Source organism: Epinephelus fuscoguttatus, linkage group LG11, assembly GCF_011397635.1.
Source record: "Epinephelus fuscoguttatus linkage group LG11, E.fuscoguttatus.final_Chr_v1".
NCBI lineage: Eukaryota > Metazoa > Chordata > Actinopteri > Perciformes > Serranidae > Epinephelus > Epinephelus fuscoguttatus.
In genome coordinates this window covers 9853349-9975244 of record NC_064762.1, presented here as the reverse complement: position 1 = coordinate 9975244, position 121896 = coordinate 9853349, and the positions used below count along the sequence as shown (strand labels likewise).

The following is a 121896-nucleotide window of genomic DNA, read 5'->3' as shown; positions in this document are numbered from 1 at the left end:
CTAGGAAAACATTACTTTATGGAGCTGGTTTTATGTCACGTTAAAACAGGAAAGGGACAAACACAATATTTCACTTTATTCCAACAGAGGAGTCTACACCAGAGATACTGAACCTGCTTTCTCCAGGGGCCACTTTTGCAAAATGACAGGAGGTCAGGGGCCAGTCAGCAGCGCTGCACATGTACTCAGGGGTGCTTCTAGGATTTGAGGACATTTGGAGCTTCGCCTGGACGTCTGTCAGGGGGTCCAGGGGATCCTTTCCTGGCATTTTATTTTGATGATGATGCATCCCAGCTAATCTTGATGCTTTGTTACACACTCTGGCACCGTTAGATGCTTTCAAACCAGCAGCTTGCTGCCTGCTGTCATTTCAATGGAAGGAAGGCGGCAGAGGGGAAGCTGTTTCAAACATGGCGGTAAGGGTGAGGCAGTTGCCGCCCACTTGAACAGCACAGATTTCGTTCCTCCAACAACAAAGACACGGAGTTACGTTTTGCCAACACACACATTCTGTTGGATTTAGGCAACAAAAAAACAAAGTTTGGCTTTACAATCTTACAGGAAGTGAACACCGGCCTCCTGGATAAAGTCGATTGTTGTTGGACCCATCTGCCACCTCTCCTGCTCGCCCTACTTGGACTTCCGCCGCCTTAACATTCGTTGTTGTCGTGCCGTGTTTCCCCTGACAGCGACCGGTCACGTATCACGCTGACGTGAACATTTTTGTTGGTGTCTGATGCTGCAAGTCACTGACCAAGCGCTGGTTTTCGATGACTTCATAGTGAGACCAAGGTCTCTAGTTTCGCAGACCAGGCAAGGCGGGGGCGCAGCGCACCTGCGCTTCGCCAACTGGGTGTGGCCAGGCGGATTTTGCAAGTTTGGCACACTATGCGCACTGGCGCAGCTACTCCTCTTTCCCACCTCCGTCCCTCCTACCTGCGCAAGTCAGAAAGAGGGAGGAGAGAAGGCGTGGAGTGGGTTTTACACACATCACACCAATCAAATGAGCCCCTCTCCTCGCCCTTGAATGCGCCGCGCGAAGGCGTAATGAGAGTTTACTCAATTTACCATGGCAGAAGAGAGCAGCAGCGTCAGACGGCCAAAATTCTCCCAGGAGGAAACTGATGTTTTGGTCCGGGAGGTCCAAGCTCGCAGTGTCCGAATATACGGAATTGCGAGCAGACCTCCACGGGTTTCCATTACGCGTGCCAAACGGTGCCAATCAGATGTGACGGGACAGTCGATATGGAGATACATTTATGTGCTGATTGCAGATAGTTACATTGAATAGTGGTTCTTTGGGTATTTATTGCATTGTTAATGTGCCTGATATTCTGGAAACCTGCCTGTGAGGTTTTGGTGACGTGTGCGCACTGTCCGCCGGTCAGCCTAACTTCAGCTTACACCGGCTGTGCTCCGCCTGTGCTGACAGTAGACCTGGTTTCAGTTGGCGAGCTTTTAGCGCACCTTCGGCGAAGCCTTTTGGCACTAAACTGTCACTGCGCCAAGCTGCATCTGTCAACACCTCCCCCTGCTGTGCCGCCACACCCATCTCAGCGCACCTCGGTCTGCCAAACTACCAAACTGAGCGTGCCTCTGTGCGGGGTTTGCCACCCTGCGCCACCCTGCGCTGCGCCGGGAAACTAGAGGCCCAAGTTGACGTATAAGGACAGCAATAACATTTCCACCAAACTTCAGATGCTTTTTTGTCCAAATTTGTAGAAATCTTTGGTAAGTTCAGTGATTTCTGTTGTTTTGCCGCAGTATGCAGTTATTCACACAGCACCATCTAGCTCACACTTCCAGTGTTCACCAAATCACCCGCCCATCATCACAGTCCTGGACCGCAGTGACAGCAGCTGCTTTAATAATGCTGGAATAAAAGCAGCTAAATGTTTATTAGTAAGTAAAACTGATTTAAATAACGCTTTTTGCAGACATAGGTCACAAAGTGCTTCACAAGCGTGTTACGCAACAAGACAGAAATCATAAAGACAAAGTGACAATCTGAGCCACATAGTGAAAAGTGCACGCACACAACGAAGAATTTGCACAACAGCAATACAAAAATACTGAAGAAGTACAGCTCTGATGCAAACAAGTTTCCCAACATATGTCCAACATATGTGTGTCTTTAGCTGGCTTTTAAAAGAATCCACAGAGCAGCAGACAGTGAAGGAGCAGGCAGTGTTCCAAAATGTGCTACGGCCACAAAAGCTCCATCACCACGTGTCTGAAGGCGAGTGTGAGGGACAGACAACAAATGTGGAGTATTTAATGGAAGAGAGTGCGCTGAAGAATACGGGTGGAGTAGTTCAGCTACATCAGAGGGAGCCTGACAGCGTAACGCTCTGTGAGTAAGAATGAGAATACTGAACTGGATCCTAAAATCAACGGGAAGCCAGTGAATGTATCATTGATCTAAACCAAATCATGGAGTGTCCACATACTTTTGGCCGCACAATGCATCACCCTCTTTCTCTCTGATTTATTTTCCATCTTTGCTTTCTTTCCTCATCCTGTTGCTCTCTTTGTCTGACATTTTGTTCTCTCCATCACTCTAAATATCCCTCTCCTCTATCTATCTATCTATCTATCTATCTATCTATCTATCTATCTATCTATCTACAGCATTCTTTCTCGGTCCTCCCTCACTCCTGCTCTCTTCCTCTCTCTTCACACACACACACACACACACACACACGCACACACACACCCGCAGAGAGAGGGAGAGTCTCTGTGTTTCTGGTGTCAAAGGAGACCCTCCTTCCCTTTACGAGCGTCAGTCGCCTCTCACCCCTTCACTCAGTCACTCCTTCACTCAGTCAGAGAGAGGAGCAGATCTCAGTCAGACATTCAGCTGGTTGCAAAACTTTTTCTCTGTCTCATCAGGTGGTGTCGGAGTAAATAAACCCGCTGTCACTGCGTCTTTACGCGCGGAGCTTCCTGTTGCGCGCCCGGTCCCGTTCCCTCCTCGCCGGAACGCTCCTCTCTGGATTTTCCCGCCCCGGCGATGGAGGACGACTTCCTCTCCCACTTACCCCCATCCCTGCCGGGAGACTCCGAGTCTCTGAGCCCAAACTCTACGGAGGAGCCCGGCTGGTGGGCGTCCTCTGACGGCGGGGAGACGGTCCACTTCGCCGTGCGCTGCGTCATGACCTCGGTCTACATCCTGATCATCACCGTGGGGCTGCTGGGCAACATCACCCTGGTGAAGATCTTCATCACCAACAGCGCCATGCGGAGCGTGCCCAACATCTTCATCTCCAGCCTGGCGGCGGGAGACCTGCTGCTGCTGGTCACCTGCGTGCCGGTGGACGCCTTCCGCTACTTCTCCGAGGAGTGGGTGTTCGGCGAGGCGGCGTGCAAACTCATCCCCGTCATCCAGCTCACATCGGTCGGCGTGTCCGTGTTCACGCTCACGGCGCTCAGCGCGGACAGGTAGGACGAGCGGATAAGATTCTTATTTTCTATCCTGAATTCATAAATGACTTTAATACATGTTTCATAATTTCCAATAATAGTCCAGAGGTGGTTCCCCGGTAAAACCAATGACATCCTGATGATATTCCCACGAGGAGATTGGGGTCTTTTGTTTGGCCATTCAGTGATGATCAGTCCTTAAAACATTCTGTTATTCTAATTATTATATTTAATGTCTAAAGTGCTCAAAATTGACCACTACATGGATCTTGAATGTCTGTGATATATTGATTATCAGCAGTATTTTTACACTGATGTGTCACTACTTCTAAAAAAATTGAAAACGTCCACTGATCCCAGATTATTCCTCCTGTGACGTTTAAAGACACTTCATTTCTCTTATTTTATTTATACAGAAAAGGAATTAAAAGTAACGTTAGGTGTTGGGTGAAGTCATGAAGATGAGAGATGAGATTTGAATCAGTGTCTGCAGGTGTGTCCTTCCATCGGATAATGTTCATGTGCATGTTTGGAATGTGTAACAGAGGTCGTCGCTCTGATGCAGTTCGGGATCTCCTTCCAGATTTAAGCATCAGCGTGAAAAAATGTTCACTGAAGCCGCAGAGAAAGTCACTAGGTAGCTTTGGATAAAGAGGGCGAGCCGGTGGGTTGCTACTGCTGGGATGCAGTGCGGGACTTGATCAGTCCTCGATGGGGGTCTGATGTTGGAAGACATTAATCCCGCCATGATCCCAGGAACATCCCTGATGATGCACCGCAGCGCATCCTAGAGATGTATCTTGAAACCTTTTTGTGAGCTGTGCAGGGATAAGTACCTGTGAGCTGATGTGGTGATGCGTTCCTGTCTTGTGTTGTGACTTGGAAGTAGAGCAATGAGTTTAGGAGTTTGGGATCTGAAAGTGAAGTGTCCAGTCAATCTGTGTTTGACTCGGGGGAAATTCCAACAGTAATCATTCAGGGTTTTATGCGATCCTTTGGGACGTCCAGATAAGATATTAAAAGTCTACCATACGTGGACCAAGGTAAATTTAGGGGCTGAAATTTGGAGTCATTGGGTCACATCGTCACTGCTGTTGAATGAGGAGGTCTGTGTCACCGCCAAAAGGACAGTTCTTTGCTTCAGTGTTGTGTCACTGCTGTTTGAACCTTGAACACATCTGCGTCTGTCTGAGCACTGTGAATGTCAGACCCTGCTCATCTCAGCTCGTCCCCCAACGGAAACTCCATTTGACAGAAACTCCTGGTCGATGTAAATGAAACCTTTCAGCCAGTCTTTGTGTTCCTCTGTGTGGGCACCATCCGTCATAGACAGCTGGCAGCTTCACCAATCACACATGTTCATCACTGATTGCCCATAATGATGAATTTCAGTTTCTGCTATTGCACTTAATGTTTTTCCCAACTCCCAGGGTAGTCGGTGGAGGGAGGTCCCTCCATCTAAAACTACATCAAGTCTCTTTCTGGTACATCACCAGGAGGCAGAAACACCTAAAATGACATACCCAAATTAAAATGACAGTAGCTTCTGAACCGCTCTGACTACATGCATGCATGAGGTCTTGCCAGAAAGAAAACTCTCTGAAGTTTCTTGTGAAAGTGTCAGAAACACTCTAGGTGATACAGAGACAGAGTAATGGGCCTCTGAAGTCAGTAAAAAATTGAAGATTTTGCCTAAAATGAAATAAAAAATGATTTTCAGGATGAATAACTGTCTGTGGCTTCATCTGAGCAGGTAAATGACACTGTGGGGCTGTAGGCACACTATCAATGAACATTTGATTCAAATTTGAAGAAGACTGCTCAAAGTATGACCATTCTACAGAGTTTTATCCATGAAAAGACCCAGGCAGAGCTCCAAATGACAAGTCGGTCACTCGGCTTCAAAACAGTACTATCAGTGATCAAACAACACTCAGCCAGCTTCAAACATTGTACCTTATTGAAATCAGGTGTGATTATGATAGCTGATGTTGTTTATGACACAGAAACACCATAAATTATCACCAAACGTGAAAGTTATGATCCCACTTTGTAGACGGTGTATCTCAGCTAAAAATAGTGGTAGGAGTGAGACTCTTACCTTTTATAAAACAGCTAAGTCCCCACTAGCGGCTCCACAAAAGATCGCGAGTAATCCTTTAACTTTTCCCGTCTAAAAACGGCATGACATGACTTGTCACCACTCATCGCGATTTTGGACTTTGTGTGTTTAGGCTGCTCTGGTGCGAAATACATTAGAGATACAAGAAAAACGATGTTATTTTTTAAAAGTCGAGAGCTTCCTGAATCCGGCAATACCAAACATGACATGGTTTACTACTGCAGTTTCTCCTGGGTTGGGCTCTCTTTGAGTTAGAGTAAGTGGACTAAAATGTTTTTTGGATATTTTAAGCTCTGCTGTAAAGTCCTGCTGCTGGTTCTGTGGTTCTCTTTGTGGTGAGGGAGCAAACTGGGAGACAGGAGGATGATGTTGAGAGAGTGATTGTGTCTCAAACAGAGGAGGTGAGATATGTCTTTGTTAATGTGGTGTCGATGCATGAGATGAGAGTTGACTAATACTCAAAATATTTGCTGGTTTCTGTGGTGGTTCGTTAAATGTGCAGCAACCTGAATCTTTTCTTCCTCTCCAACAATGTGCCCTCTCCTCTCCGTGCTGCAGGGGAACTGTTCTGCAGTATTGTACTTTAGCACAATCTCAAGGAACTTGTGCTTCACTTGAGTATTTGTATTTGATGCCACTTCATACTCCTGCTCCTCTGTGTTTACTGTATGAAGGAAATATTTTATGTTTTCACTCCTTTTAATATTTCACACTGAAACCATATGATGATCTTATACAGTATAATGGTTTGCTATAGAATAACCCTGATCAGCTACATCTTTCTACTCACATGAAAACAAGATTTAAAGATGTAATAAGTGGCTTCATTCATATTTTAAAATGTATTTTTTGTAGATTAATTGTTGGCTATTAATAATGTGTGTGGTTTGTCTAGTTGTTTCAATTCAAAGGGCTCTAAAGGGGCAGAGAAATACATTAAATATAATAAATTAAGACAATATTAAAATTGTATTAAAAAGACAATAAATAAATAAATTGAGAAAAAGAAGAAGAGAAAAAACATAAAAAGAAAATAAAAAAACAGCAAAAATATAAAAGTGATGTTATCAGAAAGACAAAATGAACAACATAGTTTTAAGCCCTGATTTAAATGAGTTGTAGCAGACCTCAGGTGTTCAGGGAGCTCGTTGCACAGGTGGGGAGCAGAGGAACTATCGTATTGTACAATCAGAAATATGTGTAGGCATGAAGCCATTTGGTGCTTTATACAAGTCAGTGGATTTTAAAATCCATTGAAGTTCGAGAAGGGTGGACAGGGATCCCGGTCTCACTCAGAAGTCGAAATCTGGGCGTGAAACAAGGTGTCCTTTAACGTTGGCATGACACGCAGCCAGTTGTGGTTATAGTTTAACAGCACTTGGCAGCCTCAAGGGACAAGGACAAAAGTTAAGGCGGCCAAAGTCCGACTGAGGCGGGCTGGAATGGTGGTGGATGAGTCCAAAAAGGCCGACTTGCACCCAAGAGAGCGGCGTTTGTGTCCCGTAAGATTCTAAAGCCAAGCTCTGTTCTTTTTTCCTGAACTCAACCATGTGTTCTTGTTGCTGAAGGAAAAAAACATTAGTTGGCAGTGTTGTACAGACGTAGTGCTTTTATTTTGAAAGAAACTGTATGCAAACTGTACATTTCCTGTGAAAACAGAAGTGTATTTTGAAAACAGACAATGCATGTAACAGGCTGAAGTTGACACGGCGTCCCAGAACCAACACACCCAGGCAGATGTTGCGGTAGACTTTTTCGTCGCCAGTCATTTTGACCGACAGGGTCATAAAAATTCGGTCATAATCTATTTTTACCGGTCATTTTAATTTTCAATTTTAAACGATAATAAAGATATTCAAAGACATTTAGTTTTCCTTCATTCGTTTTTAATAAATCCAACAGGCAAGTTATAAAGTGTGCATTAATAAGGACATGAACGAAAAGATGAACAGACATCCACACACCCGTGCCATTAGGCTTCGCCCTGGACACACCGGACGGCACTAACGCGTCACTAACGCGTCCGGTGTGTCCAGGGCGTTATGTAGTTATGCCTGTAGGCTCGGTGACACAAAATTAAAATTGCAATGAAGTGATTATGGTATTGAAAAATGTGTTCGGTTATGCACTGTTGTGTTATTTTCAATTATAAACACGGTATTTTCTCCTCACGTTCCTCAGTGCGAGCTGTTATTTTATTTTGAAAATTGACCGGATTGTCTCGTCTTTTCTGTGTCCGACTTCCTGTTTGGTATGATCCGCTAGATCCAGCTTGACAGAAGCGCTTGCGGCTCCCGTGAAAAATAGACCAGACGACGAACTGAAGCGCTGCCTCCGCAGGTGCTCCGCTCTGCTCAGCGGCCTGTGTGGACAGTCAGATAGGTTAACATGGGCGCTGACTGAAAACTGCCTCCGCTGCTGGGCGCCGTGCCTCGGTTCTGCGTCCGGTGTGTCCAGGGCGTCATGTCAACAACGCTACATGAAGCAAATGAATGACTTTTTCTCTGCAGCCCCTTAAACCACTGACTGTGCAGTCTGCCGCCAAGTGGGCAGGGGTGGTAATTGCAACCAGTCAAAATGACCAACGGCCTTCAGATTTTCCGGTCATCGCTGTAAAAAAAACGGTCACTGACCAAGAATATTCGGTTAACGCGACCCCTGCACCCAGGGTACCTTGGACGTCATATGTGGACGTGGAAAGTCCATGAGCAAACGTGGACATGTGACGAGGTCGCAGTGAGGATGTGCTGGGATGGGAGGGGTGTTGGATGGGCCCAAAAAGACCAGAAGAACCACCAGAAGTTTTGCGGTGAAGAGATTTACTCTGCTCACCTGTCGAGTCTCTTCTGAACATTCAGCTGATTTTACTCACATATGTTTGAAGGTAAGGCTTTCTGTGGTCCTTGTGCTTCAGTGACAGATCTGAAAACTCCTTGCACCCTTTTTTTCTAAGAGTTGCTGGATTTAAAAAGTGGCTCTGTCACTTTATTGTGTGTATTTGTGTGTGTGTGTGTGTGTGAAGTGACCGTATCTCTCTGTGAGGTATTTTTCACGTCCTGATATCAGCTGTGAGATGATATATCCTCCTTCCTTCTCTGCAGCGGCCACAGTGGGACTCTCTGCTTTGACTGTGATCATGATGATGAATCGATCTGCGGCTGTTTGGGCTCATTTACACTGAGGAGCCGCTGAATGGCTCCAGAGAAATATCGGATGTATTAATAGAAAATGCATATGTTCTCACTGTGAGGAAACACTCACTCCCAGCAGGTGTGCAGGCTGCAGGTTGAGACAGAGTCAACATGAAGCTGGAGTCAGGACTAAAATGACTGTTTAATGAATTTGTGATTTACTTGGAGCTGGGGAGTCTCTGGAGTCGGGTGCGTACGATGCAGAATAATTACGGCTGCTTAAGCTGATTTGTGGCACAGCATTGATTAGTGTTAGATAACGAGGAGGAGGAGATGACGAGAAGAGCTGAAGAGACGCTGGTCAGGATTTCTGCAAACAGGAGACAAAGGTGCAGAATGTGACACAGTAAAATAAGTATGAGACATGATTTCATATTTTCATCCCCTCACACTCTGATAGAGGAGACAGATCGTGTGTTTGTGTGTGTACTCCTGTCTTTATGAGGACCAGTGCTGCAAAGCAAGGACGGATTTGGAAAGAGAGCATGTTTTTGAACATGAAGACACGAGGGCGTCATTATAAGAGAGGACATTTCTGCAAAGTGAGGCCATTTTGGAAAGTAAAGACACTTTCTCTAAGTATTGGTACTTTTTTTTAAAGTCAGGGTATGTTTGTAAAGTGAGGACATTTGGAAGAGCAGGGATGGTTTTGAATTGACAACCTTTTTGGAAAGTTGGAGCATTTTTGGAAAAATAGAAGAGAGGATATCTTTTGGAAGACAGGGTCAGTTTTAGAACATTTTTAGATGATGTTATGATAACCTACAGATTGAACTGTCTCCATGAGCGTACAGCCGGTCCCTGAGCAGCTCATACATGTCCCTGAACATGAATTATTCATAATCTCTGTCATGTTTAAAGACCTCTGTCCAGCTTCGAGCCCAGTCAGTCATTCAGGGCTTTAACTCTTCATACAGTGTGTGTGTGTGTGTGTGTGCGTGTATAGAGACAGACAGCAGAAAGGACGAGGCAGTGATGAAATGATTATGATGAAATATCTGATGACAGAATGATGAAAGTGAAAATTCAAATGTGGAAATTGAATCTGATCGAGACAGGCAGAGAGCGAGACAGAGCATGCGAGAAGAAAAACGTTATCAAACACACACCTCAGAAACGACACGCTGTATATTAATTATAAGAATTTGAATTTTCTGAGGTTTATCAGTCATGATGTCATTCCTGATTCACTGGAGGATCAGTTTTACCCTATGTCTTTAAACTGCAGCAGAATTTAAAGTTAAAGTAGTTTGTTCTCGTACCTTTGAGAGTTTTCAGTTGGTGGATTTTGCATCCAGTGTTGTATTAAAAATGTCAGACCTGAAGCGAGCAGGAGAGGTGAGTTCAGCTCCCATTAAAAACCTCCTGAACAATGACACCTGAAGGAATTCTAACCAGGAGAAGTTTCAGCTGGTTGCAATCTGCTTTCCTCACCACTAGATGTCACTAAAGCCCCCTGAATCTGACACACTGGACTTTAAAATGGGATTTGCAGGGATCTGTTTTACTTTCTGTCCATAAAAAGAACCAGAATTTAAAGTTAAAATATTTTATATTTTTGATAGTTTTCACTTGGTGTATTTTGCATCCAGTGTTGTATTAAATATACATTGTCAGTATACTTGTAATACAAAGAACGGGGACAGAGTGTTTGCAGTCTGAGGAAATCAGGTCGGCTGAGTCAGTCATCTCTGTCAGTCCCTTCTTCAAACATACTTTTACCTGAGAGCCTTTCCTGATTTTACTTAAGCTTTAATTTCTTTTATTTCCGTGGATTTTATACACCAACTTGTGTTTTCTTAATCTGTTTTCTTTAAAACCTGTTGATTTTATGAGTCATAGGTTTAAATGTGCAGCCTTATGAAGCCTTTTGTTAAGCTGTTTTTAAAAAGCGGTCTATAAATAAAGATTTTTATTTTTATTATTATTGAAAAAAACATCAGACCTGAAGCGAGCAGGAGGAGTGAGTTTAGAAAGTTTAGAAAGAGTTGGTGGTTGCTGGTTTAAACCTCTGGTACTCCACGCCCATGTTGTAGCAAAAATGCCTAAAATGACATACCCAAATTAAAATGACTGTAGCTTCTGAACTGCTCTGACTACATGCATGCATGAGGTCTTGCCAGAAAGAAAACTCTCTGAAGTTTCTTGTGAAAGTGTCAGAAACACTCTAGGTGATACAGAGACAGAGTAATGGGCCTCTGAAGTCAGTAAAAAATTGAAGATTTTGCCTAAAATAAAATAAAAAATGTGTTTCAGGATGAATAACTGTCTGTGGCTTCATCTGAGCAGGTAAATGACACTGTGGGGCTGTAGGCACACTATCAATGAACATTTGTTTCAAATTTGAAGAAGACTGCTCAAAGTATGACCATTCTACAGTGTTTTATCCATGAAAAGATCCAGGCGGAGCTCCAAATGACAAGTCGGTCACTCGGCTTCAAAACCGTACTATCAGTGATCAAACAACACTCAGCCAGCTTCAAACATTGTACCTTATTGAAATCAGGTGTGATTGTGATAGCTGATGTTGTTTATGACACAGAAACACCATAAAATATCACCAAATAAAGCCATATGAAACGTGAAAGTTATGATCCCACTTTGTAGACGGTGTATCTCAGCCAAAAATAGTGGTAGGAGTGAGACTCTTACCCTTTATAAAACAGCTAAGTCCCCGCTAACAGCTCCACAAAAGATCGCGAGTAATCCTTTAACTGTTTCGGCGTCCTGGCGGAGTTAGAGAGGTTAAAACATCTTGTCAGGGCCCAGTTAATCCATCAGTAACACAACAACCACCTGACCATCATCAGTCTGATCGCAGACGGCCCGTTCTCCTTCCTAACTTCTGTGTTGAAACGCTGCTGGACAGCAGCTTAATTTAAAGAGCTGGAAGATCCATATAGGGCGGGCAGGGGTGGAGCTGGATGGGTCCAACAAACTCCTGACTTTCACCCAGGAGGCTGCTGTTTGCTTCCTGTGTGAATGTTGAGCCAAACCATGAGGTTTTTTCTCAACCTAACCATATCCTTTTGTTGCACAAGCAAATAAATGTAAATACGAGGTGTGTTGATAAGACAAGATGCATGTAACAAGAGGATATTGACACGCCGTCCTGGACTGTTAACAGCGGACACACGGAGGATATCTAGCGTGTCACATTTAGACGTGAAAGTCCACAAACAAAGCAGTGATGTGTGACGAGTTGGGATGAAAACATGTTGTTGTAGATGTCTTGATGCTGATGGCTGCAGGAAGGAGGTTATCACGTGGGTGTGTGTGCAGCAGGATTACAGAGGGGAGTGTGTGGATATATGAACGGACAGAAATGAAGAGGCTGTGATGAAGAGGACGTCATGAATGAATGAATGAATGAATGAGAAAATAAGAGAGCTCAGCATTGTGATGACTGATGAGACGACTGCACAACACCGTAGTGAACACAGATGGATCACAGGCTGAGGTGTTATTAACTCTCCACAAACACCTCAGTTTGGAGCGGTATGTTCAACTCATCTGTAAATTATGACAACTCTAAGATCAGGACAGACACCTGGCTGTAAATTGCCTCATGTCCACCCTCTGTCAGGTGAAGCCAAACTGCAGCTGGTGTCCCAGCGCTTCAGAGCTCAACAACTTTTTAATTTATGCTGTGAGCGGCGTGTGAGGCTGACTCAGGCTCCGCAGATGGCAACAACTCAGCGGCTGACACTTGACAAACACTTAAGATGCACGGGGGTTTATAATTTCCCTCCGAGCGGGGAGCAGAGTGTGTGTGTGTTCCTCTCTTGGGTGTCGGTGCGTGATATCTGCTTCCATTGCTGGCACCGTGAAGGATGTTGTTTCCTGTCTGCTCGACGTGTCATTACTTTTGACCACTGACGGTCTGACGAGAAACGGACCAAACCTTCCTAAGCAGTGAAACACTCTGATGACGCATGACACGCTCCCTTAATTACCAATTAACAGCCTAATTTTCGATGAGATGTGTCGCCCAAGATGTGCTCTGCTTCTTAAAATACAGCAGGGAGTTAAACCCAAGGTCAGCCCTGTCTGCATGAAGGAAGCACAACACAAGCCGAGGAGAGGAAACAAGAAAATGCCAGAATGTGGTTGTGCTGTGGGACGTAAAGCGGAGCTGACAGCCAGATCTCCCTCAGGCCGGCACATGGACTAATGGGCTTCTGAGGTGAAATTTGATTTGCTCGCACCGTTTGCAAACAACATAAACCGCTGTAACATCCAATAAAGCAAACATGCAACACGGAGGGTGTGTTTGAAATGTGGATTTTTAAGTAAAGCTCATAGTAAGATTAAAAAGTCAAATTAGTTTAATACAACAAGCAAGATATTGGTTGTTTTCCAGAGGGGGAGAGTTCAGACATGTGAATCAAGAATGATGGAAATTTCTGCATATGATATAATAATCTGGTGATTTATCTTTCTGGACTGCAACTGACAATTATTTTAATAAGGAGCCGTCCAATGACACTTTATGGACTAACTGATTAGTGGTTTGGTCTATTACAGTTTCAGTGTGTCAGATTAAAGGGTAACTATTTACAGAAATGGTATATATTATTTATAAATGTGTTCTTATTAATGTATAATCACATGAAAATAAGAATTGACCTATGGCTAAGCCACGCCCCCCTCCACTCACTCAAACAAACTATCAACATTCAGTGACCGGCGCTATGGCAGGTGTCACAGTACACGGCATTTCACAGGAGGCAATTGATGATTTTTGGGGACATAACGATCAGATGTCATTGAGAAGTAACCAAAAGGGCCTAAACTACGCATTGGAGGGATATATTCATCATTTTATTGTTGAGAAGCTCGATGAAAAGCTTAAATTACAAGCCAAAATTTACAGGTCACAGTGTACGCTTGTGAACCGCATCTGGTTGCCGTCACCATCAAAGACAACAAGTTAAAGTGCCACTGAAGTTAAGGTTTTTGGCTCCGAATATGAGAAAAGGATAACGGCCTTTTTACCATCTTTACCAAGAGTGTCTCTCCGTTAGTTTGGTGCTACAGTATTTACACTGAATCATTCAGCATAACGTTTGCCAACCTTTGTTATCTCTGCCATTACAGATAAGTTAATGAAGCTAAGCTCAGAAGTTAACGTTAGCTTAACTAGAGCCCTTTGGACAACAGCTAACAATGATATGCGATCACCAAAGTACAAAACTAGAACAAAATAGGCTAATGAACTCCCGGCCAAACAAGGTGACATGATGAACAAGCGCGTAGGAAGCTAACGTTAGGCTAACTTTAGCTAACGTTAGCTAGAGATGTTAAAGATAACTTTATATTTCTTTCCAGCAAAGTGACAATATGTTGCCTCAAACACAATGTTGACTTACCTTAGAACAGATGTAGACATCATTGTTAATCTTATTCACGGTGAGTTGATGTTGTGGTCTAACGTTACCACACAACTTTATCCAAAGGAGACACTTTTCTCGGTTGAGATGTGGTTTAAAGTGTAAAAATACACCTGGTCGCCCAGCCTCTCAGGATACCTTGTGTCAGAGTTGCATGTACCCCATGCACACCGTTTGACCATTTTTAAACTTCAAATCTCAGAAAAAGCTCATAAAACTGAACAAACTGACTTTCTGTAATGCATTTCAATGGACGTCCAGGCAGAGAATGTCCGAGTGTATGGGAATGGCTATACACACCGTGATTGGCTCATCGCGTTTGAGGGCGGGACTTAGCCACAGGTCAATTGTCATGTTTTCGTTACCTTGGGTCCTTTTCCTCGGAGTCCACCATGTTTCTACAGTATCCCACAACGGACAATCAAACACTGGCTCCAGATAGGGCCATGCCTATTATTGCGTCATCCATCACAGTTTGCCCACACACTTGGCACACAGGAGAAGTTTCAGTTGGTTGCAGTCTGCATCCTCACCACTAGATGCCACTAATGGTGCATTCCAGGCAACCTGTAACTTGTGTTTTTACAACCTTCTACCTATGAAAGTGCACTGGAACGACAGTCAAACCCGTAACTTACCACCCATGAACTCATACCAGATAAATGTACTCCCAGTTACGCTTTCTGACATCACACAGCCCTCTAACCAATTACCTTACTCCTCTAAACAACAATGGCAGCCCCGTGGATGCGTGGTGTTGATGCAGGTGATACACGATGAAAAATAGACATAAAATAACCCTAATGTTAACGCATTATTGGCAGCCACTCTAACAGCTGGTTTCCAGTGCAAGAATAAATCAATACAAAATACGTTTCCAAACACACAGATAACGTAAAATAAAAAGTATAATAGCATCTGTGACCTTGTACGCCATTTCTTCTCCTCCGTTTCGCTCAAATGGGGAAGGAACCAGCACCTTTGGTGACAGAAGTGATCATAAACAAACATAAACCCCGCACGGTCCACCAGGTTGGCTTGAGAGTTTGGCGTGACTTGCCTGGAACGCTATTAAGTCGTGCGTCGTGACTTGAAGTGGTGACTTACGGGCTCAGAAACTTGCCTGGAACGCAGCATGAATCCCACACACTAGACCTTTAAATGCCAGAAAATAGAGTACTGCAGGGCTGAAGTTTATTTGTAGTCCAGCCCTGAAGTTAATATCGCCCTAGTTCCCTCGACAAAAAGCCAAGTGGTTGAAATTAACACGGCCACTTACCAGGTGTCTCAAGGTACTTGACGAGTTGGGAATGTGATCAGGCTGGGATAGTGCCATGAAAAGCATCTGTTTTGTCCCAAGACATTGACGTCTTCTCCATCCAGCACTTTGCCACCAAAACCAGTTGTTTCAAACTCAAACATGATCTTTTACTTTGTGGAGAGCCACCAAGTCCACAGAGGGAGGAGGTCGGGGTGGATGTGTGGGTTAACAAAACATCTGAATTTAACACTGCTGGGTTCCTGACTCCCCGCTCGTTTAACCAGTTTGTTTTGTGCCAAATCAAACCTTTCACGGCACTGACGCCTACCTCTGTTGTCCTGCTAATGAGCAGACAATGCTTATGTGTGTCAGTCTGAATGGCGACATACTTTGTCATTTAATTCAGGGGTCTTGTTGGGACTTGGCTCGGCCCAGGAGGCCATCATCACGTTGAAACAAGAAAGGGACAAACACAAACTCTTGCACGAACCGAATATGTAAAATGTGATGGTGTGTTGTAACATTAAGATTTCCCTTCAAGGGGACAGACCTGGACCTGATGACGTGTGACAAGCTGAATTATCAATGAAGTTGTAAATGATGTTGAGTAACAGTTGAGTCACGCTGAATTAAGGCTCTGACGCATCCATTAGGTCTAATCGATGCGTCACGCCTCCTGGAAACATGAACAGTATGTTTTTTTAAAATGTTGAGCAGCTCAGGACTTGGCAGTGTGTGTGTGTGCGTGTGTGTGTGTGTGTGGGGGGGGGTTGGTTTGTTTGAAAGTAGAAATCTATTCATAAACTCAAACTGCACCTGAGCTGAATGAAAAGATTCACTATGAAACATTCAAAGTGCTGTGAAGAGCGGCGTGTGAAGATGAGTCAGGGTCACACAGACGAGGTGAGCGGCACTCTGACTGTTAATGTCTCAATAGGAAGTCAGCTGACACTAAACACCAGGATGAAGTGGTGTGTATGTATGCGGTGAACTCTTACAGCTGCAGCTCTGACTCCACAAGCAGAGTTTGAAGGTGTCAGAGAAGTTGCTGCTTTTTTCACTCCAGCTGACTGCAGATCAGAGACGAAGTGACTGCGGTGGAGCTTCAGGGTGAGAGGCGATTAAAGTAAGGGTGAGACAGAGAGAGGAGCTGGAAATGAAGAGGAGGAGGAAGCCAACACGAGATCAGTCAGGAGAGAAAAGAATATTCATTTACATGTGTGCATAAGTAAGTGATTAGACCCCATTGTGATGTCATAAAATCCAGGAGGGTGGTAAAAACACGGTAGATTAGGGAACGTCCTGGTGGAGTCTTGACCCTGGTGGTGGCGATGAGAACAGGTTTTATGTGAATTTTTTTGCATCCTTCAGAAGACACATCTACAGCAAGACAGACAGACAGGTCACACAGTAACCTTTCATAACTTATACAGCCTATTTTCCAAAGGTCAGGTAGTAATGTTCAGGTGGATGATGATGACGAGGAGGAGGATGTGGACCACACACACACAGACAGACACAGAGGGAGGACAGCTCAGAGCCGTCATGTAACTGTGGTGCCAAATGCCAGACACGGTGAGAGAGTGGTGAGAGCCAGAGAGGAGCATGCATCTTTTCATTTTGTTTCGTACTGCGAACTCCATCAAAAAATCATTCAAGTTTTATTTGGTAAATTTTCCCGCTTCAAGTGAATGAATGGATGGAATGTTTGAATCTGATGGAGCAGTATCAACTCTGATCATACATTCATGTAGACACATTAAAAAGTTCCACATCTTGTGTTCATTCTGGGAATGATTCATCTTTCATTCATTCACCATTCAGATGGGTCTGGTCTGAGTCGAGCTCAGACCGGCCAGTTCACACCGCTGCAACTTTTCTCTGCAACGCTCTGAATCAGTTTTGTCTCGTCACCAATCTTTGGTCTGAACTGTGCTTAAATTAAGTAGCCCCTCCTCCCTCTACTCCTTCATGTGTCCCCAATTAACTACCATGGCAACCACTAATTCCTGTTGCTACTTTAAACACTGCCAGATTTTCGGCGAATGTTTTGCCGGCAAGCTGCGAGCGTTTAGACAGACAGAGTCGGATTGGCGAGTTGATCCGAGGTGCCCAATTTTCCGCCTCGTAGGGTAGACATATTGGTGGAACCTTTTTGGTTTAAACAGACCGAGGTGCCCTTCCGCAACGGGAGGGTCTGTTGATGACTTGTGGGAGGAGCTGTTGATGACGCCGCACGTGCGAGCCACTGGCAGTGGATAAACAGGAAACAGCTGATAGCAGGAATGAGCAGCTAGTAGCAAGAGGGAAACGCAAACCTGACAGACACTGTAAAGATGAGCAACTGGGGAGACAAGGAATTGCGCGCCCTCCTTGTCCACGCAAACAAAGAGGCCATTAACCGTCAAATGACGGGGACGGTGAAGAACAGGCCGATTTACGAGAGAATCGCAGAAGGACTGACCAGCCGCGGCTTCCCTCCCACGTCACTGTTTACATCACACGCTGAGCTACACGTTTTGTTACTTGCTCACGCTCCCCATTGCCCCGAAAAAGGCACATTCTGTATAAACAAAAGTAGGTAGGCAACATTTTGCTGCACTCCCCGATTTTGTTTTTATACTGCCAATGCTGAAAGAAGACTGATTGGGCTAAAAAGGGTTACATATTGTAACGTCTTGTAATATTTTACACACATCGTGCTCAGTACTTGAACCACATGTAGTACGCAGCATGAATTCATACAAATTAAAACCCTCATCATCACTTCACCTTCTGACGCATTTAAAGTCAGCGTTGCAGTGTAGCATCAGCTCTTCAGCATGCAGCATTAACACCTGCAGCTTCTTAAGGAACTGCATTCTCTGGTTTCATATTGTTTTGTGTGGTGTCATGCAGCATTTCTTTCTAATATCCACAGATAGAGGAGGGCAGTGTGGATCTGCTGCTGCAGAGCGGTCTGGACTGGATTTGAACAGACTCAAACTTTAGTAAAACACTGCAGAGGTGTGTTCGCTGAAATAGAAGCAGCTCTATTTGCATCGCTCACTGCTGCTCGCTGCATATCATTAAACTGGCAGTGATGTACAGTTCCAGCATCTGACACCAATACTTATCATGACGTATTATTATATCTCTATGATGTGACTCATGTTGAGGATGCACCTGTACACACACATACACAGTCTACTTGTTGTAATCCTGCTTTTGATTTTCAGGATAATGCTTGCATGGAGCAGAGTGAGCTGGTTATTCATGTCTCTGGAGATGTGATTTGTTCTCAGAGCGAATGAGCTGCAGGCTCAGGATCTGCACCAACCTGCAGTTTTTGTCTCCTTATAGACACGTCTCAGCATCAGGTGCTTCATGTTCAACACCTGGATCACCTATGCATGATGATGGGGAGGAGGGAGTGAGAGGAGAGGCAGCTCTAGTTTATATGCCGACACTGATAGCCATTGAGTGTCATCTGAATTCGTCTGTGTGTGTGTGTGTGTGTGTGTAGCTCTGTATGTGTATAGCTCTGTGTGTGTCTTAGTTTCAATATTAAAGTATTTTGTTTTTTTGTCTGAATAAATTCAGGTTTTGCTTGAGATGAAATTTCATGCCCTCAGTCTGTCTTTTCTTATATCAGTGCTGGAATTTCACGAGGGCCACGAGGGCCATGGCTCTCGTGCCCTCCTCATTTGGCCCTGTGTCTTTGAAAAAAATATCTGCCCTAAGGCCACAGTGGCCTTGAAGCCCCGCCCACACTGCCCCAGGTGATTTTACGGTTTTCTCCTCTGCCTCTTTCCTGTCAACACGGCTTTGACACCTGCGCCTTTTGAGAAAAATAATGCGATGACATTCTGGACGCTTACTGAGCAACATCAAATGAGATGATGCGTACATCACCAGTGGGGGGTTTGATTCGAGCCTGGCATGAACTGCTCGGACGGGCTGTAACGACAGTTTGACACCAGTCTATCTCCGGCCAACCAGGAGACTTCATCAAACGTCTGGGCAGGGATCGGGACAGAGACCCGGTATTAAACAACCCAAGGCAAGTTTAATCAACACCGTAATAACAGTGAGCTCCGCCATTATCGGCGTCACTTTTTAAAGTTTCGGTTTCATGTATCATCACTGTGGGCCGCGGTGCAGATGAAGGGACTATAACTTCAAGATTAGGCTACTCTAGTTAACGACAACTACGCTTGTTGACACCTGAGTGGAACGTATTGCTTTTTCAGTTGCTGCAGTGATGGAAGTTCTTGTTAGTTATTTATTGTGTAATCATGATGTTTGTGTATGTGGACATGACAGGGTGCAGCGGAGAAATCAACCAAAGAAAAATAGACACACACAGAAACACTTCTGCTCTGATTCAAGGCCAGACAGCTCAAACCTCAACAGCCAGACTGTGCATGTACAAGTGGAACTCAGGGAACAGTGTGTGTGTGTGTGTGTGTGTGTGTGTGTGTGTTTCCTGCAGTCAAGGTAAAGGTCAGTATATTATGTGTCATGCATGGGAGCAGCAGAAACCCTCGGTGTTAATGCATCTGGATTCCAATTTAAATCCAGGGCTTGACTTTTAAAGACGCTCACAGGTAACACAACCAGTTTTATATTTAAACAGCAGCTTTGTGTCTTTGTTTTGTTTTTTCAAGCTGTTGTCGTACATAAATAAATCCCACATTTTTTAATGGAAACTAATGCACCCAAATTCGTACATATCCCAAGTGTAGTGTTGCAGCGATATTCTGGTCTCAAGGTATACTCTGATTTAAAAGTCGACGGTTATCATACTGTGTCCATTTGCTTATCTACGATATTGATTCTTCCCTTTATTCTAGTTATTTTCAAAGGGGAGACTTTTCGCACAAACTTCCATTAACAAAATGGTTTCAACTTCTAATTATAGTAATAAAACTTTTGTTCAACCAACCTTCTGTTTTTATTTCTTTAAGGCTCATTCCGACTGATAATAAGATATATTCTGTGATACTGGAAACCACAATATTTTTAGAAATAGTTATCATACTGTAAAATCTCATACCATTGCAACCCCACCCATGCTCAGATCAAATTTAATTCTAAACATTCGATGACGGGGTGGGGTGGGTTGGGGGGTGCGTGCAAAGCTCAGATTTTACGACCGCGCGGACTCCGCTCCGCACACCAGTGTCACTCAAAAGACTGCTTGGCATGTATTTTTCACATTGCCATGACAGAAACGTGCAAGAATGTAGTGTTTCACAGACATTTTTACAGGAAACTACAATGCGGAAGTGCGCTTGACTATGGAAGCCCGGATGACTGTGGACATTCCTCGCGAAGTCCACTCCGAATATAGTGCACCCGAGTCTGTGAGCACCTTAAATTAAAACCCTTGGCGCACACTGCAGCACAATCAAACAGATGTGCAACTCAGAGCATCAGGAGTGAGAGACTCAGAGCGGCTCTGAGTGCGGTTGTTGTCAGTGGTGGACTGGTGTTGCGTTTAAGGCCTCCCCCCAGAAAAACGGAAAAAAAAAGCACCGAAGCTTCGAATATTTTTTTTCACAATCGAATCCCATGCCATCGAACGAAACTTCGAAGCTTTGAAGCTTCGAATTTTTTGGGTCAGCCCTACTATGCTCTCGTCTGACCACATTCATTAGTCAAAGAATCGCCGTGTTACTTTCATAAGTGCTACATCAACAGCATTCCAGGATGAATCCATCATTTCCTGCGGCGGGGGGACAGGCTAAGTTACTTGTTGTTGACAGAAAGTTGAACTCCCCCACCCTGATGCTCAGCGTTGCCATGACGCAGACCTCCTGTCTGTTTCTGTAAGCTGACACCATTTCCCTCAGTGGAAACGAAGCTTGTATTTACTTATTTCACAGATAAGAAACAATAAATTGTGAAGACAGTAAAGCCTCCACTTAAATAGCATTTTAAGTTGTGTGTGTGATTTATCCTTCAGGGATTTATACTTTGGGATTTATCCAGGTTTCATATGAGTAAAGGAAATCTCCACTCGTTGCTAGGCTAATGTATACCATGTAAAATACCATAGGCTTGTGCTAATAACGTTAGCATGTTGTATTTGCTTGGAACCCCTGAAATGGAGACTTTTGAAAACATCTGGCCCAAAACCGGGTCACTTTGGTTAGTGACTTTTGGCGTCAGACACCGATGAAAAAAGTCGTCCTTTCACGTCAGTATGATACGCGGCTGGTGGCATCAGGCGGAAATACGCTGGGACTAAACAAAAGTTCAGGCAGAGCAAGTCTGACTTTCACCCCAAAGGCCAGTGTTCACTTCCTGTAAGATTGTAAAGCCAAAGCCAGTTCTTTTTAGCTACACGTAACCCTGTGTGTTTGTTGTTGGGAAAAAAAAGTCAATTCACGGTGTTGTACCGACGTAGTGCTTTTATTTTGAAAGAGACTGTATGCAAACTGTACATTTCCTGTGAAAACAGAAGTGTATTTTGAAAACAGACAATGCATGTAACAGGTTGAAGTTGACACGGCGTCCCAGAATGTCAACAACCAACACACCCAGGGTACCTTGGACGCCATCTGTGGATGTGGAAAGTCCATGACCAAACGTGGACATGTGACTCATACTTCCACGTGTCCGTTATCATAGCATAAAAACAGTCAATAGATGGCCACCTTGAATTGTGGAAAAACTGTGACTGCAACAGCAAAGGTGTCTGTGTGAACACTGCATGCGTGTGAGCCACAGCAGCTCAGTGAGGTAGCCGTCACACGCTGCTCACACAGGCAGTGTGGCCCGGGCGTAAGTGTCTTCAGATCTGCTGCACCTTACCTGCTCCTTATCTGCCTGACGTGACACAGCTCTCTTTAAATTCGGTAGGTTTAGAGTTGGGAAAAGATTGAGTTCCAGTTACAGGAAACCAACATCGACTGCCAGTAGAAAACAGGAAGCTCACAGTCATCCCTCATGTTAAAGACCTCCTCCCTCTGTGGATGCTGAGGTTTTACAGTAACGTCACAGCATTTCCTCTTTGTCACTTGAACATTAATAAATGTCATGATTAAGCTGCAATAAGAGATGCTGTCACTTCTCCTGGGAGGACAGTCTCCTGGTGTGAGAGGGCTAAATGAATGAGTCGTGTGTATCTCATAGCTCTGCTGTGTGACGTGAGTGGAAGCTGCAGAGCTCAGAGGCACCGCTGCGTCTCCTGTTCCTGCATCGTGAGCCGGTTTGTTTACCGACAGGCAGCGATGAGGTCCGTATAAAATGCTGTTATATCATCCCGTTAACAGGAAACTCATATCCTGATCACAGTGCTGCGGGCAGCGATCTGGCTGTGTGTCTGACCCTGATGGCCTCTAATGAGCCCCTAACGAAACTAAAGGCCACTAACGAGCCCTTAACGGATCCTAACTTGCCTGAAGGTCCTTGACGAGCACAATGAGCTTAATGGATAATTAGCATAATGATTGGAGTGGTTACTGGAGCCCCAATCACTTCCTATCAAGAGGATGCGCACACAAACAAGCATTTTGGCTGAACATAAACACACGAGCCGACTGCTGCTGGGTGGCCAAACCGGTAATGAGGTGATAAAACAGTGACAGTGTGGAAGAAAACTTGCCGAGGATATGAGGAAAACATGATAAAAATCCTCACTGTTTATTTCCAAACTGGAGTCACAGCATCCTCAGGGTCTGTCACCAGTCTGGCAGTTCTGCCCATTTCCCAAAAAGAAAACTGGTTAATACACCGCTCAAAAACATATGGGAACATGTAATGGTCCCAGGTCTAACAGGAAGTAAGTTAAACTTCAGGGACGTCAATCTGCCCTTTCATTGAGCTCAAGTGATTGTGAATCAGTTTCAGCTGCTTTGGTGCAAATCAGAGTGACAACAGGTGCAATGGAGAGGCAAAAGCAAGACAACCCCGAAAAGGGAATGGTTTTACATGTGGTGTCCACAGACAGCTGCTCCCTCCTTATCCTTCCTGACTGATTCTTCTCTAGTTTGGTCTTCTGCTAGTGTCCTTGTCACTACTGGTAGCATGAGGCGGTACCCGCAGCCCAATCAGGTTGATACCAGATACCAGGAGACCGGCTGTTACACGAGGAGAGCTGGACAGCAGCAGGACCGGTATCTGCTCCTTTGTGTGAGGAGGAACAGGAGGAGCACTGCCAGAGCCCTACAAAATGACCTCCAGCAAGCTACTGGTGTGCATGTTTCTGACCACACTGTCAGAAACAGACTCCATGAGGGTGGCGTGAGGGCCCCACGTCCTCTAGTGGGACCTGTGCTCGCAGCCCAGCACCGTGCAGCTCCATCATTCACCAGAGAACACCAGGACTGGCAGGTCCACCATTGACGCCACGTTCTCTTCACAGGTGAGAGCAGGTTCACGCTGAGCACATGTGACAGGCATGAAAGAGTCACTTAGAGTCAAGACTCATCATCCAGCACGACCAGCTTGGTGGCGGGTCAGTGATGGTCTGGGGAGGCATATGTTTGGAGGGCCGCACAGACCTCCATGTCATAGCCAACGGTACCCTGACTGCTGTTAGGTACCAGAGTGTGGAGGCAGTTCCTGGATTGCCATTGACTGGCCCTCTCGTTCTCCTGAACTAAATCCAACTGAGCACCTATAGGATGTTATGCATCGGTGCATCCGATACCCCAAAGTACTGCCACAGACTGTCCAGGAGCTCACTGATGCCCTGATCCAAGTCTGGGAGGAGATCGCTAGCCCTCAGTTGGTTGATGATTTTGGTTTCCACTGACCGTTGTTTCGTCATTTTGTTTCTCAAAGCGTAAAATGAGTTTTAATCCAGGAACAGGAAATAAGTAGAAACAGGGAGGTACAGGCTCAGGCTCAGGTCCAGGTGGCTGGAAAGCAAAGGCATAAACATTAGACAGTATAGCAGAGTGTGGGTGAAAATGGTCTGGGACATATACTGCCAGGCTGATGGGGGAAATGAGAAGCAGGTGAGCAGGTGAGTGTGGTATGTGGAGAGGGTCAGGTGATGAAAGAGGAGGGAAAGGGATTGCATCTGAAGTGTACTGTATGAAACTATCAGCTGTCAAGCTCAAGTTTTACATTTGTCTTTTGTCTTGGATTCACATTTTAAGGACGTACTGTTAGAGTCCTTTATTACAGACCATACAATCACCTCACCAAAGCACCAAGCTGAACAGAAAACTAATAATTCTCTATGATCTGGGACACCAACAATATCTGACCAGATGGCAGAGCCAATCTGTCCTCCAAATCCATTCAAGTTTTTTATGGTGTCTTGTTGAGATTGTCTCTTAGATCACCAACATTATGAGCAACCAGAGCAGAAATCAAGGATCAGAGGTCACATCATTCTGACAACAGTGAGAACAATATATTACTGCAGCCCGGCAGAACGGGTTTGTGTGATAGAAAAGTGCCAGAAAAACAAATCAAAGAGGAACAAAGGACTTATTTCGAGCTTTGTTCATGGAATTGATTTTTCTTTTAGCTTTCTGTCACTAAAGTATTGACAGCTGGAGTCACGCAGAGGAAATAAAATGTGCTGCTCTGCTCTTTGGAGTGACAGTTAAGTATAGAAATAACTGGACGAGGAGTTCTACTCGCACAAGATTAGGTGGTCAGAGAAGAGGATGTCAAAAATGAGAGGAGAGAAACTGGAGATAATAAAGATGTAGAGGAAGTGCAGTGAGTAAGAGAGGTGATTAAAGTAGAGGAGATAGGGAAGTTGAGATGTGGAAAGAAAAGTGATCAGACTGGACTGTATTGGAGCTAAAGAGCATCAGTGGTAGGCAAAAAGCAACGAAATGAAGTTCTTCCTGTCAGTCTCCATTATGCCCGCTCCAATTAGTTTTTCACAGCCAATCAGCGACTTGGCTCATCAGTCCACCCGTAAATAAAACCTGTCTGACCCTTGATGCTCCTCTGTTGCTGCACTGTGTTCTGCCTTTCCTTTTAGATGTTCTTTTGTGCTGCATTGGGTCGACATGTGTCGTGTCGGCTCTTGTTGATATCGCCCTGAATATTCGCTGGTTCAAAGCTCATCCAATACGTTTCTCAAAAGGAGTGTTGCTTCAAACAGCCCAAAGCAGAGACCGCCACTGCTGCTTTGCCTGGGTTTAGATTTTATAAGTATCAGCTATAACTCAACTTTATGGATTCATAACATTGCTAGGTCTTGTTTTATGTGACTTTTACATGCTCTTTTGATTGTTTTATTTGGTATTTCATTGGATTGGACCTCCTGTGCCCTGCATCCTCATATGAGGACTGTGCATTTGGGGATTTCTGGACCTTATACTTCATTTCCCTGTTGTCTTCGTTCGTGGACATTTTTTTGTGCCAGCTAGCAAAAGCAGTAGTTTGGCTGGGAGGGGTGGTGGATGGGTCAAACAACCACCAGCTTTCATCTGGTAATCCAGTGTTCGCTTTACGTATAATTGCAAAGACAAACCGGTTCTTTTTTCCCCAAACCCAACCACATGCATGTGTTGGCTAAATGTAAGCGGGGACAGCCCTATGTTCCCACTGCCCAATGGTCCCACAGCCATATGTTCCCACATTTCTAAGAATTTTTTTTTCAGTGAAAATTAGGCCCTATGTTCCCACAGCCCTATGTTCCCACATTTCTAAGATTTTTCTTAAAATTAGGCCCTATGTTCCCACTGCCCTATGTTCCCACATTTCTAAGATTTTTCTCAAAATTAGGCCCTATGTTCCCACATTTCTAAGATTTTTCTCAAAATTAAACCCTATGTTCCCACATTTCTAGGACATTTTCAAAATTAGGTCTTGTGTTTCTACATTTCCCTTCAATTTAAGCCCTATCCTCCCACAAGGGTTAGGGTTAGGGGGGATAATAGGTTGGGTGTAATTGGCTACCAAATTGGGAGAAAGGGGGATAAAATCTGATACAAATTTATGAAAAAGGAAACGTGGGAACATAGAGCTGTGGGAACATATGGCTGTGGGAACACAGGGCTGTGGGAACATAGGCACACTCCCATGTAAGCACGTGCGTTTGTTGTTGAAGGAAAAAAAATGCAGCTGGTGAAACTCCTTCTGAACAGGTGAGCAAAACTCAAAGTATAGAAAGAAGAACCAAAACTAAACTGAGAAAAAAACAGGATAGCACGAAGAATTCAGGGAGGAACTTTGGGAAACAGTCAGAGAGAACACGAGAGATTGACACAGGCAGAGAAAATAAATCAGGGGAAAGACACCATGAATACAGATGAACTAACAGAGGATAAAGGGACAGACAGGTTATATAGATAGAGAACTAATCACAAGTCACAGCTGGAGTAGGCAGGCAAAGGCAAAAGGAGGGAAACACAGGAATTGGCTGACAATGAGGGTGTGGTAGGAAACATGAGGGTGGAGCAAATACGACTAATACAAGACAGGTGTGCAAGGACGACAAAGACTGATAGAAGGCAGGTGGGAACAAACAAAGGTAGACACTAACACGAGACATGACATGATGTTTTCAGGCATTAAAAGAAACAGGTTAATACTTTATTACACACTTAAAAATAAAGCCATCGTCCCCATATGAGGACATCGTTTTTTCAAAAACTACTTCCTGTACAAAGACAGTGTTTAGTTTTTTATACTTTTACACATCAGGCCCCAAGCCAGGGAGTGTTGTTGACGATTGAGGGTAGAATGGAGCGTCTGATGGATCAGGTGTCATGGTGAAGAGGGAGCTGAGCCAGAGGGCAAAGCTTTCAATTTACTGGTCCAACTACACCGCAACCCTCAACTAAGGTCATGAGCTTTGGGAAGTGACCAAAAGAATGAGGTCGCGGATACAAGCGGCTGAGATGAGTTTCCTCTGTAGGGTGCATTCACACTGGCTATATTTGGTCCACTTTATAAGAACCCTGGTCCGCCTCCACGGATAGTTCGGTTTTTCTCGGTTTTGAGAATCTGTGTGACTTTGTTCTTATTATAGCAGCAGCTATGTTAGTGCCGGAGTTGAAGTAGCAAGTGGCTCTTTGTCTTTCATTTTGCATGCTCTTACCTTAAGTGGGTCTTTGTGGTTTTAGTTTGGTTTTATTTATTAGTGTGATGTTAATTTATGCCACTTGCCTGAGGTCTCTTTCCAGTCTGTAGTTGGCTGTGGTCCATCATTGAAGTGGATCGTAATCGTTAAAGATGGTTTATATTTAGTTTATACTTATTTATTGTTCTCACCCTTTGAGTTATTGTCAGTTTTCATTTCTGTTGAACAAAAACCAGAAAAAAAAAATCTAGATTAAGCCCGGGAAGCTGAGTATTCATGGTTAAGCAGCTCCACTGGGACGCGGCACAATCTCTCAGTCTCTGCGTCCACAGGTTGATTCATGACTCACCGGCTTCAGGGTTGTATCAGAGGGGCTGCAGAGTCAAGAGAACTACATTCTCCACATGCTGACAGCTGAGAGCTGCACTTAGGGCTGCAATCTGTGACAAAGCCTTTCTTTAAGAAAAAAAAAAGAGCTGACGTTTTGGGTTGGCTCCAGATCAGTAGCTATGGTAACAGATGTTGATGTCTGTGGAACAAAATTTGCTGGATAATAAAACCTTTAAATGGGACATGTAGACATGCTAAAAGCCTCCAAGGAGCTGCAGGCGGTCAGTCAGTGACGACACTGTAGTTTGCAGGGGTGGGTTATTTGTGTTGAGGGTTCAGTCTCTTGCTCAAGAGCACTTTAACGAGAGGAAGAAAAAGTGCATTTGATTTTTTTTAGAGCTGCGTTGAAAAAAATCGATTTAATCGATTCGAATCGATTTTCCTTTAAATGGCACAATATCGATTCATTAATTAAAAAAATCGATCTTTTACTATAACTATTTTCCTCTGTGGACGTGTTGGTCATGGCGAGAGATCTCGCGAGACGGCCTGACACTGAATGAAGACAGCAAGCAGTGATGGGAGCGCGTCCACTGAAGGCATGGGTCTAACGTTACGGTGCAAGTATTTTCACTCGCATTTTCCCCTAAAAATATAACGCTAATAATGTACGCATGTTTATTAAATGCACATTAGTTTCACAGAAAAAAGATTAAGAAATACCACTAAGCATCAGCACACTGCTAACTGTCACCTCACTTTGTGCCTCATACAGATCTGCAGGTAAAGTTAACTTAGCGTTAGCAAGTGTGATAAAAGACGGCAGAGAGGCGACGTTGTGCAAATAAACCAAAGATTTATTAATTCTCTGTAGCAGTAAACACATGGGCCGATAACAAATGTGTTAACTAACTATGCTACAGCTTTACAAGCTATTCAGGGCTGCCGACGATAACGTTAACATGACAAACAGCAAGGCTAATGTTATGGCTAACAAGCTAACGTACTGACGCTCCTCAGACACTCAGACACACACACACACACACACACCGGACAGCCTCTCAGTCCTTCCTTAGCCGCTAACGTTAGCTCATGTACCACACAGAAACTTTTACAAAGGGTCATAATGTGCTTCTAGTGACTGTCAAATCGCCAGCGAAGTTGTTTACACTGCGGACATGGAGCTGTTAGCGCCTGCTCTCATGGGACAAAGATCCTCTGAGAAGAAAGACGGTTCACTCTGCTCTGCCGCCAGGAACAAACTGGGGAGCAAAGATCCTCTCTGAGGAAGAGGGTCCACTTTGCTGCAGGGTTCACCTACGTATATTGTATATACAGCTCTTCTGATACAGTGTGTGCATCACAACCACTGTAGTGTATTGCACAAAAGCTTTATAAGATGGTTACAGGCAGCAAACTTGTGGATGTCTTTGTTTACATTTTTTGTAGCCACTTCATTTAAATTGTCTGCCTTGTGATTAGATTTAATTTAAAATAGGTATTTTGTGTCAGGTAATGGTAAATAAAAGTACATGATGACTAATGTACTGCTTTCGTGAATCGGATCGAACTGAGTCCTTGAAAATCGAATCGAATCGATCTGGAAAATCTGAATCAATACCCAGCCCTAATGTTTTTTCGCGTGGCCTCCATGCACACCAGGTTCAGTGTGAATTATTAGCATTGTTGAGGTCCAACATCAGTTAATTAGTTTATGTATTTGTGGCCAGTGTTAGCTCATTAGACATTCTCTGTCTGGATAGGTTTTTTTTGTGCCGGTGTCCACTCATCAAATATTGGGGTTTTGTCAGTCGACTTTCACATGCTCTAAGTATCTTCCTGCATCTGTTGTTGACGTTCTGGGACAGCATATCAATTTGTCTTTTCAAAATATGCTTTCAGTTTAACAGGAAATGTACAGTTTTTGCTCATTAGATGCACAGTCTTTGTCAGAACACACTTATGTCAGTAAAATGCGTCATTTTAACATGTATTTCCTTGTGCAACAAAAGCATGTGGTTAGGTTTAGAAATATATACCGTGGTTTGTCTCAGCATTTGCACAGTAAGCAAACAGCCGACTCTGAGGTTTGTTGGAGCTCTGTATAGCACATTGTTGCCGACAGTATTACAACCTAACGCCATCTGGCTGCATAACAAACTGAGGCCATCTAGCAGCGTATCATACCGCCACAAAAGGTGCGTCAGTGTCTGACGCTGAAATCACTGACAAAGAGGCACTATTTGACAAGTTGGGATCGAGAACATGCTGATCCAGAATGTTTAATGGGCTAACGTTATCCCACTCTGTGACTATAACACTGAGTCCTGCATGGGTCCATTTATGAAAACCTGCACCCACTCATACCTGTAAAGCTCAGTACCAGAGCAGACCTGTCACCCGTCATTAGCTGCGGTTACATGATGGCTTCTCATTCAGAATGAAATAAATCTGAATGAAATCATTCGGAATTAAACTTTTTCCAGGTAGTTTACATGGGAAATATTCATTCCAAATGAGGGTTTACACGGGAGATCAGTTTAATCGCCTTTTAATCGCCTTTATTCGGGTCCGCGCAAGGTTTGGGGCAGGGAAGGTTTCTGATTGGATAGGGGGCGGGGCAGATGTTACGTGTTTACGTTTACCGGAAGAAAACACTGTAGTCCGAGTCCGACTGCTCTATCTCAGCCCGTTGCTATGCACGCTATATACGTCATCGCGCCAGAAGGGCAAGGAAACGAGCATGCGCAGAAAGACCGGAATGAACTTAAAGAGGAATGAATTAGAATTAGAAACAGAATATTCCAGCCCCTTACATCGGATTGAATTTTCGATCGCATTGGCCATTTTCATTCTGAATTAGGTGTTTACAAGATCACTTTTAATAGGAATGAACTTTCACTCTGAATGAAAAGGGAATTAAACTGTCCATGTAAACGCACTCATTATGTCTAAGTCAAAACCGCACCTGTGATTAAACACCAACAGACTACAGTCACTCACATTAAGCAAAGGTTCCACTTATGTCATGCTTTTCAAAGTAAAACGATAGTAGTGATTTAGAAGTCAAAATATTACACATATACTGCACATTTTTTTACTTTGTTTTATTCTGAAAAATAGAAAATAGATTTGTTTTCTCACCCCACCCACCTGTATTTTATTTTTACTCGTGCCCGTACCTGTGAATTTATATATATCCTATAGTGTACCTGCGGGTACCTTACCTGGTGCAGGACCTTACCTGGAGCAGGATTTCCATCCTCACTGTGTCCTCACTGCCTGGTGCTCTCAGGCCATTTATTGTCATTTATTTGGTTGTTCATATAGTTGTTGTGATATTTTTCGTACAATATTGGGCTTTGAAAATTCCAAGTTGAAAACAACAAGTTAGCCCTGTCCTGGAGGTGTGACATCAGTTAAAACAAAAGGATTTTATTGTCCAGATCCGCTGAAATTGGTGTCTGTCTGAATCTTTTTCCCTGTATGAATGTTTGTAAGTGCTATATCGTAGGCAGCTGGACTTGCTTGCCTTTCTTGAAGACGTTTCGCCTCTCATCCAAGAAGCTTCTTCAGTTCTAAATGACTGGTACAAAGTCGCAGGCTTTAAACTCTGTGTGGGTGGGAACCTTTGCAGAGTCGTAGGGGTCACGTGAGCTCTTAGTTTCAGAGTTGTTAAGGCCACCATGTGAGTTGTTAGGGTCAGGTGGGACCAGGGGTGAACGGGTGTGAAGTCCTCTGGGGAGGGATCCCAAGACTGCATTGTAGGTGGGGGATAAGATAAATTCAGCGTAACTCAACGTAACATGTGGTGAGTAGTTGAGAAACACTATATTCTGCCACACTTGGGGTACTCTGTGATGGTAACTCTTCACAGCTCTTGATGATAGGCTAAACTCTTTCTCTCATTTCACACAATGGCACTTTGACAACTGCAGCTGCAGGACAGAACTGGTCATTAACACATCAAACACACCCCACACTGGACTGAACCCCCCCACCCCATCCACAGCAAGACAGTGGAACAGGTGAGGAGATCATGGACAATTAACTCCGTCATGATCAACAAATTACTGACATGCATAATTGATCCCAGCAAAAACCACATGTCGTCTCTAAACTCAGAGTGCTGTCTGTTCCCTCGCCTCCTATTGTTGCGTTACAAAAGCACAATCCAGCCCATCCTGCTGCTTCATCACCCTGTTAACCATCTCCAACAGAAACCTGTAGGTACTGCCTCCAAAGTCATCTGCCTTTCCACACTGGGTCTATCAGATATGAACCTCCGCCATGCCTCATTCACAATAGCAAATGACACTGATCGTCCACTCAGTCAACACTTAACATTACTCCATCTGGTTGGAGATACAGGACTCTTAAATGGAAAAGAGCTCGTTTAAGCAGAGTTTTGTTTCTTCAGCATCAGCAGCCCTCAACAATCTGCCTCACTGGCTCTGTAACGAGCTGAGATGATCATGCATTCGAGGAGATTTGAAGTGAGATTCTTTCCCAGTCTTGCTTGATATCTGACTTCAGTGTCTGAACAGTCTGGGGTTGACGCTTCATAATGTTCCACACATGTTCAGTGTGAGACAGGTGTGGACAGGACGGAGCTGAGTGTCAGGTGGCTTGAGTCGAGCTCAGACCGGCCAGTTCACACTGCTGACACTTTTCTCTGCAACGTTCTAAAACGGTTTTGTCTTGTCGCCGATCTTTGGTCTGAAAGCGATTTCTTTAGATTGTCTGAAGCTTTTGATGATATTATGGATTGTAGATGTGCGTTGAGAAACATTGTTCTTAAACTGTTGGACAGTTTGTCTATGCAGTTTTTGACAAAGTGACTGTCTTGCTTGTAAACTACTAAGCCATTGGAGGATGCCCCATTACGCTACTCTCAGCCCTAGAGTCGTCTCCTTTGGTCTCATGTTGTTCCAAAGTTGCATAATTGCCTAGAGTTGGTTTGTGTTCTCACGGCAGCATTTACAAGCAGACCAGATCAAATGTCTTGTGTGAGAAAGCTGCTCTTGATTGGTCAGAATTTCCATGTGGGAAAAATCCAGGAAGTAAAGCAAACGTTGAAGAAGAGTACACTTGCAAGATAAATGTGACACTTTCTAATGTCACAATGGAGGGACAACTACGCAGGTTGATTTTAGCGCTGCTCATCGTGGACTATATTGCTGTCATTGTTCATTTTAGTCAAAGCATACAGTTTGAAAACGAGGCGCGGCTCCAACTAGAAAACAATGTTTTGATGCATTGGATGTGCTGAATGTGCATATTAAGGCAGTACAGGAGGAGGTGCACATTAATAATCCTCCAGGACTGTAACATGCTCATGTTTAACCCAAACAATGTGTCATGTGACTGCAGGTGGTTCACATCCAGGTGGGAACACCTTCTCACCACAAACCAACCGCACCAGAGTTCATTTGTAACCGGACTGAGACCACCTCTTCAAGAAGGTCTCAGTCCGGTTGTTGTGGTGCGCACCTGAGTGTGATTGCTGTGTTCACACCTGCCGCATGAACCGCACTGAGGGGGCAAATGAACCTGAGTTCGATTGAACCAAACCAAACAGGGCAGGTGTGAAAGCAGCCTAAATCTGTTACCAATGAACCTGTTTGTTAAGGATTTCACATCTTTCCCAGTCTTTTGTTTTGTTTTGTTTTCTTCTAATTTTTTGAAGCATGTTGCAGACATCAAATTCACAGTGTTTATTTTACAAAAAAACAATAAAAGTTGATCAGTTTGAACATTAAATACCTTGTTGTTGTTGTACTGTATTCAGTTTAATATAAGGTTTACAAATCATCGCATTCTGTTCTCATTTGTTTTAAACAGTGTCCCAACTTTTTTAGCATCAGGGTGTGTGTTGTACATTTGTGTGTACTGGAGACAAATATCCCTGTGGGACAATAAATCTCAATAAAACATTGACAGAGGTTTGAATCTAACAGGTGTGCTGAATAGAAGCTTTCAGGAGGTGACGCTTTTCATTCACCTCCTAACCATGTTTTTTTTTGTACGTAAACGCTCAAGGTTCCATCTTTGTGTTTCTGTGTTGTATTCACTGTCCTCATGAATCATACTGGATAATGATGAGGTTATGAGTGTATGAGTATGCACACACACACACACACACACACAAACTGAAGGCCGTGTCACCTGCACACACACATTATTCACGACTTTGTTTCTGTGTCGTCTGAATGAAAAATGGAGATGAGCTGCTCACTCATTAGTCCATTTCCCACTTTAACAGGTGCTAATGGGATCAGAGGCCAAATCTGTGATCCAGAAACAAACAAAAAGCATAGCAGAACTTAAATTATAAAAACTTTTAAACACCTCATTCATACCAGCCATTTATCACATTATTATCAGACCTGTACGATCTATACAGTCCTGGGCAAATTCACAGAGAATGGACTAAAGCTGCTGATAAATGCAGCTGGAGTTGAGTGGGCGACTGCTTATGCTGCTGGAACAAAAGAAATCAGGGTTTCAAAATAGAAAAGAATAAAAGAAAGGAAAGGGAGAGAAAGCAAACTGACCTTTAAAAAAAAATTGAAAGGTGCGTGAGGGAGACATGGATCAAGAGAGGAAAGGTGGGGTGCCCACAGACACGGGCACTGGTTAAACACTCCCAGGAAATCATTGAAACCAACAATGACTTGGTCCATCTCCCAATACATCTGACTTCCTGTCTGTGTCTCTCAGCCCCAAGCTCGTTGGCTCCTACTGAAGACGTAAATCTTTGACAACACAAGTGTGTAGTTTCATCAGTAGTTTCCTAAAACAGCTGAAGGAGCGCATTTATTGGGGACTATTTTCAGTTGCAGACTGGTGCAGAGTCGCAGGCTTTAAACTCCATGTGGATGTGAACCCTTAAGCCTGATTTATGGTCCTGCGGCGTACCTACGATGTACCTACGTTGTTGCCGTGATGCCGTCGTGAACCCTTTGAACTTCTCCGTCACTCCATTTCGTCGCGGTGCAATTCACCGCCAGAGCGGTAGGGGGCTGCGTTCCTTTCCTGAATGGTTATCGTCGTCTCCAGTTGATTCTTTGTTTAGCTTCCTGCTTTTCTGGTCACAGTGAACAATGGCGACCGAGAGAGAGAGAATCTTGCTGGAGTTGTTGGATGTCGAAGAAAGTATGTTAATACTGCAATATCTACATCGCAACAGAAGATGTTTAAAGATGGCGGGGATGGCGCAATCTGGAAATACGTAACCGGAAATGCGTTGCTACCAAGCAAACCAATCACAGCCCTCTCAGTCTGCGCTGGGTCTGTGTCGCCTCGACATGTAGTTACTTATTTTTTGGGAGGTGCACATCAGGCTACGCCGGGGGCTACGGCGAGCCTCCTGCGTAGCCACGTACCCTATGACGTAGATACATCGTTGATTAAACGCAGGACCATAAATCAGGCTTTACAGAGTCATTATTAGTCACTAAGTTTCAGAGTCGTTAAGGTCAGGTGTGAGTCGTTGGCCCACCTGGCCATCTTGTGTGTCGTTAGGGTTAGATGGGTCCAGGTGTGAATGGGTGTTAGGTAGTCGATGGTCGTTCCAGTTTGATGTAGAGAGCCTCTTTCAAACCATCTTCCTTCTCTGGCCAAGATGTGCACATTGCTGTCCTCTAAGAATGCCTCTTGGATGAGAGGCGAAACGTCTTCAAGAAACTCAAGCAAGTCCAGTTGCCTACAATATAGCACTTATGATTATTGTGCATCCCTAGCTTAACATGGTTGGTACCAATGGATGCCTTAGGTCCTCTGGTTTAATATAATACCTGTCGCTTCAATTTAGCTTTAAAACTGAGCCTGAAACGGCAGGTTTTATGTAGTAGTAGTACCCTGATTTTTCCCTCAGGAGCATTGCAGTGATTTAAGTCAGGAAGTAAATGCTGTTCTTGATCCCATTTAAGGGTCGACCATTGACCTTTTCATGGCCCCCCTTTGGTCTTGGGCCGGGATCATCCGTACCCTTTGACCCCCTCTGACGGCGGGCCTGCATGAACAGTCATGTTGCTATGGATACAGCTCAGGTCCAGGTTTACTGGCAGCTGACTGATAAGATTGGACATTGTTTTTATAAAGTTAATGGTTGTGTTTGAATCTTCCAAAGCCTCAAACAGAGAGGAAATCAAAGGAAATGAAATCACACAGTGTTTGTTTTTGTCTTCTCAAGCTAAAATAATTCATCATAAACCAACCTTGTTTAAAAGAAATGACAATTACGTCTTTGTTCTGAGGGAAACAGAATCACTGCTGGGATCAGCGGCAGTGTATTTTACGGATTTGTTTCCTCATTTTGTCGATAAACTCACTCACTCACTCAGAAAATAATTACTTTTGCAATTTAGTAATATAGAAATTTCTATGAGGAAGTTCAACGACACGATCTGTTGATGAGGATGGCGTGAGCTGCAAACTCATAATTTGGGGAAATTGCCATTTTTCTTTATGTCTTAAAGACATTTTAACTTTAATGAGCACAGATTGAAACATCATTCATTATTAATAATCCAGTAATAAGTGAGACAGTGTCAACTTTTGTTCTCATTATCTGGTTTTCTATGGGTGCTTCCAGGACAATACATCCTTACACTGACCTCGTCATATATCGATGTTTGGTCATGGACCTTCCACGTCAAGATAAGACATGCAAGGTACCTTGGGTGTGTTGGTTGATGACGTTCTTTTTCACAGGAAGTATACAGTTTGCATACAGTCTCTTTTAAAACCTTCAACAACACACACAATGCTTACGCCTAGGAAAAAAGAATAGTGTTTGGCTTTACAATCGTATGGGAAGTGAACACCGGCCTCCCAGGTGAAAGTTGGTGATTGTTGCCAACGTGAAAGGATGGCTTTTTTCGTCAGTGTCTAGCACCAGAGCTCATGACCAACCGCAAGTATTCGACAACTTCCGAGTGAGACGGGGTTGTCCAGAGAGTGGAAGCTGCTATTCTCGCAGTCTAGAAAACAGCTAACATAAAGTTTCTATTAGTAATTTTTGTAAGTACAGGACTGAGATGACCTGTTCCAACAAGTATGATCAATGATGAGATATCTAGCTGCTGTTTTACATTCAGTCCTGGTTCAGTCTTGGGAGGGCTGCAAATAGAAGAAGTGAAGCAGCAGTTTTATTCCAAGAGGCCTGCACCATTATTCTGAACCTTTGGACAGATGCAGACAGATGATGCTGGCCCTGGAACAGAGGTACACTGTGCAGCTTTTCAGCTCATAAATCTCTGCTCAGTCTTTAATGGTGTGTTTTGTTATTTAGGAGCATTTCGTCTTAATGTGTGAAATGGAAGTTGCTTCAAAAGGTCTGTGCTTGTCCAGTTTGGTCTCTGAGGTCCAGTGGAGGCAATGCTCTGTGGCACGCAACAATATTTTAGATTACAGCATTCTTCTAAATTTGTGTCAACAGTTTGTGTTGACACAAATTATTATCCATTATCCGTTATCCGATATCCGATTTAATTTGGGAATTTAAAAATACCCTGTGGGAAACTCCTTTCTCTATTTTTTGTTTGTTTCTTCTCTGTGACCAGTACGTTGCATTCATGTGGTGTCGGAATAATCGGAAAACTGACTTTCCGACTGGGAAAATACACATTACACATTACATGACCGCAAAAAATGATATGCAATGCATGAGTTAATAAAAAGTTTTATTACCATGGACCAAATGTTCCTTTTCGTCCGCCAGTTTTCTGTGAAAGTGACGTCAATTTCAGTCAAGTTGGCAACTCCTGTTCCAAAATTATCTCCGAATTGTTTTTCCAACATGAGCGGATGTTCATGTGTATTTTCCCAGTCCAAAAGTCATTTTTCCGATTATTCCGACACCACTTGAATGCAACTTACTGAAGAGGAAAAAAACAAAAAATAGAGAAAGGAGTTTCCCCACAGGGTTTTTTTAAATTCCCAAATTAAATCGGATAACGGATAATGGATAATGGATAATGATTTGTTTTCCATTTTTCTTTTCTTTATTATCAAATAAAAAACGGGAGACAGATCATTTTTTTCCTTTTTCCTTTGGTCATTTCAAAACAAGAAAAGGGATAATGGTTGGTTTTCTGTGTTTCAGTTTGTTATTTCGAAACGAAAAACGAATGGCCGCGAAGTACACGGACCCCCAACCCCATCCAACACCTTTAGAAAGAACCGGGTGAGTGTGAGTCAGACCTGATCACCAACATCAGTGCTGTTATTGTGGTGACTGAATGGGAGTAAATCCGTGCAGTTGGGGAGACAGAACCCAGGAGAGTGGAGTTAGAGCACATATTAACCTCCTGAGACCCCGCGTCCTCATTGAGGACATTACATTCTGGGCTTGCTGCACCTTATAACTCATTTAGCTTAACTTAGACCTGTTGTCCTCATTCATGGACTTTTTTTTGTGCCATCTAGTTCCAAAAGCACAACACATTAATCAATGTAAAAAACCATGGCCATGTCATGGATCCAGACTCAAAAGTGGATAAGGTCCAAAACCTGATCAGGTTTTATGGTTGAAACTTGTTTATCCACGCTTAACCCTTTCAAAACGGACCTCCTGTGGAAGGCTGAGGAAGATCATTGTTTGTTTTAATGTTTTAATGTTTGTTTCTTTTAATGAATCTACAATAAGAACCATAACAGTTAGAGCATTCACTCTTTTTGCAGCAGAAAGCTGAGGCCTCTGTCTTCCGTGTCATTATATTGTAATGCTCATGATGTAATTGTACTATGTTGCTTGTGACAATGTGTGGTGGAGCCAGAGGAACAAATGAGCACCGTTGCACTCTGCTCATAAAAATGAATGAATAATTCAAATAACCTATGGAGCATTAGGAAATCTTTTCTTTATGTCTCTACATTTAAAAACTTTGAAATCATAGTTTTCTATGTTTTTATTTGTAAAAGCTAAGAAAAAACATCCAATTTTGTATTTTTTTATGACACATTTTCAATACTTTGATTGATGATTGATAGTTTATTGACTAACATAACCTTTCAGCTGAGGTTGTACAGATTTTACGGATATAAAGCATTTGAAGATACTCCAATAAATGACATCATAATAAGCAAACATTGCAAACTAGGCAGTGGTGGACCATTTCTGTTGCAGAGTTTAAAGTGTTGATAAAGATTGTGGTTTGATATGGTAAACTGATTTGACTAATTTTAGCGACAGTAACAAGCTAAGATACTGATAATTAGGAAGTTCTCATTTGACGCCATTGGGACTTTGTTATTGTAGTATTGCAGTATTACTTTCTTTGACAAACAGCACCATCAGTAATATTAACTAGTGCAGGTGACTCGCTGGAGTGCAGCAGGCCGCAGTGAATAAGTTGTTTCTGAAAACACCATCAAATATGGATTGAAGCAGAATATTTCATTAGATTAAAACATGTTAAGAAGCTGTGCCGGTGACACGACGCTGTACTAGCTTAAAGACACGTTAAGTTTGCAGATAGTAGCTAAATCTGTGTCAGGGATGCTTACGATCTTTGGCACAAGCGCCTCAGTTCCGACCACATCACTGTTGTGGCACAAATAACGTTAAAGCAGACCCTCTCGTGTAATATTGCTTCATTACAAACTTGTGACTATTACGAATAAACCCATCGTCCCCATATGAGGACGAACTACTCACTGTTCAAAGACAGTTTTTACACTTATCAGGTTGTACTGATTCCAATTAACTGTGAGAAATTAAAAATGTACATCAAACAAAAGCTCAGGACATGGCATCACAATCACGAGTTCAACTGTCCACATACTTTTGGCCATATACTGTACTTCGACCGAGGCTGTAAGTTTCCAGGCCCCTCCGCTTACGTTGCCACCATTATTGCTCATTCTTGTTGTAAATCTCTGGCAACATTTGCTGCAGACTTTTGTCACAGTTTCAGTCTCACCAGCTGAAAAACACCTTCATCACTGAGTCAGCCTGGACTGTGTGTGCCAAATGTTACCGCCTGGGGACTAAATGTAAAACTCTCAGCTCCTGCATGTCATAAATAATCAATAACGACACTGCAATGATGTAAGATTCATGTGTGAGGAGTGGATGACGGAGAGTGAGGTGCAGTCCACTCTCAGGCTGAGTGAAAACCTGGACTGATCCGAACTGGCCGTGACCTTGTTTGTGTCTCTGAATAAAATACAGCAGGAAGAGAAAGACTTGTTTTTCAGGATGAGTAATCAAACTGTAATCTGACAGAAGACGAGATATCCTGGTGGAAATACAAGATCCAGTCATGTAAGTGTCTCTGTAAAACAGTCAGAGTTACGTAAACTCAGTTTAACATCCTGACAGTTTGATCCAAACATCAGCAGGATGAAAGAGGCTCCGTATCACATTTATACACACATTACGCTGCGGAGTGCGACAACATCTCTGCAACATGAGCATTACCGTCATAAAGTTTGTAATCAGCTGTAAATTGATGTTTTTCTTCTTTCCTTCAATAACAACCATTGCTACAGAGATAAAAACCGACTAAACCAGACGCCAAATGTTTTATTTACATTTCAAAAGAAGAATGAAATGATTCAGACTTCCATTTAGTCGACGCCTTCACAGTCTTTATTGAACCATAATGGTGCGCCTGGCCTCTGAATATTGAGTCAGTGTATTTTTCTTTGGGCAGTGGACTCAGTGGTTAGATTGAAGAGGTTTAAACTGGGATTTGTTTGGCTGATATTCCAACAGTGCTAATCGGAGACTAACCTTCTGTTTCTGTGGTGGAGCTTGAAGAGGAGCTTTGCTAAACTTAATTCCAGCTTGTTAGAGGAATTATTGGGACATGTTCTGTATAAATAAAACATATTTGAGCCTAATAATGAAGATAACACAGTCCATTTAGTCTAAATTAGCCTGTCAACATTATTAATAGGTCTTAATGATGTTCATTAATATGTTTTATCACAAGGTGGCTTCTCTGCATTCAGCTAATTATTATTAGCAGTGTTGAATGCAAACACATTTGTCCAAGCACTATTAAAACCTCTCTAACTCCGCCAGGACACCGACGTCCTCACTCCCCCCCTCCTCTGTTAAATGGTATCTCCCAGGCGCACTACGTCATCAAACCATGTGATGTTTGGTATTGCCGGATTCAGGAAGCTCTTGACTTTTCAAAAATAACATCATTTTTCTTTTATTTATTATGTATTTCACACCAGAGCAGCCTAAACACACAAAGTCCGCAATCGCGATGAGTGGTGACAAGTCATGTCATGCCGTTTTTCGATGGGAAAAGTTAAAGGATTACTTGCGATCTTATGTGGAGCTGTTAGCGGGGACTTAGCTCTTTTATAAACGGTAAGAGTCTCACTCCTACCACTATTTTTGGCTGAGATATACTGTCTAGAAAGTGGGATCATAACTTTCACGTTTCATATGGCTTTATTTGGTGATATTTTATGGTGTTTCTGTGTCATAAACAACATCAGCTATCATAATCACACCTGATTTCAATAAGGTACAATGTTTGAAGCTGGCTGAGTGTTGTTTGATCACTGATAGTACTGTTTTGAAGCCGAGTGACCGACTTGTCATTCGGAGCTCCGCCTGGATCTTTTCAAGTAAAAAACTCTGTAGAATGGTCATACTTTGAGCAGTCTTCTTCAAATTTGAAACAAATGTTCATTGATAGTGTGCCTACATCCCCACAGTGTCATTTACCTGCTCAGATGAAGCCACAGATGAATTCTTTTACTGACTTCAGAGGCCCATTACTCTGTCTCTGTATCACCTAGAGTGTTTCTGACACTTTCACAAGAAACTTCAGAGAGTTTTCTTTCTGGCAAGACCTCATGCATGCATGTAGCCAGAGCGGTTCAGAAGCTACAGTCATTTTAATTTGGGTATGTCATTTTTGGCGTTTAGAATCTATAGCTGGCCAAGCTGGGGGAACTCAAGACTAGCCACCGCCATTGAAGTCCTGCAAAAATTATAGGGAAAGGCACCAGGCTGTAGATGTATGAGTCAATACACATTATTGATGACGAAATGTTAAAGCATTTTTTTTTTAAATTCAGTGCAAAGACTTCACTTTTTTTTTTTTTTTTTTTTTTTTTAACAGCTGGAGAATGTAAAAATGTCTCTAAGCCTACAACAGTGATACGTGAAAATTAAAATTTTAAAAAAGACTTGGTATTCATTTTTATAATTCTTTGTTAAAGCCACAGGGAGCCACTGGAGAGCGGCTACAGACCCACATGTGACTCCAGAGCCACAGGTTTCCTACCTGTTTCCTTCCTGGTTGCACAGTTGTCAGCACAGTAACCTTGGCCGTCTCATTCTTGTAAACACGATATCTCAAAACACTTTTCTGGCCATAACTCAGCATCATATCTCAGGAACAGAAAGTGGAGACATTTGGTCAGATACTGAATTGGTGACTCTAATCTTGAGACTGTGCTGACTGTATAGATCTTCTGTGCTGCTGGTTTGAAGATATGTGTGAAGTTAGAATTTGTAGTGTCTCTGCAGCATATTTGAGGCATTGTCAGCTGTCATGGCTACTTATGACTCTAGACAGACACAGATGTTAACTGTAAATGCCACTTGACTGGTCTGCGGAGGCATACCACTGATCTTTTCCTGATCATAAAGTATTTTTTGTGCCTAAACATAGTTTGACTTATCTGCTATGTAAAATGTACAAAGGTAAGGTATCTGTGGTTTGCAGAAATGTATAATGTCAATATTTATTCTTTTATCCAGCATTCCGTCCATATACAAGACAAATCCTTCATGGTAAATAACTATTTGTAAAGAGAACTCTGTACGAGCCAAAAGCATCAAAGACCATTCCAACATGGCCTCACTCTGAAGTCGTTGAATACCGGTGCTTGGTCGGTGACAAAAGAAACCCTGTCCTTTCATGTCGGCATGGAAGGATGGCTTATTATTATTGTTAAATGGTGCCCAGTGTCGTGTCAGGGGGAAACACGGCGGGACGACAGTTAAGAGGGCGGAAAGGGTGGTTGAAGGGTCCAGCGACCACCAGCTCATCCGGGAGGTTGGTGTTCACCTCGTGTAAGATTGTAAAACCAAACTCTGTTTTCTTTACGTCACTGAGGTTAAAGATCTATTTTATCTTTCTTTTCTCTGAGCCAAGACAACAGGAGTTACCAAAAAAAAGAAGTTTAACCACAAACTTCCATTAAAACAGATAATACATGAGGAGAATACTCAAGTGTCACACAGATGTGATCAAAATTTGAGTCTTCTGGCTGACTCAAGAATAACCTCCTGTGGGTTTTCCTTTTTATACTGCATGTATCCATCGATTAGCTGAGCAGACGGCTGTCCCTCTGTGGTATGAATGAACCCAGCGCCCCTGCCCAGCTCAATCACTGATGTCTGTCTAATGAGGAATTTAAAATGCAGCTAAACATAAAGAATAATTATGGTGAGAGTGACAGAGTTCCATTGTTTTCTGTCTTTGTCCTCCAGTCTGCAGCTGTCCGACACCCTGCTGGAGTTTCTCATTAACTAACAAAGAGCCAGGAGCCACTAATGCTGTCAAGAGAAAATTGATATCATTATTAGATGATTTATGTTTGTGTTCAGTCCAGAAAATCTCAAAGGGCTCATTTCATAATGGTTTTTACTCTTTTATTCATGCGGCAGCCTTTTGAGGTCCAATTTAATCTGTTTATTCATAGATCCATGTCCAAATGTAGCCAAACACCTCAGTGTGTGTGTGTGTGTGTGTGTGTGTGTGTGTGTGCTGGAGAATTTGGAGAAGACGTGTGTTTCTCCTGGTAGCTTTGGGAGGTGGAAGGTTGCAGGTAGGAGATGATGAGGGTTCAGAATTGCTGCTGCACACCACAGCAGTTAGGCTGCTCTCAAATGTTTCATATGTTTGCCTATGAAAAGCATTGAACCCTAATTCATACATATTTAAAGGGTGCGATCATGTGACCAACGCACTGACGGCTAAAACAAGGTAGCAGGTGTGAGGAGGCAGGCTGGGGCGGTGGATGGGTCACAATAAACTAGATTTGTGTGCAGGACTCTCTCTGGAGTTGCATGATCAGATCCAAACTTTGAGTGAACTTTGAGTCATTTTAAGGTTTGACCTCACCATGTTTCTTTTCATGAATGTAACCTCCGTAACTTTACACTGAGTATGTAACTGTACGTTAAGGATGTAACATAATTTTTGGGGCACATATTCGTACAATACAAACTGTTGTGTGTTGTGTCATTTTTTTTCTTTGGACATCATATGACTATTCTATGAGAATATGTTGCAGCAATGCCCCATGGGAGGTGACGTGTCCTGTAGGAGCGTCTGTGCTCTCCAGAACTGCTGCAAGGTGTTACAGCTCAGAGTGTGTGCTTGTGGTTTTGAGGATGTTTGTACGCATGACATTAAGATGTGGAATCATACAGCAGTATTGTTCTGATATATGCTGATGATCAGATTTTATTCCTCAACAAACTGTAACAAGTCAGAAACTTGTCAACCAGCTCAGTCGCCAGGAAAAAGTGTTGGCAATGTTCATTTCTGCAAACCACAAATAAGTGACGTGTTCCTTTCATACATGTGATATCAACGTTTGTAAAGTGACGCAGTGAATGAGCTGACTCGGTCATCAGGAGGTGGAGGGTATGGTGGATGGTGTGACACCTTGACGAGACGTTTGCAAAGCTGCAGACCGCTGTTTAAGACCAACAAACAGGGGTGCTGCCGGGGATTATTGGCCCCATTAAAAGATATCACATTTGGCCCTTAAAGGGATAGTGCACCCAAAAATGAAAATTCAGCCATTATCTACTCACCCATATGCCAAGGGAGGCTCTAACTGCTTCTCTGTGGACCGCGCTCACGTGTGTGCACTTGTGCGAGACCGTGAGACATGGGCACCGCCTTCATGTGTGTTCATGTGCTTTCGCTGGTCTCACGTGCAAGCGCGCACACGTGAGCTCAGTGTACACAGAGAGGCAGTCAGAGCTACAGGCTACAATGAGGCTAAAAACAGAATTCAAATGATGTTTTTCCAAACAACTTTTTTATGTCGGGGCTTCAGGACACTTGGATCTCTACGGACGAGCAGTATGGAGATATTTTGTGCTTTCAATTATGTGTTCTTGGACGTTTTAATCTGGGGCACCGTCAGCCTCCATTAGGTGGACTTGTGCTGCTACCCCCTCTCCCCTTGGATCTCCGCAAGTGTTGTGAGGACTCTAAAACTTCACCTGAGCCTCCCTCGGCATGAGGGTGAGTAGCTAATGGCTGAATTTTCATTTTTGGGTGCACTATCCTTTTAAGGCCCTTCATAATCAAGCCTCTTCGTACCTGTCTAAACTCCTACATATCTACACACCCTCCCGTACTCTTAGAGCAGGGGTCAGCTACCTTTAGTATCAAAAGAGCCATTTTTGGCTGAAAAAAGAATTTTAAAAAATATGTCAGGAGCTGCAAAATATATTTGAGCCTTAAGGCAACACAGCCTCTTAAATCGAATTAAGCCTATCAATCTTACTAATAGAGATACATAAGCATTCATTAATATATTTTAGCACAAGGTACCAAGCTTTGGGCTGTTTTTGATTATTTGGTACTTTGCTTTTCATCAGCAACGCTGCAAAGTTAAACAATTCCCCATTCCCTTTTTGGATTTGGAATCCATAGCTAGCCCATCTAGGAAGACGCAAGATCACTTCAGCCATTGCTTGTAATGTTTTACAAAGAAATGGCGCCAGACCAGACCAGACGCACATTTTAGTTGATGAAATGTTAAATTTTTTTCTCGTTGTATAGGCTATGCATTTTTACATTCGAAGAATGTAAGAATCACTTTTAGCCTACAACAATCAGTGACAATTAAAATGTATAATTTTCTGTCAAAGCTACAGACGAGGGGCTAAAGAGCTGCAGGTTGCTGACTGACCCCTATCTTACATTCTCTTCTGCAATCCAACTCACATTACCATCTACACACTTCTAGATCCTTCAGACATTCTGACCCTCACGTCTGGAACTCTCTCCAATAAGACATTCACAACATTGACCTTTTACTCTTCAAATCCTTCAAACCGTGTCTTGTATGGCGCCCTTGAATGCTTGAAAAGGTGTTTATAAATAAAGTGCATTATTATCATTTTTATTATTATCTGGTTATTACTCACCTGCTGCAGCAGTTTTCCAACTGACCCTGCACGTAGTCACTACAGTACATCACAGAGCTTCAAGAACCAAGTGTATGGAGCGTACATGTCACATCCTGTGTCTGAAATATTAATTCAGGTCCATTAAAGTTAAATGACTCTCTGTTTTTCATGTTCCCTTCCTCCTGTCTGTTTTTGGGTTAAATAATGAGCCTTTGACCGTGCAGAGACTTGTTGCTCTGTGGACGTCTGATGGATGTTTTTCTCTCTGTCTCCGTCAGATATAAGGCAATCGTGAACCCGATGGACATCCAGACGTCCAGCGCTGTCTTCTGGACGTGTCTGAAGGCTGTTTCTATCTGGCTGCTGTCCGTGCTGCTGGCTGTTCCTGAGGCCATTTTCTCTCAGGTTGTCCCCATGCAGGTAAATTACAGACACTGAGAACACAACAGATACCATCTACAACAAACACTACTGTACTACAACCTATCCACCTGTCAGAAATCTGTAAAAGAAGCAGGTCATCCTGTTTCTCCAGTGTCATTTCAGTACACCGTCATAACCCCATAATTCTCTTCAAAACAACTAAATCTGTAATCAAATCTTCTCTTAACCAACGAAATCAAGCCACCCCAGTGATCTGTGAACAATTTTTATTCTTCTTCACAACCAATATAAATGAAATAAGACTCTTGATTGGTCATGCCACCAGTGATCCTCAAACTCCACACTACAACCCTTTTGCCATACATCAATATCAAACTGAACCCTTCATTGTGTTCTTCAGATTTTATGCCTCCTAGATTCCTTAAAGACGTTTTTAACAGTGTTGATCCCATCATTTTATCAATTATAAATAGCTCTCTTTTCACCGACAATGTTCCCTCCTGACTTAAGCATGCAGTAGTTCACCTACTTCTCAAGGAACCAAGCCTTGACCCTACCAATTTTAAACATCTTAGACCCATTTCTAAGGCTGCTGTCAGCCCTAGAGTCGTCTCCTTTGGTCTGAATCAGGGACTCATGTTGTTCCAAAGTTGCATAATTACCTAGAGTTGGTTCGTGTTCTAACGTCAGCATTTACAAGCGGACCAGATCAAATGCCTTGTGTGAGAAAGCTGCTCTTGATTGGTCAGAATTTCCATGTGGCAAAAATCCAGGAAGTAAAGCAAACGTTGAAGAAGAGTACACTTGCAAGATAAATGTGACACATTCTAATGTCACAATGGAGGGACAACTACGCAGGTTGATTTTAGCGCTGCTCATCGTGGACTATATTGCTGTCATTGTTCATTTTAGTCAAACCATACAGTTTGAAAACGAGGCGCGGCTCCAACTAGAAAACAATGTTTTGATGCATTGGATGTGCTGAATGTGCATATTAAGGCAGTACAGGAGGAGGTGCACATTAATAATCCTCCAGGACTGTAACATGCTCATGTTTAACCCAAACAATGTGTCATGTGACTGCAGTTGCTTCACATCCAGGTCGGAACACCTTCTCACCACAAACCAACCGCACCAGAGTTCGTTTGTAACCGGACTGAGACCACCTCTTCAAGAAGGTCTCGGTCTGGTTGTTTTGGTGTGTTCACACCTGCACAAACAGGGGGCAAACCAACCTGAGGTTGTACAGATTTTTGGAATATGGAGCATTTGAAGATACTTTTTGAAGTACTATTTGAAGGTCCAGCTCTCTAACTGGTACAGACCATTTTAACATGGAGCACCAGAGCTTCATACTGGAGGACATAAATTAATTTTGGACTTCATTTTCAACCTCATAACAGTCTCTTATAGATCTGAGAACTATCAGACAACAGTCCAGCAAACACGTCTGATGCAGGTGATGATGATGACAATGATGATGATGATGATGATGATGATGATGATGATGATGATTCTAACAGCGTCTGCTGGCAGAGTGTTTGTGACCTCCTGAACGTTAACGCTGAATGTGTGCTGTCCATCACTTCCTGCTGAAGGCTCATTGCTGCTCTCAGTCGGGGTTTCCCAGCACACAGCAACCCCCCGACAGCTGTAAACTCATCCGCACTCAGATTTATGAACCACAAGCGTGTCGATTTCTCTCTACAATCTGTTTTATGATCTTTACTGATGAGCTCTAATGTGTCCTCTCCTGTCCTCCTGTGTGTCCTCTCCTATCCTCCTGCCTGTCCTCTGCTGTCCCTTCACTTTCTCCTCTTCTCCTCCGCTCTCTGTCTCCATTTGGTCTCTTTTTTCTTTTCCTCTCTTCATCCATGCCTGTGTGTGTCATCTTGTCGTCCCTTCTTCCTTGTTTCCTTTCTTTCCCTCTTTATTTACTCTTCTGTTTCACTCCTCTCCTCTCTCGTCTTGTCCTCACCTCTTTTACTTTCCTCTTCTCCCCCACTTGCTTCCATCCCCTCATTTTCTCTTCTCCGTATTCCCTCTTCATCTTTCGCTTGCTCCTTTCTTCCTACTCTTCTTCATTTCCTCTACTTGTGTCCTTACTTGCTCTCCTTGTATCCTCTCCTTGTTTCATCATTTCCTTTCCCTCCATCCTGTACTTTTCTCTTTTCTATTATATTTCCTTCTCTCCATTGTGTCCTTGTTTCCTCCTCTTTCATCTCCTCTCCTTGTTTCCTCCTCTTTCCTCCCTAATTCCTTGTGTCCTTGTTTTCTCCTCCTCCTCCTCCTGCTCCCAGGGTCACAGGGACAACACTAACGTCACCTTGGTGAACTGCGTGCCCTACCCGCTGTCCAATCAGATGCATCCTAAGATCCACTCAGTGATGATCTTCCTGGTTTACTTCCTGATCCCTCTGACCATCATCTCGGTGTATTATTACCACATCGCCCGCACGCTCATCAAGAGCGCCCACGACATGCCGGGAGAGGTCAGCGAACACACCAAGAGACAGGTGAGCGACAGATGGATGAATGAACTGATTAATGAACACGTGAGCTGACAAAATGCCACTCAGCAGGTTTTCACTTTGACCAAACAGCCGTTCATTTCACTGACAGTTTGCAGAGCAGCTGCTGTGTTGAAGACTTTATAAAGGAGGATGGTTTTTATATTAAAATCTGAAACAGATAAAAGTCAAACAACAAAAACAAAATGTTCAGCTCCGTCTGTGATTTGGGACTCTTGCAACAGATAAAGAGTCTGGAAGTTTTTAGTTTACGGCAGATCGACTCGGACGTGAAGCTTTTTGCACCCACACCTCCACCCTGCTGCTAGAGAGGCCTGGGTAAATATTTCAGCCATGAGGGAGGTTTAGTGGAGGACTGTGTCAGCTGGAGAGAGTAATCACTTTACACCAGCTTGATCTTCACAGATGGACGAGAGGTCAGAGTGAGGAGTGGGCTGAATTATTAAAGTCTCGACAGCAGCAGGTCAGATCAGGTGGATGGAGCAGCACAGCTGGGAGTGACTGCTGTGTCTCTGGGGATTACCTCCATGATAATCATGTCAGTATAATGTACAGCTCCACGGTGCAGAGACGAGTCACAGTCACCAAACTGCTGCTCCCAGCTCCCTCTTTTAACACAAGTTTTTATTCGCATTATTTACAGGAGTTTCTAATTTGCTGTTTTTTCATATTACTGTTAAGATACTTCAAATAAACTCAGCACTTCCTGCTGATTTTTCACATTAATCTTGTACTCCACCCCCATTTTGCAGCAAAAACAACTAAAATGATATACCAAAATGACTGTAGCTTCTGAACCGCTCTGGCTACATGCATGCATGAGGTCTTGCCAGAAAGACAACTCTCTGATGTTTCTTGTGAAAGTGTCAGAAACACTCTAGGTGATACAGAGACAGAGTAATGGGCCTCTGAAGTCAGTAAAAAGTTTAAGATTTTGCCTAAAATAAAATAAAAAATGTGTTTCAGGATGAATAACTGTCTGTGGCTTCATCTGAGCAGGTAAATGACACTGTGGGGCTGTAGGCACACTATCAATGAACATTTGATTCAAATTTGAAGAAGACTGCTCAAAGTATGACCATTCTACAGTGTTTTTTCCATGCAAAGATCCAGGCAGAGCTCCAAATGACAAGTCGGTCACTCTGCTTCAAAACAGTACTATCAGTGATCAAACAACACTCAGCCAGCTTCAAACATTGTACCTTATTGAAATCAGGTGTGATTATGATAGCTGATGTTGTTTATGACACAGAAACACCATAAAATATCACCAAATAAAGCCATATGAAACGTGAAAGTTATGATCCCACTTTCTAGACGGTGTGTCTCAGCCAAAAATAGTGGTAGGAGTGAGACTCTTACCTTTTATAAAAGAGCTAAGTCCCCACTAGCGGCTCCGCATGAGATCATGAGTAATCCTTTAACTTTTCCCGTCTAAAAATGGCGTGACATGACTTGTCACCACTCATCGCGATTTTGGACTTTGTGTGTTTAGGCTGCTCTGGTGCGAAATCCATAAGAAATAAAAGAAAAACAATGTTATTTTTGAAAAGTCAAGAGTCTTCCTGAATCCGGCAATACCAAACATCACATGGTTTGATGACGTAGTGTGCCTGTGAGATACCATTTAACAGAGGAGGAAAGGAGCGAGGACGTCAGCGTCCTGGCGGAGTTAGAGAGGTTAAAAGCTCTTCAGGACAGGGAGGGACTGTGCTGATTGAGGTGCTGCGAGACTTTATGAAGCATCTGTGCAGAAATTATTGACACTGGCATTAGCAGCGCTTATCGGACAGACTCCGACTGCTGGAGTGCACTCTGCCACAAACTGGACCGTTCGGTTATCAAGAGCACTGCACCCTCAAAACAGCAGAGCGCCAAATGGAGTGAATGTGTGATTAACTTAACCTTTGCTAAGTCATGTAGAAGTAGAACGCTTTGTTTCTTCAGACAACAGCGCTCTCATTTTAGTGTAAAATGTCAGATTGAATTTACAAACGCACCCTAGATGTCATTCTCTTTCGCAACTTCTGATGTAATACTTCCTCATTCGGCATGTGAAAACATAGTGTATGCATTAGAGTAGGGTGTGCATGAAAATATGGGACAAATCACGTGACGTTCCAGTATTAATCTTACACATTACAGGAGGCAACGTGTTCAACGTGTTCGTACTCCGAAGTCATTAAAAAACTGGTGCATGGTGCATCATCATTGTCTAACAGCCCCCGGCAGCATCGGGAGAAACGTGGTGGGACGACAACGAAAGTTAAGATGGCGGAAGTCTGAATAGGGCGGGCAGGAGGGGTGATGGATGACTCCAACAGCTACTGACTTTCACCTGGTGGGGCTGGAGTCCACTTCCCATAAGATTGTAAATCCAAACCCTGCTCTTGTTTCCTAAACCCAACCACATACTTTTGTTGTAGAAGGAAAAGAAATGTCAATACACAATGTTGTACCAATGTAGTGCTTTTATTTTGAAAGAGACTGTATGCAAACTGTACATTTCCTGTGAAAACAAAAGTGTATTTTGAAAACAGACAATGCATTAATAGGCTGAAGTTGACATGGCGTCCCAGAACGTCAACAACCAACACACCCAGGGTACCTTGGACGTCATATGTGGACGTGGAAAGTCCATGAACAAACGTGGACATGTGACGAGGTCGGAGTGAGAATGTGTTGACTTATTCCTCCCTGTAGGTGGGCTTGGAAACTGTACCTTGACTTTTGACAACAGACTCAAAAAGACTCCTAATAATAGACGTAGTGTCTGTAGGTAAAGGTTTAGTCTTATATTAACTGTTATTATTCGACTTGCTCTGCTCCTTTCAGCCCATTAACTGAAGGCGTCACCCTAACAACACATAAATACTGCAGGGAACGTTGTCTCAGTGACATCTCTGCTGCAGCCTGTGTGGCTCTGCATGTCTGAGGGGACACTTTGCAGTGAGGTTGACCTCGACAAACTTGGGGTTAATGGAGAGTCGCTGACCAACACACGGTGAATCAACTGCTGACGCTGAGAGCTGAGAGAAGAGGATGGTCATCAGAGATGCTCACTGAGACATGAAAAACACACTCTGATGGTCAGTGTGTGAAGTACGGAAGCTTGTTCTCTACTGCAGACAACAACCTCATCTCTGTCTGTTCCATTAGCATTCATATCGACAGGAAGTAAATAGAGTAAATCCCCAAAATATCCCTGTGAGACTGTGAAGATGACTGAGAGCAACATGTCCCAGTGAGAGATGGTTTGGTCTGTAGGTCTTTTCCTGGTTTGGTTTGGCCCACTAAGCTCCAGTAAAAGGAAATCTCAATGCTGCAGCATATCATGAGATTTACTTTGTGGCTGCTGTTTAAGGGAGAGCCTTTCCTGTTTAAATGACAGACTGTATTAAAATATGGACGTAGATTCCATGATGTCACCTATTGCTTTGTGGAAACCCATGCCAAAGCCTCGAATATGGCATTTTGGCAGTCGCCATCTTGGATTTTTAGAGCCAGAAGTGACCATATTTGGACAAGAGGGTGGAGCTGTGGAGGAGTTGGGGTTGGCAGAGTCCTGCACCAGTACCTGCAAAAAGCTGTGTAACGGGTGAAAATATGTATATGTATAAATTTACGGCTACAAACTTTTCCATGGGAAGTGGCGTACATCTCTTTCAGGCCTCGTTTTGTGCATATGCAATGTTTATAAATGAGACCCCGAGTCATTTGGCACTAATTGACCTATGGCACAGCCCCGCCCTCAAACGCGATCAATCACAGTGTGTATAGCCATTCCCATACACTCGGACATTCTCTGCCTGGACGTCCATTGAAATGCATTACAGAAAGTCAGTTTTGTTCGGTTTTATGAGCTTTTTCAGAGATTTGAAGTTTAAAAATGGTCAAACGGTGTGCATGGGGTACATGCAACTCTGACACAAGGTATCCTGAGAGGCTGGGTGACCAGGTGTATTTTTTACACTTTAAACCACATCTCAACCGAGAAAAGTGTCTCCTTTGGATAAAGTTGTGTGGTAACGTTAGACCACAACATCAACTCAACGTGAATAAGATTAACAATGATGTCTACATCTGTTCTAAGGTAAGTCAACATTGTGTTTGAGGCAACATATTGTCACTTTGCTGGAAAGAAATATAAAGTTATCTTTAACATCTCTAGCTAACGTTAGCTAAAGTTAGCCTAACGTTAGCTCCTAGCTGCGTTGTTCATCATGTCACCTTGTTTGCTGGGAGTTCATTAGCCTATTTTGTTCTAGTTTTGTACTTTGGTGATGGTACATCATTGTTAGCTGTTGTCCAAAGGGCTCTAGTTAAGCTAACGTTAACTTCTGGAGCTTAGCTTCATTAACTTATCTGTAATGGCAGAGATAACAAAGGTTGGCAAACGTTATGCTGAATGATTCAGTGTAAATACTGTAGCACCAAACTAACGGAGAGACACTCTTGGTAAAGATGGTAAAAAGGCCGTTATCCTTTTCTCATATTCTGAGCCAAAAACCTTAACTTCAGTGGCACTTTAACTTGTTGTCTTTGATGGTGACAGCAACGAGATGCGGTTCACAAGCGTACACTGTGACCTGTAAATTTTGGCTTGTAATTTAAGCTTTTCATCGAGCTTCTCAACAATAAAATGATGAATATATCCCTCCAATGCGTAGTTTAGGCCCTTTTGGTTACTTCTCAATGACATCTGATCGTTATGTCTCCAAAAATCATCATCTGCCTCCTGTGAAATGCCGTGTACTGTGACACCTGCCATAGCGCCGGGCACTGAATGTTGATAGAGTGGAGCGGGGCGTGGCTTAGCCATAGGTCAATTGCAGGTAAAAAGGAGTCAGTCTTTATTACGTGCTCACAGGCAAATATACAGTTAACATATACATGAAGAGTAAAGCTTCCAATAATAAATGATCAATATATATATATATATATATACACACACACACACATACACACACATTTGAGTAAATGGAGCAAATATGTCAAAGAAATCCCTCTGAAACTGCTTTCAGACACAGCATAGCTATTTTTAAGCAATTTGTTTCTAATATGTTCCATACTACAAAATCATTTCCAGGAAACTTTCAACAAATTAAAGAATAAATTGTTTGGAAATGACAGAGCCAGAAAGTAAAGTGTTAAACGAAGGTTTTCTCAGTTTGATGTGGAAGAACTTGACTTCAGTCACCCTCCTTATTTATATATCCATCTGAAAAATGCTGGAAGCCACAGTCTGCACTCTGTGACATATTCACAAGACCTGTTCTTGCCATTTGTTCATAACGTTTGTCTTGAAATAGGAAAAAGGGTTAGCTTGGATTCTGCTGCACGCTGATTTGGGAACTGCTCTCTGTTTTTTAAAGCAGATTATAGGTTGTAGATGTTATGACTGAATATCTGCCTCCATCTGATCCAGGATGTGTTGACCTGACTTGTGATTGTGACTTGTGAGGGAGATTTTTAATCACAGTGAGGCTTTTTCTGGTTAAAAAAGCTTTTATACCTCTGGTACAAACTGGACTGTGAGCCAGACGTGATCACCAACGTCACTGTTGGACCTCACTGACGCTGTGCGGTCTGAATGGGGTCAAATCTCTGCAGCTGGTTCAACATGTGGAGGAAAGACTGCAGAGTGGAGGCTCTCAGAGCAGCGGCACGTGGTTTTGGATTAGGAACCTTTAAAACAGGTCACAGTAAAAAGATAGGAACATATCTTGCCCGACATGTACAGAAACAAATCCAGTGTTAATTGTCTCCTCCCTTCTTCTGTCCTCCTCCCTCGACATCATGTCTGTGTGGCGTCTGATTCATCTCATCACAGTTAAATCCCTCTGTCTCCTCGTGGGGCAGCGATACTATCAGTACTTTCTTAAACGATAAAAGCTTCATCACTCGTCCCTCAGTATCTTCACATCTGTGGAGGTTGGAAGCCAATTGCTCCATTAACTGCAGATGCCCACATCAATACCAAACACGCCCACTGTCTTATCTGAGAGTGCGGCTCATTCATTATGTTAGCAGAGATAAGACATGCATCAGAGCGAGCCCACACACACACACACACACACACACACACATTTCGAAGCACATCATTGATCAGAAAATCACTCAGAGTTAGTTTTTGTTGTTTTACTTTATTTATTTATCAGCTTGTTTGCACAGGGCGGCGCCCAGTGGTTCGATGAGTGGAGCAGGCGCCTCATGTGCGGGGGCGGTGTCCTCGCAGCGGTGGCCATGGGTTCGATTTCAGCACGTGGCCCTTTGCTGCATCCCTTCCTTCTCCCCATTTCACGATTCCAGCTGTCCTGTCACGAGGCAAAATGCCCAAAAAGAAAATCTTAAAAACAAAAAAATGTTTGCCCACAAAACTAGAGTTATTATAACAGATGTAAAGACATAAAGACATTTGCATATATACACAAGTACCTTTTACCCACTCTGAAATATACATAGTACATAAAAAAATAAAGTATTTAAAGTAAACTGAAGCGTTTACAGGAAAGGTAGGGAGCTGTAGTATTATTAAAAGACTTCTTATAAAACTCAAGGAAACAATCAACAAAATAACTTTAAATAAAAATAATAATGGATAGAAAAGCTACAAAATAAAAGACAAAAAGTAAAGAGAAAAAAAAAATAAAATTGTGCCACATTACTGCAGTGAGATGAAGATGTTCAGACTGTCCAGTAGAACACAAAAAACTGTTTGAATAATTTTGATTAAAATATGAAGCACCCGGTACCAGTAAGAAGTAAGACAAAGAAACCCACACCAAACATGGAAGAAAAGTACTCAGCCCAGATGAAAATACGTTTCTGCTTTTGGTCATTTCTGCAAACCACAGATACGTTACATTTGTACGATTCATACTTATCAGTATTTCTAAAGTGACATAGTTTAAGCTGACTTAAGGCCCTTTCCATCTGGGCAAAACCCTCACAAACATCTTGCTTTTGTATTTAATTGGAGAGGTTACAGTCAGCATCCATTCCCAGGACCAATGACTGTGCGTTAATCACAGGTATTTATTGGCTCCAGCTCCGACTGGTTCTGATCAGCAGTGATGGAAGAACAACACACAGGTGGGCGTGCTGATTTCGTCCCTTTGCTGATCACATCACCACAAAATACCCACCATCTCGGTCAAGGAAGTGCATGAACATTGTTTAATTGTACTCCACCCCAATTTTGTAGCAAAAATGCCTAAAATGACATACCCAAATTAAAATGACTGTAGCTTCTGAACCTGCTCTGACTACATGCATGCATGCATGAGGTCTTGCCAGAAAGAAAACTCTCTGAAGTTTCTTGTGAAAGTGTCAGAAACACTCTAGGTGATACAGAGACAGAGTAATGGGCCTCTGAAGTCAGTAAAAAAATTGAAGATTTTGCCGAAAATAAAATAAAATAAAAAATGTGTTTCAGGATGAGTAACTGTCTGTGGCTTCATCTGAGCAGGTAAATGACACTGTGGGGCTGTAGGCACACTATCAATGAACATTTGAAGACTACTCAAAGTATGACCATTCTACAGTGTTTTTTACATGAAAAGATCCAGGCAGAGCTCCAAATGACAAGGCAGTCAAAAACAGTACTATCAGTGATCAAACAACACTCAGCCAGCTTCAAACATTGTACCTTATTGAAATCAGGTGTGATTATGATAGCTGATGTTGTTTATGACACAGAAACACCATAAAATATCACCAAATAAAGCCATATGAAACGTGAAAGTTATGATCCCACTTTCTAGACAGTATATCTCAGCCAAAACAGTGGTAGGAGTGAGACTCTTACCTTTTATAAACCAGCTAAGTCCTGACTAACAGCTCCGCATAAGATCGTGAGTAATCCTTTAACTTTTCCCATCAAAAAACGGCATGACATGACTTGTCACCACTCATCGCGATTTTGGACTTTGTGTGTTTAGGCTGCTCTGGTGTGAAATACATAATAAATAAAAGAAAAAGGATGTTATTTCTGAAAAGGCCAGAGCAAACAAAAGAGAAAAGCATATTGTCTACTGCATATTGTGGCCGACTGCTAATGTAAATGGAGTCCATCACCAATTTTTAATGGGATTTCCTGCATTTTAAAAACCTCCGTACACGTGCTAATTTTGTAAAGATGCTTGCCAAGCTGCAGCAATTAACAAAACTGTCTGTCTTTAGCAAGACTTTTTTCTGTCTTTTTTAGCCACCAAACATGGGTGTTTATTAGCAACCTGTCTGTCTGTCATCTGAGGATGACACAGTGACAGAGACACAGTGATGGAGTGCAGAGACACAGTGATGGAGACAGAGACACAGTGATGGAGGAGGATGTCTAACATGCAACAGCATGTTAAATGCAGCTGAAACTGAGCAGAGATTTTTTTTCCTGGAAGCTGAAACTAACTCTTCAGGTTTGTAGCCATCAATATTAAAGGCAGGTGTAGAAACTAAATGCCTGCAGCAGATCCTCTGGACAAATAAATAAAGCATGGACCTGAGTGGGTTTTAGTGGAACAGCAGAGGAGCCAAGAGTTTAGAAGGACCACCACATGCCCACAGAGCTGAGAGCAGCTGTACGTCAGCCAGGAAATGAAAAACTGACAAAAAGTTAGAAATCGTTATTTAAAAATAATGAATAAAAGATGTGTCAAACATCTATAAAGTAGGTACCCTGGGTGCAGGGGCGTTTCTTGGGACTGAGAACATTGGGGGCTGAGCCCAGAACCTTATAGGGAAGTCTAGGGGATCCTACCTGGGAAAAAAGCTCTATGCTTTCTTGAGCCTTATTGCGTCTTGTCTACAGCCAAATACTGCCAACATGTATTTCAAAATGTGTCAAAATAAAAATATATTATATTGATAGAAACAGGACGATGCACTTATAGATAACACAGGAATTAAAGACAAAAAAATAAATATTTTGTAAATATTTTGACTGAAGCCAAGTCATATTCCCCCTCAATTTTTAAAAAATGTTAGAGGTTACATGATTTGCGATTTTTAGTTTGCTTTTTTTTTTTTAACACCAGACCATGTGAAAAAGTTGAGTGATGATGCCTACAGACTATATCAGGAGCCATATTTTCCCCAAAAAATGCACATTACATGAGTCAGTTTAATTTTTGGTATTTTATTTTTCCTTCCTTGCTAAAGTGGCACTCGCTTGGCTCAATTATATTGTTTTAATTATGAAATACAAGAGATGGTAGTAAAGAGTTTAAATGTTGCAACAATATATGAGTAGCCTAATCAATAACAACATTGATATCTACATGAATAACTGTATACATGCAGGCAAAATGAGGTGCTCGGCAGCGCTCGTCAGCCCTTCGGAAGTCCTCGGGAGCTTTCACAATAAAAAGAAAAAGGCCAACACTTCAACCCACACAGCAATGTTAGAAGGACATAACAACAGTTACGTAGTTGTGTGCGGTATCTTTGGTAACTTACGTGAGAAAAATATCACTGAATTTATGTGTGGGAAAAGTCGCCAGCCGTACCGAGCCTTCAGGGATTTTCAGCCCGCCTAAGAGCGTGTATCACCAGGGAGGACTGTCCCGCAGCTCCGCCGGCACACCCCCCTAACACTACACGTTTCACATAATTTTGAAGGAATAAACAGAATTTAAATTATTCATTTACCTGTTTCTGGTAACGGCTCCCCGGAGACGTGAGCCTCAGCTGAGTCAGCCTCCTTGTTTTTGAAAAAACGTCTTATATCCATTATCTTTCGTGTTGTTGCTAAAACGTCTCCCTCCAGTGCGCCAACGGTTTAGATACCGGAAGAGCCTGGTGACGCGAGGCTATCAGCCAATAAAACACGGATGCTTCACGCAACCCCTCTCTCTGATTAACCAGTCTCGACGTCATCCTGTGTTGCATTCACTGAAAATGGAAAACTACAACTTCTTTAGTGGCTCGTTAATGTACAGTTATCATTATTTCTTCTGAAGTTGAATTATCCGGGGCTTAAGAAAAAACGTTCGGGGCTAAAGCCCCGGATGCCCAGGCCAGGCGACGCCACTGCCTGGGTGTGTTGGTTGTTGGCATTCTGGGATGCCATGTCAACTTCAGCCTGTTACATGCATTGTCTGTTTCCACAGGAAATGTACAGTTTGCATACAGTCTCTTTCAAAATAAAAGCACTACGTCGGTACAACAGATTGTTTTTCTGATGCTGCCAGGTGCCATTACACAATAATGCCAACCAGCTGCATACCACGGCAACGCGATGAGCCAATCACAGTGCGTATAGCCATTCCCATACACTCGGACATTCTCTGCCTGGACGTCCATTGAAATGCATTACAGAAAGTCAGTTTTGTTTGGTTTTATGAGCTTTTTCGGAGATTTGAAGTTTAAACATGGTCAAACGGTGTGCATGGGGTACATGCAACTCTGACACAAGGTATCCTGAGAGGCTGGGCGACGAGGTGTATTTTTTACACTTTAAACCACATCTCAACCGAGAAAAGTGTCTCCTTTGGATAAAGTTGTGTGGTAACGTTAGACCACAACATCAACTCAACGTGAATAAGATTAACAATGATGTCTACATCTGTTCTAAGGTAAGTCAACATTGTGTTTGAGGCAACATATTGTCACTTTGCTGGAAAGAAATATAAAGTTATCTTTAACATCTCTAGCTAACGTTAGCTAAAGTTAGCCTAACGTTAGCTCCTAGCTGCGTTGTTCATCATATCACCTTGTTTGCTGGGAGTTCATTAGCCTATTTTGTTCTAGTTTTGTACTTTGGTGATGGTACATCATTGTTAGCTGTTGTCCAAAGGGCTCTAGTTAAGCTAACGTTAACTTCTGGAGCTTAGCTTCATGAACTTATCTGTAATGGCAGAGATAACAAAGGTTGGCAAACGTTATGCTGAATGATTCAGTGTAAATACTGTAGCACCAAACTAACGGAGAGACACTCTTGGTAAAGATGGTAAAAAGACCGTTATCCTTTTCTCATATTCTGAGCCAAAAACCTTAACTTCAGTGGCACTTTAACTTGTTGTCTTTGATGGTGACGGCAACGAGATGCGGTTCACAAGCGTACACTGTGACCTGTAAATTTTGGCTTGTAATTTAAGCTTTTCATCGAGTTTCTCAACAATAAAATGATGAATATATCCCTCCAATGCGTAGTTTAGGCCCTTTTGGTTACTTCTCAATGACATCTGATCGTTATGTCCCCAAAAATCATCAATTCTCCACTGCGAAATGCCGTGTACTGTGACACCTGCCATAGCGCCGGTCACTGAATGTTGATAGAGTGGAACGGGGCGTGGCTTAGCCATAGGTCAATTGAGCCTTTTTAATTTTTGCAAAGCAGCGTGCCTTGGTAATCTTTTTGGTTATGACTAATTGACAAAAAAAATAAAACAAGTCTAAGTTCTTGCTCCTGTTTCATTCTCAAGATGTGTCTGAACAATCTCAACATAAAGTCAGTTTTGTAGCAGCCAGTCAGCAGACAGTTTTCATGTTTTTCTTTTAATTTTCATTAATTAATTAATTAATTATTTTAATTCATGTTTTTCTTTTAATTTTCTACTCGTACTTTTTTAGAGAATTTTTTTCCTGTTTTTGTGGAATACAAAAATGAAAACACTTAAAATAATGATGAAATAGATTCGTTTCAGTCTTGACAAGCTGAGTCACTAGAAAAAATGTTAGCATTATTAGTGTCTGCAACCCTAGCCGTATATTTGCATATTGTTATGTAGCGTATAAGCTGAAACTTCACATTTTAACAATTAATGTGTGGTTGTGTTTGGGCACAAAAACCATTTGGTTATAGGTTAATACAAGGAAAAATGAAATGGAAAATTCTGCAGTTTAATATGAATAAAGAGTTAATCCATTTTGTCAGATCTTTGAATGCTGTCAACTTGTTAAACGCCTTGAATGACAACTTGTGGCCAAAGTTAAACACGCCTTTACTTCAGAGAAGTTGCAGCACAAAACAACAACTTGACAGTTAAGTCAATGTGTTGCTGCTGACTCGCCACTTCAGCCGCCCCTCCACTGTTATTTTGAGTGACAGCTGATTGACAGGTCCAGTAAAACACAATAAGTGCGCGCGTTTAGGAGTCTGACAGAAGAATACATAAAGACCATCATCATCTGTGAGGTTTGACTGCTGAATCAATCACACTGAGGTCATTACAGGCCTCCACGTTAAAGCCAATAAGAGCCGCAGGGTCGTCACAACAGAAAAGCACTCTGCTTCACCTCACAGGAGGTCTGAAGAAGGAAAAAGTAAAAACCAGCTGACAATGAAAAGTGAAAAAGATGGAGACAGAGGGGCAGTTGATTTTATGTAATTTTTATGTCTTTGTGTCAGTCCATAGTCTCTCCTTTTTGGCTCCATATTTGGTCTCCACCAGCTCCTGAGGGACATATCTATGTCTTTAGCTGCTAAACGCTCCTCTCTGTTCAGCAGCTGCTGTCTGACTGTGTCTGTCTGCTGTTTGCTGCTGAGCAGGAAGTGTATGCTGGATTTATCAGAGCTTGTTGCTCTCAGTTTTAAAGTCTCCTGCTCTAAAGCTACAGAGTTGGAGAGTTTTCCTGCAGTTTGTTACTGAGAGTGAATTCTTTCATACGAGTATGCTTGAGTTTATTCAATAATTGAATTACAGTACACAGAAGTGCAGACAGTACTAAATTTAATCAGGACATCACTGTAAAGTCACGTGACTTATTTTCATTGCAGTCTTGATCTCAGCCAGGAGGTGGACAGGAAAAGGGAATGACACTTGTTCGTTACTGACATCACATTTTTACACTCGTACATGTATGCGTGGATTATGAGACAATGAACCCCTGAGCACAACAATGCAAAGGGCCCCGACACGCCTTCTATAGGAGCAAGACACAGACTTTGTGGTGTTTTTGTGTCTTTTTTTGTAGCCGTTCAGGCCTTTGACGTAAATTTGTGTCTTTTTGTGGTCATCGTTTGGGTCTCCATGAGTTAATTCTGTCTTTCCTTTTGTTGTGTTGTGTATTTTTTGTCGTTATCTTGGGTCTCCATGAGGTCATTTTGTCTCTTTTGATCGTTTTGAGTCTCCTTGAAGTAGTTTTAAGTCTCTCTATAGTATTTTTTGTCTCTTTGCAGCTGTTCTGTGTCTTTTTTGTAGTCGTCTGAGTCTCTGAGATAATGTGTGTTTTTCATTGTTTAGTGTATTTTTGTAGTTCCTTTGGGTCTCCTTGAGGTAACTGACCTGTGGCTAAGCCACGCCCCCCTCCACTCACTCGGACAAACTATCAACATTCAGTGACCGGTGCTATGGCAGGTGTCACAGTACACGGCATTTCACAGGAGGCAATTGATGATTTTTGGGGACATAATGATCAGATGTCATTGAGAAGTAACCAAAAGGGCCTAAACTACGCATTGGAGGGATATATTCATCATTTTATTGTTGAGAAGCTCGATGAAAAGCTTAAATTACAAGCCAAAATTTACAGGTCACAGTGTACGCTTGTGAACCGCATCTCGTTGCCGTCACCATCAAAGACAACAAGTTAAAGTGCCACTGAAGTTAAGGTTTTTGGCTCAGAATATGAGAAAAGGATAACGGCCTTTTTACCATCTTTACCAAGAGTGTCTCTCCGTTAGTTTGCTGCTACAGTATTTACACTGAATCATTCAGCATAACGTCTGCCAACCTTTGTTATCTCTGCCATTACAGATAAGTTAATGAAGCTAAGCTCCAGAAGTTAACGTTAGCTTAACTAGAGCCCTTTGGACAACAGCTAACAATGATGTACCATCACCAAAGTACAAAACTAGAACAAAATAGGCTAATGAACTCCCAGCAAACAAGGTGACATGATGAACAACGCAGCTAGGAGCTAACGTTAGGCTAACTTTAGCTAACGTTAGCTAGAGATGTTAAAGATAACTTTATATTTCTTTCCAGCAAAGTGACAATATGTTGCCTCAAACACGATGTTGACTTACCTTAGAACAGATGTAGACATCATTGTTAATCTTATTCACGGTGAGTTGATGTTGTGGTCTAACGTTACCACACAACTTTATCCAAAGGAGACACTTTTCTCGGTTGAGATGTGGTTTAAAGTGTAAAAACACACCTGGTTGCCCAGCCTCTCAGGATACCTTGTGTCAGAGTTGCATGTACCCCATGCACACCGTTTGACCATTTTTAAACTTCAAATCTCAGAAAAAGCTCATAAAACCGAACAAAACTGACTTTCTGTAATGCATTTCAATGGACGTCCAGGCAGAGAATGTCCGAGTGTATGGGAATGGCTATATGCACTGTGATTGGCTCATCGCGTTTGAGGGCGGGGCTTAGCCATAGGTGAATTATGTTTCTTTGAGGTAGTTTTGTGTCTCTTTTGGTCGCTCTGTTTTGTTTATTTTGGTGTCACTGAGGTAATTTTGTGTACTTTTTTTGTTTAGAATATTCTTTGTTGTCACTTTGTGTCCTCGTGGTTATGTGTCTCTTTGTATTTTTTCCCTAATTTGTAGTAGTTTGGTGTCTCTTAGTGGTTGTTTTGCCTGTTTTTCGAGTTTGTTCTGTCTCTCTGTGGTCATGTTGAGTCTCCTCCTGGTCGCTACATGTTAATTTGACAGCTTAAATTATGCAAGTGACACTTTAGGCCCCTGTGCCTGTGCCTGGTAGGCCCGGTCAGTGATCCATCCATGAACACACAGAATAAAAATCATCAATATACAGTCAAAAAAATCAGTTTTAAAAACAACTGTCAAATTCCAAAGCCACTCCAAAACTTAAAATGGCCTAAAAATGATGTTTCACTCTACTAACTAACTCAGTATTCATTTATATATTTTTTCAGCTGTTTAAAAGTATTCAGAGCTTCTCCCTGCTTTGCTTTTTAGATTGTTTTTTTTCCAAGTTAAATACACTCGCTCTTGTATTCAGGACATAAGAGTCCTTAACGTGCTAAAAATAGCTGGTAAAATCATTTGGACATGGACCTTGTAAAGAGTCATTATCAGTTAAACAAAGTCATATTTTTGGCCTGTGTGTGAGGACAAACATTTGCTTTATGTAGAGTTTACTCTTCAATCCATGACTTTAGTTTCCGTTAGCTTGTTGTTTCTGAGCACAGCAGTAGTTGAATCATTCGGAGTGACAGCTGACTGACAGTTGCAGGATTCAACTAAATGATTGCACAAGCAGACCTATTGTCAGTGTCTGTGTGGTTTGGCAGTGGAGGTGATGCAGAGTTCAGGACGCTAAGCTGGCAGGCAGCCACGACTCAGGCAGCGACTGAGTTACAGCAGCCGGTGCTCTGCAGTCACCCCCGGGAGCCAACAGGAGGACCTTCAGAAGTTATCAAAGTTGTAAACAATATTTTAGTCTGCAAAAGTTTTTTTTTATAACATGGACAATATACAGTCCACTTAAAGAAAGTTTAAATAGTCTGATCACGACATCCACTCACACCTGCATTAACAGGTGTTGCTCCCGGTTTATGTGGAGCTTAGAAGTGACCAACAGATGAAAGTGTTTTTTGTAGTGGGCAGTTTCAGTTATTTTGGGGCGACAGAGGTCAGTCAGCTCTCAGAGAAAAGTAAAAGTTTGAGTCAGAGATAACTCGTCACTTTATCAAACACTCTGCTGGCTCAGACGTTTCCTTCAGAGGATTCAAGTCCCCTTATAAACTAAAATCTCTTCAATCTGCACCAAGTCGCTCGCTGACTGATGACACTGCAGATCAGTGTGGACTCCTCGCTGGCTGCAGACGCTTCTCTCTCCTCTGGGATGTAAGACACGAGCTCAACAGGCCTTGTCACCTGCCAGCTTCACCTGCCAGCTTATATCACCTTCATCATTGCTGCCATCGTCCATGTCCTCTGCTGATGGAGGCAAACAAACCTCCATCTGCAGGGAGAAGACGGGTCTACTACAACCTGCAGAGCCTTTATTCACCCACCAACAGCAACAAGTGTCCTTTTATGTTTGAACATATCAAATAATATTTATTATTTATCTATTCAGTTTTTTTTCTAGATTGTAGCTGAAATCAAATTGATGCCCCGCCCTAAGACTAGAAAGGGGCAATTTATCATTATCATCTCCCAAGTCAGCCACCTTTAAAACTATCAGATCCACAGAATTTATAAACATACAAAATATAAAAAAGACCATAAAATCTCAAGCTGAGAGGCAGCAGATCCAGCAGCTCTCAAACCAGAAGCTTCTCTGCTCTGCTGCTGGCACGGGAGCTTTTAAACACCACCTTCCCACACCAGGTGCACCTCACTGAGCAATGCACCTCGTTAGGTAACACAGCACACCTGGGCAGAGCTACGGGAACACATTCAGCTGAACAATCTGATACATCCTCTTGATTATGAGCAAAAACATTTAAGTTGCCTGAGAGGCCGTTTACACGTACACGGTGATTTTGATAAATGGAGACATCTTCCTTCATTTGTGCCCTTCGTTTACGCGCAAACGGAGATTTCTCCTCTGAAAACGAGTCTTTCTAAAAACTCCGGCCAGAGTGGAGATTTTGGAAAACTCCAGTTGCGCGTTTGCATGTCAACTGAGATAAACGGAGATAAACGGAGTTATAGGCAGCCGACGTCACAGTATGCGCCGTAACTTGCGCATGTGTCAAAAGTGCGACCTATGTTGCTATGGTGACAATGGATACATGGAAGGCTTGAGCTTCTCGTTACACTGCCACCTACAGGTTTGGCGTGCTCTTGTGTATATATACATGGGTAAATGTAAACAAAGATTTTTTTGAAAACGGAGACGGTGAAATGTCCGTTTATGAAAATAGCCGGCAACGTGTAAACGGCCTCTGATATAACAGCACGACAAAAATGTGCTGTCTCCAGGACGTGTAGATGAAAAAGGAAAGCATCTGCACATTTGTGTCCTTGCAGAGACTCTCATCAGTGTGGCAAACACACAGAGGGAGGAGGACTCATCAGTGAACACACCTGAGCTGATACAAGACAATATTCATCGGGCTCTAAACACTTGAAAACATAACAGTGAATTACAATTGGAGTTGAATTTATTTATTTTGAATGCACAGATATAACGCTGGGTGAAAACTCTGTTTAAAGCACTTTTCAAAGCAAAGTTACAAAATGCTTTGTTTGGTTAAACCAGGATTTAAAACAATGCAAGATTTAGGCAAAAAATCTGCCAGTTTTCAGAAAAAACAAAAGGATAAAAGAACTCAAATTATAAGATTAAGATCAGCAATGAAACAGATGAGCAATCTTGGCAATCATCTGCCCTGAGAATCAATGTGATAATCTTAGGATAATAATTGTAAGAATGCACAATGTTCTTTTTCAGTGACTATCAGCAGGAACATGTGAGTTACATCTGTGCACAACATTATGAAAGTTGCTCAAAGTGTGGCCCATGGGTACATGGTGGTCTTCAAAAACATTTTGTGTGGCCCCCAAACATGACATGAAAAGCATGCTTTTTATGTTATTCTTGCAGTATCTTACTTGTAATGCGCTGCTCAGCTGCTGGGTCAAACTGTGCTCTTTTTACCAAACGTCCGTCAGGTTACAACTTGCAGGAAGACACTAGTTACTTGGCACCTTGTGGCACCTTGTGAGTGTTACGTGAATTACTTTCAGTCATCATTGCGAATATTGTTAGCTACAATAGCTAGCAATGGGTGCGGTTACATGATGGCTTCTCATTCAGAATGAAATAAATCTGAATGAAATCATTCAGAATTAAAGTCTTTCCAGGTAGTTTACATGGGAAATATTCATTCCCAATGAGGGTTTACACAGGAGATCAGTTTAATTGTCTTTATTCGGGTCTGCGCAAGGTTTGGGGCAGGGAAGGTTTCTGATTGGATAGGGGGCGGGCGGATGTTAGGTGTTTACGTTTACGGGAAGAAAACACTGTAGTCCTTGTTCCGGATAACAAGATGCTTGATGACGCCGTTCTTAGTGCCTTTTTTGGGCTTGTTTTGCTTATATTATTGAAGCAGCAGTACGACAACAACCTTGTTCTGCTAATGCTTCATCTGTTGAGGAGAAGAAGGGAGATAGAAGGTCGAAGAAGGGACATAGAAGACCGTGCTGTGGCGAATGGAAACTGGCGAGTGCAACAAGTCCGACTGCTCTATCTCAGCCCGTTGCCATGCGCGCTATATACGTCATCGCGCCAGAAGGCCAAGAAAACGAGCATGCGCAGAAAGACCGGAATGAACTTAAAGAGGAATGAGTGTATACAAGTGCGAGAAATTCTTTCATTCGGAATTAGAAACAGAATATTCCAGCTCCTTACATCGGATTGAATTTTCAATCACATTGGCCATTTTCATTCCGAATTAGGTGTTTACAAGATCACTTTTAATAGGAATGAACTTTCATTCTGAATGAAAAGGGAATAAAACTGTCCATGTAAACGCATGGAAACTCAACCTGGTCGTCGAGTTGGCTAAACATGAGAGGAAATTTGCGGTGATGGGAGGTAATCACGCTGCGAACAGCCTGAAAAGATGAGGATACTGTGAGGACAGTTTTGAGCTGCTTTTTAGACCGATAAATGTCTTGGACATGACGGGCTTCCAGCATTGGGGCATGTCCATCAGGATTGAGTTTTATAGCAGCTAATGACGGAGTGGCAAACAAGTGGACTTGACGTTATGAGTATCCGAGGGGACATGAGTGGATTTAGCAAACAGACGACTGGATGTCTGACACCATTCAAAAGGAAATACTGGATTTTTTGGCACATGCAGTCCAGAGAGAAAATCAGTCTGAGCCAAAGAAGCACACATTCTTTGGACCAACAGAAAAACTGATGTAAAACATAGGAGAAATGTTCAGATTGTAGGTTTCTGCAAACCATGGATAACATTTGTAGCTTATTATGTAGCAAACTTTACGTTTCAAATTTGTGATTCTGTTTGGAAAAAAATGAATGAACAAATAAAAAAACAGCTTGACATGCCACTGATGTTTTAAAAATAAATAAATAAATAAACAGTCTTCTTGCGAACCACAGCCGGCAGCCGTCTCGCCTGAGTGTGTGCACATATGCAAACAAAGCAAACAGAAATGCACTGCAGACAGAAACACAACCGAAATATGATTTTCAATGTGCAAATACAACAATAAATACAAAGAAAAACAAATCCAGCTCCATGGATGACCTGAGACAGTTGAGGATTTGTGTGTTTCATTTTTCATCATGCATTTTCTGCAACGACAACAATAAAGCTGAGTTATGAGCTGCTGAAAGTCATGACCCGGGACTGAAACAGAAAACACTCCCTCGCCAGCTGAATGGACCGTCCTCAGAGACTCTGATATTACATCTTTGTCTCTTCCTGTCCCTTTGGTGTCCTTCAATATGAAAACATCAACGCTGTGACAGTTTACTGACATCATCCTGCTGCAGGTGAATACATCACCTTTAATAAGTCTCTGCATCGTCTTAACTAACACTGCAGATCCTCTGTCATCAGTCCGCTGAGGGCGATTGAGCAACGACTCTAAGGTCCTGACATTAACACGTTGCATAAATGACATAAACTGCACATTTTTAAAGGACTAACCTTTTCCTTAAAGCTGCACTGGGAGAAATTTCCATGTGTTAGGTTGAATTTAACGCTTCAGCTTCAGTGTAAATCATTAGAAGAAGCTGCGCCGACACTGCGAGCTGTGAGGTGAAGCGTCCTGAAGGCAGAGCTGCAGCTCAAATATGTTTATTGTTCAGTTTGTGGCACGAACAGAGCTTTTAGTTTGCAGCCGCATTTCCAATTATGCTTCAAGTTGTTTGCCTGTTTTTATGTTTTACAGCAGATTGAAAACATGTTGCAGCTCATTTCTGAACAATATGGCAACAGATAATTGGTGACTGTACTTTTCTCTTTTTAATGAACATTCTGTCACTTCTGTTTCTGAATACTGAATATTACCAGAGGGAAACTCTGTGTGTCCAAAATTGACACCACCTTCTCTCTGCACAGTGTGAGTTATAGCCTCATCTTTATAGCACACTGTTTACCTCAGTACACAGTGAACTAGCTGGCTGAGTGGTACACAGTGTCTCACATCAGCCTCTCAGCCTCGATACAGACGGTAGGGTACACATTAATATGTGCGTTTGTATTGTATTGTATGAGATAATTCAGGGAACAACAGCTTACTAAAGTGATATCAAAAAACTCATCTCAGCTCACAACTTCCTGTTTGTCTGCTTCTGATATACAAATAATGACAGGAGTTCATGTTTATTCATGAAAACACAACAGAAAAAAAACAGTGTTCAGAAGGAAGCTGTGTGTGTGTGTGTGTGTGTGTGTGTGTGTGTGTGTGTGTGTGTGTGTGTGTGTGCGCGCACAATGAAACAGCAGAGCGTCGTGACATCTTTCAGATTCATGTCCGTGAATGAAATTGGGAGTTTTTCATTTCCTCTGGAGCTTATTGCACATTTAAAAGAACAAATTGTGCGTGCACCGTGTGTGTGTGTGTGTGTGTGTGTGTGTGTGTGTGTGTGTGTTGCCACCAAGATGAGTAGATACTGCAATATAAGCACCAGGCCCACCATCAGGGGGGTCAAAGGGTGTAGACAACTACGGCCCAAGACCAAGGGGGGCGGCCCATGTAAAGGTCTATGGTTGACCCTTAAATGGGATCGAGCCTGACTTAAATCACTGACAACACAAGTTAAATGTATTTACATGATAAATTAATGTATGTTAGACATTGAAACACGTTTCATCGTGCCATCTGATGCTCCCACCCCCTGCTGGAAGTATGAAGTGTTGCAGTCCGTCTGTTAGCGAGTGTCAGATGTGTGATGAACTGCAGCCTAATGAGCAGAGTCAGAATGCATCACACAAGGAGCAGGTATAACAGGCGAGGCTCAAGGTGAGGAGTGAGGCAGACTAATTCTGAGAAAATAAAACCAGCTGTTTCAGGCTCCATTTTAATGCTCCAGTGAAGAAACAGGTATCATATTAAACCAGAGGACTGAAAATACTCCAAAGTTACACTAAATTTTGGCAAGGAAAAAAAGAACATTGGTGTATTTAAATCATTCTGCATACTAGGGTCCACAAACGACGAATGAAAAGAAAAACGTTAAAAAAGAACAATTATTTTGCCTTTTTTTTTTTTTTTTTTTTTTTTTGACAAGCCCATGGGGAGCCACTGTAGAGAGGATAAAGAGCCACGTGTCTCAGGAGCCGCAGGTTGCCCTACATGGTTGTGGAATGACATAAATTGGACATGACTGAAAAGCAGAGACTTGACAGACAGATGCTCTTTATGCTATTTCAGTTCTTCACACAATCTGATCAATATTTGATCAATGTAGTCCTCGAGAGTGAATGAATAAATGATGAAAAAAAAAATCTGTTCACTAATGATCTCATGATCTATTTGATCTGTGATTTAATACCTTGCAGGAATTTCCTCAGTGTTTGATTTTACGTTACTCTAATCATTCATTGGAAGGCAAGTTTTCAGCCCAGGACACACGTGGCAATACAAAGTTGCATTTTGAGTATTGATACGAGCATCAGTCGGATCATTGAAAAGAATGAGTGGGTGAGTGTCTCTCCTCATCGTTCAAGAAACCTTCTGTAACAATGGTCAGCTTGTTGTTGTTGAGTCGAGGCACGAGGAGACACTCTGTGCTTCTCTGCAGCTATTGTGTGGATGCACTCTGCGCTCACCTTGAGAGAGGACACAAACACAAACACAAAGAGGGCTTTTGTGTGCACTTACAGTCTGGTCCTGGATCAGTAAAAAACACATGCAAATGCACAGGGTCAGACTGCAGCTCAGATCAGCTGCTCTGTGGCTGCTGGATGTGCACAGGCACCGTTTCTGACACCTTCTCACATCACTTTAAGAACATTAGAAATGCGTCATTGCTTTCAAATGGCCCATTGGTCAGGCGATAGGTTTTGTTTTAACACCAGGGGGACACATATGAAAGAAGATGATGTGCTTTATTAATCCACACACAGACCGGAATACACACTCATGCACAAACAGGACCTGTACATGCCCACGAACACAAGGGCACCATGATGGTGCCTGGGAAGCCAACTGGCACCTCCTCAGCTACCAGTCCATACGAGGACTTGAGCCGGTGAACCCTCTGCTTCCTAAGCCAAGTCCTTATGCACTGAGCTACTGCAGCCCCCCACTGGGATTTGGGGTTCGTCTGCCAGAAAATTTTGAGCATGAAATACTTAATATCCTGCATTCTGGTAAATGTTTAAGCATCTATTTGTGCTTTTTCTGCATCAGTTTATGGTGTGAATTTTAGCCAACATTAAAGACAGCTCACACTTTTCACACAGACATAGATTCAGCCTTCATCTGCAATGTAAAAATTAGTAGAGCAACACAGTGGCAATGCTTCAGGAGATTCACCAGGGATTGTTGCAACATGCACAACAAGGTCCGACACAGAGGAAGAAACCTCTTGCACCGGCTCTGATTACCTTCTTACAGTATTAGTGATGTTAGTGCTGTTAGCAGCGCTACTGAAAAGAAGCCTGTGTGTCTGCGTCATGACCCTCACCTGGAGAGTCGACACTGAGGGGAGTTCAAACTCTTGTTATCCTTCAAAGCTGCTTTAGGCCATCACGTCTGGATATTTCTCTGTCACATGAATGAATCATGAGGACAGATAAGATGCACAGCTGGCAGAGTGATTAAAAACAACATATTGTCTCATTTGTCTGTTTGAAGATGAGTCATGTCTCCACACAAACTTTAAAGGCGTTGGACGTGACAGAGCTGCAGCTCTTCACTATCCACAGAAGTTCTTTGATCTGTGAGGATAAACGTTCTAATCAACACTTCAAAGCAACGTCTGTGGCGTGAAGAGCAGCGGGTGATGAGCTGAGGTGACAGGAACAGGCTCTTAAATAAACAGAGTGCTTTTTCATTCATAGAGTAAAGAAAATCTGGGGATAGAAGAAGATTAAAGACTGACCGAAGGGAATGTCATCAGCTCTGCAAGTATGTGTTCATAAACTAAAGTACTGGACACATTCAAGTGTTGACCTGATGATGGCGCTGGATGAAAAGTCAGAGAGTCACCAAAGTTATTGACAGGAATGTCCGAAACCACATTTCATCTCTGTCTACCCGATAACCTGTGTAGTTACCCAGCATATCCTTATAGAACGGTTGGTATGGTATCCTACCAAAATGCTCACACTACAGTTTGTATGATATTCTATGAATTTGCGCCCCACGAATGACGTCTTTAACATAAAGTTCTGTGATAAATGTAAAGTTGCGGAGGTTAGGTTTAGGAAAAGAAACATGGTGAGGACATACCTTAAAGAGTCAAAGTTCAAGTGGTTCTTGACATGCGTCTGCTGGGAAAAGTCTTGGGCAAAAGTCTGTGGTTTTGTGACCCATCCACCACCCCAGCCTGTCTCCCTACAGACCACTTAGGAACACTTCCTGTTAGCACATTGGTCACTTGATCCCAGCCTTACAAAATACGTGGTTCACAAACAAAGACCAAGCCAATGGAGTTATAGATTGCAATCAGGGAGGGATGTGAGAACGGTGTCAAAGGCGAGGGAAACGGATGAGGTGTGCTGAAATACTTTTGGTGAGGAAGTGGATGAGATTGAGGCGTGGTCTTTGTTCCCGAACTTAGTTATAAAACTTCATTTAAGCACATGAAATAGACATTTCCAGGTGTTCCTTTTTGTACATCCTCGTCCCAACTTAGGGGCTGTACCCAGACTACCTGGGTATGAACTAAACTTCCCATCCAGCTCCATCAATGGCTCAAATTTTCAGTTTGTCCAGTGGTGTGGTTTATGCAAAACTGATGACACTCCCATCAGCCTCAGCTTTACTTTTTTGTACTAATCAACAAAATGTGACCATGTGAACAAACTAAACAAAGATGGTGAACATGATTAACAATATTTCTGCTCAGCATGTCACCATTGTCATTGAGAACATTTTAATATCACTGACGTTGGCAGATTTTAGAGTCTTTGGATGTTTGGCCTGCTGATGCCAGAATAATTAGTAATCAGGTCTGGGGGAGATAAAAGCCTGGATCACTTTTTACTTAATCTCCAGAGGAACAAAATGAGCTGACCTTAGTTAAATGTCTCAGCTGGGCAAAGCAGGACTGCACTTTAGTCACCTTGGCATCAAACGACAGCGAAGACACAGAGGTTACAGGCCTTCTTTCTTTAAAAACCTAACCACATGCTTCTGTTGCACAAGGAAACAAACATGAATACGAGGTGTTATACCAGCATTGTCGGTTTATTTTGAGAAGACTGACATCTCAGAATGTCAAAAACAGTCGCAGAGGATACCTCATGTGTAACATGTAGAAGTGAAAGTCCCCTGACCATATGGTGATATTTGTGGAGTTGGGAGTGAGAATACATTTGTTTTTCACATGGTCATATTTAGCGCACTTTTACACTATTACTGTGATACAGCCACAGTTTTTGCAAAATAAATGCACTTTAATCAATCTTTATGTCGATCGCTTTCATTCTAGTATTCCTCTCCTGTGGAGTAATCAAAGCCATCAGGCTTCCTTCATCATCCTCACTGCTCTTTCAAATTTCTGCAAGAACTCTGGCAACTGCAAACTTCTTCCTGGTGAATATGCAAGCCTCTACAGTATCAACTGAATGAATCCTGCAGTGTTTCTAAGGTGATGAGCAGGTCCTCAGTGGTCCTCAGTGGTCCTCAGTGGTCCTGAGTGTCCGTTGGTTATGCCGGAATGCCACTGGATGCGTGTCCATTGCAGAACAGCTGCGCTGGTTATCCGCTGCGTGCTCCGCTGTCCGTCAACACCCACCGGCTGTGTTTGCGCGAATTCATGCATAATCACGCGATATAACAAGATGTAGTTTCTATAAACAGAACCACAAAACCAGAGGAGTAGTAGGAAGACATGTCGGTGCACCTCCATGATTAACATCTCCTCGTCCATGGTGTCACCGGGGTGAAATGACGTCTGAAAACCTCTGACCAGTTGACTTCAGGCCTGCTCCGCCCATTATGATGTTTTCAAGGTGTAGTGCAGGGAAATATGATCCGCCGTGAACACCGTGTATTTTATTTTGAAAATTAACCAGATGTTTTATTTTGTTTATGTACACGACTTCCTGCAACGCACAATCTGCTCCGTGCTAAATTGCTGCGTTGTGCTCTGGGGTCCGGCAAAAATAGAAGTCCTCCATATCTGTTGGGGAGGTCTCCGGAGCACCGCAGCTGTGACGGAGCCGGAATGCAGCACAGCCGCAGCCGGTGGAAACACACACACTGACTAGAATTGAAACGTGTCGGCTCCGCTGCCGTTTCGGAGCGCAGTCGCAACCCACACGCACCTGGTGGAATTTGGGGGTTAGTTTCATACAAAAATGTCAACAAACAAATGAATCCACCAGTTACGCACATTGAGAGGCAGATGATGTGTGACAAGCTCTTTTCTCTGCAACCTAGTGACTCACGTACAATCTTGTGGGAGACATAGTAGAGAGTCTACAGATTCTGACAACATTTAAACCATATTTCTGTGTTTTCACAAAGATAAAAATTAAAACAGCGAACACAGCTGTCGGCGCATCACTTAACTTCAGAGTGCCTTTCAACAGAACACTGTGAAACACTGGCTCCATATATGAGTCAGACACTTGTTGTCTCAACAGCCACACACTGATCACTAAACAAAAGCTTTTAGTTCATTATACATCACTTTTGTAATCACAATATGTAACACTCCTCTTAGACTTAATCAGTGAGTCGTAAGGTGAATGCATCCCAGAACAAACAAAGCTTCCTGCTGTTCTTTGCGTCTGAGCAGCGAGTAGACACTGAAGTAGGTGCTAATGTTGAGATGTGATACAGAACCACAGTGGTGATTGTAAACCACTCACACACTTCTTTTGTAACACCGTCTCTCTCTGTGTGAAATTAACCCACTATCATGAAAAGATGTATACAGAACACACACTTCAGCCTCCCTGCCACTTCAATCACTGAATGCATGAGATGTTTTCATCTCTGTCTCTGGTTTTTCAGTGTACTTCCCTTTGTTCAGCTGATTATGTTACATGTTGTTCCTTCTATTAGTAATTTTCCCCTGTTAAAGGGTTTTTTGGGGGGAGTTTTTCCTAATCAGCTGCGAGGGTCATAAGGACAGAGGGATGTCGTATGCTGTAAAGGGCAAATTATGATTTGTGATATTGGGCTGTATAAATAAAATTGAAATTGAATTGAATCATCACTTGGATGAGCTGGATTACCATTAGAAGTTAACCCTCTAAACTCTGCAACAGAAATGGTCCGCCACTGCCTATATTGGCATTTTTGCTTATTGTGATGTCATTTATTGGAGTATCTTCAAATGCTTCATATCCCTAAAATCAGTACAACCTCAGCTAAAAGGTAATATAAGACACAAAAAATAAAGATCCAAAAGATATGTGGATGTAGAAACATAAAGGAGATATTTCTTAACATTCCATAAGTTATTTGAACTACGTTTGTTATTAAGTTTTTCAAATGTGCTCATTTCTATAAGTCGACTGCACAGGTGGCCATTCGTGTCTTTGGTGACGTTGTGCATTTTTGCACAGTTTTGTATCACACGCAGTGATGTCATTACAAATGTACCACATGATGACATGAAAGAGAGCGTGTACGTTTATACGGTACATGCCTTAAAGCTATAGTGCGTAACTTCTGTCGCCTCCCAGCGGATAATGCGTTATTACAACTAATAAGCCGGTGGCACCTCCATGTACACAGAGTAACACTTGCCAGTCGCCACACACCGTACACAGAGTAACACTTGCCTTTGTGGTAGGATCCACTGAACCGTGTCTTGGCCGCTTCTCCACCATGTTGCTTTCTCTTTCTACCTGCGCTCTACCTCTCCGCTCTTCCTCCCCCTCCCTTCTTGTTGTGAGGAAGCATTTCCTGTGCGCCAGTGCGGGAATGTCACCGGTCTACACGCATACTAAAAATGATATATATTGAAAAATACCGCAAGATGTTAGAGGAGCCGATCGGCTTAATCAGCACTGTGTCATCTCCTCTAGTAGTGACTTGGGTGAAACGAACATTTACGGACCTGTAGAAGTTACGCACTATAGCTTTAATGTAAGGTAAGGTAAGGTAACATGATGTCATGACACGGCAGGGAAGATGGAAACTTCAGTTTTCTGCTACAAAAAAAAAAAATGTTCGAGCCATTATGGTTTTTATTTTATATCTTTTTAAACATGATCATGCAAACAACGATATCCACAGGTCTGTTTTTAAAGGGTTAGACGAAAGAGATTCCAAATACGTTTTAACCAGCTGCCCAGGAAGTGTGCTGGGCTTTAAAGGGATAGTGTACCCAAAAATGAAAATTCACCCATTATCTACTCACCCATATGCCAAGGGAGGCTCAGGTGAAGTTTTAGAGTCCTCACATCCCTTGCGGAGATCCCAGGGGAGAGTGAGTAGCAAAACAACTCCACCTAATGCAGGCTGATGGCTCCCCAGATTCAAACTTCCAAAAACACATAATTGAAACCACAAAATATCTCCATACTGCTCGTCCGTAGTGATCCAAGTGTCCTGAAGCCCCGACATAAAAAGCTGTTTGGAAAAACGTCATTTGAACTCTGTTTTTAGCCTCATTGTAGCCTGTAGCTCTAACTGCCTCTCTGTACACCGAGCTCACGTGTGTGCACCGTCACGGACATCGCCCATTGACCAACTTGGCAAAAATGACGTCTGTAAATTAGTGGATACATTTCTCTGAGTGTCACAACCAGGATTTTTGGACAGGATTTGATCCATTTGTTCCGATAACATTTGGAAAGAGTAGAGGGGCTTCACAATTAAATCAATTAATCCCAGAGCCCTAAACCAGAGGCTAGCTGCACTTGGCCAACAGAAGTCTTTAGTGTGGGGCGTCGGTGGCTTAGTTGGTAGAGCAGGCGCCCCATGTACAAGGCTGTTGCCGCAGCGGCCCAGGTCCGACTCCAGCCTGTGCCCCTTTGCTGCATGTCACTCCCTCTTTCTCTCCCCCCTTCACGCTTGTCTGTCCTGTCAATTAAAGGCTAAAAATGCCCCAAAAAATATCTTTAAAAAAAAAGAAGTCTTTAGTGTGTATGCTCTATGGCAAATGATGCAGAAGCAACACTGATCAATTTATCAACGGTCCAGTTCGCGTCAGAGTGCACTCAGGCTAACAGAACTTGTTAGCTAGCGTTAGCTTATGTCTGTAGAGAATTGTTTTACCTCCAGCTAAACCCCACCCACCAAAAAACGTCAAACAGTTAACTAACAGTAAAAGGATGTTTGGAGCTTTTTTGGCTTCATGCGCCAGTAAGCAACTTTCATAGGAATGAACGGAGTCCCACCTTCAGACTGTATCCAGGTCTCTTTCTACAGCCATGGTTTTTACTGCATGGTGGATGCAGAGTAATGTTTGAAGGCTTTGCATCATTGGAGACTTCATCATCCGCAGAGCCGACAGGATAACAAGTGCACAAATGAGGAAATGCTGGCTATGGATTTCAGCATTTTTCAGCATTTGGAGCATAATGGAAATCTGACAACTTGATGGTTCGCTGCACCGCAGTCACCTCAGGTGTCGATCCGTTTCAAACGTGCCTCTAATGGGAGCTGGCAGCCTGTTACTCCCAGGTGGCTTTGCAGGCTTCCTCCGTGGCGACAAAGGCAGCGGTTAGCGGCTCTGCTGGAAACCTCTGAAGATTTATCATCAGTGAGCTGCGGAGAAACTCTATTACAGAGATCTGAATACACTCCCAGCAGCAAGGGCGTGTGTGTGTGTGTGTGTGTGCGTGCGGGGTGAATACACACACACACGCACAGGACCACAAACATGAAGTTGCATATATGCAAATACTACAAGTGCAAAAGTATATTCATACCTCTGACAAAGCATGCACACACACATTTATGCACACATTCACATAATCCACCCTTCCAGATGAGTTGTGGCCCGGAGCTGCAGGTGCCTAAGAGGATCTTGGGACAAACGCCAAACTCTGCCTGACTGCTGGCAGCAAATCAGAGCAAACACAAATCAGCAGCAGCCAGACTGGAGGCAGAGATGATCCCTGCTCAGTAATCAGCAGAGTTTGCTGTTGGTTAACTTTTTTATTTACTGTTTCTTGTCTTTAAGAGGCGAGTCAGTCAAGGTGAGACGCCGCCAGGCGCTTTTTAACTTAATGATGATAAGCCGGAACACACACCTGCTCTTCAATGAGCCAAATGTCATTAATTAAAGAAGTGTTCCTAGTGAAAAGAAACTCCAACAAATGTAATTCTCCTGGATCCTCTTATTGTGTGCAAATTATGTTTTGATGGCATCGCATGGGGTGAGCGCTCCAGAGATGTCTGAGGGTCAAACTCCAAGAAGGAAACAATAGACTGGCCACATTTCTACTCACCAACATTCAGTGTGACTGTGTAGATGCTGCACAGCACTTATCAACATATATGTCAGCCCCAATGACGGTTCAGTGAGATCGAAACTAACTGGCATTTTAACCATTGACAACAATAATCCATAATAATCCTTTTAATATACCTCCTCTCCTCGCTCTGCTGGAAAGGACCTGAGGCACATTTGTTGGATATGCATGCTGTGAAATATTTATTCCCCTTGTTTGAAAAAATACAATTAAAGCACGGCCTGACATTTTGGGATCTACACTTATGTGCCTTCTAGTCAAATATCACATCAGAGGATCAATACCACTCACCTCTCTGCAGGGTAAATATGCAGCTGGAGCAGTTTACAGAGGGTATGTGCCCAGCTAAGAAATAATGCTGCACATAGCACCCCGCCCCCCATGCAATAACATGGTAATCAGTGTGCATTAGAGGTGCTGGCAGGTGGATTTTATGACCTTTAGCCAGAGCTAGGCTAGCCGTCATGGGCGGGCAGCGTCAGTTCATAATGCTGTAGGGCACCTGTCGCTGTGCTATGAAATGCCGTGTCAGGCTGAAATGCTGCTGGTGACCAAGTAATTTAAGGACCTGGAAAGTCCCGACAGGGACGAGGTGAGGTGAATGGGTCCAACATTCCACAGACTTTCGCCCAGGAGACTGGTGTTCGCTTCCTGTATGAATGTTGAGTCAAACCATGATGTTTTTTTTCTAAACCTGACCATGTGCGTTTGTTGCACAAGGAAATAAGTGTAAATATGAGGTGTAAATACCAATGTTGTACATTTATTTGAAAAAGACGTAAATAGGAGTGGACCCAGGATAGACCCCTGGGGAACCCCGCAAAAGATGTTGTTGTGGATACATTTCAACAATGCTTATGTTAACATGTGGTTAAGTTTAGGCACAAATACCACGTGGCTATGGTGGTTATGGTCCAGAAAAGATCCTATTTTGGCTTAAGATACCCAGGTTTGTGCCACTATCACTGTTGGAAAAACAACAATGACTCACTAAAACGGGTTTTGTTGTTTCTTGGTTTTGAACAGTGGTCAGCAGTGGTCTGGCCTTCTTGCGACTGGACTGACATTGAAAATGAATCATGAGGTTCAGAATAATCCAATATACTGTAAGCATGATTCCTGGGCTCAGTCTTTCTGTAGTAACTTCCTTGTGTGTCACCATATATCGTCAAGTGCCGCACCTAGCACACACTGGACACATTACTGGACCACGCAAAGAGATGTATAGACGTTTAGCACGGGATATTTCTTGACTTCAACAACGAGCCTCTCCTCATCCATTCTTTGTCACACATGAGACACAGCAACAGCTACAGAGTTGTCATACATCCATGGTGAGGAGAGGAGTTGAGCTGCCACAGGAGCAGAGAAACAGAGCTGCTGGAGTGGGGGAAAATGCATTTAATTCCAGGGGCAGTGAGGCTGGAAATAGGCCAGTGGCTTAAGGTGCTGTGGGGCAGAGGGTTCAGGAGCGCCGATGTGCATCTAGCTGCAGCTGGTGTGAGTTGAACATTGAAAATAATAGGGGTGTATTTCTGAGGCACGGCGTTCGCAGCCAGTGTGTTTTGGCCTTAAGGTTCTAATTTATCAGTGCATACCTTGAATTTTCATATTCATGTAACTTCCCATGGTACTACAAGTCTGTCAAAGTCCTCAAGACCAAAGACACTTTACCTGTTGGTTGCTGCTGACAGACTTTGTCTCTTTTCAGGTTCACTGCAGCGATGTCAAGTTCAGTAACCAAAATACCAAACAGATGCAGATGAGAGATAAGAGAGTAATCCTGCGTGCACCTGAGGGAAAGCACATTATATATTGTTCTATTTCTCTCTCTGTTTGGGGTGAGAAGGTCTAATGAGCTCCTCGGGGTTTCATTTGTTCATGTAAACTATTATAGATTCAGAGGAACGTGAAAAGAAAAGAGCAACGTGAGAGAACATTTTTCTTTTGCTCTTCCTCCTGAGCTGAAAGCTCTCCTTCAGTTCAACAACAGGAGTGTGTACATCAGAAGGTCAGGAGGTCTGATGGGTTTGACGTCCGCAGTACACAGAGAAGCACTTTGAAAAACACTGTTGACATTTTTATGTGTGTTTGTGTTGAGCTGAATCCTTGTGCGACCTGCGCAAAGTGCGGTGAGTGAGTTTGAGTGGCATAACTGACCTTTTACGTATGTCTCTGGCAATCTCTGAGCATCCGTCTGACAAGGTCAAACTCCTTGTATGTTGCTCTACATGTAATGCATTTGATGTTTAAACATGATTCCAGATCCATTTTCTCCCTCTGTGCGTCTCTGTCACTGTTTCCATCCATTTCATCATGAGACATTTGGAGGAAGCTTTTAGCATCCAGGTCCCTGAGGGCCTTAAACCTTGTGTCCTCTCAAGCATGATTACATTTTCCCACCCAGATAAGTGATTGTTGGTGCTAAATGATGCTTTTAAGCAGCATGTATATTACTGCTTGTAGCAGTTATTTTTTTCTGTTAAGGATTCCTTCATCATGCCTGATGGGTTTTGAAGCTGCAGTGAAAAAAACAAGCTGCTTGTAGCTCAGAGTTTAAGCATGTAATTCCTACCTGCATTATTTCAACCATGGGTAAACTGGACATGTTTTGTTGACCCATCCATCCACTGTGACATCCTCCCTAAGGAGTTTTAAAAGTTAAGAATCAGACAGGTTGTGTCTTCAAAAAACCTTGTCACCTAAAATCTACATGCATATACAATTAATTTGCAACAGCAAATATTTTTATCTTTATCTGTTAATTTATTCATTTATTTATCTTAATGAGTCTATCTTTTTGTCCTTATCGTGGTCATTCTTTTATTTGTATTTATTAATTTTTTCATATATTTTATATTTCTTATCCTTTTGGTCTTACTCTCATTTGCCTTTACCATGACATTTGTGTGTTTAATTTTCATGGCTGTGCCCTCTATTTTTCTTGTTTTATCCAATTTGATCTTGCCTCTGTTTTGCCTGACTTTTTGTTGTTATTTGCCCCTGATTATTCCGCTTTTTGCTTTGTTTCTCAAGCACTTTGAACCTCTTGATTTGGAAAAACTTAAAGTCAGAACGGAAAAAGCACTCTACATCATTGGTGTTTTTCCCACTTATCCAATCATATTAATTAAGAGCAACCTCCTGTGATGGCGTTGACACCAAATAGTATCATACATGGTTATTGTAAATGTTAGCTCACTTTGCCCTGGGCAAGCTGCCAGACATATTTTAACAAATTGTAATTGTAATTGTAAATGTATTTCACCAACTGTAATTATCTCCGCCAAGGAGGTTGTGTTTTCGCCGGCATTGGTCTGTTTGTCTGCAAAATAACTCAAAAAGTTATGAACAGATTTTGATTAAATTTTCAAGACAGGTGGATAATGGGACAAGAAATAGGTGATAAGATTTTGGTGATGATCGGTTCAAGCAAAGTGGATAAAATAATAAAAGTCTATCGTCTGACAGCCTCAGCAGCAATTCCAATTTCTAAAGACGGTGAAAATAGCGCCACGTGTTGTTCTACTTGCTAAACATTGTTGTAATTCTAAAGTTGAAATTAATGTTCTGTGTTGGAAAAAAGAAAGTGAAAAATACAAAAAAACCCATTATATTCTGTGTTGGTACAAAATAAAAATGAAATAAATACACCACAGTGTCTCCATGGTGAAGGCATATATAACCTAATAATGATAGTGATGCAAATAACGTAATTGTGATGCAGGCTGCAAAATCTGATGCAGAGTGGGAGGGAATATCACCTACTTGGCGGAGGTCTGCATTCTGAGTGCTTTTCTAGTTTTGCTGACTGTGTTGCTAAAATACATATTTTGTTGTAAATTGTCTAAATGAAATTTTTATGCAACCTGTCACCTTGAGTCTAATTTCTGAAACATGGATTAGCGTCACTGGATTAGTTGAAAAACATATAGTAAACACAACGTCTAAATGTTTGAATTTTTGTTGACTAAAACTATGACAGATAAAAATGACTAAACTGTGAGTAAAACTAATAAATATTTTCCTCCTTAAGACAAAGACTTAATTTATAATAGTTGTCAAAAGTCACACTGATTTCAAGATCTGAGGTCCTGACTGGAAAAACCATTGCCAGTGAAAACAGCCCATGCAGTATTTAAATTTTTACAAAAGTTACACTTCAAAACTTTTTAGTCTTAAAAAGATGAATAAAATAAACTTGATGGTCCTGTGCGACTGTGGAGAAAGCTTTCTTGAGAGCTACACTTTTCTTCTCTTTATATGAAGAATAATATGAAGGAAGTATTAAATATTCATTAATTTATGCATTAAAATTGATCACATTAGCAACTAAATGGCTTTTTTTCCATCTCATGATCACCATGGTTTTCATGTCAAGAGCCAAAGGGTTACATATTGTATCTGCAGCATATTATGCACATGAATAGAAGCACATTAAGAACACAAAGCTCACAGTGGTCCGCGCAGCTCCCAGTACATCTCCCTGAATATAAAATGAAAATTATGCAGTTGCACTCTCGTTCATAACATGCAGAAAAGACTCAGCTGCAGAATCTCTCTTTATCTCTCATCCTTCATTCCCAGCTGATTATTTTGTATTGTTGCTTTTTATCTCCGCCCCTGCAGATGGAGACGAGGAAGCGTCTGGCCAAGATCGTGTTGGTGTTCGTGGGTCTCTTCGCTCTGTGCTGGTTCCCCAACCACGTTCTTTACATGTACCGCTCCTTCCACTACCATCAGACGGATCTGTCATTGGCTCACCTCATCATCACCCTGCTGGCCCGAGTCCTCAGCTTCTCCTCATCCTGCGTCAACCCATTCGCCCTCTACCTGCTCAGTGAGAGCTTCCGCAGGCATTTCAACAGGTTGGGTCTCAAATAAGAGTTTCTGGAACTGTCTTTGACTATGCCCAATAATAATAGTTATTGTAATAATAGTATTGTTCTTAATGTCAACAAATCCCATGAAAAGACCAAAACCAGCAACATGTTGTCTGTCTCTGTATAAACATTATTCAAACAGGAGAAAATACTGCATTTGTTGGGGACTTTTTTCAGCTGTGGATTCAACCCGGTCTCAGTATCCAGTGCTTGGTCAGTGGCTTCAGCGTCAGACACAGATGAAAAAAGCCGTGCTTTTGAAACAGCACGATACACAGCCGGTCGCTATTAACGTTTAACAGCGTCTGGCGGTGTCGGGGAAATCACGACGGGATAACAAAGAAAGTTAAGGCAGTGGAAGTCTGAGTAGGGCGAGCAGGAGTCCAGCAACCACTGACTTTCACCCGGGTGGCTGGTGTTTGCTTCCCGTAAGATTGTAAAGCCAAACCCTGTTAATTTTTCTAAACCCAAACATGTGCATGTGTTGTTTAAGGAAAAAAAATCCCTTTGCAGAGTTTTACCAGCGTAGTGCTTTTATTTTGAAAGAGACTGTAAACTGTACATTTCTTGTGAAAACAGAAGTGTTTTATGAAAACAATGTATGTAACAGGCTGAAGCTGACGCAGCATTGCAGAACGTCATCCTACCACTGAGAAGTTTTTGCGCTGGCATCTGACGAGGAAATGACTGACAAGACGGCAATATTTGACAAGTTGGGAACAGATGATAAGGCTCGTTCTGGAAAACTTGTGGCGTCTACTAGCCGGCTAAGAGGAGTCAGCAGTCGGTATAAAACAGTCATTAAAACTGTTTATTTAACTGTTGTGAATCCCTGCTGCCATTCGAGGTCCTTGGGCATACAGACAAAGACATACAGACAAAATATATGAGGCTGATTGGTCCAGTAGTTAGTGGGATTAGCTGTGGACAGACAGATACACACACAACCAAACATACAATCCCATCCAGGCTTACACCTGGTGGAGATTAACACATACATGAACATTAGATCTTAATTAAATCAAATATTACATCACATTGGCATATCAGATATGAATATGGAGGGTCGTCAGCTGGTGGCCAATCAGCTGATGAATGATCCAGTGATTATGATGCAGGACTTAAACAGCTGATGCCAATCAGCTAATGCAACCACAGCGTCAGAGCTCTGCCCGAACAAACGCTCTGCTCATACTCATTTTCATAAGCGACTCAGCTTCAGAAATATATGAATGTATTAAATACATATAATGCCTTCATCATTTTGTATTCACTGTCCTGAACCCATTTTACTTTTTACCCCGTAAGGCAACATGCAGTCTGACAGGACGCTCAACATTATGCTGAGATTAACTGCCCTCATACCATAAAAAAGATGGAAACATATGGAGGGTGGTCACTTCAACATTTTTTTTATCTCTTTACTGACTGTATCTATACAGTGTGAATAAGACATATTGATGTCACAGGGATATAAATCAGAATTCCTGCAGACACTGAGACAGGCTGCTGCTCAGTGTCTGCAGGGTGCTGCTGATATTTTTCTCTCTGTGTACAGACCATGGTAAATTGCAATTGTACACTAATCAAAACTTTCCAGAAGGCTGAACATTTGAAAAACTCAGAAATAGAGTCAGGAAAAAAAGCAGACAGCAAGTCCTTCGATTTTCACCATAAATGGACCCCATAACCTCGTGGCAAAATGAAGTAATCATGGCTTCGTCATTTTCTAAATCTCCTTTTGAGTGCTTCCACTTCCACTAAACTTCATTATTCTACCTCAGCGAGACGGAAACCCTCTTCAAAACTCGGCACAATCTTCCCAAACAGTGTGACTGTCACAGTGAGCTACAGGAACTCAGGGACGTGCCTTGTGTTTTCATTTGGGTCAGATTTGCAGGCAAATCCTTACGCCTCAGAGTCAGCAGAGAATACGTAGGAAAAATAAGATGTGCCTTTGGGAAGCAATTATACCGGAGCTGCAGCATGAAGCACACGCCATAATTCACCTGTCTTTGGATTTATTTCTTATTGCTCAAAAGACATTTTCCAGGTCCAAGTGTGAGGATTGTTAAGCCTTCACCTTCTGTATCCGGGGAGCGAGTTAAGAATCTTTATTTCCCTGGTTCTTCGGGACTTTGGGAAATATCAGTCCAAACACACACACACACAAACACACACACACACACACTCCCGGCACAGATTTCTATAAAGTCTGAAACAGTTTGACAGCAACTCCAGCAGTCAGTGTGACTGTGTTTTGTTTCACATTCTTTAAGCGGGATTTATACCTCTGCTTTAAATCATGTCGTACCTACGGCGCAGGCTCTGCGTAGACGCGTAGGCTACCCTATGCCATTGCTTGATGTGCACCATTTCTCTCAGTGGAAATGAAGCTTTAATTTACTTTAATTTACAGATAAGAAACATAAATTGTGAAGACAAAGCCCCGACACAATGGCATCTGTAATCCTGTGTATAATTTATCCTGGCTTCACATGAGTAGAGAAAAACTCAGCTAGCTGCTAAGCTAATTTATGCAATGTGAAATGCCATAGGCTTGTGAGGAGTACATGTTTGTTACAAGACTATTGTTTTGTCGGTGACCCTTGTGAGTTACAATAAAACTTAATTTTGAACATTACCTTTGTGAAATGTTGTTGTTGTTCCCGGCCTGGTATGAGTGAAGGAAAACTCAGCTAGCTCCAGATTTTGATCTGGTCTCTTCTTTAAGTTTGTATTTAACAGAATATCTTATTATCTCAATAAAATGTACTGAAACAAAAGAGGAATTTATTATTTTGGCTGGTAAATAAATATGGTTTGGCTGGTGGATTTTTTCCATCAACCAGCCACCAGCCATTTCTCACCCTGAGACCAATCATCATTCAGCAACAAGTCAGTCTACTTTGAAGAGACCTGACACACCAGGCCGTTGCTGAGCGTCTGTGACCCTGGTTTTTCTGGTGTGTCCTGCACCGTTGGCCCTTGTCTGCTTTTTTCTTTTTTGGTTGATTGAGCATGTTGAATTGGCGTCTTGCCCATCAGTGAATGAAATCACTCTGATTGGCCGTTCAGTTCAGTCCACGAGAACAGAAACAATTGCGAGGAGAGCAAATAGACAGCTGACGTCAAGAAGGAGTGAAACCAAAACAAACTTGGTGAGATTACTTTTTTAGCCACTGAGCTCTTCAGCAGATTTTTAATTTGTTGTGTTACTGCTCAGTAGCGCTTGTTAAAGGTAGGTCTGGAGGATTTTCCAGTTGCTGTTTGTAAACACACATTCAAATTCGGCCCCTCCTATCAGGCTCAACTCTCCCGGGTGTACGGAGCCCGGAGGTTCGGAAGAAGGCTTCACAGAAGAGGTTCAGGCAAGGCTCGCGCTAGTGCATGCTCGGACACGCTCGGGCACGGCACCTACGCTCTCTCATTGGCTGTGGAAATCTCCGCCCAGAAGCAGTCCGAGCTCACAAAAACATCAAAATACAGTTAAAGGGCAGGAGCTCTGCAAACAGAGTCACCACCTCACATGAGTAGAAGCCCATAGGTGATGATTAAGCAGGATTTCATTTGTATATGTCTATATTTTGTTTTGTTTGAAAATCCTCCAGATCCTACCTTTAAATATCACTTGTTCTTTAAACACTGAGTTGTATTGTTGATGTGCTAACTGGCTAACTAGCGTCTTGAATCCTTCCTGTCAGTCTTCACGTTTCCCTTTTTTGAATGATGAATTCAGACCGCGGCCTGCTGCCATGGAGAGCTATCTCCTCGCATAAAGATGCGGAGCGTACTTGCAAGTTGCGTGGTGTGTTTTAAGTGCAACTTTTTGGCAGAGACAGGCGACATGAGGTGACAGTTGGCCTTTGGTGCCACAAGTTTGTTGATGTCAATTTTGTTTGTGTGGGCCTTAAACAACAGTTTACTCTGCAGTTTATTGAGAAAACACATATTATAAGAAAAGAACTCTTGGAAACAATAAGACGATTTAATCAATAAATAATTCAAATAATAATCTAATAAAACAGAAAGACAATGTTGCACCATTGTTACAAAACATCCGTGAGCCGTATTTTGTGAGTCTTTTAAATCTTGCTTTGTCTCTGTGACCACATGCTGTGGCAGTCAGATTAAAGGAACCCTGGGGAGATTTCAGATGTGTAGGATGTGGGCTTCGTAAATGTTTTATGAGGATGGAAATGCGTTCGATACTGGTCTCAAGGATTCACAGGATGTGTTGTGGTTTGAATCACTGGATGTAAGCATCCCTTTGTTTGAAAGGGTGGGACCGTCACTAGTTATCCAGTAATATGGAAGGGCAGCAGGTTTCCTCCTGCTGTGAGGCTGTGCCAGTGTTCACAGCTCCTCTGTTTATGCCTCGACTCCACTGAGAAGCAGTACGGCTCTTTTTCTGAACACACAGTACATAAAGTCATATATTTATGTTCTGTTATATTCTGTTTCATTCTCAGTTTATGAACTGCTTTGTAGTTTTTTCCATCAGCCACCTCCAGTATGACGTTATATTGCATCATAGCAGACCATGTTTCAGTAACCGGACCGTATAATTAGACACCTACTGCTTGATGAAATGTTGCTTAAAAATGTGCTATTGTAAAACTGTGCATAAAGATCATGGACATCTTTCGTTTATTTGTGTAACGACCACCACCAAAAAAAAAAGGAAAGAAAAGATAAAAAACTTCTCAGTGAGAAAAACACAAATTTCAAACATGTTATATTTGTGTTAAAGAGGCAACAGATAGGATTCAGTTTTTTTAGCTTGGCGCCACCTAGCATCAGTGGTGTTGCGTTGCACTGTCGCAACGACCAAATTGACCGTGGGGATCAGAGATAATCAATAAAATGTAGGCTGTAAAACCACCAGTATACCTCTGTATATATGTAGAATGAGAAGGTGTGTGGACACTCTACTAAATAAATGAGTAAAGAGACCGAGCAACAATTATCAGATTTATCTAAAGAAAAAACAAATACTAATGCAAATAATTACACCAGAATGCACAGTACCACTACAAACAACTCACAGTAAATTATATCAATATGTACAGTATCAGTACAAACAACAGTAGACACAGTGGAATTATACCAATATGCACATGTAAACAGTCCCCATTGAAGAATAAACGGTAGCGTATGGAAACGATGCGGCCAGTTGGGGCTCAAATTGAATGGGAAACAAAGTTCAGTGTTCACTTAGCTGGGCGTAACTTAGCTGGGCGATGTCTGTCGATAGCTGCCTCCATGAGAAGAGAACAGAAGGAAGAGAGGGGGGTATCACTGTCCGAGGGCTGCCGTAGAATGTCAACCAGGATGTCAGCAGACCAACACTCGCTACCCGCTCCCTGGTTGCGGCGATTTGTGATGCTGGCCAGCTAGGAATGAACTAGCAGCCAGTACAGTACAGTCCTCTCTCGGCTAGCTAACATTTAGCCGTGTTACTTACTGATCCATTAGAAAGAAAGCTAGCTGGACATCGGTTTTGAAGCCTCTTTGGTCACGGAGCTCCCTCCATCTCTTGAACGCCTGACTGAGGTTTACTCTTGTTTTTCCTCTTCTTTTATCACTCTCCTTTTTGCTCTTCTTTGCCTCCTCAGACAGAGGAGCTCCTTTTCTTTTGCTAGGCCGGTTTTCACTTGTCTCCAAACTTTGTCCGTCTGCCATTGTGCTCGTGACTCAACTATCTTATGCCCAACTCCTCATGAGGACCAGCGCCAGTCCCTGATTGGCTGACCGACCAGTTTGGCGATACATGACGCATTTCCTGCCGTAAAGCAGATTTTTTTCTGCGAAATTTTGCCCCCGGTGGCAGAAGCTTATTGCAAAGATGCAAAGCCACTAAGTAACCTATGTAATAAAAAAACACTGATAGTCTGATTTTACTGTGGCCACTACCCTGTGCAACCCACATTATTTTCATAATGATATATTTAGAAAAAAATGCTATCTGTTGCCTCTTTAATAGAAATAAGTTAAGTAGTCAACAGCAAGAGAGCTATTATCATGAGCCTGGATGTTTTTACCGCAACATCGCTGCTTTTCCATCTGGGATTGTACCCCCCAATTTTTTTTATTTTTTATTTTTTTGCATTTTTACAAACAAAACAAAAAATAACAAGACAATCAAAAACAAAATTAACAGACATTAATACGGGAAAGGCAGCTATGGGACGGCTGTGGCTCAGACGTAGAAGGTCATCCAATAATCGGAGGACCGCCTCCTCAGCTCCTCCAGTCCACATGTGTGAATATATATATAAATGGGTTAATGTGACATGTAGTGTTGAAGCACTTTGAGTGGTCAAAAGACTAGAAAGGCGCAGACCATTTACCATTTCTTCAGTCATAGTGGTGAGCCAATCATGAGTGCAACGTGTACTATACCGCATCAAATTGTTCCCTTCGGACATATATCAGTTGAATCTGTCCCATTGTTCATTCACCATATCGTTTTCCCAGTTTAATCTTCCACACGCAGTCGTTTCCATCATTTGAGCTGGCAACATATTCAGTGTAGGAGTTTGAGGCTCCTTCCATCACCTCAGAATCATCTGAGCACAGGCTAAAAGGCCAGTTTTTAATATTCTAAATTCAAATTTATTCAAATTCGGCACTGCAGTTTTGTCACCCAGGAGACGATGTCTTGGCGAACTGGGCAGTTCACATTCTAACCATTAACCAGTGTAATCCAGAACATTCCTCCACAGGGAAAGAAGAAACCCTAATACATTCTCACAGTGCATATATGTGCCATGTTTTCTGCATTTCCAACGTGTATGGTCTTTAAGTAGGCCCATTCCATTGATTCTTACTGGAGTGTGATAATATCTGTCAATCATTTCATACTGAATTAATTTGGCTTCTCTGAAATATACCCCGGTGTTGGGAAGAATCCCCTCCTATGTTTTTGATCTTTCTCCCATATCATCCTTAGATTACCACAACCATTGTTTTTTATCCAAAGACACATTACATACCACTGTGATGCTCTGTGGCAACTGTACGTAGCACTCTGTCTACGTCTAGTCTCTAATCTGTAGATATTTCCAAAAGCGGCCTCGTCCTTCCAGGTTGAATTTTTCCTTCATTCTATTATGTGAAAGAAAATTACCCTCTTTAAATAGATAATCTAATATTCTGATATCTTTTCTTAACCACTGAGTTTAATAGATTATCTGCCTACCTATTTATATTTCAGGGTTGTGCCATATGGCTGAATATATTTGAATATTATTAGAATTCTTACATTTTTTATGTACTTTTTGCCAAACTATTCTTAAATGAGCTGCAATAGGATTTATCATACTCTAATTATTCTCATTTTTTAACTTTTGTGTGAGAGCTTCAGTGGGTTTAAAAGGAGAAGTAAGTTCCTGTTCAATTGGGATCCAGTCCAAGTCAGCATTTGTTCCGCCTCAGTGTCTGGCAAGCTTTGCATTTCCAAAGAAACATTATAATATTTTAAGTTTGGCAGTGATAGACCCCCTCCTGTCTTTGGCTGGCAAGGTTTGTCCATATGAATCCTCTAAGAGGAGGCACTCAGGAGAATTACCCAGAGCTCATGGCCATAGGTGAGGGTTGGGACGTAGATGAACCTGTAAATCTAAAGCTTTACTAACACAATAAATTGATTTTTCTAATGTCATGTAGACGAACTGACTGTGTTGAGTATCACCGAGTGTCATCCTTTCATTGTAATGGACTTATTGCTTTAATGTGGTACAGCCCTTCCTAATCTTTTGTCCATTCTAAGTTCTATTGTTTTTGCTCTTCTTCTTATTTCTTGTATTTTGTGTTTCTCTCCTTTTTTTTGGCAATTTATTTGTTATGGGTGCCATTTTCCGAAAACTATATTTCAGAGTTTGCAGATCCAAAAGTACTGGAATGAAAAGGGCTCAAAAAGAACTGGTTTCTGATTAAATAAAGAGAAGATAAAGTCTAAATGTCACTTTACCAAAATGGGAAGCAATAACATTTGTTTAATAATGGAAACTGGGATGGAAGCAGACCATGTTCTTTTCCTTCATTTGTTTAGGATTATGCTTTAACAGCTCGTACCACACCAAATATCTCCACATGCAACTATTCTGTTAGAACTACATTGTGATTCAGTTAAAGTATGTGTAATTAAAGGAGAATATTAGTTTTTCGGTTTTATCATGATGACCCTGTGGAGTAAAATCAAACCTCTAAAATCTGTAATGAAGATATTTAAAGAAAGATCCTCCAGGACTTTGTGCACTCAGTTAACTCTTTCTTTTTCTCCTCAGTCAGCTGCGATGTGGTCGAGGTCCTCGCCCCGAGCGCCAGGCCAGCTACCTGCATAGCACCTCCCACATCCGCCTCACCTCCATCAAGAAGACCACGCCCACTGCAGCCGTCATTGCACCAGCAGCCAATGGCAACTCCAACAGACAAGAGGTGGCTCTGTGAAATGTGAGGCTGCATGATCTTCAGCTTCATGTCATCACGGGAGTTGTGCAGACATTCAGAATCCTGCAGACCAGGAGATGTGTTTTGGTGCCAAGTGCGGATGGATAGAGGAAACTCTGCAGGCCTCACACCGGTTGAATGATTGTACCAGTTGCTCCTGTCACACTGGACTTCATCATCTACATCTGCAGCTTGGTTGCCAAACAAAAAGTGCCTCTTGGAAATTCGAGTTCAGACATCAAATGGGAATCACAAAAACCCAAACTTAAGATATTTTCTACATCCACAGTGTTTGCAAGAAGTATATATCTTACTAAAGGTGTTGGAGGAAGTTAAATTTGCAAAGGTTGCAAAAGTTTAACAAACCACAAGTCCAAGGCTGAGAGGACAGACAGTCTTGTTGACAGCATGGATGACACACTAGCATGTCCGCTATGAAAGCTTGTTTCTCTGCTGCTGGAATGCTCATCATCGATTGATCTAAAAAGCCATTTTCATCTGTGTGGTGTCGTGGTATTGATCCAGAGACAGAGGAGGAATTATGCCTGTCTTTTTGTCTGCTGCCTTTGAAGAGGAGGGTCAGAGAGCAAGCAACATCCCCAGGGACACGAGTAAGTCCACGTCTTATCCAAGGACATTTTGAAGAATGTTTGGTACCGTGGGACTGGACGTTTGACTCTCTAGTTACGGGATCGTTTCTCTCTAAATTCCTGCTACGACGATTCTGGAGATGAATGGAATGCAGTTGTAGAAGACAAATGACTCAAAGCCTTGTAAACCAAAATATCTCCCTGTGTGGAGGAGAATCTGTTTGGTAAATGTTTGCTTTGTGGCTCTGTTAATCTCTGTGTTCACCAGGTACAGCTCTGTTTGATTTTTGTTGAACGTGCTACTGTAGCTCCAGTTTCTGTTTGCCCATCCAGTCTACACGTGTTTCATGGATTTAAGGGGTGTCAGAGCTAATTGCCCTCTGGTCAGGGCTTAATAGTGTGAGTATTTCACATGCATTTGCCCCTGAAAATAGAAATGTGCGAGCCGGAACAATTAGTCAGGAGCACAGTGTGTGTGTAAAGATCACAACCTACCATAAACTACTGATCATTCAAAAAAGTAAAAAAAAAAAAAAAAAAAAAAACACTTAGGAAAAGCATCAGTATGATAGACTTTCAGTCAACGTTACACATTCAGGCTCACCAAAAATGAAGCCCATTAATATTTATTTTGAACAGGGCTCTGCACTTTGCATTAACTGAGGAAGCTCACGTTAACGTTAGCATGGCAGCTAGCAACGACAGAGCAGCTGAGAACGATGTTAGCAAGCTACTGGGCCCCCTGCTCTGACTTAAACGTCCACTAGAGTTAGCAAAGGGAAGACTTTATTCACGTGGCTCAAAATGTTCCATTTTTCACTTCCATAGTCCCAACATTGTCTCATAGAACAGTTTGTATGATATCCAACGAATTATTGCCCCACCAATGACATTACATCCTTAACGTAGAGTTACGTAATTAACGTGAAGTTATGGAAGTTAGGTATAAATAAAAGTTACCATGGTTAGGTTTAGGAAAAGAAACTGCGGCAGCTAACGTTAGCGTTAGCATGGCAGCTAGCAACGACAGAGCAGGGGGCCAAGTAGCTTGCTAACATCGTTCTCAGCTGCTCTGACTTAAACATCCACTGGAGTTAGCAAAGGGAAGACTTTATTCACGTGGCTCAAAATGTTCCCTGTTTTTCACTTCCATAGTCCCAACATTGTCTCATAGAACAGTTTGTTTGATATCCGACGAATTATTGCCCCACCAATGAAATTACGTCCTCAACGTACAGTTACATAATTAACGTAAAATTATGGAAGTTAGGTATAAATTAAAGTTACCATGGTTAGGTTTAGGAAAAGAAACATGCTGAGGATTTACCTTAAATTGGCTCAGAATCACTTATCCGAACACATGACTCCAGGGGAAAGTCCCAGATGAAAGTCCATTTTTGTGACTCATCCACCGCCGCAACCTGCCTCCTTACAAGCGCTCAGGACCGCTTCCTTATCACATGATCACAAGCTTTAAAAATTGATGGGGTATGTACATATTTGGCCGCACTGCTTTTCATAGGAACACATATGAAACATTTCTGAGAACAGTCTGATAGTCTTTAACTGATTTTCACATTATAGTTCAACGCATCCCCATACAATGGTTTATATGATGTCCTGCATTTTAGCGCCCCACAAATTACATCACATCCTTGACTAACATGATTAACTCCAAAAAAACAACAACAAGATAGCAATGGAGGCTTTGGAACAGTAACCAATAGGAAGATGTCACGGTAGATATGTTCATTATTTTTAACAGTCTAGGGTTTTCACATCATAATTACACACAAGCAGTGGTGAGGAGTGAAGAGGCACCCTGATATTTTGCTTAAGTAAAGTAATAAAACTACAGTGTGAAAATAATCCGATACAAGCAAAAGTCCTGCATTTAAAGTCTTACTCAGTTAAAATCACAAGTTTTAGCTTCAAAATATACTGCAAGTACAAAATGCATGCAGAGTGAGCCATGTCAGAATAATACAGTATAGACTGGATTATTATTATTGATGCATTAATGTGTTCATCACTTAAATATTGCAGCTGCTAAAAGGTGGAGCTCATTTTTATGACTTTATATACTGCTGGGTGACTAAATCTATATAATGTAATTTGTATAATTCATAGCTGATTTAATCTGAATCTCAGTAACTAAAGTTATCAAAAAATGTAGCAGAGTAAAAAGTACAATGTTTATTCAAGTTAAATACAAGTATGGCAAACTTGTATGAAGGTGAGTAAATGTACTTAGTTACATTCCACCACTGCACACAAAGAGAAGAAACACACACACATATAGTACATATATAATAATCCGTGGATTAACTCTGTTAATCCACAATTTTTGGGAGTAAGAAGTTAGTGTCAAGTCCTGCTTCTGGTCCTTGAAAAGATAATGTGAGAGTCCATATTCTCAGAGGGTGTTGGGCTCCAGGCCAGGGTCGTGCCTCTCCGGGCCTCTGGCAGTTCTGATGGCTTCATTGACCTGCGACACTCCAGCACACACTGGAATGGGATGCAGCTGAGTGTGGAGAAGTCTAAAGCCGTGGTGCTCCTCAGAAAACTGAGGATTACTCAGTCGCTGTAATTCTGTACTAATTTCAGGGAAAATAACAATTTCGTTTTCCATTTCAAACCAAGAAGACTTAATTCTCCATGTATGCTGTTATTGCATGTGTGCATGTCCTTTGGAGCTGAATGAAAAGACTCTCCAGGTTACATTCACAAGCATCTGGAATTAATTAACTGGAAGTTTACTGACTGAACACTAACCTCTAATTACCAATAAATTATATTCCAGGAAATAATTAATAAGTAATTATGGACCTTTTACATGAGGTGTTCTTTAATTGAACATAATGTAAGACAGGGAGGCATTTTACTAAAACATTACTTAATTTAGATGTTCAATAAAAAGTTGGACATTTGGACTGAAGACCCTCTTTATTCATAGATGATGTAACATCCATCAGTTTCTCCAGGTAATGCTCAGTTTTGAGCACTGGAGATAGCCGTAGCCAGAGGCGTTGTGTTTTCAGGTTGTCACCCAGACAGTCCATCCCATTCTCATGAACACGGTATCTCAAAAATACCTCAGGGGAACTTCTCCCAATTTGGCACAAATGTCCCTTTGGACTCAACGATTAACTGATTAGACTTTGTTGTCATAGGTCAAAAGTCAAAGCCACTTTGACCTTGTTTGGTTGATTCTTGTGAACACGACATCTCAAGAACACCTTGAGAGAATTTCTTCAAATTTGACACAAACGTCCACATGTACTCAAGAATGAACTAAAGTTGTCAAAGGTCAAGGTCAGTGTGACCTCACAAAACTTGCTTATTATGGCACAACTTAATACAAACGTATAACAGGATAAAATAATTAAGGTCAAATGGTCAAAGGTCAGCTTGACTGTGACATCATCATGTTTTAACGTCATATCTCAGGAACAGAAGGAGAGACATTTGGTCAGATACTGAATTGGTGACTCTAATCTTGAAACTGTGCTGATTGTATAAATCTTCTGTGTGTGAAGCGTCCATGTTTTCACTGACATGGATGGAGACTGTCAGAGACACTGGGCTGGTGGGCGGGGTCATACAACCACGGGGCAGACTGGTGGGCAGAGTCATACAACCACTGGGCGGTGATTCTAAGATTTAGACCTAAATAATCCTACCTACATTTACTTTCGACCAGTGTGTCACTGGAACAAGTGTCATGTGTTGGGATAATCTGACTTCTCTCACCGCACAAGATAACCGCCGCTGTTCTTGCATGTGATGCTACAAGTGCCAAAACCCCTCCAAGCTTTGAACATGCAACAGTTTCTTTCCTTTAAAAATAAGTCTCTAAAGAAGCTGGCATTTCCTGGTGGATGCACAGACTAACAAACATGTGTAAAGTATCAGTGCTTCGTGTTGCTGCTTTGGCATGAACTGACAGCTGGTGAAGTGTGTGTGCACACATCGACGTGCTGCATATTCAAAACAACCACTTACAGTAAAAGATTATGTGACGTTCTTCTGATTACATTTTAATGTTGTTGTTTTTTTCCCTCTTTAAAAGATTTGATGTGTTTTTCGATGCCAGGCATGTTTCATGTTTCTGTATTGGAAAATTATGATTGAGTCTCATAATCACATAATAAACGCTCCCATACGGGCGCACACATCAAGTGCCAGACTGCAGCAATTTTCCTCACACTTATATAGAAATAATTGTTGTTTGAAGCAACATTAGAGGCTGAGACAGGACATGTTTCAGGGCAGTCTAAGTAGTGGTTGTCACTGAGGGCTCTTAGCTCTTTAAATAGACAATCAGCTGTAAGTGGAAATGAAATTATAGCAGGTAAGCAGGTGTCAAGCGTCTGAATGCACCTGCTGGAGCCTATCAGTAAAGTAAAGTAAAGAGCTGCGGTGGAGCAGAGGGTGGCTGGACAGCTGTTGCTTCCTCAAAACTTGCAACATGTCGTTAGCTGGTGGAAAGCTAAACACAGACATTATCGAGACAGACTCATGGAAAGTTCAGATGAGTTCAGTGACTACACCGTTTTATCAGTGTTAAAGGCATACTGTTAGTGGCTCACTGTGTGCTACTTTGAATTTGTGAAGAAGACTTGTTCATGAATTGAAGTAAACGCTGACTGGTTGAACAGTCTGCATCAGAACTCTCACACAACTCGTGCAGTAAAATCCAAGTCTCATTTATCCAGTCGTATGCTCAGTGCTTTATGAACACATGCATATTCAATAAAATGTTTTAAAATATGTCAGTACACAACTAATATCCCACAATTCAGCCCACCACAAATGATGTTATGTTATTGACGTAAAGTTACGAAGGTTAGGTTTAGGAATAAGAAACGCAGTGAGGGCGTTCCTTTAAGTTCACTCGTTTGAGAACACGTGTCTCCAGGGATAGTCCGGGGGTTTTGTGACCCATCGACCGCTCCAACCTGTCTCCTCACAAAGATCGCTCACGACTGCTTCCTTGTTGACTCCATGCATTGGTCACATGATCGCAGCCTTTCAAAGTACGTGGGATATTTACGAATTTGGGTGCGAAGCATTTCTGAGAACAGCCTGACTGTAGTTTGTCAGCTCTGCGTAGTCAAAGGTTTTCCTTCAATCCTTTGGGTTTTGAAAAAGACATCTTTTTTCTTCAAGTGTAATATATGCTCCAATTTTAAGGTGGTGTACATGTTGAGAAGAAATAAACTTCAGAGAATACATTACTGATTCGTTCCTTCACCATTATTTAAATTTCTCTGTAGTCTCCCACAGTCGTATCTCACTTGAACTACACTGCCTCCATGATCTCTATTGGTTCGGCTCTGTTTCATCAAGATCCGCAAGTTGTCCTTATACATGCAAAAATACAGACAAAATGAACACAGTACAGGCAGAAGGCTTCATCCATCTTTGTATTTAATGTTGAGCATAAATGAGCCCTTAGCAGCTCGTGCTGACTGGATATAGAGAGCCGGAGGAGGACGCAGCAGCTTATCACTGGCGATCAGCGATTAGCCCTCCTATCCGCCCACCCTACCAAATAGATTCTAATTCTGTAAGAAACACTGAATGCTCATAATAATAGGCTATCTGAGAAACCATCACAACTATTTCTGCAACATTTTCATATCTCAACGGGCATTGCAACTTTTTCGAAAGGCTGCCATGAACTCAGACATTTCAGACCACACCACTCCCCAGAACAGCCCACACAATCCTGGAGGCACTGTGAAGTTTAAAACTTCCATTACATGAGACTTGAATTATGCTGCACAAGTTGTGTGAGAGTTTGTAAATGGGTGTTTTGAGGCAGTTTTGCTGTTGTTAAATGTGGACCCTGTTTACTTCTATTCATGAAGAATGTTCACCTTTTTTGGATTCTTTGATTACTGTGGAGACGTGAGAGAAATACTCAAATTACAGGTAACACAAATGTAACTGATATAAAAAATGGTCATTAGCAGGTGAGGTGTTCCTTTAAGGACGGGGCCTGTCTGTACAGAGGACAGCGACACTCTAACAGCTGTAAACATGCTTTTAGACAGCAAATAATTGTAAAGGCAGGCCACGGGGCGTTCACTGTCATGGACACACTGCTATTTTCCGCTGCTGTCTGAGTGGTTGGACTTTTGTGACACCATGTGACCATGGCAGCCACATGATACAGGAGCTAATTTCACGAACACCAGTTTAAAAGATTCATTGATGTTTTAAAACAAGTGTTTGGCGTGCAGATTTACACAGCTCTTCATCAGGAGTGATCAATTAGATCAAGTTAAAGAAATGTCTTGGAGCAACATCAGCTTCAAAGTTTGATTATCTGGACGAAAAATGTTTGTTTGTGACTCGACTTACATGGTGCCCAGGGTCATGGGAAACCTGGAAAAAGTTGTGGAATTTGACAATCTCATTTTCCAGGCCTGGAAAAGTCACTGAATTAGAAAAAAATCACTGAAAGTGTTGGAAACTCATGGAATGTTGAAATTAAGAGTTACAGTAATCCTCCAGGTATAACCTTCCATGTGATGTAACAGCATATTTATTTTATGAAGTTCAATCAGGAAGACTTCCTTTGCACTCATCCATTCACAATTCTCTCCCTCCCACTCCCACTGCTTCCTCTCATCAGCTGACTCTTCACTCTTTTAGTTATCCAATCAAACTTAGCCATGATCTTTATCAGCCAATCAGGATGCTACTGTCACATTTTATATCTGCTATATCTCTCCTCTGCTGCTGTCAGCTGTCATTTTAGGCAGAACTGACCTATGGCTAAGTCCCGCCCTCAAACGCGATGAGCCAATCACAGTGCATATAGCCATTCCCATACGCTCGGACATTCTCTGCCTGGACGTCCATTGAAATGCATTACAGAAAGTCAGTTTTGTCGGTTTTATGAGCTTTTTCAGAGATTTGAAGTTTAAAAATGGTCAAACGGTGTGCATGGGGTACATGCAACTCTGACACAAGGTATCCTGAGAGGCTGGGTGACCAGGTGTATTTTTTACACTTTAAACCACATCTCAACCGAGAAAAGTGTCTCCTTTGGATAAAGTTGTGTGGTAACGTTAGACCACAACATCAACTCACCGTGAATAAGATTAACAATGATGTCTACATCTGTTCTAAGGTAAGTCAACATTGTGTTTGAGGCAACATATTGTCACTTTGCTGGAAAGAAATATAAAGTTATCTTTAACATCTCTAGCTAACGTTAGCTAAAGTTAGCCTAACGTTAGCTCTAGCTGCGTTGTTCATCATGTCACCTTGTTTGCTGGGAGTTCATTAGCCTATTTTGTTCTAGTTTTGTACTTTGGTGATCGTACATCATTGTTAGCTGTTGTCCAAAGGGCTCTAGTTAAGCTAACGTTAACTTCTGGAGCTTAGCTTCATGAACTTATCTGTAATGGCAGAGATAACAAAGGTTGGCAAACGTTATGCTGAATGATTCAGTGTAAATACTGTAGCACCAAACTAACGGAGAGACACTCTTGGTAAAGATGGTAAAAAGGCCGTTATCCTTTTCTCATATTCTGAGCCAAAAACCTTAACTTCAGTGGCACTTTAACTTGTTGTCTTTGATGGTGACGGCAACGAGATGCGGTTCACAAGCGTACACTGTGACCTGTAAATTCTGGCTTGTAATTTAAGCTTTTCATCGAGCTTCTCAACAATAAAATGATGAATATATCCCTCCAATGCGTAGTTTAGGCCCTTTTGGTTACTTCTCAATGACATCTGATCTTTATGTCCCCAAAAATCATCAATTGCCTCCTGTGAAATGCCGTGTACTGTGACACCTGCCATGAATGTTGATAGTTTGAGTGGAGGGGGACGTGGCTTAGCCATAGGTCAATTGTCACGCTCTTCTCCACCCTGTTCACTTCCACCCATCGTATCCAGAGTCCAGGACGAGCTCAACAAAGACTCAATCCTCTTCATCACCCTCCTTATAGCATACCATCTCTACGGGGTCTAATCAAAAGACTTTCCACATTTTTATTCTTATGTGTTTTATCGTTTTAACATTGACATTGCGATGCACAAGATGCAATGAAGGACCTGCAGTGTCAGTTAAGGCAAATTAACATATTTGATGCTTGATACAAATGGAAAATTTGCATGGTTCTCATTTTCTGTGACCAGCCAAGCCTTCTGCTTTTAGATGTTACATGTATATGTGTTGTAGCATGGCGTTTCTTATGGGAAGCGAGATTCTCTTGCAGTATTGTAACCAGGCCGGCAAGTGCTTTTACAGTAAGTACAGTGTACATTCAATGTATTGAATGCCCTTGAAACCTATTAATAATACAGTAAATAGAGAGACATAACTTCTCTAGTTGGAGTAGGACAGCACCGTGGTCTAACCAGTAGCCCGCCGTGTCTTCCTCATTCCCGCCTGAGTTGGTGCCAGTATACCTTAAGTTCAAACACAATGTCTTCGGGGTTCCCGATGGTAAGTTTGGGACACATGGTCTGATGTCCAGTAGAGTCTGGCGGTCATAAATAATTGCAGAACATGTGGAGTGTGCAAGGAAGCTAATAACAAGAGCTAAAACTACTAAAAGGGAGAGAGAGGTTTGCAGCGTTCTGGCCATTCTGGCCAATCCTCGCAAAATGTAAAAGTTTTTAAATGTTGCCCATGAAAATGTGTGGGAACCCTGGATTTATTAATTGTGTTGTATTGTAGAGAGTACAGAGCCCCTGCAGAGTCACAGAGATGTGTAACAGCAGAAGAGCAGCAGTTACACTCTGATCTGAGCCTCCACAAACTGAAACAGATATTTTGGATGGAGTAGAGACCACTGTGCACACGCGTCATTAAAGTGGAACAGTCAATAACGACTATTCAATTTGATCACCCAAGCAGATAATTAACTGAATGCTTCTTATGCTAAAATTATAATTCCCTATCTGATAATGGCTGCTTCCTGTGCATCCAATCACACCAATCTATCTGACTGTGGCCATGAGGAAAATAAATGACAAAACACTGTGTTGAAACCCAAGGATGTCGGCTTCAGGGGACACAAACGGGGGTCTGGTTGTCCTCTCTGAAGAAATTTTGAGCATCCAATACTTCATTGTCTCCCCTCTTGTGAATTGTTATGCACCAATGTCACTGTACTTCCTGTTTTAATCAAACATAGTTGCTTTTTCTCCTTAACATTTTATGGCAGACTGCAACCATTGCTTTTGAGGCTACAACTTTTCTAGGGACATTACTGAGTCACGTTCTAGCAGTTAGTGAAGTTCTTATTTAATCAACATAAACAGCCATTGTACCAACTGTATATGTGACCAGCCATGGAAAAACCAGGAACAAGTCTCCCGAGAGGCATTTTGAGTTATTTACAGATTCTGAAAGTGTAATTTCTAAGCTTTCCAACGATGTCTAACACATGGAAATCTGAAAATATTTGAATTTGAAATTTGTGGCCATTTGAATGCAGCCACTCCTCAAACTACTGTACTGAGAAATCCAGCCTGAACGACTCTGAATTCTCAGGTGCCAGGTAACACAATGCTGCTCATTTGCATCTGATTTAGACAAGCCCTCCCCCAGGCGAGACAGGAGGATCCTATGATCCACGGTATCAAAGGCTGCTGACAGGTCAAGCAGCACCAGAACAGCAGAGTTACATGAATCAAGCTTAGCTTTGGTTAGCTTAGCTTCCAGGCCAAGTATGGCCAACCAACACGGGAGCTGCTAGTCTACCTGCGCCTTCTCAAAATAAATCCAAACCTATATGACACTAACACAGTGTCAATCAAAGTCAGTCAAATTTCCTTCTGTAGGTACCGAGGCATAATCTCAATTGAGGTTAAAGACAAAATTGGGGGTGTACTATTCTGTATACAAACGTGTGTTTTGTGTTCTTCTGTGTGTGCGTACGTACGTTTAGTCCACAGTAAATGCCCTAAAATTCAAAAATCCGCCGAGCAAGTATACACACATTGTACACACATTAAACAGTTAGAATTTTAAACGTAGGTCTTGGGTCAGGGTGGTTTGAATCCAGAAAGCGGGACTTACCGGCACGTTGAGATGAATGGGTGTCCGTTGTCCACAGCTGCAGTCAGTCCGGTGTCCAGAAAACAGCACAGAAGGTGTAAAAATGGGTTCTGGGGTGGCCGACGTGTTCACAGGGTCTTTCCCTCTCAGGCGGGCAGTATCGTTGTGGTCGATCTGGTTGTAGAATGGAGAAAAAACCTAGTATATTGCTAAAAGTTAGTGAAACGCTAAAGTAGTTTGGTGTGGCTGTGTCGGCACCAGTCACACAGGTGTCCCAAAAATCTTAAAATCCACCGGTCAAACACTCGAGATCAGCCATCCACCATCCGGCCAACGTACAGACTTTAAGGCAAATAAAATCTTAAAAGTAGTAGATTAATTAATTAATGAACACCGAGCAGATATTTCCCTCAGAATCTGGTTAAGCTAGCTTGCTAATCGTCAACAAACGAGTTAACGTTACGTTAACACGTATCGTTACCGTGGTTCTCAGTAGAATGATGGAGAGCAGAGACGTTATAAAAGGTCCAGAAATACTGACGAAGTGTTTAAATCCTCGTAGCAGTTCCTTAATATGCAGGAGCGGCTGGCTGCATAAGTAGCCATGCGGTTCAGCTGATTGGCTGAAAAAAGAACAAAAGCACGTGAATAGCTAAAGAAAGCCAGTATGCAAATTTACTGTTGTTATCGCCGCACCCCCAACTAGGATCAGAGCATTTCCTCTAAAACAACTCAAATTCAAATACAAAGTTTATGGTTTTAAGGCCACCAATACTGTTATTTGAAACATGGAGTGGCTTCTTTATGATTTCAACTTACACATTATGCAAAAAAAACGAAAATCACTCATTTTTTTAAAAAAAATCAATTTTTTCTTTTTTCGACTTGTGCCGGGTCGACTTGTTGCTGGGTTTCTTGTAGCGGGCCACATATTTGCTACCCAGCCAACGTTTGTACAACATTTGTGGGGCCCATGTGAGGTGTAAATGGGCATTAAAATGGGCCCTATGGGATTGTCCACAGGTTCCATATTTGCAACATCCCAATTTCCCACATGGGTGGGTTTACCCAGATAAGATGCCCATTTTTGGCATCTTGTGTCTTGTCCATGCTAAATAGTGAGGACCAAGTGATTTTAGCAACAGAGTGAGGACATTTTGGCAGGTACTCACCTCCTCAAAGGCCTGTTTGAGGGTTAAGACTTTGTTTTTGGGGTTCAGGTTACAATTAGGTCTAGTTTAGTGTTAGGCATTCAGTTGTGATAGTTAAGATTAGGTTAACGGGCTAGGGAATGCACTGTCAGTGAGGGTCCTCACAAAGATTGAAGTACAAAAATATGTATGTGTGTGTGTGTGGTGTTTCAGACTGCAACTTATCTCAGAACTCACTAGGGACACCACATCTGTTCTCCACTAATGTATGTTTATAAAGTACGATCATTAATCTGTGGCACATCATGACCACATTAGATGTTTTCCCACCAAACTGGGTTAATTTTTATTTGATTGGGTGAGTGAAAATTGTTTCAGGCAGTTCAGCTTATCAGTGATGACAGAGAAAAGCAAACACTGTCTTGATTTATTACAACTGGTTTTGTTCTTTTTTCCAGTTGAACTTTGTGCCAACTCACATTTTCCATTAGAAACAATGCCAAGTCTAAAATTAGCTTCAGTTTCTTTCTGAACACACTTTGAAACTATTGATTAAATTCTTGCCAGCCTCAAATGTCTTTTGCTTTATTGTGATTTGTTAGTGACACACTATCATCAGGATGCTTAAGTGCCAAAGCATGCAAATAAGAAACACATCAGCATATTACTTCAGCATGCTCATAACATCATTAACATCAAAAATCATGGTGATCATTTATAGTAAACTGATACATTGATACAGCACTTTTGCTTCTGTAATATATTCTCTGAAGTGCTTTGCAAAGTTTTTGCTGCACATTCAGGCATGCACACACACAGTGTTGTACTAACGCTAACTTTTTCTTCATTATGGATTCAACCCTAGCTGCTACTTGTTCAATACAAGTACTTTCTTCCCCACAATAGTCTGAAATGGAGAAGTATTTCAAATGAACAAACAGTCCTTTAGTAAAGCCAAAACATCAGTGTATTCTCTGATAACATTCTCAGCAGATATAAGCTCATTTCAGATATTGACAGTGATGCATGTCGGCTTGTATGGAACAAAAACTGGAGTACAGAAATACCAAACGTATGTTTAAAGTCTTTCAGACAACAACTGATTTAGAAAGTCAGATATCACTGAGTGCTGTGGATCGAATCTTTTATAGACACGCTAAATATTCTGAGTGTTAACAGCCTCACAGGGCAGCTTGCTATTTGTCTGTTTGCATCACTCCCTCTTTTTCTCCACCGTCACTCTCTTTTGTTTACTTGTCTCCCTGACTCTATTCTCCTCCTCCATCTCCTCTTTATCTCCACCTGCAGCCTCTCTGTCTGCCCCACTCTCTAATCATGTGTTTTAATGCAGAGGCTGTTCCTGCTGTCCAGATGAAGCATTTCCGGTTGTACTACATTATATTCTTGTTATATTTCTTGTGATATTTCTCATACACGTGTATGTTTAGTGAAAGAAAATTCTTTAGTGAAAGAATTATATAAGGACTGCAGAGAGGAGTAATGACATCGGTGAGGAGAAAATAAAGATAGTTATTATAGTCAAGTTTAGTAATTATACAGGGAGAAATCCAACAAATAATAGTTTTCAATGTTTTTCAGTTGGAAGAAATTCATTCACTCACCTGCTGATATTCTAGATCTTTCTCAATGTCAATAAATCCCATAAACAGACTCAAACCCACAGCGACTGCATCTACTGACAAGTATTGTGTGTGTCTACAGCCTTAAATACATCATCCTGCTCTGTGCCATGGAGCTGCACTGTTGTTAAAAACCCATCAGTGAGCAGCACTGTGTCACTGGGCGACATGTTCCTTCATCACCCTGAACACACACACACACACACACACAAACACACACACACGCTGAATCTTCTCCATCATGTGCAGCCTTCATAAACACGTGTGTTATTGAGAGCTGCTTTGTGGAGGCACTTGTTGCTGTGGGCTTGTCAGTCGCTTTCTTTGAGCCATGCACTCTTCATATTCAGTAACATAAATGTACTCCAGGTCCTGAAACTGATTGGTGGTGTCAGCTTTGGTCGCTGAAACGGTTTTTCTGCAGTGTTTACATTTGATTTCTTTCTGTTCAGTGTCACGAAAGCCACGATGTGTCCAAATGACAGACACTGCATTTCTCTTTGGTACAAGCTGCACAAGTTGTTCAGTTGGCTCATGGTGTGTCTCAAATCACATACCTCCGTTAGTACACTTCCATGTAGTATACTATGTGCACTCTGTCCTTACGCATAGTAGTAGTGCACGAATTTCGACAGGGTAGTGTTGTCTCAAACCAAACACGGCCGTTGTGCACTCACCGGAAATGACAAATTAGCTAGTTAGCAAACTAGCATTAGCATTCGCGTTATCGTTTGCGGTACCAAATCATGACAGACTGCTAAATTAACCCAATAAACATACTGCTGGCTTATACCTGACAACAGTATAGTGGTGCTTCGTGCAAAAAACACATGTATTCGGCCGCCATTTCCAGTTTGAAAAGTGGTCCCTCCCCTTCCGCTACGTAGCCAAGATGGCGACCATTGAGGGCGAGAAGTGTCCATAGTTTCACACTCAACTTCTTGACCATTTTGAATGCACCATCCGGGTACTCATAGGGCACTGCATTTTTCCATACTTCTTAGGGTGAACACACTTATGCACTCAAAATATTAAGTGTAAGTACAGAAGTACGCGATTTGAGACACAGCATCAGTGCTTGAATTCTCCATGTTGCTTCCAGGGCCCAGACTGGAGGTGGGGGTGTCATGTAGCTACACACGCAGCAGTGTGTTTTTAAGACAGTACGTGACCGTTCACAGTGGTGAAAGTATTAACAAAAAAAAAAAAAAGAAAGAAATTACCAACATGGGAAAGACAGAAATCTTAGCTTCCTGCCGATAAAAAGAATGAATCTTCCAGCTATTATTTTAGATCCCTTTAAATGAGTTCATGTAATAAACAATCTCCCACGGCCATCTGCAGGAGGTCCATTTTTTTTAAGGGATAAAATAGTTTGTTTTGGTGGCACGATCCCGGCATGAAAAGCAGCAATGTCACAATAAAAAAAAACAACAGTCATCTCTTATTTGTTGGCCTGGGACAGTGGTCTGCAGCTTGGTAGGTGTCTGGCCTAAATGACACACCATCCACCTCCTCATGACAGAGTCAGCTCAGATACTACGTCACTTCAGAAACTCCGATATGATACTTATGAAAGGTGCAAATGTAACATATTCATGGTTTGCAGAAACACACAATTCCAACATTTCCTTCTGGTGACTGGGCTGAATAGCAGCAGCAACTGCACAGCAACAATATACTGTAATATGTTCTAATATAATGTAGTTTAATGTGAGCTGACAGTGAACATCATGTATAAGAGTAATATTATCTGACAGTAGTTTGAAATGAGAGGGGATGAATCCGATCAAATTGTATCACTGGGGATTTTCAAATGGTCTCATCACTGAGCGGTTTAATTAAAGCCATCACAGCTCCAGAGGCTGAGCAGTCTAATAAATGAGAAGCTCTTTGTGGAGTGAAACAGGAGCCAATATTTCCTGAACAAATAAGATTAAGGGAATGACTGTTAGCCCTGTTAACTACTCGTCCAATCACAGCCTCACAGGAAGCGGGGATGTGTAACTGTAGTCGTCGGTAGGTAGAGGTAAACTTTACTTTACATCACTTCTCATGGTCTGTTTGTACAGGGGGCGGCCAGGACACAGCTCTGGGCCCGGGGCCAAGGGGACCAATGAACATTTTAAAGACTTTAATTAGCAGAGATCAGAGGGTCACAAGTTTTGGTCTCCTCCCAGGGAAAAGTCCTAAAGAAGCAAACTTCAGACAGGATGAGGTGTGTTTTATCTTTTCCTTCTTCAGTCCAGGAGAGATGCTGAAGTCAAACTGAATGACCTTCAATATGGAGGAAGTTCTGAGGAAATGTTTTGATGCTGCTTGAGTAAAGTTTGTGTTATTAGCAAGATTCAAAAGAAAATAAATGAAATGACAAAAGTGAAGAAATGAGGAAACTAATGAAACTGCACTCAATTCAATCAGTCAATCAATTTTATTTATAAAGCCCAATATCACAAATCACAATTTGCCTCACAGGGCTTTACAGCATACAGCATCCCTCTGTCCTTAGGACCCTCACAGCAGATAAGGAAAAACTCCCCAAAAAAAGCTTTATCAAAGAGGAAAGTCTTAAGTCTAGTCTTAAATGTGGAGACAGTGTCTGCCTCCCGGACCGTAACAGGAAGATGATTCCACAGGAGAGGATCCTGATAGCTGAAGGCTCTGGCTCCTGATCTACTTTTGGAGACTTTAGGGACCACGAGTAACCCTGCGTTCTCAGAGCGCAGAGTTCTGGTGGGATAATAAGGCACTATGAGCTCTCTAAGATATGATGGAGCCTGACCATTTAGAGCTTTATAAGTTAACTGTGTTGGATTATACAGTATCTTGCGTGTAAACTGTATTTGAGTTTTGGTTCAGTTATTTTGTCTGAATCAAGTTATCATAAATTTATATAGTGTATTTTTTTGAGTGTTACTTTTCTGAATAAGTTGTTGCCACCACATTGATGCATATTGTGATGTGCTCTTATTAAAGTGCAATCAGCTCTGTATGTGTTTATGTAGAGATGTAGCTACAAGAAAGGACAGCAGACACTCGAACACAGTAACTGGGCTAGAAAGACATGAAAAGTCCACGAGCTGAGATCAGTGCAAAAATAGTCCATTAATTTAAGACACCTGTGCACAAAAAAAGGTGCTCAAAGTGCAAAAAACGGATAAAGCGTGAGTAAAAACAGGAGCAAACATTTCAGTCCTTAGCCCTTTATAAATAGGAATTGTGCAAGTTTGCAGGAAAGCCCAATCAGTCTTCTTTCAGCATTGGCAGGATAACAACAAAATCGGGGAGTGCAGCAAAATGCCGCCTACCTACTTTTGTTTATATAGAATGCACCTTTTTCGGGGCAATGGGGGGCGTGAGCAAGTAACAAAACATGTAGCTCAGCGTGTGACGTAACCAGTGACGTGGGAGGGAAGCCGCTGCTGGTCAGTCCTTCGGCAATTCTCTCATAAGTTGGCCCATCCTTCACCGTCCCCGTCATCTGTCGGTTAATGGCCTCTTCGTTTGCGAGGACAAGGAGGGCACGCAATTCCTTGTCTCCCCAGTTGCTCATCTTTACAGTGTCTGTCAGGTTTGCGTTTCCCTCTTGCTACTAGCTGCTCGCTAATTCCTGCTATCAGCTGTTTCCTGTTTATCCACCACCAGTGGGTCGCAGGTGCGGCGTCATCAACAGCTCCTCCCACAAGTCTTTAACAGCCCCTCCCTTGGCTCCTTCTTTTTAAACCAAAAGGGTTCCGCCAATATGTCTACCCTACCAGGCGGGACATTGGGCACCTTGGATCAACTCGCCAATCCAGCTCTGTTTGTCTAAATGCTTGCAGCTTGCCGGCATAACGGCCCAACATTTGCCGAAAATCTGACAGTGTAAAAGGGGCTACAGATGGGGTTCACCTCTGAACAGCAGCATGACTATCAAATCACAATGACCTGTCACACAAGTTTTACACGCTGTATTTTATTGCAGCTGGCAAAGGGACTGCCTATGAAAATTTTCAGCCTTTCTGGTACATTTACATTTGTTAAAATGTTGATTAATGCAAACTGTCCTTTTTCTTAAATAACTAAATAGGTTCTGCACCATTCACAACATCCTCAAGCACCAATATGATAGCAGAAGATAAGAATATACAAATGTATACAGACTATACAGAATGTTCAAAAACACAACTTTACAGAGAATGATACAAACTAAGTGTTTATTCAGACCTCAAGGCTGTTCAGTTTGGAGAGGAAAGATCCATCTACTTTGAAGGAGTTTTGTTTCCAGATCTGTTTGTCTGCAGTGAGGGTGAACTACATCAGTGCCACAGAAACTGAGTGCAGTAGCTGATGTTGGGGATTTTGGATCAGCTCTGTGAGCAGAGCTTAGATACCATATACTAAGATATGGTTCTGAGCTGGTGGCTGGTTTTGCCTCCATATTGCAGACCACAAGGATATGAGCGAAGGTAAATGACATTAGTTTAATTACAAGTCCCTAATCTTGCATTGTTTTTGGTAATATGATGAACAAAAGTATTGGCTTTCTTGGTGTTTTGGCAGGAAGTGCAATGACGGCAAGGAACGAAGCCCATCAGGCTGTCCATACTACCTCCTTGTGCAGTATGAGAGGTATGTGTGTGTGTTTGTGTGTGTCATTGCAGCCTTTGGAATGGACAAAAAGGGGCAAATTAGAAAGCACATTTTTTCCCACATCATCAGCAGACAGAATACGTTAGTGTCTGATTATGACCTCCTTTATTTGTTTGCTGATGGGTAGGTAGTGCAGGAGTGAGCTTTGAATAAAGCTGAATTAAACCAGCTCTCAGGGTAGCCCCTTGATATAAAGTGGTCATGGAGTTTGTTCGCCTCCAATCCAAAATCTCAGCTGGAACCAGCTTTATGGGTTCTGATCTAATTTGCTTTTTAATTGAGATGCTCCAAATGGTTGAAAATGACATGCACAAACCGCAGGAGCATGTTTCATGCTGGTGGAAAGGGGTATTAGAGACTAACTGGTGGACATAGGGGAGCATGAAGCAGCTGAAGAGACAGACCATTCCCTCAGGAGTTGGTGGAGACCAAAAAACAGAGCTAAAAGAGTACAAATTGGACTTACATTAAACAGGTTGCCACAAACACCGAGGCCCCTAATGAATCATCATGTTGCTCTGCAACTGCTGGACTCTTTGCTAACACACTCACCAATTCTGTTAAAAAGATGATAATATTTCAGTGCTGTGTTTTTAGCTTGTTTCTGCTGTAGCCAAATAAACCCCCAAGACTGAAATAGTGTTTCCCAGTTGTTTCAACACATTTCCTGAAACTATAGTTTAGTTTCCCTGAACTCTGAACACAAAAAACTTCTGTTAAATCTCCACAAATCTCTTGCAAAATGAAAAACTTCACACAAAACCACAGTCTTTTTAAAACATATTCTTTACACTAAAATGATACACACAGCTACAGCATAAATATCTCCTCCTATCATCTATTAAACACTGATGTGATGAATTTAAAACACTATAATCAAAATATTGTTTGTATTTTAGCTTCATGAGGCCATGTTACATTTTCATATGTATACAATTGTGGAGAAATTTCTACACACAATCTCCTTTTTAAAAAGATTGTGGTTTTTTTTATAGTTCCAACATAGACTGCGTTTTGTGGTACATACAGCATAGAGACAGTTGCCATATTGTGATACAATACTGTGAATATATCATATTGACACAATAATTGTATCCGCATAGTGTACAAGGCACATTTGTCTATCCAGTGAGCTCCCACTGGGCTAAACTCACAACCCAGCCTCCCACAGCCACACTAAACATTAATACTGCAGTGTTCTCAGATATCTAAAAATACACAACTACAGCTTTTCACTATTGCACAGTTCCTGAAACTAGGGCCCTGTTTGGCGAAACGCCACACACAAAAACATACAAAAATACAAAACATCTTACATCTCTTGCAAAAGCAAGAAAAACTATGTCAACTCTTATAAACATTATGTTTTTGCTTCCAAACTTTACAAACACCAAATAAAAAGATCTTTCCATCCATCAACGGAGCAAAATCTAAGACATTTTTAACATTTTTCTAGTCATATATGCTAAATATTAAAAGCTAATGCTGTATGTCTTTCTCATTTTCATTTGTAGCGGGCTGTAAACATGAACACAAATGCAATGAGGAAACAAAATCTGTTTATTTGAACTGAAGATGACACGAACATAAACAAACTACAGTATCGCAATCAATGGGTGCGGTTACATGATGGCTTCTCATTCAGAATGAAATAAATCTGAATGAAATCATTCGGAATTAAAGTCTTTCCAGGTAGTTTACATGGGAAATATTCATTCCAAATGAGGGTTTACACGGGAGATCAGTTTATTCGCCTTTTAATCGTCTTTATTCGGGTCCACGCAAGGTTTGGGGCAGGGAAGGTTTCTGATTGGATAGGGGGCGGGACAGATGTTACGTGTTTACGTTTACTGGAAGAAAACACTGTAGTCCTCGCTCCGGATAACAAGATGCTTGACGCCGTTCTTAGTGCCTTTTTTGGGCTTGTTTTGCTTATATTCTTGAAGCAGCAGTACAACAACAACCTTGTTCTGCTAATGCTTCATCTGTTGAGGAGGAGAAGGGAGGTAGAAGGTCGAAGAAGGGACCATCTCGCTTGTTTTTAGAAGCTGCCAGCTTGTCGTGCGTGCTGTATACATCATCGAGCCAGAAGGGCAAGGAAACGAGTATGCGCAGAAAGACCGGAATGAACTTAAAGAAGAATGAGTGTATACAAGTGCAAGAAAAGTTTCGGAATTAGAAATGGAATATTCGGGGCGTCGGTGGCTTAGTGGTAGAGCGACTCCAGCCTGTGCCCCTTTGCTGCATGTCACTGCCTCTCTCTCTCCCCCTTTCACACTTGTCTGACCTATCAAATAAAGGCTAAAAATGCCCCAAAAAATATCTTAACCCCACCCCCCCCAAAAAACCCCCCCAAAGAAACGGAATATTCCAGCTCCTTACATTGGATTGAATTTTCAATCGCATTGGCCATTTTCATTCTGAATTAGGTGTTTACAAGATCACTTTCAATAGGAATGAACTTTCACTCTGAATGAAAAGGGAATTAAACTGTCCATGTAAATGCACTCAGTGTCTATCCTGTCTCCGATGTGCATCTGGCCACAGCACCTCCTTTCTCTGCCTCATTCTCCTCTGCCTCCTCTTCCTCTAATTCTTTCCCCAAAATTGTCCTCCATTGTTGTGCACACCACAGAGCAAACCTGACTCCTGTTTACTGTGATATCTGTGTGATCTGATTGGTCACATGTGTCTTCACATGTGCATTCTGAGTTCAGGTGATTGCTAATTGAGTGTGTTGTTTCAGTGGCAGTGTCTAACAATCAACACACAGACTTTCAGTTCTGAATGATGTGTCTCATGTAGAGGAGTGTGTTGGTGTCGTGTTCTGCAAAAAGTTGTTGTGCAAATCTGAGCTGATGTTTTGCTACTTGTGTGTCGAGTTTCACTGAGTGTGAATTACTTTCAATTTTAGTGTGTAAGCAATCATAAAGAACTATGTTCTGTCACGTGATTGGACTGTTTTGCCAACTGAGTTTGAATGGGTGAGATGTGACTGATCGGTATTTAGAGTGTGGCATTTTGAAGGCCAGAGTTTTCCAGGTAAACAAAGTGTGCTACACAATGGGACTTGTGCTTTGAGTTTGAAAATATGTGATTTAAGAGTTCATTTTGAGTGAAAACATTGAAATTGTGCTGAGTGTTCAGCAGTACGGAGTCTTGTTGATACACAACCTTCAATTTAAAAAATTGTGAGCAGGGTTCCCTTTTTCTGTGTATGAAATGGAGAAAACTGTAAAGTGCGTATGAAGCCCCTGTTTGTGTAACCAGTCAGAACAGGCAAGCTTATCCATACATGTGAATCACAGAGGCAGAAGCAGAGGGTTCACAGCTGGGGCATGACCAAACCAAACAGCGTGGTGATGAGCTGGTGTATATACTACTGGGCTGATTGGGAAATGGGGAACAGGTGAGTAGGAGGGCGGGGAAGGGGTTACTGCAGGTGTCTGAAATGATGGGGAGAGTTTGTAGTGTTTTTTCAAACAGTCAACATTAGAAAAACACATTCAGGTAACAAGTGCTGTTTTTTTTCATTGCCTGAATGTCTTCTGCTCTGCAACGTGTGCTAATAATTTGAAGGATTCAGATTCAATACATGGACTGGATGTATGCTAAGTATGGATGCCGTTCAGCAGCTAACAAGCAGAGATAACGGCTAACAGCAACCGCTGCAACTAACAAACTCCACAAATCCATTCAGCAGCTCCGCCATCCACAGTCAGACACACGGCTCATTATTTACTGCTGAATTACAGCTCACAACTCGCACCAATGGCTGACGCTGCTCCGCTCTGACTGTATCTGCTGGCTACATCCTGGTGCAGACTATTTACTGGAGTTTACCAGCATTCAGAGATAACTATAAGCATGGCCGTTCTTGGCTTTCAATGTCTGATAGTCCACCACAAACATTTTCTTTAAAGAGGCAACAGATAGGATTCGTTTATTTTTTAGCTTGGTGCCACCTAGCGTCAGCGGTGTTGCTTGCACTGTTGCAACGACCAAATCGACCGTGGGATCAGAGATAATCAATAAAATGTAGGCTGTAAAGCCACCAGTATACCTCTGTGTATATGTAGAATGAGAAGGTGTGTGGACACTCTACTGAATAAATGAGTAAAGAGACCGAGCAACAATTATCAGATTTATCTGAAGAAAAAACAAAGAGTAAGAGGTATACACTGTCCAACACTCGCTACCCGGTCTCTGGTCTCCTCTCCAGCTAGGAGTTAACTGGCAGCCAGTACAGTACAGTCCTCTCTCGGCTAGCTAACATTTAGCCGTGTTACTTACGGATCCATTAGAAAGAAAGCTAGCTGGACGTCGGTTTTGAAGCCTCTTTGGTCACGGAGCTCCCTCCATCTCTTGAACGCCTGACTGAGGTTTACTCTTGTTTTTCCTCTTCTTTTATCACCCTCCTTCTGCCATTGTGCTCGTTAATCAACTATCACATGCCCAGCTCCAGTCCCTGATTGGCTGACTGACCAGTTTGGCAATACATGATGCATATCCTGCCATAAAGCAGATTTTTTCCGCGAAAATCCCCGGTGGCAGAAGCCTATTGCAAAGATTGCAAAGCCATTAAGTAACATATGTAAATGCTGATAGTCTGATTTTACTTTTGCCACTACCCTGTGCAACCCACATTATTTTCATAATGATATATTTAGGAAAAGATGCTGTCTGTTGCTTCTTTAAGTCTCCTCTCATCAAGAAAACTTTTTTTTTTTTTTTTACCAAGATCTATTTTTAGCTTCATCGTCTCATTTTTATCATTGAACAAAGGTCATTGACGAAATTTCTTCGTCGTAGTTTTGGTCAATGAAATTAATACTAGTTCGAGGCCAGGTTTCCTTTGGTCTTCACTTCTTACACCCCCTCTGTCGTCCAGTGGAGGGCAGGTTTTGTCATCCTCTTTTCTCCTGGTGACAGTGTTTTTACCAGGCTGATCATATTAGAAATACCGTGAAAAGTATTCATCTGTTCGGTGGACAAAGTGTTTTTCAAAACAGTCGACACTGGAAGAAAACAGTAAAGGAGCAAATGTTGTTTTTATTAATTGACGTCATTGATGTCTTCTGCTCTGCAACATGTGCTGATAATTTGTCTCTGTTATCAGAGGGATTCAGATTCAATGTGTGGACTGGAAACTGTTTCGATTTAATGTTACTGAACCCCACCCATACACGTGACAGTAAAGCTGTAACCAGGCAATAAAGAAAGGAGACAAAATCAAAAACCAAAGCATCTTGATAAATGAGTATTAATCAGTTGTAGCCCGAACACTTCAGTGATTCAGCACATTTATGAAATAAGCATCACCCTGGTGGTGCAGACACACAGGATGACATGAGCTCCTAAATAACCTTCAGTAAATGCTCACTGCAAGAAAAACATGTTGCAGCACAAACATTTAAAAGCACTAATCAACATTATTGATCTGCTGTGTAATACAGGGCGGACTGCGCAGAGAGAGGGAGTGGAGAACTGGCACACTTTGGTAATAGATATCACTTTCAAACCCGTCGTGGTCTTTTTCTGGTCGATACGGCCTATTTAAACTGTCTGAGGTGTATTAATCTCTGAAGTCAAACAACGCTACTTTCTATTAAATCCCTCATGATCAGCACTTCTAAAGAGCTGAATGAGAAGACAGATGGTCTATTTGTATGCAAATACATCACAAATAAAGTGTCTGTCAGCAGCGTACCTGTGAGAGTTTGTGATTTGTGTGGAAATGGAGATGAGCCAAGGTGAGCGATCAGCATGGGAAACCTGAGAAACAAATATCGCTTTGTTCATGACTCGCTGAAATAAAGCCCATTTACCTTGTTACTGAAAGTGATTCATTCAGAGACAGGCTGCCAAGGTATAATTTCCACTCTCATCTACGGTAAATATGTAGCTACAGTCAGCAGCTGGTTAGCTTAGCTTAGCATAAACACTGGGGAAAGGGAGAAACAACTTACCTGGCCACATGATTCAAATGTTATCATTCTATTAAATAGGCGTGAGTAATGTTATCAGTGTTTGAAATGATTATCAGATATAACTTAGAAGGTTCCTTTGTGCCTGCTGGCATGTAGGGCAGCAACAGAGGAATTCCACTCCTGATTCTTTAGGGAAAACTTATTGATGGTACTCCAGCAGATGGTCTGCCTCAGGACTATGACAGATAATTTAGATTTAGTCTCAGTCTTTAGACGAAAATGCTTATTAGTTTTAATCAACCTTTAGTCCTGACGTTTTCTGTTTTTTCTTTTTTGTAGCAAAAACGCCTAAAATGACATACCCAGATTAAAATGACTGTAGCTTCTGAACCGCTCTGACTACGTGCATGCATGAGGTCTTGCCAGAAAGAAAACTCTCTGAAGTTTCTTGAGAAAGTGTCAGAAACACTCTAGGTGATACAGAGACAGAGTAATGGGCCTCTGAAGTCAGTAAAAAATTGAAGATTTTGCCTAAAATAAAATAAAAAATGTGTTTCAGGATGAATAACTGTCTGTGGCTTCATCTGAGCAGGTAAATGACACTGTGGGGCTGTAGGCACACTATCAATGAACATTTCATTCAAATTTGAAGAAGACTGCTCAAAGTATGACCATTCTACAGTGTTTTTTCCATGAAAAGATCCAGGCGGAGCTCCAAATGACAAGTCGGTCACTTGGCTTCAAAACAGTACTATCAGTGATCACACAACACTCAGCCAGCTTCAAATATTGTACCTTATTGAAATCAGGTGTGATTGTGATAGCTGATGTTGTTTATGACACAGAAACACCATAAAATGTCACCAAATAAAGCCATATGAAACGTTAAAGTTATGATCCCACTTTCTAGACAGAATATCTTAACCAAAAATAGTGGTAGGAGTGAGACTCTAACCTTTTATAAAAGAGCTAAGTCCCCGCTAAGATCACGAATACTCCTTTAACTTTTCCCGTCAAAAAACGGCATGACATGACTTGTCATCACTCATCGCGATTTTGGACTTTGTGTGTTTAGGCTGCTCTGGTGTGAAATACATAATAAATAAAAGACAAACGATGTTATTTTTGAAAAGTCGAGAGCTTCCTGAATCTAACAATACCAAACATCACATGGTTTGATGACGTAGTGCGTCTGGGAGATACCATTTAACAGAGGAGGAGGGGAGCGAGGACGTTGGCGTCCTGGCGGAGTTAGAGAGGTTAAAACTAATCCAGTGAGGCTAATTCATGTCTCATAAATCAGAATCAAGGTGACAGGTTGTATAAAATAAAAATGTGTGTATCATGCCTCCAGCAGTGTTTGACAGGTTTAAGGGCTGATTTACAAGCACACACTTACTGATCATCATTTGAAAAGCTGTACAGCACATATGAAATGTACAGAGCTGTAAAGTCGTCCACCATGGTACTAGTGTACTGCTAGTGTTGTTTATTAAATAAATAAACGATGATGTGAAGGTGATGAAGGAGACTCCGCTGACACCGTCTTGCTTGTATATAGGAAAAGTTTATTACAAGAAGTACAGCATCAAATCAAGCGCAAAGGATGCCTGAGAGAGGGTTCGAAGCCAATATGAACTGCTCTGAATATCAGCTCCAAATACCATGCTTATATAGGGCGGTTGTTTTGATGAACTTTGAGACAAAATGTGACAAGTGACAGAGAGACAATCTAGATGGAATCCAACCTTTCATCTTACTTATCTATCCTTGACCTGGGCCATACTAAAGTCTCGACCTGGGCCCCTAACTCATCATAACAAACCCTGTCATCCCATAACGTGGCACGTCAGATACTACACTAGGTAACAGCAGCTAACGTGTGTGTCTGTGACTCAATAATAGGGCAACCAAAAAAGGTTGTTGGATCAGCAGGGTGAGTTAAGGCCCATTTATGCTCAACGTTAAATCCGGATACGGACGGAGCCTTCTGTCCGTGCTCCGCGTTCATTTCGTCCGTATTTTTGCACGTTTCCATAAAGCTTACGGATACTGGCCAAATGGAGCAGTACCAGCGGAAACCGTGGAGGCAGTGTTGGTGTCACTACCCGATACATAGCTCTAGTGAGACACGAAGAAGAAATAACAATGGCAGAACTTTTTGAGGAAAGGAATTCTCTGTCCTCCAGTCGCGATGTATTTAACGGCCTCACTGACCACCGCCTCCTACAACGCTGCCCCTGTTTTTGTCTTTTATGCAAGAGGTACATTATGAATATCTCCTCCACAGTCGCCATGTTTGTTTTTGAGTTTGTTGTTGTCATAAACTTTTGACGCTGGGCTGCCCCCTGGTGGATATATTGGTTAACATCCATGCCAACGTAAAGGGCGCATGGAAGTATGTGGGCAGTGACGGTAACATTGTTTGATACGGACGGGGGGGTGGTCATCTCCCAATGTAACGTCATTATGGCCCATTGCTTTGGTGCCACGTGTGAGGCACAAGACAAGAGTACAAAAATCCAACCCGTTCTTATTCCAAGATCATCACGTGCCATTGCTTCATTACGTCACTGCATAATGACTGCACAATGACTTTTGGTTTCATATGGGACATGAACTGCAGTCTTCTGGATGAAATTCTTGTTTTGTTTGACCCATGTGCCTCCCACCATACGTGGGTTTTCTCACTTTTTCTCACTCTTTATCCCTGACTCACAGCTGTCCCTGTAACTTTTTAAAAATGTCCTGACGTATTAAACTGAGCCTGGCTGAGCCTCAACACAGGAGAAAACAAATATGGTGAGGTTCGGCCCACTGTCTCCATGAGGGTGAATCCGACCTCTGTTCATCACTGGAACCTGCTGTGACAAGGCAGCATTCAGAGAGGCCAGACGCTGTCTGCCCACGTCCACCTCTATTCATAGTGCATAGTGTCTGGCTGGATTAGAGAAGCCAAATATACAAAAGAATATTGAAAATGATAATAAGGCAAAAGACAAATAAGACGACCGAAGATGAGTAGAGCAGAGAAGAGGACAGAGTGTGTCTGTGTGTCTGGGAGAGATTGGAGAGTTTTGCTCCTTATCTCTAAAACTGTCTCCTCTGCGGAAAAAATATGAATTATATAACTGGATTTTGTTTTTGAGGAATTTCTGTTGACCAAAGCAAAGTATACTGAACAGGACTCACTTGTGCCTCTGGGTCACAGCAGCTTCTCAATTAGTGATTGGCCATCTGATTGTTTTTACAGTTCTGATTGCTTCGAGTTGAAACACGGAAATTTATCAAACTTTTTGAACCTTTTGAGTTTTGATACATTTTGCAAAATATGGTGTCAGTTTCTCTTTGACACTCTGTTAGTCTAAGCACGTTTGAAAGCAAGTGCTGCCTGCCAAACAAAACTTCCCTTTAGTGGTGTATCAGTCATGTATAAGTTTACATCAATTAAGCTAATATTCCCTGTAATACATTTCAGTATCCCATGTAGGCCATGGAAGCCTCTTTGAGGGCAAGTACCACTGCAGACGTCTCAATAACCTCAACAGCCGTGTGCTGCAATCATATCAGGTCAGAAAAATGAGTCCCTGATCATATTTCATGGCTCACCTGATCCGTTTCCTTTGCTCTTCATCATCAACGTGCTGTTTAAACACTGTGAGCAATAAAATACAACATATGAAACCCTCTTTGGGTTGGGAGAGTTACTGCCTAAAGCAAAGGGAGTTCAAGTATCTCAGGATCAAGTGCAGGTAGAATGGAGCATGAGATGGATCAGCAGTTTGGTGTGGCGTCCGAAGGGGATGTGGGCGCTGCACCTGACCGTCGTGGTGAAGAGGGAGCTTTCAATTTACTGGTCCATCTATGTCTCAACTCTCACCTATGGTCATCACCTCTGGGTAGTGATGGTAAGAATGAGATCACGGAAACAAGCGCTGAGATGAGTTTCCTCCGTGCTTGAATGAGATTTGCCAATTGTCGCATAGAAAGGAATCGTGATCTATCAGCCAACTCCCTTCCATCAATCAGCTGATGCAGCTGGGATGTGAGCGGAGCTTGACATTGTCCTACCTGTCCTACCTAACGCTATGCTCTTTTGTCATTAGCCATGTAAACAGTTTACTAGGAATGTTGTCTTTTTTGGAACAAGGACATAAAACAGAATATTTTGTGCATGTAAGCATAGCCATTCAACACACAGTGGACCTCCTTCATCCCACACACTGTGATGTGGACCCTGACCTGAGCTCCTCTAGTGCCCAAACTTTACACAACGAACGGCCATTCAGGTCAGGTTGATGAGCTCTAGAATGCAGCCATGTTGCAGTTCCAACTGAAACTCAACGTAATGGCCAGCTCTTCCTGATGTTGGCAGTACAGATTATATTTAATAGGTTAAATGGCGGATAAAAAGCTCATGACTGACTCAGAGGGCCATGGCGAACAGAGGGAGAGACACCAAAGGGGCAGTCAGATTAGCTGGTTTATGGTGGGGAAAAAGGTTAAAAGAACCAAACAAAGTATTTGGACAAAGTTGTCCCAAGATGACTAAACTGGCAGCTGATAAAGTGACTGGGAGCACTGGGCCCAGGTGGACAGGCCATGTGGGAATTAGTCAGGACTCTATATTGGAGGGTAATTTCCTATATCTGGTGGGGGAAGTTTCCTGTGTTGTTGAATCTATTTCATGGGGGGCAATTCTCCTTTATGAGTGCAGTTGTTGGTTGTAAATTGGAGTCAGAGCTTCAGTATGGTATAAAAATCTTTATATTCTGAGGGTTGGCAGAAAACACTTGGGTTTTCGCTCCATGCTGCATGTATTAAAGAGACTTGATTCCTCACACAGAGTGCGTCACTTCTTCAGAGAGAAGAATATTCCTCACACCCCATCTATCAATTACACGAACCCTGCTAGAGTCGAGGAAATACGACACAACCAAACAAACAAACAGACAATCCAAAATTAGACTCAGGAGCGTCTAATTATGGCTCAATGTTTCTGTCCAGCAATGCCCAGTGAGCAGCTATATGGGAATCTTGTGTAAGATTTCCATTAAAACCAAGCACTCCAGCAGCTGATTTCATTGATTGAACCTGTGCGGCTGTGGCTCAATAGCTCATGGTTGGGCAGGCAGATACGAAAGGTAGACAAAGACATAAGTGAAATACATGAATGGAAAAATGTGGGAAAAAGAGGCCAGATCTATGAAGCAATCTGGAATCTGACTGCTCAGGCTTTCATCTATTGAAGCAAAGTGATGTCTGCGGGCGGCAAACTATTTCCTGCTTTAGATTTAGAGTGATACAACCTGCCTGTGAGTCAGCCGTGCTTCAGTGTTGCTTGGATGAGGCATTTAGAAATCATTGGCTCGAAGATGATGTTCATTACATACCAGGGGAAAGCCTTATTGATCTGTCCGCAGCCTTTATGAAGCAGAATGGGACTTAAATCACCTGTCCAGCTGCACTGCACTCGGCTCCAAGACAGATGATTACTGTCTCTGTCTGGCCACGTCCATCTTTCTCTCCTCCTTACATTCTTCCATACCTTACAGATGAGTGCCTGTGTGTCTCCTTGTTTAATTGTTTTCTATTGGTTATATTTAATTCCTTAATCTAATGGTTGAACCCTCTGAAAGTGGATTCATTATTTTTGCAACAGAAAGCTAAGACTTTGGTCTTTTGCACCATCACATTGTTCACGTGTGATAACATCATTATGCTGCAAGTGAGACAAAAGATGTTGAAAGTGTGCGGGGACACCTAGGGGGGTTACCATCCATCGATCTGGATCGATATATTGATTTAATGATCAATGATGCAACATCATTGATGCAAAGTGAAAACATCGATCTATACCGTCATCTCTAGCATAGGCTTTTATTTTGAAAGTCTGTGTCACTGTCAAACAGCAGCAGGCAGACAGCGAGCAGCCCAGAGAAAGATGATGAGGACAATGTTATTTACTCTGGAATAAATCAGCAGAGTGAAAATAATTTGGATTTTGGAGAAAATAAGGATCAACAGACAGAGCACATGACGTATGTATACAATGAGGTAACAAAATAAAACACAACGTACCTGCCTGGACGAGTGTCTAACTATTTAGCACAACTTCTCACTGCAGCAACATCAGCTACTGTTTCAACAATGTTCGGCTGAAAAAGTGCTTGCGTGCAGGCTGAAATTCAACTGAGCTGTTCTGTCAGGAGACACAGAGACTTAAACCACCGGTGAGGAAGAACAATAATGACGTTACATGTAATCTGTTAAGCTATGAGTACAGGAAACAAAGTCCCCTAGCTGCTATGCTAGTTAATGCAGTGTAAACACGCTTAAGCT

The 121896-nt window shown here is 42.2% G+C and overlaps 1 protein-coding gene across 2 annotated transcripts; it reads left to right on the top strand.

Annotated features, from left to right (window-relative positions):
* Positions 1–2767: 2767 nt before the first annotated feature.
* nmbr (neuromedin B receptor) lies at positions 2768–96258 on the top strand. Of its 2 annotated transcripts, none has more exons than XM_049590178.1 (6): positions 2768–3441; positions 46136–46277; positions 48542–48757; positions 82871–83109; positions 91416–93111; positions 93439–96258. In XM_049590178.1, exons 1-5 carry the CDS (start codon positions 3014–3016, stop codon positions 91576–91578), a joined length of 1188 nt encoding a protein of 395 aa, XP_049446135.1. In that variant the 5' UTR covers positions 2768–3013; the 3' UTR covers positions 91579–93111; positions 93439–96258. The 2 variants fall into 2 exon arrangements, with proteins under 2 accessions (XP_049446135.1, XP_049446133.1); XM_049590176.1 differs by having other exon boundaries at positions 91416–93137; positions 93465–96258.
* The last annotated feature ends 25638 nt before the right edge of the window (positions 96259–121896 follow it).

What these genes read in the sequence shown, in the direction of transcription:
- nmbr (XM_049590178.1), top strand. Translation starts at nt 3,014, where the DNA reads ATGGAGGACGACTTCCTCTCCCACTTACCCCCATCCCTGCCGGGAGAC. An exon ending in CTCAGGTTGTCCCCATGCAG is followed by an intron (nt 46,278 to 48,541) that starts GTAAATTACAGA and finishes TCCTGCTCCCAG; the next exon opens with GGTCACAGGGACAACACTAA. An exon ending in GCGAACACACCAAGAGACAG is followed by an intron (nt 48,758 to 82,870) that starts GTGAGCGACAGA and finishes CCGCCCCTGCAG; the next exon opens with ATGGAGACGAGGAAGCGTCT.